This window comes from Falco biarmicus, chromosome 2 (genome assembly GCF_023638135.1).
Source record: "Falco biarmicus isolate bFalBia1 chromosome 2, bFalBia1.pri, whole genome shotgun sequence".
In the NCBI taxonomy this organism is placed as follows: domain Eukaryota; kingdom Metazoa; phylum Chordata; class Aves; order Falconiformes; family Falconidae; genus Falco; species Falco biarmicus.
This window is the reverse complement of record NC_079289.1, coordinates 78,357,619-78,483,567: the sequence shown is the minus strand read 5'-3', so window position 1 is coordinate 78,483,567 and position 125,949 is coordinate 78,357,619. Positions and strand designations below refer to the sequence as shown.

The 125,949-nt window shown below is 42.7% G+C and overlaps 3 protein-coding genes across 9 annotated transcripts; all 3 read right to left on the bottom strand.

Annotated features, from left to right (window-relative positions):
- Nucleotides 1–16,903: 16,903 nt before the first annotated feature.
- IGSF5 (immunoglobulin superfamily member 5) lies at nucleotides 16,904–50,238 on the bottom strand. Of its 2 annotated transcripts, XM_056328898.1 has the most exons (9): nucleotides 49,897–50,235; nucleotides 46,969–47,168; nucleotides 38,766–39,086; nucleotides 37,407–37,715; nucleotides 32,194–32,325; nucleotides 31,654–31,678; nucleotides 28,423–28,535; nucleotides 26,461–26,537; nucleotides 16,904–17,596 (listed from the first exon to the last, which is right to left on the bottom strand). In XM_056328898.1, the coding sequence occupies exons 2-9, from the start codon at nucleotides 47,024–47,026 to the stop codon at nucleotides 17,528–17,530; spliced, it is 1,104 nt and encodes a 367-aa protein (XP_056184873.1). In that variant the 5' UTR covers nucleotides 47,027–47,168; nucleotides 49,897–50,235; the 3' UTR covers nucleotides 16,904–17,527. The 2 variants fall into 2 exon arrangements, with proteins under 2 accessions (XP_056184873.1, XP_056184875.1); XM_056328900.1 differs by lacking the exon at nucleotides 32,194–32,325 and having other exon boundaries at nucleotides 49,897–50,238.
- A 9,076-nt stretch (nucleotides 50,239–59,314) lies between these two features.
- B3GALT5 (beta-1,3-galactosyltransferase 5) lies at nucleotides 59,315–74,746 on the bottom strand. Of its 5 annotated transcripts, none has more exons than XM_056329729.1 (5): nucleotides 74,509–74,746; nucleotides 73,902–74,049; nucleotides 68,575–68,725; nucleotides 64,994–65,183; nucleotides 59,315–64,519 (listed from the first exon to the last, which is right to left on the bottom strand). In XM_056329729.1, the coding sequence occupies exons 4-5, from the start codon at nucleotides 65,162–65,164 to the stop codon at nucleotides 63,566–63,568; spliced, it is 1,125 nt and encodes a 374-aa protein (XP_056185704.1). In that variant the 5' UTR covers nucleotides 65,165–65,183; nucleotides 68,575–68,725; nucleotides 73,902–74,049; nucleotides 74,509–74,746; the 3' UTR covers nucleotides 59,315–63,565. The 5 variants fall into 5 exon arrangements, with proteins under 5 accessions (XP_056185704.1, XP_056185705.1, XP_056185709.1 ...); XM_056329730.1 differs by having other exon boundaries at nucleotides 73,902–74,034; XM_056329734.1 differs by lacking the exons at nucleotides 68,575–68,725; nucleotides 73,902–74,049.
- Nucleotides 74,747–96,116: 21,370 nt separating this feature from the next.
- SH3BGR (SH3 domain binding glutamate rich protein) lies at nucleotides 96,117–125,195 on the bottom strand. Of its 2 annotated transcripts, none has more exons than XM_056328794.1 (7): nucleotides 125,066–125,195; nucleotides 119,263–119,448; nucleotides 112,249–112,329; nucleotides 104,993–105,106; nucleotides 100,475–100,504; nucleotides 98,425–98,532; nucleotides 96,117–96,552 (listed from the first exon to the last, which is right to left on the bottom strand). In XM_056328794.1, the coding sequence occupies exons 1-6, from the start codon at nucleotides 125,108–125,110 to the stop codon at nucleotides 98,467–98,469; spliced, it is 522 nt and encodes a 173-aa protein (XP_056184769.1). In that variant the 5' UTR covers nucleotides 125,111–125,195; the 3' UTR covers nucleotides 96,117–96,552; nucleotides 98,425–98,466. The 2 variants fall into 2 exon arrangements, with proteins under 2 accessions (XP_056184769.1, XP_056184768.1); XM_056328793.1 differs by lacking the exon at nucleotides 96,117–96,552 and adding an exon at nucleotides 96,562–97,159.
- Nucleotides 125,196–125,949: the final 754 nt, after the last annotated feature.

The following is a 125,949-nucleotide window of genomic DNA, read 5'->3' as shown; positions in this document are numbered from 1 at the left end:
AGAATCACCAAATGCATTGATTGTATGGCTGTATGAATTATAGATATAGCTTAAGTATGAAACCTGCCATTCACCATTGGGGACCTCAACACTGCAGGGACTCTTTATGAATTTGAATCCTAAACAAGGGTTCCCCTCTTTTTTTTTCTTTTTTTTTTTTTTAGGCTTCTTCAGGTAACTAGTGATAATATATGAGGGGGAAGACATCATCTTTGGTCCTTTTTCATTGTACTATTATTCCCAGGACCTCCATGGGCATTTGGCATTTTTCAAAAATTGGTAATTGTTCCAGCTTTTGTTGTGAGTGGACCAAGCAGGCAATAAGCATGGTGAGAGTTGATGACATGAGTAGCTTCAGGACTGTAAATATGGTATAAGGACCTAAAGTAAATACGATGAAGTTTACCCCTGAACAAGCTATGTACTATGTGACAACATTTTCCAGTGAAAAGTAATTGTGCGTACATTGTGTTATTTGTATTCTGACAGGAGTGGCACTGGTCTTTCAGTTAATGGGTACAAGGCACAATGCTAACACAAACTATTAAAGCAGTATTTCTGAACAAAGGGCTCACAGTCAATGGTAAGTGATACAGACCGCTGAGAGAAAATCTTTTCAGTTCCCATTGACACTGATAGGAGTCATACTGGTCTCTCTTCTTCATCAGCAAATTAAACGTGTGAAATTCAAGTAGAAAATCTCATGGTGATAATTCAGGCTGTGCACTCTGCTGTGCACAGAGAAACATGTTAGCAGAGAAGGCTCTTTGCACTAGATTCAGCAGGGGAATATGCGACGTTTTTGTTTTCTGACCTGCTTTGTGGAGTTCACAGCTTCCAAGAGAGGCACACTGGAGAGCGCACCAAGCTGTGTCTGGGGAAGCCCAGAGGTCCCATGGTACTCGGCTCCACCCACTGCAGGACATCCCTGTGGTCCCAGTTCAGTACCTGTGGGCAGGATTGATGTGAGCCGGCATTTTGAGGAATGAGCTGCCTGGATTAGCTAGTGGAAGAAGTAGAAGTGGGTGGAAAACCCTCCCTTCTTGGGGCCCTGTATTAGATTTGCGTTCACAGCCAGGTGCCGCTCTTTTCAAATACAGCATTGGGCATGGTCTCTTCTTCTAGAGCAATGAAGCTGATGGCAATAGCACTGCCCTTCACGCAATGACTCTCTGCTCTGAGGACAACCTGCATATTTTGTAGCACGCAGTCACAGCATAAGATGCAGAAGCTGCTCTCAGACAGGTTCCTGAATGAGCACAAGACTCCCCTCTCCCCAGTGAAAGCCCATGACCACAGAGATGCACCTGTTCTCTCTCCCTCTGAACAAATCTTGTTCCCTGCCTCCCAGGTTTGCATAGTGTGCAGTGGAGAAAACTTCCATTGCCAGCCAAAGAAATCTAAACATAAACTGTGGGATGAAATGCTATGTGCCTTTCCTACTTCTCAGTGTGGACCTGCTGCATTTAGAAACTCTTGAACGTACAGGCGCACAGATACCCCCTAATCTTGGATGCAGCTTGAGCTCTGATATTTTCATCTGTGAGCCAGCTTAGTTTGACATATCTTGAGTTCTGGAAATGCAGCAGCAACTTGAACTTTTCAGAAGGATCTTAGAATAAAAATAACTGTAATATTTGTTTTATTTATAGTCTGTCATTTACGCTGTCTGATGGCACCAGGTTTTAGTTTTGAGGTATCCTTTCGCTGGCAGCTTTTCTAACCTATGGCAACCCTGTAATTTAAAGGTGCCCCAAAGATCAGCTTTTACTTAAGTGCACAGATAAGTAGTGACACTTCTAAATAGAGAAAATGTTCTAAGGTAATCTGTTTTCAAGTGCCATTATATTCTGAAAATTGACTATTAAAATACCACCTTCTTGTTCATTATGTCTGCACCGCGCTATGTGTTCAATCTTGTCTGCTAGCATATGACTGCAATTTTACTCCCACTTACCTGAAAGACTCAGCAGAGAGCATCTGAGCTGGATCTCAAAACAGAAAGGCTCACAGGCTTGCGAGGAGTTTCACCTGTGTAAGGGGACTAACGATGGCTCTTCTCTGAAGACTGACCGATCCATAACTGAAGAACCATGTGTTGCATATATGGAACAAATTTGCTAATTGTAATTGGTAATGGCACACACCTGCACAGTCTTGCTTTAGTTGAAGGTGCCTACTAAGCGAAATGGTTTTATTAGAAGTATGGTTATCTGCAGAATCGATCCAGAAAAGACAGTAACACAGAGTGCAGAAGATACTTAGGTTGCTATATTTTTCAGTTAAAATTTGATTCAGATCATATCAAACCCAAAAAGAACAAAATCAAAATATGGCTGTGCCTTCGAAGGGGTTCCATATTACATCAGAGCAGAGCCACTCTGGTTGAATATATTTGGATTTTGACTGTGACTTCGAAAACTGAAGTTTCCCAGCACTTGAGATTGGTACGCTGAAGTGAAACCTATGCCTCTTGCTAGTTTTATGCTCTATGAATTTTTAAAGAGAAGGAACAATTTCACAGAAACTTTCAGGGAAAAAAAAAAGTCCGTGTTGTGGCTGAAATCAAGGACATTGATTTCAAACAGAAAGCTTTCATTTCAGAAAGGCTGTGTGCCTTTGAGTACTGGAAAACAGAAGGGGATCTGCAACATGACCTTAATTACAGAGAATATGCTGTAATTATAGGCTTTGGTTTGCTTCTTGATTTAACCAGCATAGCCCTAGACACTCTATGATGTATGACTGGTCATATCATGCATATCAGCTAATTTGCCCAAGTAAAAAATTTAAAATGTAAAAAAAAGACAGTTTCCACAGGTTTACCTCACATTAGTATGCCCTTTTACCTTTTAATTAAGAAGCTAATGGCTTTGGGTAGTTAAACAATAAAATACATTTGAAGATCTGGGCCTTAGGGCCTTTTTTACAATAACCTTTGCTCCCATGCAAGAGGAATAAGTCAATGGTTCCAACAAAATCTTATTGTGGTTGGTGTCACAAAAATACCAAATATAATTTGGAAAAATTGAGTCTTTTCTCAAGAGAGTTGCATGACATGACTTACTGTACAGTGTGAGTCATCTTCTATCTTAAAAAAAAATAATCACCCAAATATAAGTGTCGATTCTTCAGTCTGGCCAAAGAATTTTGAAGGATGTAATCCAGAGATGTGTCCTTAACTTTGGTGTAGAGAGCCATTTTCAGTTTAAGCTTAATTCCCTAAACCTTTCAAACCCTGAAGAATGTTGTGGGTTTTGACTCTTTGTCTGGCTCTGTTTTGCAGAAGCCAGAGGATGTGAAAATGTATTCAGATGTTACTTGACACTTACCCATGGCAGTTAACTTTTTACTAAAAAGGTAAAGAGACATAATAATTATCAGTTAACAATTTTCAATCTCTGTATAGACAAAGGAATTTATGTGATTAAAAGGATCCACAACAATTATAACTTGCAGAATGGAGAGATAAGGAAGTTTAAGGTATACTCTTTCCCTTACTGCAGTGACTTTGGGGAAAATAAGGTTAAGGCTAAATTCTCTGTACCTAGCCTCTCTTTCTGTGTACTTTGGATGAGAGAAAGGAAAAGTCAAACTCTTTGCCCCAAAATTCTCAGTGGCATCTTACAGAAATTATTTCTTTCCAGTACAAGCTGAGAGCATTAGGTGTTGCATATATATATGTATGTATGTATGAATGTATGTGTGTAGCATATGTCAGGGTGAAATAAGACTTCTAGGAGTCTCATTAGCTCTTGACCATTGCACAGGGGTCAGGGAGCATTTTCCCCTTTGTGTACACCCTAAATCCCTTATTCAGCTCAGAGACTAGATCTAGAAGGCTGCCGGCTTCAAAAGGCTTGAAGTGTACTGCAAAGATAACATCACTGCCAGTATTAACCTCTGCACGCAACTCAGGGATCACAGTTTTCTCTCCTACTCCACCTGCAGAAAGCTGGTTTGACCAAAAACGAAGGGTAGTGCTATAAGAGCCCTTCCACTGTGCACCACCTGGCAGTGCTGCTGGGACTGCTGGAGCTGCTGGATTTTTTTTTTTCTTGGTCTCTGTAACAGCACAAGGCTGAAGTTCAGAAGAGTTTCTGTCCTGTTTGCTTTTCATCTTTAGTCAGAGCAGAGGCTTCAAAACAACCTCTGATCTTTGTGTCACAGCGCTGCAAATTTTGCCAGACATTTTACAGGAAAAAAAAAAAAGTTAAGACATTCAGACCCTTTTTTTCCATTTACCCCAGCAACCTTTTTAGTGCTGTCTTGATAGCAATTACACATAACATATTCCAGTAAAAGGAAGTTAAAGTCACCAGGTCAAGTGATCTGTAATTAGCAGCTGCCAAAATGAGGACACCAGTGTGAACAAACTTCATTTCTGCTCTTCCCTCATGAAAATGCATGTTGGGGCTCTCCAGTTTCCCAGAGGGCAGAAGCCTGCCTCTGCTGTGCAGGGTGGACTAAGTTAGGGCACGGATCAAGACCAAGCAGTTAGCTGGAGAGGGAAAAGCTTATCAATGTTAGGACTAACACATAGAAAGGTCAATAAATGTTAGGACTAACACACAGAAAGGTCAATAAAAAGGAGGATTTGTCTCTATTGCTAAATTTCTCGTTTAACATATATTTATGGATTGATCCGTGAAGCTTTGGAGTTCTCAGCCTCAGGTTCTGGGGACTTTTGACTCTTACCTACCTGGTTTTTAAATGAAGCTGGTTAGAATTAGCATTACATACAATGTTGGCTGGATGTAGGAAGCACAATATATACTAATACTTCCAGAGGGCCCTTCTAGGCCTATTTCCTACATTTAGTTTATTCACAAACTGGGATCTCTTCTACTTATCAAGGTAAAGGTATTTACTTAACATTCAGAAACTGAACTTGTCAATTCAATTAAGCTGGTCTCTTTTGTTAAGGAAAACATGAGATCAGCACTTTTTAATTTCTGAGCCATGAAGCGCAACAACAGACTGAGACAGATTGTGCTGGCTTCTAGAAATACCCACTTAGTAATGGGCGTGCTGAGACCCCAAACCAGCCACTTTAGCACAGCCCATTCTGTGACACTGAGTTAAATCTCTCCTTTTAGCAATGGTTAGTTTGCCAAGAGGAGTATGCGGCATGGAAAAGAAAGGACACATAAAGTATGCAAGGAAAAAAAACAGCTAATTGTGTTCAGCATATAAGAGCCTAAGCTGATGAATAGGTATGGCTAATTTGGCAGAATCTTTTAAAATGAAATTATTTGCATATTTTTTGTTAAGAAATGATAAAATGGAGATGGAAATAAAAGCAGCTCTCAGCTGACTGATGGGAATGGATGACCCCTCATTAAAAGCACCTCAGTTTTAACAGAAAAAAATGCTTAGTTCTGTTTCCTTCATCTTTCGTCTACAATGTCTGTGTTACAAATAATAACACCTCATTTAGCTATTTCCTATGGTTTAACAGTGACATTTCAGCTTAATAGTTGATGACTTTTCTGAGGTCCCTGCCCACCCTATATCCTTGCTAGAAAGTGCTCCCTCTTTGACCCATTATCTTTAATTGAGGTGTTATTAAGTAAAGGTTCTTGTAAAGGTCAACAAAACTCTAAAATAGATTCACGAACACAAAAGAGACTTGGTTCTCTGTCCTGACTCACTGCAGTGCTGTTTTATTCAGCACAGAGTTTTCCGTGGCCATATTTCCAAACCACCATCAGAAGGTGAGCTTGGAAGGGCTGGGCTCTTAGGGTTCTCTCTGTGGACCATGAAAGGACAAGTTTCCCCTGAGGGAATTTCAGGACATAACTGACCACCCTGATTTGTGTCCTAGCAGAGCATCTTTCTCTCTCCCCTCCTCCCTCTTCTTTAGCTTTCTTGTTAGATTAGGGAAAGCACCCGATGCTATTTTTTAGCCATTGCAGATATATCCTTAAAGGCTGGCACAGAAACCCTTCCCCTAAAAGATTATAGTCTTCTATGGATGGCAAGGTGGGGTGGTGGTGGTGGTTGTGGTGGTGTAACAAGGTCAAGTTTTGTGATCCCCCAATTCCAAATTCACAGGCTGAGTGTCTGGCACTATGTGCTTCTACAACTTTTTTTTATCTTCCCTCTTTAAAATGCAAGTTACTCCCTCAAATGATCAGAAAGAAAATGGTTTTGAGCCAATTAGAAGCAGTTCAGGCACTACAGTGGCCTTGGCAGCATGATGGAGCACTGGCTATGGCTCTAATGGACTAACGAGCTCTGATCTCAGCTGCAAAATTCAGTAGTAGTCATAGATTAACTTTTTTTCAGGCATTTTGGTTTTATGAATAATAAGTATGTTCATTCACATAAAATACTCTAAGGACTTTTTGAAGGTCAGTGTAATCTAAACCCAGGTTCTCTTAAATATTTAGTTTATCATCTCTTTGTACTTAAAGTTTCAGAAGCTGAAACTTTAATGATGTTATGCAACTGTAAACAGATGAGTTCACCTGATATTGAGGAAGGGAAGGGTATTAAATAACATAGCTCTTACCCAGGAAAGGCCAAAAACTTTCTAGCTCCTTTTACAGAAGATGTTGCCATTTTGTTGAGCATTCATCTACCTTGCTTCATATTTCAAACAGTTTCATAGAGTCAAAGAATAATTTAGGTCAGGAGGGACCTCTGGAGGTTGTCAGGTTCCCCAGCTCAGTGCAGGGCCAGCATCAGTGAGATCCTTATGTTGCCCCAGCAACAGCAATGAAATACAGCCCACATAAGGAAATGTAGTGTAACCATTTGATACAAACTTCTGGACACCATGTGTAAGGGATTCTGAAGAGTCTGGAATTTTTTTGTTTGTTTTGTGTGTATTAGCTTTGTCAATAATATATTATTATGTTGCCAGGTAGCAAGGAATTAGATATGTGAAACTATTTTCATACAAATTTCAGATGAGTAAAGAGGGCTTCAATGTGTACAACAAACTCCCTGTAGTTCCGATCTCTACCACTTTTTCTGTATTTGCAGTAATATTTCAGCAGTCCTAATACACACTGTGAGGGTTCCTGCTGCTGTTCCTTGGGTACAGAGCCAGCCTATGTAGTTACTTGGCTGTAGAGTTATATCAGAACATGGCTGTGCCAATCTGCCCCTGCACATGTCTCTTGGTGGTGCTTCTCCAGGGGCCACAGCACTGCTTGGGCTTTGAGGTATGCCCAGCCCTCCTGGGAGGCAGAAAACCTCCAAATACAAGGCCTGAGGGCAAGGGCTGCCTCATGTTGGACCTCCTTACCCTGATGCAGGAGGAAAACCCTGCCAGTCCTGCACTAGTCTGTATGGATGTCTGGGGAATCTTTAATGAATTCTGATGCTTTCCTTCCTAATGGGACTTTCTGTTGGTTTGTTCTTGAGAGCTCTGTTTGATGAGGCACTGATCAGGGCAAGGAGTGAGAAGTAGGTGAAAGCCTATTGTATGCATATCCTCAAGCTCTTGAGTAATACTCACTAATACCTCATTAAGCAGGATGGTTAATTACCCTCTTGGTACTGCATCTGTAAACAGTTTGCTACTTATCTGCTTAGACTACATTTACATTCAGTATTAAAAAGCAGTGGCAAAATACTGTCCCTAACCTATGCACCATATATCAGCAATACCCGGGGTTCAGTGGGAAAAGGCAATTACGATTAGCACAAAACTGGAAAACAAGTAGTGTATGATTTGAGCCTTGGGAGAGCTGTTAGCACAACAGGCCAGTATCTTGTCTCAGTCATTCCATAGAATCTTTAATGTAGCGTCTTTAAACAAAATAATTTCAAATGAATGAGGTTTGGTTTACAACAGCAGAAAAGACATAAGAATCAGCTTCTTTCTGCTTTCTGCTGCTGAAGTGTGTCTTTCCCTCCCTGTCCCTGTTCTCCCTCCTCCCTCACTGCTGCAAAAGAGGGACAACTATTTTGGACTGTGACCAAAAGCATTGACAGAATGTATTTCCTGCTAGTTTCAGTTAATATGCAAAAAGATGTGCAAGCACATAAACATCCCAACTCAAGCCTATTTCCATATTAGATGTTTATTCCCCTTGTTCCATTGTACACATTTCTAAAAGGAGGTCATGACTGATGCCTTCAGAACAAAGTAACCATTATGTCCTTTGGAGTTTTTGTGTTATAAATGATCTTGGCCATAAAGTGCATTAAAAAATGTACCTGGCTATTGAGAATCACCATGCCCTGCACACTGAAATGCCAACTCTAACCCAGGGGAAGGAATCATTAATTTGGTAATGAAATGAAAGCATGATAGTAGATTTATTACTAGAATTGTTGATTATACCAATTGACCTTTTAGTTAGATCTTTAAACCTTCATAAAGTCCTCTTGCTCCTTGACAGTGAAAAACCAACAACCCTGTGCAAGCAGTTACATTCCTTCGACAACTGTGTTTGCGAAGCAGAAAACACAGCAAATGGAGCAAACTGAGTTCAGTGAACTCTTACCTATGAGGTCTCCAGCATAACATCAACTCAGGCAGCGTGAGCTGAATACTCTGCACTGTGCACCTGCGGTAGGAAAACCAGTATAGCTACAGCCTAGCACTTACATGTAAATCGTTGCAATTACAGGCGGTTCAGTTGACGTTTTGAATTAACTTGGTCAATGACCCACGAGTGTGTCTGAAGGCAGTGCTTCCCTGGAAGATAAACACGCAGAAAATGAGAGATTACACACACTGTCATTCACTTGCCCACTGTGAACTTTTATCATGAAGCAGCTGCAAAGAGCACAAAGGACATAGGTGTCTGGGCAAATCTTACCCAGTGGCAAAATTAACAAATACAAGCAAAGGAGTGACTTAAGTAATGTAACACTGGTAACCATAGCTCATGGCTCTTCTTACAGTTTCCATTTCAGAGCACCATTAATGACTTCATAATCATCTGACATTAATTGTATCTACCTCTGCCCTATCAAAAGGGATTAGCAGTTGAAATTAAGGAAACCAAGGCTTTGTAACTTATTAGCTATGAAGCTGCTGAGGGTAGCAATATAGCAAGAGAGAAAAGAAAACCTCGCTGGTTTGGTGGATAATCTTAACAATATGCATTAGAAAGTCTGCATTAATTATTTCTGATTGGGTTCATTGCAATAACTGAATCACATCTGCAATGCAGGGCAAAATTTGTCAGCAGTCTGGCCACTGAGGTCCAAGGGATATAGAATTCCTTATTATTTCTGCAGTGCCATGCAGCTGCTCACGGAGCTTCACAGCCAGCTGAGGAGTCAAGGTAATTGCTCTGAGGCATTTGGGTTCCTCATTAAACAAGTAAAGCTATGAGGTGACAACAGACTGAGGGCAGAGGGGGAGAAAAGAAGCATCTGCAAAAAAAAGGGGGAAATGAAAACTTTTCTGGAGGGAAATAAAGCATGCTGCAGTGGCGCAGCTTGGGTATGCGTAGTTCAGAGGTGACTTTGCCGCAGCTACTCAGCAGGAAAGCAGTTGCACTGGAAAGGTTTCTGGACACAGAAGCAATTTTCTTTAGGCATCTAAAGATTAGGGGCAGTACCACAGTGCGACAGGACTGAGTGGCTCTGGCCTTCCTGTACCAATACACACAGGTTGCTCAGTGGGCCCAGGTTAATGAGGACAAATGGCTTGTCTCCTTCTTCCCTGTATGACCACCCGATGGACTCTTTGTGTGCCCGTGTTATGTGGCAAAGTGAGCAGCTGCCTGGCTCCTCCGTTTGAGTAAAGGACCTGTGCCCTGGGAATGGCGCAGGGCATCGGCAGTGCTGTGGTCATTGCAGAAAGAGCCTCAGCAGCAGGACCAACCAAGGGCCACGCTGTGCCTCACTGCCTCATGGCAGGACTGCACTTCTATCTGGAAGTAACTCTGTTCCTGAATGTGTGAACAGGGGCTCCTCGGCATAACGTGCAACCAGTGGGAAACTGCAGAAGGTGTACTAGCTGCTTAGTTTGTGATGTCTGTAAAAACAACTTCCTAAATCTGCTCTCAAAATAATCTTTTTTACAACCTGAGGAATCCCTACAGCTGTTTACCAGGAGACTGAGAACTTCTATGCAGCTCAGAAAGGGCCCAGCAGCAGTGCACCGCACTGGCAGCAGCAGTGTGGGGCTGCTCCAGCAGACAGTGACCCTTGCCTTGAGAACCCATCTCCATGGGACACAGGGAAAAGAGCAGAGCAGCTCCAGGGACCATCACTAGGTCAGCCAAAAGTCCTGGTGACCACACAGGGCCGTAGCAGCAGGCAGATTCAAGCTCCAGCCACCAAGTGAAGCCAGGGCAGGGCCAGTGAGGTGCAAGGTCTGGGCAGTGTGCCTGCTTGCAGGGTGGGTAACTGAGTTCCCAAGCCAGAGGGCACAGGGTACACGAGCAGAGGCCCCCGATGAGGCTTCTTACTGCTCTTTCCCACAGTTTAGCTGTTTTCACAGAAGCGTGATGGAAGGTTACCCAGCATCACCATATTTGAGCAGACCTCAAACACAGGCAGCTCAACCCTTAGATGTGTGGGGTGGAAGAGGCTGCAGAGGAGGATTACAGAGATGGCTATGGAGGCTGTTGGCATACTCAGGGCGCTGACAAGCTTCTTAAGAATGCTATCAAAATTGCATATGGAAGCTAAGCCATTTCATTAGATCTCCCAAGACCTCAGCTATTAGGTATCAGCTCAGAGCAGTGGAAATATGTGTGTGCTGCCACAGCATCTTCCTCCTCCTTTACCTTGTACTTTCCAGCCCTTGCACCTCCCAATGTTCCATCCTCTTTAGTATATGCATCTTATAAACACATTTAATACACACAGCTAATCTGGAAAAAAAAATGTAAAATATGGCAGCCTTGGAAGGAATATGTTTATTTGTAACTCTGGACAGTAATACCAAATAAGAAATTCCTTTTAATTTTAAAATAGACTTACCCCACTGAAATCAGCAAAGATGTTGCATGAACAAAGGGAACAGAATCTTGACTTGTGATTTAATGCAAATTTATAAAATTTCCTCAAATTTGGTTGCACAATACAATATAGAATGTCACAGTTCTTTTCAGGATCTTAAGGTGAAAGGGAATCAATAATTAGGTCTTTTGTTCATATTGCTGATATTTCAGTAGGTTATACTCAGGTGATGCTTTTTCACCAAAACACTATGACGCTGCACCACAGGAGCACAGTGCCATAGCAAAAACCTTGCCTCATGTTTTAAAGCATTACATAATTCAGATATAGCCCCAGTATGACAGAATCCATGGTATAACAACCACATTATCATTTTAGGAAAAAAGGGTTAATTTTATTTTAACCTGTGTTGCAGTTACAGCTATTCTTCAAAGTATATTGCTCGGTTCCATGCAGGGAGAAGCACATTGTCCTGCTAGTGGGTGTGAGGACTCCTGCTGATCAGCAGTCCCATCCTTGTCACTCCCCTCTGTTTGTCCCCTCCTCTGGCAATGGGTAAGAGAGGTACGGGAAAGTAACAGTTCCTCTGCCAGCTTGGATGCTTCCCCAGTGAATTTTGACGGCTTGGCATAGACGCTGCCTCTCTCTTTCTCTGCTTTCATTTGTTCATTTCACAAATGGAAACTATGAAGCAGTGATCAGATTTCAGGTCTTTTCTGAGCTCAGGCCGAGGTACCACCTCCTCACAAACAGCACCAAAGGGCCTGGTGGATAATGTAGATCTTAACAAGGATCAGAGAGCAGCCTTTCAAATTTCCAATATGCAGATCTCCACAAAAATGGCTGCTAAATTTGCTTGTATTTTAACAGAACAGTCTCTGTTTTGCATGGTTTGAGTATATCTTAACTGCCCTATACCGAAAAATAACACAATCCACAGTACATAAGGCTAATTTTCAAGCAGGGATTGCTGCCCCACCACTCCTTCAGTGTGGACCAGCAATCATCATGAAGAATATTGTCTTCTGCATAGGTGCTGCAACATGCAAGGAAAGTGCTAAGACAAACTCAAAGGGCATAATGTTAATTTTAACAAATTATATGGCTTCATAGTAAAACCAAATAAATGTATTGCCTCATTGGGGGGGTTGCTGCCTGTCGTTGGGAAGGGCAGTAGGGTGACATCTAGATGAAACTGTGTCTCTGGAGAGTGGTATGGAACAGTCCCAGGATCTGGTAGCTTGTAGCACTTCACTGGGAAAGAAAAATGCAGTCTGCTACCTTCTCTGAAGACTGTCAGCCATAGGGCAGGTGGTTTGACCATGAGTGTCCCTTTGTCCTTTCACAGTAGGTCTAAAATGGGTGGTAGCAACACTGATGTTTGCAGCAGAGAGACCCAGGGTGCATGAACACGTGGTCCAAGTGAGCAGAGCTGAGACCACAGCATCAGTATCTGACTGGAAAGTCATTGGGACTAAGGGGATCAATAGCACAGATGAGCTGATCCAAGGTCAGAGCAGCCTCTGGGCTTTTTGTGATGGGAAGGTAATGAGATAGAGGCAGAACTGAGATGGATCTGGTTGGCTTCTCTAATAAAAACATCTTAGCATTGTCTTCCCTGGATTCTGGCATTCTTTCCCCAAATAAAAACAAACTGTTTTGCTGGAACATGATTTTTTTTTAAAGGCACTTAGAGTAAGCCTCATTTGAGGGAGTGATCATACCACAGTAGAAAATAAACAATATAAATAACATCTGTGTGACGTGAGTTCTGCTATGAGAGCTAATGCCAAATGATACTGGAAGCTCCCAGACATTAATTCTCTGAGCTGAAGAGGAATAGCCTACTGCAATATTCCTCTGAGCCAGCCAATATCCGTATTCATTTCAATAACTATCTGTGCTAATCTATCATAAATAATCCATGATTTTTAGGATAACGTAAAGGAGTTGTTACCAACCTGCGCCTCCCAAAGAACAGATCTGGAGCCGGATGAGGAACGGATAAGAGAAAACTGAATTTCCCAGGGCAGGAGTGCAGGAATCTCTTGCACAGCTACAGACTGCAGCAATTCAGAGCACTCCTGTCAAATCCCACCGTCACAGCAACACGGCAATCTTTTCCACTAGCTGTGGAGCTGTGGTGCAGACATGTTCGTGTGGGCTCAGCTTGGCTTCTCTTTCTTTCTCCAGTTTTTCCCAACAGCAGTTCAGGAAGGTCAGCTAGGATTTGCATACTGTCCTCCTGAAGTCCCAGTAGGTGGGATGACAGAAATACACAGCTATCAGTGTGTGTGCGTAGGCTGGAGAAAGTTTGTAGTAGAGGTAGTATGTTTTATTGGATCAGCTGGTATTGCTGGAAATATCAGACAAACTTTCAGGTATGCAAACCATTGTTCAGGTCTGAAATAGAAGCAGCAATTTTCAGAGCTAAATACAAGCTGAGAACAAATGTTCAGTTGTTAATCAGTTATGTATCAATTAGGCCTTTGTTTAAAGAAAAGGTATTTGGTATCTGTGGAGAAGACAGGATGGTAGAGAAAGGTAGGATGGCAGAGAAAGTTACACTTAAATGAAGCAGCTTGTCACCTGGGGGAAGAGAGACAGGTAGTTTATAGCCTGGGGAACAAGAGTGGATCGTGGTGAGTAGGAGGAAAGTCTAATCATGAAAGTCACATCTACTGAGAGTGTGCTCCTCCATATCAAGTGGCTTTATGAATTTCAATTCTTAACCTCATCTTTAGAAGGGGTTTTGGAGTCTGTTCAGGAAAAAGAATACGAAGATGCCAAAGGTGTTTTGAAAGCAGTGTTCTCCTGTTGGCAGGGTTGGGTTTTTTTATTACCACTTGACCATATGAGACCATTTTGGTCTATACTGATTGCTTAATTTCACTTACACAGTTACCATGAGCCAACTGGATTAATTTTGTTGTATTTCTGGGGATGTGAATATGGGATTTAGAGAAATTCAGGAGGGAGAGTTGGGAGTGGGGCCCATTTTAGATGGATAAGATCTATTTGGGTGGAGAGGGAAGGGTAATAAATTATCTGCAACACTTTGAGGGCACCATCCTCTGGTTTTCCAGGAGCTTCTGCTGGGGAAGCTTGTAGGAAGCTGTGTCCTTCCTACCTCACGCAGATCCTTTTGAGGAAAGAAACAGTAAGGCCAGTAACAGAAGAGTTCCCCTTTCTGTCACTGGGAGGCCCAAATACTTGAGAATTGTGTGGGTTAGGTTAGCAGCACCACATATTATATATTCTACCAAATAAATATTAAAAATAGAAGTTCTATTCAATCAGATCAGTAAGAAACCAAATGTTTAGTCAACATTGTGAGTACCCTTCAGTAAGAGTTCATCGGTTGATTCTGCCCAGCCCACACAAACCTGATGTCCTTTTTTATTGTTAAAAGAAACCTCCACATGAAGCCAGTGTTGTTTTTAAGTGGCTTTGTATTAAAGATAGCCTGAATTTTCTGTCAAATATAAAACTGATGAGACAGTGTTTGGGAAACCTTAGTGTAGAATGTAATACTGTTTATCTCCAATGCATTTTTTCCCACATATACATATATGGAATTCAAACCAGAGCATTTTGTGAGGAAACATGGAATGGTTTTATACCATCAAACTGTGCACAGTCTGTCAGCAGTAAAAAACTAGATACTTCTAAATTACTAAAATGCCCCTCAAGTCATAATTATAAATCAATATGCATGTGTACAAAAGATTGGTGCCTCCATAAAGTGCCTTAAATTCAATATTTTTAGTCTACTGTGTCTTCTGAAAATGCCTGCATATTTTATGTTCCCTGTGTGCTAAAAATTGTCTCTATATTTTATGTATTGTTATTTGTGGAGCTCTATTTGCAAACAGAAGTAACAGCTAGTACTGGAAATAATATACAGACTGTATAACATGCCTGAAGAAAACAAATCTGGAAGCATACAGGTGCCCCCAACTATAAATTTCAAGGACACCATCAGAATTTTTAACCTCATGCTAGTGCTGTTAATATTATACTGTAGCTGTGTGGGATGCATTCTTGTAGCTGCAAGGAAGGAAAATAGCTCCAGATGCTGGTTAATGTGCACGTTTCCATGGCTGTGGTACCTATTTGTGCAAAAAATGTTCTTTTCATCGAGTCAGTGGGATTTGCAGTCAGTGGGATTTGCAGTCAGTGGGGTGTAATTCCTGTTGCTGCAGTGTGTTGTTCACTGGCAATCACTTACTGACAAGTGGTCCCTGAGGCAAGCGTGGCATGCTGAAGCACTTCCCAGCTCCCAGGCAAGATGCACAGCTGGAGGGTGACCTGTCTGCACACCCCTGATATCCGACTGTGACAGCTTGGAGCTATCAGCAGGGAAGGGGGCTCCCACACCATTCCCGGATTAGAGGTATCACATCAGCCTATTGATTCAACAGCAGTGCCAGGAGGTGTTTTTGCCCAGCCACAGCCTGAAAACCAATTTGGGAAATGCTGCTGGTGTCCTCTGAAGAGCCTCAAGCATCAGGTAGCACAGCGCTGACATCGCAGCGGGGACTCCCCAGCATGGAAGGCACCATATTGCTGGCACAGGAGTCCATCTTTTGGCTCAGAGCATGTGTCCTCTTGCCCGTGGCCTCAACACAACAGCGTTTGTGATTAATATGGAAGGCTATATATTAATTGGAGAAAATGTTTTCTTCAGTTCTAGGTCGGCTGCTTTGATATGATACCAAATAATATCGAAAATAAGCTTGAAATCAAGGCTTTGAGATAAAACACCACAGTGTAGTTTGATTCCTTTTCAAAACACATTCAAATGAATCAACATTTTCTGCTAGGAAACTACTGCCTCCGTGCAGTTTAATTTTTGTACTGCAGTGATACATTTCTGACAACCAGCAGACTTGCTTAACATGCACATGCATAGAAAGCCCAAGGTCCATGGGTTTTATCCCTGAAGTCACAGGCCGGTGTTACCCTGGGCCTATGTCTCTCACACAATGGACATCCCTCTAATAAAGTGAATTTTTATTTGTGTTTCAGTTGCATTAAGCTATAGTAGTAACTAGGAGATGTCAGCAATAGCAATACTTGTATCAGAATAAGGTAGATGTTTCTCTCAGTGCACAGTTATTTCAACGAAAAACCACAGATATTCCACAATGTAAATTGCTTATATTGACCCGGCATAAAACTACAGCTATTTACATATCATACTGTTGGTACAGTTGCATTCAATGAGAATGCATTTCAAAGCTCTTCCTTAATCAAACAAGACAGAAAAAGTATAGATGGTCAGAATCTGAAACAGCTTTGTATACAACTGCACATGGCAGACCATGGTCTCAGCACTTGTTCTGGCAGACTGAAAATGCAACTAGCAGTGCAAAATCCGTCACAAGTGAGTGAGATGCCAAATGCTAAACATGCAAAACAACTTCTTTTTCCTGAGATCAGGTTTCAAATTACTTATTTTTGCTGCACAGATTATCGTTGCAAGTAATTCTCTTTAGTGACTTCTTTCAGCACTCAAACAGCACCTGCAGTGGTTCATCCAAAAGATTAATGTGCAAAACACTGAATAATTCAGAATGCTTTGAGTGGGTAGAAAGACAAGTACCCTGAAAATAACTTTTCTGGGAAAAGTTTGCCTTTTGGTTAAAAACTAACAGGCTTGAACTTTTTATTATCAAATACAAAATTTCAGACAAAATATTTCAGCTAGAAATCATAATTTTTATATTGGGAAGGCACCTATAGGGTCCATGTGCCAGATCTGCCCTACTGACAAGGCTGCCTAGCTAAAGTACCTTTTCCATGATCATTATCAACTCTGTCCCTGATGAAACAACATTGTCCAGCACGAATACCAGCAGCCACCATTTGCTGTGACCCAAGTCATCCGGCTGCCAAACTTGGCCCACAAGTAGAACAGAGACATAAAGCATTCGAGCAACAACTCTTAAAAGCCAGGAGTTTCAAATCTACATTTTGCAGCTTAAGATTTTTGCATTTCAATCAAAATGAGATATTTTTGCTGTGTGGGTGACATTTTTTTATTTAAAACCAGAACATCAGATTTAAGAAAAATACCTTTAAGAAAAGGATGCATTGAAATGAAAAAAATTCATCTTTGATCCAAAGATAGGGTTTTTTAGACATTTTGAAATAGCTCTCATGAAAACTTCCCTTGATTTTATTACAGAACAGAAATCGAAAATTGTTGATCTGTAAGCTGAAGATGATCAGCTGTACATAAAGTACATAAAAATAGCAGTAGATGTTGTATTAACCAGTAGTATTATTAACCAGTTCTTCTGAATTAATAAATGTTTCGCAGTTCTCATCCTTGATCTTGCTGTGAATAACCGAACATTTCTGTCTGATAGGAATTTTGTTGATTTCCTTTGGACCCAAAGCATGGATTCTTGTTCTTGTAGAGTTCCATCAGATTCCCTGTCTCTGAAATTAAGGCTGTCATTTATGTCCATTATTTTGCTGAAATATCATATGTTACATTATAAAGGTTGCAATATTATTTCATCACATGAGGAAAAAAAGAAAAATAGCTTAAACTGACAGAACCGTTGCAGGAAGCCATCCAAATGTGCAAAATGCAACTGATCGATACAGAAATTTCCTGGAGAAGTGCATCCTAAACAAGTGTCACATTTCTAATTTTCTTTGGGTTGATCAGATAATCAGTACGTCTTTGAGGTCGCACCTATGGGAGAGTAAAAGCAGTTATAGAACTAAAAGAAAACCTAGAAAAGCAGTCCCACAAGGGTCCTCAGAAAGTTACTTGCCAAATCCTCACCCCGAAGCATTATGCCAAAGTGAAATCTATCATCAGCAACCCACTCAAAATCTAGATACAAAGGAAATGATGAACAGCATAACAAAATACAAGCTTCACAGGCAACACACTGATGGCAGTTCTGGGAATTCATTAACTGATCTTATGCTACCTGTGAACTTCTTGTGGTCCCTGCAGTCTGTATTCTTTTAAGAAAAACATGATGTTGGGCGTTACTCCTCTGGTTCTCTTAAAGAAACTACATGTTAAGCTGTAAGAAAAACTTAACATCTGACATTCCTTTCCAAATATATTTGAAATTGCAAAAATAAGCATGCCAGTATTTCATGTATCTGAAAGACCAATCTCAACATCTCAGTGTTTATTCAAGGCAGGCTTTTTTTAAAGTTCCCTTTCCATTGCAGCAGCCTGTTTTCAAACTGACCCCAGTGGGATCAGTGCAGGGCAAATGTTCAGAAGTTTTGAAACCCCTATCTTCATTTGAAATCAGTACAGCGGATTTCCAGTCCTAATTATTTATGCACTTTTACAAGATATCATTGCAGAGGAAAAGACAAAGTATTCTCAAATGCATCCAAGAAACATACACTTCGGATATTTAAATGTAGTAGCGAGACCTCAGATAGGTAATTACAAAGTATCTCAAAGGAATGAAAATTTCTTCCAAAGTTATAAACATGTATTTTCACATAGCTTCCTAAATGAAACACCAGGGTTGAATGGTTTGCTGTGGCCATCCCCAGAGTTGGTTTTATCTGCCTCCAAGTAGATGCTATCTGCTGGCTACTGTTCCTTGCCACTTCCCCAGCTGGTCTCAAGCTCTTGGAAATTAATGGAAATTTCACTGTTCTTCCCAGTGGAATTTTTTATCAAGCCTGAGCTTGTTGCTATTGACCAATCTTGTGGTTTGTTTCTGGAGCTTTAATCATGTACAGTCTGTAATGCCTTGGTATTCTTCCAGTATTAAACATCTTAAATAATGCATTTTGTACATATGCATTATTGAATAAGCCATAGAGGAAAATGTTAAACAACAAATGTGGACAACATGTCTCTGGTATTTAATGAGTCCCAGCACCTAAAGGAAAACCATGGGATAAATGTAACTATCCTAGAAACATTTCATAAGACAGCTGCCTTCTGTTTTAAACACAACTCTTTCTCCCCCCCTCCCTGCCCCATCCCTTTTTGTTGCTTGAACATACTGCTGTTTTCTAAATTTACCCTTCTTTACTGTTTATTTCTGCAGAGAGGAGAGGTGCTCTGGGAAGTAACAGGACTGCCTGTCTCTGCTCAAGAGACCTTTGCCAAGATCTCTCTGCTGCATTTAATTTCTTGCAGTTCAGCCCAAAGACCTTACTGGTGCTCAGCAGAGACATCACTCGCTGATTTCCAGAGCACATCAGAAGTTTCCTCTGGTCTGTGTTACCCTGGAGATTAATATATGATGACATTTGCTCCATTTATGGCAGAACAGTTATTTGGCATTTCCTGATTATTCAGTTACAGGTCTGTTATGGCAGGCTTTCTCACTAGGACAGAGGTTTTGAGAAGCTCTCTACTGCTACTCCCCCACAAAAATAACAAATTTACAAGTAGAATGGAAAAAAAAAATCTGAAAAAAAGTTGAAGGCAAGTGTTATGTTTGTGGAAAGCAAGTATTCCCAGATACTGTGGAATGTCCTTTGAGTATAAAGTATACTGAACTAGTCAGCATACTGAGTAACCAGAAAGTTTCAGAGGGTGTCCAAGACCACCTCACTGAACACTGTCTCTGAAAATTCCTGAAATAGGTCATTATTTGAATCCCATGTTTAGGAAAATACTGGGGTGGGAATATTGCCCAGAGCTTGTGGCACAAAAATGCTATATTGCACCCCAATTCACAAAAGGAAGAAAGATATTACACAGAAAGTTCATCAAGTAATGTTGAAAGAGGCAGTGTTTATGGCCATCAGTAGGCAATACTACAGAAGAGTTTGGTTTGCATGTGATTATGAATAGGAGGGAGCCAGGGGACTTGCACCAACTGGATTGACTGCCCGATCCTTCCCTGACAGCACTGGGGAAAATGTAACCTAAGCATGCCTCTTTTGCTTTAAAAATGTCACCTGCAAGAATAAGCCATCTAGCCCCTGCTTTGTCACAACATTTCTCCTCACCACCAGAGGAGGAACAGGGCAGCAAGTTCGCTCCTGGTGCCCACAATGGTTTGCCCTGCTGCATCTTTCATAGTTATTTGCTTTAGAATAAATGCCCTGGGTTACTTATATTTTATTCTTACTGTGCTCTGATAGCAATTAATGAATAATTCCATGAATTTCATTCAACTCATGCTGTGTACTGGCCCATTTTCTGTGCAGCTTTCTCTGAAGTAGCACAGCCTTACTGAGGTTGTAGCTCACTGAAATGGAGGCTGCTGGCTGCTGATCAGTCACCTAAACCCCATTTTCTGATGCTGTAGAAGACCTCATACAACACATAACAAATACAAAATGCAGAGGAGTAGGACCACAACAATTTTGTATTTAGACCCTGATATGCTACAGCTGCTAGTGCCTCTGCTTGGTTTTGATTTCAAAGTTGTTTCTTCTTCAGATTAATTCAGCACTCTACTAGTCCTGTCAGTCCTAGTCTGAGAAAAAATAGATTCATTATTCATTACATCCTACACACTGAAGGAAAAAAAAAGACAGCTCTAGTGGTTCACTGCACAGCCCAGCATTACAGGACTGAGTTTCTAAGGTGGTCCCCTGTATCAGTAAGGCTGCAATATCGTCAGCGTTTCTTTAACAAAATTTTAAATCTTTTCGTACTGTCAGCTTGGCATCTAGTTAACCATGGATATTTGACAGTCACACGTTTCAAAGCCTGCCTGTTGACTTATCATCTGCCCTGGATGCTTTTTTATAGGGATAACTATAAAGGATCTATTATACTGGGAAAAGCTTTGCATAGTTTGTTGGTTTGGCTGGGGAGACAGATGTCCAAATCTTTCCAGGTGTTCAAGCTCTTCAGCCAGACAAAAAAAAAAAAAAAAAAAAAAAAAAAAAAAAAAGAGAGGTAGAAATGCTTGGATGAATAAGAAGGTAAAATAGTGTGAATTCAGCTGATTTCAGGGCTGAATCCTTCAGTGATGTTTTGAATACTGATCTTCAATCAATGAAAGAAGGACTTCTGCTATTACAAACATGTTGTAGTCATTTCTGTAACCCGTATGACATCAGTGATATGAATGGTGAACACACATCTGGCATTATGAAACAGGGCTCTGATCTTTAAATTGATTTGACACATGGCAGCTCCTCAGACAATGCTGTGGAAATGTGTGATAAACTGAAGGCTTTGCCTGCTATTAGCCAACCAAAAAAAAATCCAAATCTAACTGCATTAGAACAAATTGCTGAAATTAATGTGGTAGGAGTACTTCCAAATGTGTCTGCACGCATCACACATTTGGCTGTTAACAAAAAATCAGGGAGGCACAGCTTTCTGTTTCTGAAGGTTATTTTCCCCCTTGCCCTTTGTTTTTAATTTTCATTCCAAATTCACTTCATTTATAGGAAAACACCCATCCAAAAGTACCGGAGACCCTCAAAATAATTCAGAACACTATTGCTTCAACTAGCAAACCAGTTCCATCCTGTCAACTTTTCATACACTCATGCACATTTCCCTGTCCATCAATAGGCAGACAGCCTGGAAATTCCTTCTCATTTCTTTGTGGGTTAATCCCACCCACATAACTTCATTCCTCCCCTTCTTCCACAAACACTGGGGACATCATACTATAAACTGTACCTGCCTTTTCTGTATCTGTGTCATCAATATTTATTACTCTCTTAATCAAGATATGCTGACCAATGAACATCATAACATGACCTACTCTATAGTACCCCAGTAGGGGTAAAATTATTTGCTGTCATTTGTTTGTATTTCTATTTATTGACCTTTTAATTTGATTTTGATAGCTTAATTTTTCTTTTCAAACAATCCTCAGAGTCAAAGCAGTTATATAGAGTGCATTAAATGGAGCTACAATTCATCATTCATTTCCTTCCCAGTATAAAACCACAACCACAACTAAATGATATTTCCAGTTTATAGAGTGTCATTTGGAGTAGTTAAGAAGAAAAATAGATTCTTCCCCATTAATGGAGCCATGACTCACTCTGGATTGGAGAGGAGGAGTGTGGTTGTGGTGGCAAATGCAAACCTCCTGTAGCTGTGCTGAAGTCAGCTGAATTACACCAGGGATGAATCTGGCCCACTAAAAATGAGCACTCATCCCTCTTATCAAATGGTCTTCTGATCTATCATAGAGACATTTATGGTATATTAAATGGACTAATTATGAAGCTTGTGTAGGAAACTGTTCAGTCCTGCAAGGCCCTGAGTCCTTAGAGCTCCTTTTGTACCAGTGGGACTTGAAAAAATGCCGTTCCTTGGGAATGGCACTCAGGATGTGGCAGAACAGGCCCTATGGCCCTTGTTCAGGCTAAACTGCCTGTGGGACTGCCCCAAATCTGCTAAAGCCAAGGTAAAGGATCCCCCTCATGGCACCTGGGTTTTAGAAGGAGCTCTGTGCAATGGGTTAGGGCACAAGAAATGGCCCCTCAGATGGGACCTTGGTCCCTGACACCCATTTGGCCTGCAGCTCAGCCCTGGGACTAGGAGTAAGGATCTCTCTCCTCCCATCCCATCGCTGACAGTAACAAAATATGCAATTAAATGGAAGCCTGTAACTCTACTCTCCATTTGACCTTTTCTTGGCTAATGTAATCAGAATGAAGACCTTCCAACACCCCTGACTGATGCTGCTGGCCTCCTCTTCCAGGGGTTGGTAATTTTTTTCCTCAGCTCAATAATTCAGTTCGATATTCATCATTTTTTAAATGTCTCACACACCGTTTTTTTCCCCCTTCTTCTTCGCTGAGGTATTACTTTTCCCTAAGATGATTTGCCAGTTCTTTTGTTCATGTTGTGAATTGATCAGTGCAATAGCTGGGCAACATTTATCTTCTGTGAACATTTTGCATTAGTTTCTGATTCAAGGAGTTTGAATGGCCAATAGCTGACTTAAGTGATTTTCTGTTGTCACCTTCTACAATGAGATCCACCAGGTATTTCACAGGTACCTGGTTGGGTCCACGGGTAAGGACTTCTGCGGAAATAAACCTGTGATACAAAGTCTCCCTTAATCTCTCAAATAATTTAAAGTTTGAACTTTTTACATAGGGAACAAAAGGGATCAAATTTGAAGCTGACACCCTCAGAGACGCAGGAAGACTGCCTAATGCCTCTGAGCTGTGCTGAAATTTTCCATCCAGTTTTCTCCTAGGAGTGGGAGGAATGGGCTGTGCAGCAGGTATGATTGCCTCTGTCCAGTCAAAATGCTAACTTGAAAAATCTTCTTGCACTTCAATTGCCCTGCTTTTCACCTCACCCTCACATCCATGACCTTCTTTTAATTTTAAAACTCTCCATTCAAACTTTGCCCATATGGGCCTCTTTTCTGGCCTTGTTGCTGTGGTTACTCCTGATCCCATAAGGTGACAACAAAGCCAGCCACGAAATCTTAACTGCTTTCACCTTGCAGACATGGAGAGACAAGGCTTTAGGTCTTCAGACTCTGTGACTCTTTCCATCAGTAGATAGGCTCTTCATTCCTTCCCCACCCTGCTCCTGAGGGAGGACTTAGGTTCTTCACTCCATCTTCTTGACCTCCATAGAAGCACTGCAAGGACATTTGCTCATTTTTCTTATCCAGGGAGAGAGTCAGTTTGCTGGAGTCCACCCCTTTATGAGCTCCTTCACTTTGGAAAAAAATCTCTGGATGACTTCTTTTTCTCCTTTTCTTTCACTCCATATTTCTCATAAAAAGGTCCAGAATAAAAAAGATGAAAAACCTTTTGTAATGTTTCCTGTATCCAGGCAGGGAAAGCCAAATGAGAAACACAACTTTCTGTACTTAGAAAACTCAGTGGCAGGACAGCAGGTGGTTTCTGAAGAAATTTTTTGATTCAGGAGTAATCAGCAAATGGTTAAACAGCTTGCTATCTGATTTCTCCTACTTCACAAGTAATGTAATGGAAAAGCATCACAACGTTTATTATGCAATGTGTTGGCAACAGTGGCGATTGAACTTTATTAGAATGCATTCAGTAACACTTTTGTCAGAAAACCTCTATTATGCAGCTAATAGGGAAGGTTATGAATGTAAAAAACCTCACTTTTTTTTTGTCTGGGAAATGTTTTACTATGTTTGTATATGATGCCATAAATTTCAACAATGGACTTCAAATCCACAATTTAAGTCTTCATCAACCTTTATCAACTCTGGCATATACAAGATGGGGCCATCACAATATACTGAGAAATCCTGTTCAAACGGAGAAATTGTCTTCACAAGCCATTTTTAGATTACTAAACATGCTAAATAGATTTCACCTCTAGATTAACTCTTGGTATCTTTCAAAAATGTGTGTGCAGTTACTGATGCAGCTAGAAGCCACCGTAACAGACTTGTACCAAATATTGTCCAAGGACAACTGGTTTAACAGAAATGGTTCAACTTTATGCTGTGTGCCTGTGATGGATTTCAATGTTTCCCTAGCCGCTGGGCAGCACGGGACCCCCTAGGCCAACTAATCTAGGATTTGACATGGAGGCTGCAGTTTCCGTTTGAACCAGGGGCATGAACCTAACGCTTGTGAACCTAGTCTCCTGATGGTCCCCACTCACAACACTATCATTCTCACCGCAGAGCTGTCCGAGAGCCACCAAACTGGTTACCTTTCAGTAACACCAAATGGCTTAATGCCATCCCCCGCAGTGGACAGCTACTGCACATCAGCCATCAATGAGCACTGGGGAACGGCTACAGCCAACTGAAGTTATCACCTCCCCCTGAAATGTGCACAGGGTGGATACAGGGTCCTCAGCACAAGCTCTTTCACTTCTGAGGGCAGACCGTAACGTGCCACATGCCTTGTGCATGTAAACACAGCCAGTACCTTACAGCCCTGTTCATAAGCATATCAAACACTGTCTGAATCTGTTGCTCAGGGTTACAGATCCAGACAGAACCCTCCGCGGTATTGTACATGCTTTTCAGCTTTGTTTTAATAGTATTTGGTTTGACAAGTAATTAATGTCAAACATCATAACTACCAGACACAGATACATCAGCACTATTGCTATTATTTTTACTGTTATTATTTTGATCATTGTTTTAATCATTGATTACTTCCTAAATTTCACTGTGTGCCAAAAGAACTAGACACACTCTGCTATGATTTTTATGCAATGTCCTCCCAAGACAGATCTCTGCAGTGTACATGCTGGAACAGCTCTTCAGAAATAAATGAGCTATCACTATGTTGAGGAGTGAACCTCGGTACCATATCCCAAGAGAATATTGGCAAAAAACATCATGAAGGTGCTAAATGTATTTCACAAATATATGGCATAAATTAAGATCCACGTTGCTGTTGTGCTAGAAGCTAAGAGAGCCCAGCACCACTCTTCAGAACAGAGGTAGCTGAGAACAGAACAAGCAGAGGAATAAACACAGATCTACTTCTTTACATGCTAGCCACATGGAAAGGGGTCAAAGCTCTAGGGTGGATTGGGTGTTAGCTGTGTGTTTTCCCTTCCATCATTTACTGCTGAAATACCAAAGGTCTCTAAGATCAGTGTAAAGTTCCTGACCGAAGCAACTCTGCAATGTGGAAGTGAAATTGGAAAATACAATCAAGAAACAATCCAGAGAAAATGCAGATTTATTTACTGTATCTGTACTGGATTTTGTTTGCAAAGGAACCTCAATCTGCACCTTCAACAGTGTCTCCATCTTGTATCCACATCTCCTCCAGTCTGGAAACTGGGAAGAACAGCAAAAGCATTGCAGACCTCCTCTTTGGCAAAGGCACATACAGAACAGCTGTCCAGAATAATTACATGTCCAGAGCAAAGCAAACCTCCACATTATAATGGTTTTACGTGTAACATACACAGAGGTGAATTCTCAAAAACCAAGCCAGAGTTACTCCAGCTGTCAAGGCTGAAAAGATTAATAGCAATAAGTAGGTTTGTGGAGGGAGAGGGGACTTTTTAATTCCAGGAATGATGGAAGGACAATTGGCTTTACTTATGGGAAGTCTGTCCCAGCGAGGGCTACCCATCATGCTGGCCAGCAGAAAGGCCTAGCTGACATTTGGAGGAGGAAAGATATGAAAAGCAATGGCAAGGAAAGGGTAGACACTGAACACCTGTCAGAGTTCAAGGAGCATCCAGACAACGCTCTTAGTCACATGGTTTAGTTTTAGGTAGTCCCATGAGGAGCAAGGAATTGGACTTGGTGATCTTTATGGGTCCCTTACAACCTGAGATATTCTAAGATTCTATGAGGGGAAGTCTCTGACTTCGTAACTTTAGCCTGGGAGGTGGGGAGGAAGATGTAGCAGGGTGCTGAGGGGAACAGGTGTGACAATAGCTTTATTAGACTTTTCTTCCAAATATCCAGAGGTGGTTGTTTCCTTCTCATCTCCCTCCCCAAAATTAATCTAAATCCAAGGCTAACACCCGGGGCACTTACCCTTGTAAATCAAACTTTCAGGAATGCTGACGGGACATTCCACTTACCCAATTACAGCTGTAATTGACTTATAAATGTCTACCTCCACCCAAAATCTGTTTGAATATAGCACGATACAGACTGTGTGAACTAAAAAAAAAAAAAAAGGTCAAGATATCAGCATTGCAATTACCTTTGGTACAGAACTGGTATGTAAATCTGCAGTAGGGACAGTGAACTTTGAAGACATTGGGGGAAGAGAAGTAATTCCTGTAACAAGAATAGACAAGATTACTGTTATTCAGTGTCCATCACAGCATGAACCATAAGCCATTCAGCAACAGAGATAAATAGCCTTTAATATTGTGAGCCAAACTCTAGCTAACTTGTTGGGTTAAATAGTTTGGGGTTTTGTAGTTGGGGGAACTTGCAGGGGTGATTTCTGTGAGTGAGAAGACACCAGGAGCTTCCCCCATGTCAGACAGAGCCAGTTCCAGGTGGCTCCAAGACAGTCCTGCTGCTGGCAGAGCTGAGCCCATCAGCAACACTGATAGCACGCCTGTGATAACGTATTTAACAAAGGGTAAACAACACTGTGCAACAAGAGCTGAGAAAAAGGACTGATCCTGCAGCCACCAAGGTCAGTGAAGAAGGAAGATGAGGACATGGTCAAGGTGCCAGAGAAGAGATTACCCTGTAGCCTGCGGAGAAGAATATGGTGAAACAGGTCACCCTGCAGCCCATGGAGGATCACGGTGGAGCAGATATACACCTGCAGTCCATGGAGGACCCCATGTCACAGCAGGTGGATGTGCCCTGAGGGAACCTGTAGCCTGTGGCTCCTGGAAGGACCTCTGCCCCCATGGAGAGGAGCTCATGCAGAAGCAGGTTTTCTGGCACGAACTGTGACCCCGTGGGGGCCTACACTGAAGCACTCCTTTCCTGAAGGCCTGTACCATGGAAAGGACCCACACTGGAGCAGGAAGGCCCCATGCTGGAGGAGTTCATGAAGGACTGCTTCCTGTAGGAAGAACTCACACTGGAGCAGGGGAAGAGTGAGGAGGAACAAGTGCCATAGAGAAGGTATTATGGACTGACCACCACAACCATTCCCCATCCCCCTGCGCTACTTGTAGGGAGGAGGTAGATGAGCTAAGAAGAGCCTTGGATGAAGTGGAGGTGGGAGAAGTGCTTTTATCACTGTCCTACTCTGTTATTAATTGGCAATAGATTAAATTAATCTTCCACAAGTGGAGTCTGCTTTGCCAGTGACAGTAATTGGTGAGTGATCTCCCCTCCCTGTCTTGACCCATGAGCTTTTCCATCTTGTCTTCTTCCTCCGTCCTGTTGAGAAGGGGGAGTGGTAGAATGACTTAGTGAGCACTCTGTGGCCAACCAAGGTCAACGCAGCACACTAACAAATATGAAAGGACTTTGTCCAGGTTTACTTAGTTTTCCCTTTTTTTTTTTTAATAACTTCATTTTACAACACCATATACTCTTGAAATCTTTCCACTGCACTTATTTCTTCACAATTTATTTGTTAGAGAGAAAAGGATGTATGCCTGGATTATAGACTGCACAATAATTTTATGTCATTAAGTGTTTGATTAAACGTTTTGATAATAATGTGGTTGGTAACGATTTGGTGGAAATTTACATTTGCTTTTGAAGAGTCTTTGTGCTTAAAGACTAGAATTTATAATGTCTTAGTCATTTACCAGTAAAATCATAGTTCACTAACTGCCTTTTTCTTTTTTTTCTACTTTCTTTTTTCCTTTTCTGTGCTCTTTTTTGGTGGTGGTGGATTTTTTTTGTTTTTACAGACCAACTGCAAAATATTGCCTAAGGTGACTATCATAAGGGAATCCAGTACTCCCACCTCCGGCCTCAGAAGATATTTGGAAGAACAAAGGCATTTAAAAAAACAAACCAAGGGCTAAAACTAAATTCAACTGCAAAGAACTCTGATGTTTTCTCAATACTTCTGAAGGACCAGACTCCAGAAAATCCAGTGTTCTGAAGAGGTTCAGACCAAGCACAAGTCCTTCACAAAGTGTTATGAAATCTTGTAATGTAATTGCTTGACATGTTGCCCAAAGGGCCTATGTTGAGAAGCAGTTTGACAATATGTGATTCACCAGCTTACACTTACTTGGGCTTTGTTCTGTGTTCCACCGTTCCTCTGGAATGTATCCCTGATTTTCGCTACCATGCCTTTGCCTGTTTTCCGAATCACCATTTTTTTTCTTCTCAGCTGAAACTTTTCTAGAAACAAAAAGTCCTATCATTATAACTTCATTATGGTAAAAGAACTCTTGCGTAGTAGGCTACAGAGTAAAAAGAATATGTCTCACTTCTGAAAAAATCGGTGCAAAGCATATCTGGCCCTTCCAAGCAATTAGCTAGTACAAATCTTGTCCCATAGAAGTATTACCTGTGAAATTCTGTTTAGAAAGTTTCCATTAGCTGCATTATCAGGAAGCAGAAAAATAGCATGCGCAATCTTCAAAGAGTGAAGAATGTGTTCCAGATCATAGGTTTTGTAGGAAATTAATTTTGATCTCCAATTCTTAATTACAGGGCATTTAGTGGCCCAATAATGGAATGCCAGCGAGCTCACTTATATGACAGCCCATCATTTTTGTGATTTGAGCCCTCCCAGTCGCAAAATCAAAGCATGTTATCTCACATCACCACAGTTAGCTCCCAAGTGATTCATGTGTACACTCCAAAGTTAATCTTTCACTTTGAAATTTACTTCACAAGTGAGTGTAGCCACATTGAAGTTGACATGACTTCCTTCGTTAAAGTTACACATCTGAATTTGCAAAACAGTGAGCTGCATAGCTACACAGTAAGAAAAGGGTGCCTTTTTACTCAAAGTTCTTATGCCAGAAGACATGCTACTATTCATCTGTTCCTACCATGGACTCCTCTCGGGATAGTCTCAGGTCCATCTTTGCCTAGATTCCTGGTGTGGCAAGCACAAATTGCTGGCAGGACTATGACAGCCCAGAGATATATTGGAGAAGGAGGAAATATTATCCGATAGCAATATTTGTGGAAACTGCTGCATTTGCTTTTTTATATTTACTAGGAATTACTTTGCAGGCCCATAGAGCTTCAGATGAGCACTACTGATGCACATGTAAATATGACAAGTCAGCTATGCGGCTGGTTTAGGAGATAAACATTAGAAACCACTAAGAAATCTGTCGTGGTTGCCAGAAGACAAGAGAAATTGTTTAGGAATACCACCTCCACATGTTATATGATACTGTACTGTCTATTTTATCTGATCCTTAGATCTGAACAAACTCGGTGTAATAGCCAAATTGAAAGCAGTTACAGAAAAGTGTGGGAGGTACAGAAAGATAGCCAACCAAGTTAAAAACAAATGTGGGAAGTAAACCAATATATCTTTGGTCTCACCACTTCTTCACTACTACTACAATGCAGCTCCCAAAATCTGGACAATCATATTTTATTTTTTTTTTACTGCAGGTAGATTCCCCCCTAGGAAAAAAAAAAAACCAACACTGAACCTACACAATCTGTACGTGATTGTAAATAATTCCTGCAATTGCAGTGTCATTGCTTACACATGCTAAAACTTTGCAGAACTGTCAACACTGCATTTCTAAGTCCAAGCTGAGCCATAGAGCCTGGACTCAGCCCAGTGCTTAAGTATTTGCTTAAGTGTTTGCTCAGCTTTCAAAGTGTAAGCAACATTTATGAACTCAGTACAACAACTCATGTTTGAAGTTAATGGGAAAATAGGAACTTTACTGCACTGAGATCTAAACCCACACATTCTGTCATGAAGATTGAACTGTATTTGCCAAGACGATATCCTAAGACATAGAGGGAAAGTAACGTTATGCCCTGTTCTGGAGCTGTTCATGTTGTCTGAAAGAAAGCACTGTGCAGACCCACATCAGCAAGGCAAGGCCCTGAGAAGGACACAGACCTGGCTGTACCAGTCCCCGCTGCTGGACAGATGCTTCCCTGCAGGTACAATTGATCTTGCCTTAGCAGGGTTGACCCTTGAAGGAAGCTTTTGGCAGAACCAAGTCAGAATGCAAGCAAAAAGGCTTTGTAGGACTTTTTTCATAGCAAACCCAATACGCAAGTTGTAGCTGCTTTTGACAACCCATTCCCTGCTGATTTAGTCCTGCCCTATTTATATACCTGCACTTGGTAAAATAATCAATTTAGCATCACAAACTAAGAAATCATGTGGAAGTTAACTGGTATGGCATGGCATAATTAGCATCATTTCCTCAGGAGAAAATAGTGTTTACCTAATTTCCATATTTTGTTTCATATCAATAAAGTGCTCTATAAATGGTAGCCTGTCAGCAGACCTTCACAAAATTTCCCCACAAGAGGCCGTTAATGGTATTACTGAAGCGCGAGGCAGCCTGGTGTAACGTTTTGTAAGCTCATTAAGAGAGCGGGAGTTAAAAGCCCCACAAGCGTAGGCAGAGTATGAATTTACAATGCTCCCTAGAAGCTTAGCAAAAATAACTCCAAATAACCCCACTGACGTTGCTGTCACCGTCGCACCGGCACCGATGAATATCCTATTCTCAGTGCTGATAACTGCCAGCTGATTTCTAAGGTTTTCCAACTCAACGCGATAATGTACCAACAGCTGTGTACTCAGCCACGTCTGATAATCACGTAAGTGCCGACGCCCATCGCTGGGACAGTTTTATTAAGTTTTTATCAGTCGAACGCTACCGAACCTTGAAAGAGCCGGGCAGCCGGTGTCCCTTGCCTGCCGATCTATCCCAGGCAGCCAGCGGCGAGGCTCCCGGCCCCGCTGCCGGGCTCGCAGCGCCCTCCTGTGGCAGCGGCGAGGATGGCAGCAGGCAGCCAGCCAGGTGCGGGCAGCGCAGGCAGCCAGCCCGGTGCGGGCAGTGTGGGCAGCCAGCCCGGTGCGGACAGTGAGGGCAGCGCGGGCAGCCAGCCCGGTGCGGGAAGCCAGCCTGCTGCGGGCAGGGCTCCTCCCCGGCCTTCCCCGGGGCACAGCCAGCTTTTAAGGCTCTGCTTTGCCCATCAGCTTCAGTAGGAGTGCATTTTCAGTTTGTAATTTCTGTGCTTGCTAAATCAGAGAGGGGGCGTTTGCAGATTTTGCTTCTTTTCACCTAGTTTATTGTGGGAACAGAGTTAACCTGCTGCAAGTGGCGGCCCTCGCTTTTTCGCCTTTAAGGTCAGTCCCTTCCCCTGCTGCACACACAGAAACTGGCCTGGTCACAGAGTGTCCTGGGAGTGCTGGGTAGTGGGGCATGGAAGCTGGCACACCCCTCTCACCATCCCACAGCAACCTGAAAGAGTTTGGTTAAAAGGAAAAATTCTCCCACCTCATCCGGCTTACCTTATTTCATTTTGATATGTTGATCCTAAGAAAGAAGGAGGGAAAAAAAAGAAAAAAAAAAGTGTTTAAAACTCAGGAAACTAAAATGTGACCTACTGTAGAGCTCCTCTCTGAGCATGCACCGTGTTCCAGCTACCACAGGGGCATCCCTCCTCCCTGTTCACAAAATTGTGCAACGTCCCTGTAGAACGCCTTACACAGAAACTGGAAATTAGGCATACAGCACTGAACGTATGTTTCAACAAAGAACCTCGGCATACAAATTAAACGTCATTGAAAGTGAACATACTCCTAAAAAACACCACTTCCGTGTAGTTAAGGAGAATGTCTGACACTGATTCCTCTGGAACCAATTTATAAGAGAACAGCAAGGTCAAAGTAAGGAGCATCTTAACCAGGTCATGGTTAAGAGCAGGATCTGTCTGCTCACACTTCTGCTTACAGGTCTTTGCACAGCACCAGAGCTGACACAACTAGGAGATTTATATCTAATTGAAGGTACTTTTTTAACGTATAGACAAATTGTGAAGGTTCACTTACCTTTCTTCTTTAGGCAGCAGCAACGTACAACAACAGCAATAATAATGATCAGAAGAATAATACCAACAAGTGAAAGCACAACTGCAAGTACAATAACCCACGTGCTTCTGCTGTCTTCACTGTAATAATTTTCTGTTAAATTAAATCAAGAAATATTGTACTATCAGAGCCTTTTCAGAATATTTACCTTTTCTGTGAGAAGCTATTACATGCTTGTTGATTATTTAACAAGGAGTCTGTGTTTTCCAAATGATGGACTAATTTTTTATGATTTTATCCACTTTATCAATGGTGCTCAAGTATTTAAAGTGTTTCCGTATGCAAATTCTTTATTGCAATTTTAACTTTTCCCACTGCTACTTCTCTTCTGAAAAGCATAGGGTTGCAGTCTTCCAACCTATATTTTGTAGATATGCTGGACCTCCTAGCACCCTTTGGAGACATTTGGGGTTGAGGAGAGAGGTTAAGATCCAATTTAGATGTCTGTACTGCAGATATTAAGCATCTTACCTAGCTTGCTTTTGTCAGTGGAGAGAAAATAGATACTTTGGGTTACAATTCATCTGGCCAAATGTGTGTGTGTGTGTCCCTTTCAATATGATGAACAGCTCTCAATAAGCACCCATTTCTCCCCACAGACCACAGCCATAGTCTTAGGTGACTAGTACAGATAGAGCTCTCTAGCCTGCAGATGTGATTTTCTAACGAATTCCAACTTGGGATTTCTCTCACTAATTTCAGCGGGTGTTTGATTTTGGGACTTACTTGATAGGGCATCTGTTATCCACTTAAAGAGCAGTGAAGAACAAAACCTGTAGAGAGCAGCACCATTTGGGAATATGCAGCTACTAACCCATTTTCTCTACTGGCATTCTCACATGAACTTATTCCTTTGTCTTTGTTGTAATCCACGGAGTTAAGTGAGGTGATTTAAAGATAACTCAGTGTCTCACTGAAATTAGTTTCCATGACCAAACAGTTTTCCTACAGAGCCCCTATGTGCACAGAATTTTAAAAATACCTCATATTTCTTGCATAGCTAGATGCACAATGTGTTGGTTCTGACTGTCACATCATCCTGCCCTATGGTTTGGTTTTAACCAAACATTTCAGGAGCACCTCTAATTCAGATATCCTTTGAAAAGGAGCCCCAAAATAACATTGACAGTTGTTTAGAAACAAGCTTCCAATACAGGTGTGAGACACATTCAAACCTGACAAAACCCATTCTGTTGCACTGGGTTTATGATTGTCCTTTCCTCATTAGAGGTCCCAGTTAACGACTGCATGGCCACATTTAGCTGACAGCCTCTGGAAAAGGTACCACAGCAATGTAGGTGATTGGTAGTTGCATGGTGTCAGGACTAGTGTCCTGAGGTGTGAACCAGAGTATCTGCTGGTTTACCTATGGCAGGGAATAAAATCCTTTCTAGCTACAAATTTCCCTGGCCAGATGTTTGGGGTTTGGAGGTTTCAGACTACAAAGATACAAGAACAGAGCCTCCTACAAAGCTTGAACTTCTGTTAGGAGTCTGCATTCTCCAAAGCTCAGGTCATTATGATTAAGCAATTTGTTCCAGTCTTCTCTAATCCTAATGCTCAGTCAGCATGTCTTGAATTTCTTCTGACTGTTAGAGAAAACAAGCACTCAGTAACCTGCAAACTAGTAGTTAATTCTATAGGCTGTAATCAGTTGTGATTACAATTGATGATGAACTTGTTCATAATATTTTTACCTAGAAGTACTGCAACAAATATCTATATTTTATCATATTTTGTTCCATAAAGTACGCTACAGAGATTTCAAGATGCCTGAAATATAAAAGACAGCTATTTAGCTATAGGGGAAATCTTAACCTTAGTGTGCAGGGAGGAGCTAAACACACCTGCACTGGCCCAGGTTGGCTGCCACACCAAGGAATCTCACTCCCTGTCAGGTTCAGGTAACATGCCAAAGGAGGATCTATGGGCGCTGAAGCGAGAAGGGCAGGATAGATGACAAACACTCCCAGCCCTCCAGCATTGTGGTTTCTCCTCCACTTTGGAGGATCCAGAAAGAAATGTGAGCTGTGACCAGCAGATATAAATGCAGGAGCTGCCAGCTCAACGTGGAGGTAGGGTGCAAGAGAGGGGAACTAAGGCATGAGGGCATTAAACCCTGTTTAGATCCCTTAGTAAATCCCCACCAAGTTACATATGAGGTGCTTAGTATGGACAAAGCCCCTTCCCCGTTCCACAGGGCCCATCCTTTGCTGCTCTCCAGACCTATGGCTCCTCCCAAAGCTGCCCAAAAATTTACTTGGGCTGAGTATCTGCAGAAAAGGGGATTTTCCATGGCACATGCTGGTGACCAAGGAGAAATGAGAGACTGGAGAAAGCTGCACATCACTTCTTGGATACTTTGGAGCTTTCTGACTAATGTAAAAAGCAAAGGAAGATCAGGCTCATGGCACATTCCCTATCTTCATCTTCTGCAGGTCAAAGGCCATGTGAAGTCAGCACTGAATCCAAAGAGAGCTTGGGACCAGCTAAGGCACTCTGCCATGGACCCCATTTCCCAATAAGAGCTCTGCGAATGCATCTGCTAGGAAAACTCCCTAGGAGTTTCCAAATCTGGGGCTCAGCCAAACACCACTGTGACTGAGGTAACTCTGGAGGAGGAGTGTCAGACATAAAAATGCATCACCTTGTATGGAAAGTCTGAGATTAGACTGCTCTAGAGATGCAGGAAGGTAGGACATTCATTGACCAGGAGACGGCTGGCTGAAGAGAGCTCAGAGTTTTGCTTGTACTTCTTGTGAATGGACAGGTCTTGTTTGTGAGGAAGATGGAGGAATTTGATTGCTCAAGCTTTTAAGTGAAGGCTGAAATTGATATTACAGTAGTTTTGGGAAGGACTCGTTAAATGTCTGAAGCTAGTTGTATTATTTCCTGACAACAGCTAGCTAAGGCTGACTCTATATATGAAAAGTCAAACAAGCTCTAAGATTTCAAGTGTGATATATACACATTATGTATCTTCCCCTGTCAAAAATTCCATGTCTTTATTTTATTCTAATATTTTAACGACTTCATATTTTCATATCCTGACAAATTTTGAGTGTCTGCTGCTGTACAATTATTTTTCCAAAGAGAAATGAATAATGGTCCTATACAATCTCTAATTATACACTGATAATTGTACTTCATGACATTTGTTTTTCTCCTTTTCTGATTTACAATGAGTAACTATGGAAACTGAGGGTGGATGCCTCAGTACTTCACAAATGAGCAGGTAGGGGAATTTATTAATTTCCTCAGGATAGTTCTATTTTGCTTAGTCAGTAATTAGGATCAATGTGACTAGAAAAAAGTCACATTAAGAATGGTGAAATTACTTTTTTCAATTACATTACAAAGCAATTACTTCTGAAAAAGACTTGCTAATAGTGACTCATACTTAAAATAAAAGGCATAGTTACTCAGCCTCCTCAGTTGTTTATGTGTCGAAACTTCTATACCAAACCCCTCATCAATCCACTATAAGAATGCCTTTGTATGTGCTGCATTCACCCATTACAGAAGAAAAACCCGTTCATCAAGAGAAGCTGTCACTTTGACTATAGAAGTTCATGATGCTCACCACATCATAGAAAGAAAGGTAGATTTGAGGCCCTGCTCTATACAGAAGACAGATATGGGTGCATAGACCCACTGCAAAAAACTCCATATAATCTATGCATTTCCCATACCACAGGATAAGGCTAATAAAGGGGAAGTCACTGTAGGGTGGACTATGTCACCATGGGAGGCAGCGTACCTATACCCAGTAACCTCAGCTCCCTGACATGCAAATTAGCGCTTCAAGTTTAGTTTGCCTTGAGACTCCTCTACCTGGTAGTTGAGACACTTGGCTAGTCCCAAAAGAGAAATGCTCTTAAGGAAGGTTTGGTATTGTCTCCCTCGTCTGCATTAAACACTGCTAACGCACAGGGAGATACTTTTTCTTACTTGCTCTTATTGTGTTAGGGTTTGGAAAAGAAAAATATTTTTCATAGGATTTTGTTAGATTGTGAGGCAGATCTGTAGTGATAGTCTCACTTGCTTTGTTCCACACTGGCAGCACAGACCTGATAAAAATCACCCTTTTCCTGATGAACCTCCTAGTACTGTGAATGTGTTAAATTATGTAAATGCTGACAACCTTACTGAAAATATTTAGGGTTATCAAAGTCTTGCTAACTGTTCTTGAGAGATTTGCCCAACATCCATGTTTGGAGTGACCCTGACTTTCCTTAAAAGCAAGAAAAAGCAACAAAATGCACGATCCGAAGAATTCCACGTATGTTTGTTGCAGGACATGTTTTACCTTCTTCGAAGATGTGAGAGAACATGCAATGAAGAGAAAAAAGCAGGCCCAATGGCTATTTGATCAAAGTAGACTTTGGGATAAGGTCCATGAATATGCAGCTTCTCTTGTTCTGTAATGGGTGAACACACCACATACAAAGACTTTCTCGTAGCAGATTGGTGATAGGTATACAATACAGAAGTTCCTACATATAAATGCTATCATCTGCAATTAGGTGCTCTGTCCAGCCCTGGGGACGTTACCACCATACTACAACTCTATCACATCTGGTCACTGCTCATATGGAGAACTTCCTAATTGCACCTAAAGTGCTAGTGCCAAATCTATTCTGTATTATGTGTGGAAACTGGGAGTAAAATCCAGGGTTTTTCCCAAGTCAGTGGTAAAGCTGGTATTGCATATTATGCAGAACAATTTCACCTGAGGGTTTGGCTTTGAGGAAATGAGTAAGCGAGGTCTAACAAATTATGTTAATAAGGCAAGCATGGCCTAGTCAAGGATATTTAAGATCTAAATTCATTAGATGTTTACTTGGTCAAGGAGCAAAGGCTGGTTTTCTTAGCAGTGAATCTATAGTAGGAGTCAGTGGCAGATGTACTGCTTTGTTTGTCTTGTTCAGTCCTAAATTGGACTTTGTGGTTCATTAGACTTGTACCAGTCCTCTCAAAAATATGAATTTAACCCTACCTCTGTATCAGGTTGTGGTACCGGGTCTTAATTCTATCACCTTTGCACATGCCATTGCATTTTATTTGCAAACTGACTACTTTTTTCAAAATAAAGCAAAGCAAAATGAAACAAAAAGCACAGTTCTGATAATAGGCACTACAGTATAGGCAAAGTACAACAAACATTCACTTACCTATAGTAGAGTTGACAAAAATAACAGTTACTGTTGCATTCTGAGGGTTAGGGAGTGCTTCTATGTCAGCTAAACAAGTCAAAATCTCAGTGTCCATCGGAGTCAAAGTTAGGATGCTCAGGGCATTGTGGAGGCCATTAGATCCTTGACTTTGCTGGGTAACATACCTCGACTTATCAATGAAAGAGTCATTTGTCATCCAGGTAATGTCTGGAGCTGGAGCCCATCCTAAGGCTTCACAAACAATTTCAACTGTTTCATTCTCTTTTATTGTTAAGGTGCTATTTTTGATGAATAAAGATCCATTAACTGTAGGAGGGAAAAGATGTTTTGTTCCTTCAGAATATTTGGCTGTATTGCTTTCCTGCTGATAGTTTTAAATCTTATCTCGCTACCCAGAAATAGCTGTGCCTCAAGATATGAAGTCAAAACCAATCATTATTAACACAGATATACCTTATGCATGATATAAACGTGCAGATATTGCAACTTCATGGACGTGTTGTCCAAAATATCTAAAGCACAAGTTTCAGCTTCCAGTACCTTTCCAATAAAAAGCAGGAAATTATGTTCTTTAGCCATCCTGATGTATTTCCAGCTGAAGGACAACATAATGAAATAACAGTGTTTCTTTCTAAGTTTTAAGTATGCTTGGGTTTTATCAGGAAAGGCTTATGGGTAGATGATGAGATGTTACTGCATGAAGCACCGCTTTGACAAATGGATAGTGTCTGGTGGCTAGATCTTGCTGTACTGGCTTCACCCTGTCACTCCTGATGTTCAGAGTGGGGGAAGAGAACTCATATACATGGGCTTGATATGCAGGAACTTTTTGTTCCTTGGAAATGGTAGCTTGCAGCAGCAATCATATGAAGAGTATCGCCTTGTGTCTCAAGGGCTTTGCTTCTACATGCCATTAAATCAAACCCAAATAAGCTGGATACAGACTGATTCCTGAGTCAGAAAGCAGAAGTGAGATCTGCCCTAAAGGCAGCAGATGGTTCATGTACAAAGATGTACTTAGGGGTAATCCATACTGTTTCTAGACAAAAGATAATTTTTGACTGGCTGCTGGTGGGCCTGATACAGCCTTCAGGCATTTTGATGAAATCCAATAAAGAATAAGAGATGTAACAGGAGAAAACAAGGGCAGTTACAACCTTTGTTAATGGCCCTCTGCATGTGATTCTAGTGATTCTAAAATCTGCTTTGACAGTAAAATTAAGACAAAGATGACAGGAGGCAGAAGATGGTAAATGACAGCATGTAGTCCTTCACAGGGATAATTTGAGCAATTCATCAGAGGATTCCTTTAAGTGCAGTATAATAAAATAGCTTTCTATTGGTGTCTATACGCACCTTGAACAGAAAGAAATGCAAATCTGCTCTCACTAGGTTGCTGGGTACTGCATTCAATTTTTCCAGAGTCACTCAGCTGGGTGTTGTGGATGATCAGCTCCGAGGTAAATCCATTGCTACTGGTATAATTTTGAGAGGTGAAGCGGTCTGATGTTTCAACAGCTCCTTGAGAACTGAGGACAGTGAGGACAGGATTTCCATTGGCCAGCCAAATGAGAATTACCCATCCTACTGACACAGTGCAATTAAATCGGGCTTCTGAACCAGCAAGGACTGTTGCATTAGTGGGGCCATTTATAATAGAGTAACAAAAGCCAAGACCTGAAAGGAATTATAAAACACAGTCTGTAAACAAATATACACACCACCACCAAAGGCCTTTGACTTAATTTTTACTGCCAGCAATTTAAGGCTAAAAAGCCACGAACCCAGGTTCAAATAGTATTACTTACTAGGAGCCCTGGGACATTAAGCACTTAGCTACGTATCAGGAAAGGCTGCTGATTCAGCTGAACTTCACCTCTGACAGTCATCAGTACCTGATACTTTCAGGAAAAGATTCTTGTCTCATTTTCTATAATGCCTGTCAGTAAGTAGTTAAAGATACGTATGGTGAATTGAAATTACAACCAAGTAATGTTAAACCCACAACAGTAAGCAGTGGTCAAATGCTATATTGTTATAATGGATCCCCAAGCCAATCATTAAAAGAAGTATGTTTTTATATAGTTCAAAAGATCTTAACTAATTCAGAGATTAAGATGTACAATCTAATCTTTCAGCTCTAGCTTCAACTAAATGGTTTTCTTTAAAGATGCATTTGATTTTTTGTACCTACTTCTCCCACTCCAAAATCGCCTGTCTCTTCAGTGATTCACTAAAAAGCTGACTTGTCATTTTGCTGAAAGAAAGATCCACTTTTAAATAGGAAAAGACATGAGTTCTCTAGACTTCAAATAAATAAAGGCATATGAAACTGGTCCCCTCTGCATACCTTGGATGGCCACTGATTTTTTGCAATCCCAGCATATATCCTTCTATATTCTATCCCCTATTCATCTGCCTTTTCCCTTATTTCTCATACATATATCACATACATACTGACCCACATTTTCAGGCTTTCTGTTAACCAAAGCTGCTGTAATTCATGAGGTTTTCTTCCTTAAAAGGTGGTATGAATTATGGCTACTATTTTTCAAAACTGAAAGCTCCTTTCTAATGAAGGCATTTTGTTTTCCTTTCTTCCTCAATAAACCCAGGGCCTCCCATTGCCCTCAGTGGAATGAAGGTGCAGCAGTTGCCCAGGCAGATGGTGGATCCCCTGCATGTGGGAAGTTGGAAGCACTCGCTTCTATCAAGCACAAAGTGAAGGAACGACGAGGGCAGAGACCCTCTTTTTCAAAGCAGCAGCTGTGACTTCAGTCCCTGAAACAGCCAGGGGAAATGGTGCCATTTTGCAGGTGGGCAAATCTTAAAGCATTGCTCAAAGAAGGAACACAGTATACTCTAGTCTTCATGAGGGACAAACCTTCACACTGTAAGAACATCCCAAATTATTTCGTTGGTGTCTTAGGGACTTGAAAGAGCAGCTTACCAATGTCTCTCCTGTATCGGGGAGCTCAAAATGGTACGCCCACATAAGCCAGTCACTTCAGTAAGTCACTGCTACCCAGAGCCTTCGTGGCTGCAGGTGGAGCGGGGGAGAAGGGAAAGGACTGCCATTGCAAGCCGTGCTGTCACCAAGCTTCACCCCGGGCCTGCCATGCTCTGCATGCACCAGGCACAGCTCCTCCTTATCCCCCACAGCTGCTATCGTCTGTTCACCTGCCTCTAAGCTCAGGTCTGCTCCCTTTTGCCCTAGTTCTCACCTGCACCTCACTGTGATGGAGTTGTTCTTTGATGGAGGCATTGGAAGGTTTTGGTGGCAAGGGGCCTCAGGAACTCTCTAGTCCAAGCCTCTGCTCCCAGCAGAGCTAACTCCACAGTTAGGCCATTTGCACAGGGCCTCATCAAATCAAATTCTGGGTATCTCCAAGGATAGAGATTTCACAAGCTCCCTGCAGACCTGCCAGTGAGATGTACCTCACCAGTGAGTTTTTCGTCACTTAATGGGAAACATTCATGCTGAGGAAGCACCAGGACCGCCAGTGTTACTCCTAACGATTCAGCCTCTAGTCTGCATAATTACAGCAATTAGATACTACAGTCTATAGCAGTCTAATTAAAAACTCGTGTCTGCAAATTTGGCCTGAGAATAACTGTTCAATTATTTTCCTGGAGAAACTCTGAAATGGCCATTGGTCCCTTGCTAAGAGTATTTAGGACAAATCAACGAAGTGATTTTTAAAGGTTTCAGTCAACCCAGGTTTTGTACATCTTAGGCAGTGTATTCATTAATGGTGTCCTAGTTTCAGTTGGGATAGAGTTGATTTTCTTCCTAGTAGCTGGTACAGTGCTGTGCTTTGGATTTAGTGTAAAAATAATGTTGATAGCACACTGATGGTTTAGTTGTTGCTAAGTAGTGCTTACTCTAAGGCAAGGGCTTTTCAGTCTCCCATGCTCTGCCAGTGAGGAGGTGCACAAGAAGGCAGGAGGAAGCAGAGCCAGGACAGCTGACCTGAACTAGCCAAAGGGATATTCCATACCCCAGAACGTCATGCTCAGTGTATAAACTGGAGGGTGTTGGCTGGGAGGGGCAGATTGCTGCTCAGGGACTGGCAGGGCATCGGTCAGCAGGTGGTGAGCAATTGTATCGTGCATCACTTTTTTTCTCCTGGGTTTCATTCCTTTCTCTCTTTTTGTTACCTCCCTTTTCGTCATCATCATCATCATTATTATCATTAACTTCAGTTTTTAAATTGTTCTTATCTCAACCCATGGGGTATACGTTTTTCCAATTCTCCCCCCCATCAGCTGTGTGGTACTTAGCTGCTGGCTGCAGTTAAACCACAACAAATGGATTCATGATAAATTATTGAAAAATTCATTTTTCTTTCAGTCAATAGCTGAGAATATGCTCTATTGTTTCACACAAAAGAGATATTTGATAGTTGTATAAATGGAACCAGAGCCCAATCTCAGTTACGACAATGCAACCAGAGCCTCAGTGAACGCACTCAGGGCATAGGGTCTGTAATCTCATTGCTCCAATGTCAACATCATTTTCTAATTCCGAGATCACATTTAATCCTAGGCAGTGTATATCTAACCAGGTTTGTGCCAAGAATTGTTCTTTAATATAAACAGCTCCTCTCTTTCCTCCCACCACATGAACTTACAGACAAGAGCCTTTTCATTCTTTGTTTTGCAGGATTATACAAACCTAGCTTTCCTGGTACTTTGTATGATTGACACTGAGTTCTCTCATGTTTAGAAAAAAATTTTACAAAAAATTTCCACCTTCCTGGGTTATGTTACCTCAACCATGCACCTCGTTCTCCAAAGTATATCTGTGTGTGAGCCATAAACATTAAATGAAAAGCAAACTCAACTTCCACTGATAGTTAAAAGAGCCAGATAAGATACAGTAAAACATTTCTGTTCAAATTAAATGGCTCATTTTTTCCAGCAGTATTTATTCAAAGTTCTCTTCAGACTTGTAAAGGAAAACTGAAATGCTTTAAAACATGAAGCAACTTGAAGACAAACTCAGTAACTGAATCTATGTGCATAGTTTAATATATTGCTTTACAAACAGTTAACCCAACAAAATGCTTAAAAGCCATTTCCTCTCTTTCCTATTTGTCACTTTCTGAACGTTAGGGATTGGCCACCTCTGTGGATGGTATCATTTACAGAGCTCTGGGTTTTCTAATCAATGTGCACTGATGAAGTGCATTCCAGCTACCATGTGATAGATACAGCCATGAACAAAATTCCTTAGAGTTAACACAAAAATGTATTTAGTTGCTCATGAAACAGGAACTGCAGTACTTACCTACACAGCTCCTCTGAAAGCAAGCTGATGTCTGTGCATCTGTCATTTATTTCCATGCCTGTACAAACACTTTATTTTTCTAAGGAGCCATGGATCTGAATAAATGTTGTGACTTTCATTACACTTCTAGCTGTTAATTAATCATTTGCTACGAGATCATGGCTGTGAGTTCCATTATAATCTTGAAATTTATCCCTAAACATGAATTATCAGTGATCACCAGCTCTAAAAATACATGGTTAATATTGCTTTTGTTTTCTTCAGACAGTCAGGACAGTATAGGCAGGTAGGTATGAGTTATTCCTTTATTTATATAATATAATATAATTATTTTTTAACAGTCCATAGGTATGATGGAATCTACATCTTCTTCCATCAACCATATCTGCTGGAGCAATAGATGGCTCTTCACTGACTTTTGTGAGCTAGGGAATATGTCCATAAGCCTTGGATGGGGATCCTGTGGGTGGCAGGAGGACTGAGGAGCAGGACATAGCTCAATCTTGCCTCCATTTAGATCTCAGTAAAGCCCCAGCACAACCAAAACAGGAGCTTCACAAGCCTTCTCCACCTGCTGCCAAAACGTTTTCAATGGTTTTAACTTTGCCTCTATATTTTTGCTTTTATTCTTTATCCTGCAATAGCACATGAGGTCCTGAACCAACTGTGCGTTCCATTGTCCAACCCATGTACAAACACTGATAAAGTAACTTGTGTAAGGTCAAAGAGGACATTCATGACAGAAATGGGATCTAAAGCCAGTTTTACCAGTATCTTAAGCCAGTGCTGTAAGTCCTTTTGCTGGACCTCGCTTCTTGCACTAAGATGAAAATTTTAGTGCCAGTTTCATTTACGTACTGCTTAAAAAATATCTTGCAGATGGTTGCTTTCAGACAGATTAAGGCCTCAGGCTAGATTGTCGTTGCACTTTACAGGAATTACATGTTCAGCTCTTAACAGCTGGTTTAACATCTGCTTCCCCACACACAATCAACAGAAATCTCACCCAGGCAAATATAATCTTTTCAACAGGGAAATGTTAGGCTGTCTTCATGATGCTGCATTACCCCTTGACTTTTGAAGAACAAAGCTGAGTTAAGACACATTCTCTGAGGTACAACACTAAATATTTATAAAGCAGCCACTAGTGGTGAAAGTTTGCTTAAACTGGTAAGTATTTATGGTATTTCAGTTGCTCAGTCCTTCCCAACAGTGTGCAAAGTATACAGCAACTCCTTTATGAGCTGTGTACTCCCTCCTCTGTCACACAAATTCACTGTCGCATCACTGTGGGTTTTGAAGAGATGAAAACGCATCTTGTTCCCTGGATGATGCCTGCACTGAGGGAACATCATTTGCCAAAGAACCACTCTTGCCCTCTGTCACCAATGTTTTTTCTTCCATGCTTGAACTAACTCTAAAAGACCACTTTTTCATGCTGAAGATTCCAGCAACAAGGGCATTGAGACATGGCTACCTTCTTTTCCTTCCTTCCTCTGCAGACTCCGACTTTCCTCTTTTGTAAGTGACCTATTTGGATGCAGCATAGTGAAGGACAGGATGGGCTTATCCTTTTGCCATAATGAAGACTTTTTTTTTTCAGCCTCATTATCGTATTTCAAAATAATCTTCCCCTCTATACCCATAACACCCTTCCATAAGCACTGCCTTTTATCCTCCAGGTTCTGTGTCTAGTCTATGTCTTCCTCCCTTGCTTCTCTGTTGTTTCTGTTTGAACATCTATGTTTTTTTCCTTCCAGTCTGTTTTAAATCTCTCTATTATTTCACTCTTTCTTTAGTTTCTTGCTCACCCCACCTTGTCTTCTGCCTTCCCTGTCTCATCGCTGGCCCCCTGTTCCAGCAACAGCTCTGTAATAGATTGTTTTGGATTTGTTAAGATTTTTCTTCAACACATCTCAAGTTTGTTTCAAAAAACAACAGCTTTGCGGCTGAGCTTTTTGAAAAACAAAATGGGTTAGAGCTTGTCAAAGCCTGCAGAGGACTAGCTTGTTTGCTTATGTTAACAAGACTTTTAAAATGCTTATAGGATGTTTCTGTCAAGTAATACTGATCTACTGGTACTCAGCAACACATATTTCCACCCACTTGCACACAAACCTCTCCACAGCCCTCAGCTGTGACTTCCCATCTCTTCTCTTCTTCACTGTTTGACAGCTGTCCCTGGCAGACTCTTTTGGCTCTGCTGCTGGACTATTCTCCTCCTGCACTCTTGTCTCCAGTAGCAAGAATCCCCAGGCTGGAAGCACCACAGCACCACCACCAATATCCTGACAGCAGACTAGGACCTTGCACTGCACGTCGACCCTCCGTTCTGCAATGTTCTCTCTGCTAAAGGGCATGTTGTGCCCACCCAGGAGGATGCTCAACTCAGCTGTGCCATGCAGCCATCTCGGCAGCCTAGCTCCACCACCCACCCTTGCAACTTATGACATCCTGAAAGCAGCAATAATTCTTTCAAGAGCAACACTTGCCTCTCACAATACACATTTTCTCTTTGCTTTGGGGCGTCCTCCCATGGCTGCACCACACAGTGTGGGCAATATCTGCTACCCCAGTACAGCTTACATGTGGAGCAATAAAACACCCACTGCAGACATGTTTTACATCAGTGAATAGTAATAGAAATCCTCTAAAGCAATGCAGTCCTCTGCTCTGGATGCTTAGGAAGGCAGTGCAAGAAACAGGACAAATAAGAATTGATGCTTCCTTGTTACAACTTCTCAGTGTCCAAAAATAAGAGATCTAGGGACTTCCTGAGCCAATGCTTGCATCTTCACATATGGAACTACCCTCCACATTTATTTCTAGCTTTTTTCAGCCTATTCATAATTTGGTATCCCCCATATCCAGCAACCATGAGCTTTACTATTTAATTACATACTGTGAGGAAAAGTACATTCTTTGGTTTACCTTAAATCTTCTTTCGGCTAGTTTTACTGGTTGCCACTAGTTCTTTTTGTTATGAGAAACTATGAATAACCATTTCACCATTCACTCCCATATAATTAATTATTTTAATAAATATTTACTCTTTCTTCTTTTTCACAAAAAGAAAAATATTCCAGTCTTATGAATGCCTCCTCATATCTTTGATCACCTCTGTCACACTTTATACCTTTCCCAGACCTAATATATCCTTTTTGAAATGAAGGGGCTAACAAAACATCCAGTGTTCAAGATGCAAGCTTTCTGTAAATTTATGCAATTCCAGGTTTCATTGTGTTTCCCTTGCTGAAGACACTAAACAGTGAAATTCTCTTTTTCAGCAATTTACTCTTTTTTTCAAGGTACCAACTCTATTCCCCCACGAGACATCTTCAGTTAAGTGATGTTTTGCATTGAATGTTTTCTGCTCCTTTATTACTTACTCACTTGGCATCATGACATTTTCTGGCAAATCTTCCTAGTCTCTTTTTGGAATTGGCTGCCCTAAGTAATTCTGCACCACCTGCAAAGTCTGCCACCTCCCATTTCACTCCTCTTCACTAAGTTGTTTAAGAGCTTGTTGAATACCGTACATCCCTGTGCAACTCTGCTGGGAATACCACTCAGCTCAGAAAACTCCACATTTATTCCTGCATTATGTTTCCTTTCACCAATTATTAAGCCATGACAATACTTTTCCTTTCATCCACTGCAGCTCCGTCATTTCAGAGCCTGTTAAAACCCCAGCTAAACAACAACAATAAAAAAAAAAAAAAAACCCAAACCTCTGCCTTGTCTCCCTTACCAAACTAGTCACTTTATATTCACATTTTCTTTAAAGCTTTGCCACCAAGATACCTTGTATCTGAATTCACTTTGAAATTCTGGCATGTGAAACGTAAACTGGAGGCAAACCAGCAAAACTGCAATTTGCACATATTTCTGGAATCAGCTGCTGATACTGAGTTCTCTACAGATGCCCCATCAACAGCAGTCCCAAACAGACAGGAGGAAGATGGACAGAAGGAGAAGGAGAAATAAGTTGGACACCCCTGTTCACTACAAGTGAGAGAGGGCAGCCTCCCCATCTCTTCCCCATCCCACCCACTGCTCGCTCCTGCATACAGAAGCCCACTCTAAGCCATTAAATCATTCAGGCTTGAAATGCAAACTTAACCATTTCAAACAGTTTGAGTAATCCCCCTCTGGGACTGACTGTTCAGTCTGATATCACCAGTAACTGCCATTTACACGACTTTAAAATTAATTCACGTACTTTGTCCACAGTGGCTCATTTCACAGGTTATGAATGTGTCCTACCTGGTAGCAAGGTAGTTAAGATGAGAGGAAGTAAAATTAATTTCTGGAACCTCTCCATTGGAGCATTCTCTCCTGGTCCCTAAGGCAGAAAGCCACCAGCGATCACTGCATACTTGAGAAGTAGCTGAAGGGCAGAACTTATCAAAAAACTCGCTGAGCTGCTGCTTTGCGTCCTGTGATAAAATGTGACGTTATGTGACCTGTATTACCAACAAGAGGAGAAGGTGAAATAAGGGAGGGTTTGAAAGGAAAGCAGTATCTTTTCTCAAAACAACTGTTTCAAAGAAGTAGAGGAGCTTTCTTCAGCAGAGAAAACTCCCCCTGTGGACCTTGCATCTCTCACGCCTTTAGTCCCTCCTGGCTATTACAACAAAACTGCTTCAGGATTGACCATGTCAGGGCAGCTCCATCTGCATCATTAAAGTTAATCATGAGCAGCTGGGAAAAATAATTCTGTAAGCTGGCTGCAACTGGATGTGTATTGTGAGTGCGCCATCCGTGTCACCAGTGACAACCTGGCAGGCTGATGAACACTGTGCTCCATCACTTATTGTCATGCAGGGCAACTGCACAGGGCGCCAGCCACTGCGCTGAGGTTGGAGGGGCACAGACCTCCATTCAGAGGGGTTGTTATCCCCACCTTAATGCCTCCTGCACCAGGCAGCCTTCTGGAGAGGAAGTGGGAATGTATCCCGATGCACCACTACTCCCAAAAAGTTTGGTCTGATGTTTTTCTCTGTGCTTTACTCCAAAACTAGGATTCTTGCTCATACATTTCCAGGGAGAGCCTGGTACCATCATTGCTGTGGCAGTCCCATCAGGCCTTTGCCACACAGGAGCCACCCCAGCCAGGAGAAATGGCTCCTGCCACCCTGGCATCTCCTTCCCACCTGCCTTGTGGCAAGGATGAGAAACACCAAATCTCCTCCCAGCTCCCCAGACTGAACACCCAGAAAGGCTGCTAGTGCAAAGAGGGTCTCCAGAATTATTTCTCTGAACCTGAAAGCACCTCTTACACCTCAAAATAAAACACCACCAGCTCTTCACCATGGTCTGAGATAAGATACAGAGCTTGGATGAGAGCCACCACCTTATTTCTGCATTTTCTGCTTTTTCACTGTTTGTGATTCATTTGTGCGATATTATTCTCTTCCCCCTCAAAATATGTGGGAGAGAGTTTGACTGTGCTGCTTGGTTTACAAACTTCTCAGCTGGGAAACTGAAGCTTGCCTTCATGAAAGGGACACAAGCAAGAGGATGTGGTTTTTGTGGCCAGCCCAGATTTCTTGTCCGGAAAGTGGTTTTGATTTCAGGGGTGTTCTTTGTGGCTCTCTGTGCAATGCATAAATATTAGTATCACCACAGAGAAACCCTGAGTCTCCTGTACAAGCATACTTTTTAAACTGCGCTTTTGCTAAAACCAAAACCACACCAAGACACAAAACACAAAAGCCCTGGCCCAGGTGTTTTGCTGCGCTTAAGCAAGCAGTTAATTTTGCAGTTTTGCGCAAAATCCCTATATTAATTTGGAGCAGCACCTTTGCGAAGACAGCAGTGGAGGGCTGGAACAGGGGTGGGTGGCAGTGCCTTTCACAGGATGTCCACGTGGGAGGAATGCCCCGTACCCAGAACTTCCCTGCCTGCTGTATCACTGCAACCAATTAAAAACACCTTTGCTGTCTTTCCAAACATGTTCAGCTGCAGCATGAAGCAATATTGGAGCTCTGTTCACTGCTTGGTGCTTTCAGCAGGGGGTCTTGCTGAGTTTACTGCAGCAATTGCGACCTGTCTGGCTTAGCTGGTAGCTTGCTCCACATTTTCTCATTTTGCAAGCTTTCAGTTTGCCTTGCAAACTTAAGGGACAGCTTTGTCAACTAATCAACATTTTAAGCTGAACCTGTGGGCTGATTTCTTCACCTGTGTGTTGGGAGGGGGGCTAGTTTGTAGGCTGGCTTGGGTTCACTCAGGGCATTTTGAAGGGTTTTAGTTTTTTTCTCCCTTCCATGTTTCGTGTGCGGAGGGGTGCCCAGCCGGCAGCTGAGGTGGGATGGTCACCATGAACAGTTTGGAGGGATTTCTCCTTGCTCTGTCACTGTGATAGCTCTTAGCACATACACAAATCAGTCACTAGTTTTTAAGAGTTCGTATTATCTGTCCTGTTAAGTGAAACCACCCAAGTAAAGCAGCAGGAAACAAATCCAAAAGTCAGGGCCATGCCCTTTTCCAGGAAGCTGAGTTCCCAGGCAGGATCTACAGGCCTGGAGAGGACCCCGGCGGCCAGGGCAGCAGCCTTCAAGCCTCCACTTACAAATCTGGCTGCTCCGATGCTAGCTGAGGTGAGCAAACTTTTATGGAGAAGAATAAACTTGTTCGAATCTTACATCCAAATTCAGGCCAAAATCAGTAAATAGTTTGGGGTGACGTAAAGCGAGATGAGAGAGGCAGGGATCTATAACATTTTGTTTTATTTAGTTTCAAAATGGACTTTGAAAGGGCCAGGAAATATAACCCGATCCCCAGATGAAACAGGATATTTTGGCTGATGATGAATTAAATACCTGGGGCTTGGCCTGAGCTGCTTTTCACCTTCCCCGCAGGTGTGCGGGGTAACGTGCATTGCCAGCCCTGCCATGCGAGGCTCTGAGCTTACTCCCTCCTGCATCCAGGCCGGAGGTAAGGGGCTAATATAGATAACACCGCCCTAAAGGAGCAGCGGCGGGACCTGGCCGGGCACAGCGCAGGCCTCGGGTGCTTTGGGCTGCCCCTGAGGAGGCGCACACCTGCCCCAAGGCCGGGAAGCACGGCAGGGGACAGCGGTAACCCGGCCTGGGGTGGGCTTCCCCGCTGAGGCGGCAGCAGGGGAGAGGGTTAAATTATCTTTCAGCTGCCAGCTCCTTCTGCTGCGGATAATGGCTCCGGAGGGGTTACCTGGATCTCTTCCCCAGGCGCCGAGAGGGTGTCTCCCACTGCTTTCCTTTTGGCGACGGGCCCTGCTCGCACCCTCGGCCCGGCAGGCGCAGGAGGAGGCCGGCGGCGTTCAAGCGAGGAGCCCCGGCCAGCCCGCGCCTTCTCGCCCCAAGGAAACCTCCCCCCGGCGGCGGGGCGGCTGCCCGAGGCGCTGCGGGGAGGGAGCACCCGGCTGCCGGGCCGCGGGGCACAGGCCAGCCCTGACACTGTCCCCGTGGCGCGGTGAGGTAAGGGCTGCCTTACCCCCGCCCCAAGGCGCCTATCGCCGTGTTAATATTTAACCGGCCGCGCAGGAGGAAGCGAGGCACGGCCGGTGACACGCCGGCGGGAGCAAACTTCCCGCAGTCCCGACCCAAGAAGCTGGCTGGGCGCTGCCGCCCGGTCCCTCGGCAGAGGGCGGCCCCTGCCCGGCCGGGATGGCCCCGCGGCACGGCGGGAGGAGCCGCGATCGCTTCCCCAGTTTGTAACGGCGCAGGTGGCCGCGGCTGGCACCAACGGGGGAGCTGGCCCCGCTGTTAGAGCAGTGCAGGCAGCACAGCACAGCACCCACGGGTGGGCCCGGCGCCAGCAGGGTGCTGCCACCCACAGCCGGGGGCGTTGGGGTCCGGCCGCAGCCCCTGTCAGGGTGAGGGGCTGAGCCAGGGCCAGGGACCGCCCCGGGGGGACCAGTCAGGAGCTGAAGGAGATAGGGACAGGGACAGGGCGGTGCCAGGGGCCCATCCAGGGGACAAGGTCAGAGGCAGGGACAAGGTCAGAGGCAGGGACAGGGCAGGCTGTGGCATTCGTGGGGCAGGGGCTGGTGGCCCTGTGGGGCTGTGGGGCTGACACGGGGCCCCGGGCAGGTGGGGGAGCCCCGGGCAGGTGGGGGAGCCCCGGGGGGCTGCCAAGGGAGGGACAGCCCCACTGGTGCCCTCAGGGCCTCAGCAAAATGGGCCCTTTATAAACAGCTGGTCAGAAAACTGAATTGGTTTTACATCTTTTAATGGAATACACAGGCACCAAGAGATTCCAAACCCCCCCCTCTATTTTTGTAGTCCCTTACCTCCCTTCATTTTTTATTTTGAGGAATTTTTTATGCTATATCAAGAAAATGTTTGTTAAAGCATTTCATTCAATTCTGTAACATTTTGTATCCATTTGCTCTGTTACATCACACCATTTCCTGCCACTTTGGCAATTGTGTGTGTTCACCGAAGCTGCCGCGTTGCCTCATGAGAGATGCTCTTTCAATGGCTGCAGCCTTCGTCTTCCTCTGAGAGCTGAACTACACCCTTTGCATTAGGCCAGCGTTGGTCAGGGAGTTGAACTGATGTGACACATCAGGAGGTTTTTATGATGAGTCCATCTGCCAGGAAGCTTAAATCATAAAGAAGGGACATAAGTTTCCTGGACTCTATCTCCTACAAAGCACAGTAACAGTTCTAGCAAGCAGAACTTAATGCCACACTGGCTCAAAATGAAAAGGTTCAGTTTTGCAAAGGGAAATGAAACATTCTGTTTGGGGCATTTTGATCAGTTTCCAAAATTAAATTTCAAAAACTTTGCTTTATTAGAAAAAATATTGCCCTAACTTGTTAAAAAAAGAAAGCAATGAAATCTGCAGGAAGTTTTTTTGACCAGTTAAAAGTTTTTCTTTCTGCTTGCTTGCTTTTACAAACATATCTTTTTTTTTTTTTTTAAGTCTAAAATCTCACTCTCGTCCCACCAACAACCCTGCTTTCGTAACAGTATTCTTGAAATACCTTCTATATAGTTATGTCCAAATGTAGCTAGAGGAAGAAAAGTGATGACATCTAATAAGGAAATCCCATCTCTGGTTGCCCAAGTAGGAAAAGTGCAGAAAGTTTACATGGATTGACTGGGATTTCAGCTTGAATTAATAATTATTTCAGCTTGAATTAATAAAGATAACTTCATAAAAATGCTTTGGAAAGGATAATAGCTGCTTTTAAAACTTATACAAAACTACTATCTGGCACTACTGACAAAAGATCGGCTCTATTATCTTTGTAGCTGCTCTTCAGGTAGATTTAAGTTGCTATTAGATCACCCCTTAATCTCTTCTCTGCCAGAATAAAGCCTTGCTCCCTCAGCACCTCCTCGCCAGTGGTGTGCTCTAGACCCTTGTCCACTTGATGTCCTGCCACCGGACCCTCTCTGGCTTCTCTACATCCTTTTTTAAATGAGGTGCACGAAACCACACACAGATTTCCAGATGTTTCTGCTAGAGGAGAATTTCAGTTTCTCTGAATTTGCTGGCAACACTTCTCCGAATGTTCCCTAGTACCATATTTGCAACGAGAGGGCGTTGTTGGCTTGTATTCACCCTGGTGTACATTTCACCCAGCTCTCTTCATCAAGATTTCTATTCACTGTCACTCAGGTGGTACCACTGCAGCCTATACCTCGAGGTTGTTGTGCCTCATGTGCAGGACTTCATGCTTCTTCATGCTGGATTTCATGATGTTTCTGTTGGCCCAGTCCTCAGACTTAATAAAGGTTTCTTTGGATGTCATATTGCTGCACCTATGGTGCACCCTGCTGCACAGGGTAATCAGCTGTCACTTTACCACACTGCAGTCTGTCATGGTCTCTAGATTAGCCACATCCTTAAACGTGTACGCACATAAAGATGCGTACACCACTCTGCTGGCCCCCATCACAGACATTTCATTCCCATCCCTTCAGCACAGAGAGGACAAGTTGAAGGCCACAACGAGGTGTGTTGTGGACTTGAGCATCCACCATGTTTACAACCTGCTCGGGATCTGACCCCGGATCAGATCAGGAGAGCACTTGGCACCTCCACTCATACGTTCGCTGGCTTGGCTTCATCAGCTGAAATCCTCCCAGGTGAATCTGGTGCACAGCAACTGGATTCAAATGTCCTTTTCTTTCCCTGTGGCTGCTTCAGCAGCCAACACATGTATTAATATTTTATTAATTACTTATTACTGCCTTTGTTAGTTCCTTCCTTAATTTGACTTTCCTAATGAACTGCGATATCGTGATGAATACTACCTTTGGCATAGCTTAGGATGTGCATGGGATAAGACATTACATAGCATGACAAAGTGTCCGAATCCCCAACTGCTGAGAACAACGTGCATGTGCAAGGTTATCCATGTTCATGACTACTCAAAAGAACAGGTCCTAAGATCTGATGCAAATGGAAAATCATTTTGTGAATCATCAGCCTGCATACCAGGCAGATTCCTACCTCCCACTCCCATTTTCTCTAGGCGCTTCTTTCCAGTTCTTCCTTTTTCTTCTGCCCATGAGTAGGAGGATTTTTGCCCCTTTTTGTTTCCCCAAAAACACTACCAAACTCATTTTTGCACACCATATAATTTCTTCTGTCTGGTGTGTAGACTGTGTAAACTGCTAGAGCAGGTCTCAGTAATTTTTGTTCTGAGGTGTGTTAGTCTGGAACATATGTCTATACAGCTTGCTGTGCAAACCCACGCAAGAAGTTCCAAGTGAAATGGACTTTCTGAGAGTGGTGTAGTGAAACATTCTGTAATTGTCATTGTGGCTGTCAGTGTCATTTATTTATTTTTTTCTTATGGGAGAATTGGACAAATTGTCATGATGGAAAATGAAGAACATTTAGACACCTTCATTTGTAGATTACTTCTAATAAGTAAAAACACAGCAGAGGAAATCACCAGTCCCTAAACTTCCACGCTGTACATTATCTTATTTAGCTGAGTCAAAGAAAAAACATGATCAGGTGATGCAAGCATTGCAATAGAAGAGAAAAGGCACTGACAAAAACAACGTTAAAGCTGATTTGAGGTCAGTGCTAGAAACAGGAATAAAATTTTTTATTTCCGCTTGAAAAGTGATCTGAACATTACAAAGATTTTGAGAAATGGCTGCCTATTAAAAAATAAATGTTCTTTTCTCTAGTAAAGAACAGAAAATTGAAATGTCTAGAAAAAACTAAGGCAGGAGACAGTCTGACCTAGTGACTGAATTTGATGTCTCTTGATGCCTGCAGGATGTTTCTCTCTAGTAGCCAGTCAGGCCAAAGAGACGCTAAGCCAACTCCACCTCCTTTTTTCCGTCTCTTTCTATGCCCTTACTCCTTTCCTCAACTGTTTGCCAAAATACTTGGTGCTCTGAAAGGCATGTTTCTCATTCAAAACAGATTTTATTAGCGTTAGCTACAGAAGTCTAAGTGAGACACAGGCCTCTCTCCTTCACTCACAAGCTTTAGTTTTTAAAATCTTTTAATTGATCTGTTAATATAATGAAGACTCATCACAGTTTTAAGCTTTGATTTGCATTTTTCTTTAATCAGAACCCTAGGGCAAAAGCTCCAGAAATAACAGGGTTGTGCCATTTCCTTTTTGTATTATTTATGTGAATGTTCAGATGCATTTTTCCCCACATTGTTGCCACTTTGTGCGGTATGAGAGCTCTGGACACCCCTTTCTTCTTTCATTATCAAGCATGGCAAAGACTCAGTGCAGTCTGGGATCCTTGCTGTCTTCTACATAGATATTATTTATGTGAAAAATTAGGATACTTCAAATGTGCCTAACCCATGTCGCACAAAAAATGTTGTAATATTTCTGTCCATTTTAAATGAAACCTCAGTTTGTAAAAGATGGTTTGCTGAGTGACCAAACAAGAATTAATGGACAGACAGATATTAACTATCTGAAAGATACTGCTTCCTGTGACATCCCCATGGAATAGTTGATGCGATATGAAGTGGCGTTGTGCGAGCACTTCCAGAGAAGCTACAATCCTTATGAATACCGGTAACTATACACAGATGCAGGGCCCCATCCTCAGCTGTTGCTAGCCAGCTAAGCCACAGGCACCTGTCCTAAACTATTTATCAAGAGTTTTTTCTGTTGTCATTGAAGTTATAAAGGCACTGCCAAATGATGCTTCACCTATCTTGATACAGGAGTCTAAGGCAGGCAAGATATGTCACCCTTTGGTAAGGCCTGCCTCATTATTTTAACTACAGAGTAGTCTGAAAGACTGGGTTAGACTGGACATGCTGGTTTAGGCTGCAAAAGCTAGTTGAGGCCAATCCCACCACCAGAGGATGCTTCTCGTTGATCTGAGGAATCCTGTTTTATCTCTTACCTAGGAAGGCAGGTCATCTTTTTCTTGACTTAAAGTTTCATGAAGTGGTGCTGGGTAAATCCTCAAAAACCTTGTAACACCAATATAGCTCATCTGATTATTTCATTTAGTGGGGTTTTTTTCTTGCTGATTTTATAAAGACATAGCTCTATGAAGAATTGCTGTGGGCCCTTAATGAAGGAATGTTTGGATATAATCTTCCAGACTTTCACACACAGGAGGCCACAGGATTAAACACTTTATTAGCATTAATATCCTTGCAGTTTTTATTTGGACTTAATAAATTTGACTAACTGTAATGTAGTTGTCCAGTACTTTCCTGCCAGCGCTCCTTCTGAACTGCATTCCATGTTTCCCCTTTGGCAGGTGCATTCCTCCTCCCCAGCACTGAAATCAGTGATGAGTTGTAGCTGGTAGTAAAATAAAAATGTCATAATTCAGGGAACATAGATGAACACATTCATCATGAAGTCCAGGCAAAAATAGGTAAGTAAGAAAGTTTATGACAGAATGAAAGAAGATGGCAGCTTTGGTGCTGTTAGGAAGAGTGTAAATCTAAGAAGGAAATTTTTAGTGCTCTCTAATACATCAGTTCCCCTGGCAACATTTTCTTTAGCTTTAGAAATGTTTTGTTCCTGGTCCAAACAGCTTAATTGATGTGGTTATCATTCACTTTATTCTAAGGAACTTTGCAATGTATGATAGCGTGCCAAGAAAGTGTAAACATCACTCCCTACACTCATTATAATCACTATTACATTTTTCATTATTGCTTAGGGTGATGATTTTAGACTCCCTCCTGAGCTTTATGTGCACAGCCAGATTCTTCAAGGAGTTCAGGCAAAGTGCAAATCTATCAGAGCTCCTTTACCTTTGTGCTCAACAGTTACCAGCCAGTGTATGGTAAGTCCAGCTCTGGACATGTCAGATGAACAATGCACAAGCCTGGTCAGTGATATGCGCACACAAGCACTATGCCCAGGGCTCCAAATCCCACAGGACTTCCCTGGTAAAGCCAGGAAAACTACCATGGGACTATGAAATCATATTCCTTTTCTTTCTTTCCTGATGAATTTGCAAGATTGCCAGTTATAAGGAAGGTTAATACTTACACCTCTGAAAATAGAATATTAATGAATATTCCCTAAATGACCTGCAGGCATGATCCAAACTGACACTGCAATGATGAGAGAGCAGATTATCACCGTAGAAGTAGGCATTATATTGGAAGATCTGGGTCTTTTTTGCATTTTCATGAAATACATCCTTTTGACTGACATCGTACTGCTCCCTTTGGGCATTCAGTTAAGATCACCAAGTAGAAATGGCAGAGCTTTTTTCTTAGAAAGAAATGTCTCCTATGCACTGTATCTGTGACACCGAGTCTGTGACTGAAAGCTGCCCTTTTGCAGTAAGAGAACATAAGTCCCTGGCAGAGATGGGTTCAGATACTCAGTTTCTCTTTATGTGGCAGAGTAATGGAAGTGTTCATGATCACTGCTGTACTTTGGCTTTCCCTTAGAGAGGAGCAGTAAACTTTACTTTGATATTTGGCCATTTCCTTTGCAACGCTTCTGTATAAAATAAGATTTCCTAAAAGCTTAGGGAACTGGTGAGCACTGAAAGATCTCAAGAGTATAGTAAAGACTGCTATGTTTGCAGGGTAAGGTTTCCAGTCCCCTATTCTCCCCTATCCCATACATATCCATTCCTTCAGCAAAGTTGGAGAAGGCAGTAATGCCCAGTTACAGCGGCCTCCAGCAGCAAATCTCCTGCCACTTGAGTTACACGTGCAAGACATGCAGGGTTTGGCCTCAGCATAAGGGGGTGGCATCCCCAAAATGGGCTGGGGGGAGGGGGGGTGAGAACAGAGGTGCATTGCATATCTTTGCCCTCAGCACTGAGCTCTCCCTGCCACCAACAAGTGCTGCTATTCTGCTGCCTCCTCACCCGCAGCAGGAGCAAGCTGCGTTACTCACGCACACTGCGGCTCACTCCCACTCCTGCCTCACAGCTCAGCTCACTCTTCTTAATTTCCTCATTGAACCTTTACTAGCAGAAGCACATGTAAAGGCTGCACGTCCCTTTATGTACTGGAGTCAAACATTTACTTACAACTGCTGTTCCAGCAATAACAATTAAATTAAACATGAAGGGAATTGAGCTGCCTGAAAGATCGACAAGCTGGAGGTGTAAATCACACCACATAACTAATTTATGACATTCTGCGCCTACAGCTGTACGCTGACAGTTTGTAAGTGTAAAGGCGGCTGTGATTTCTGAGTGCTTTTGGTGACGAAAGAATAGGAAGCTGATTACATGGGCCTTTATCCCTGCATGAAAAGTCTTAAATTAAACGAGGTCAAGCTAGGTCAGTAGCTGAGTGCAAGGGATGTTATGTACATGGCTCAGTTGGCGAGATTCTAAAAAGGGACTTGGATTTCTTTTTTCCCCCCCAAAATAATGCATTTTCAAATTTGTGAAACATAAGGCAACAATAAGGTTACTTTTCAATCATTGAAATTGTCCAATTACGTTTTCCAGTGAAAATGTACTTGGTGAACTTTCCAGGAGAGCCTTAAAACCACTCTATTACTAGGCTTTGAAAAAAACTATTTGCTCAGCGAGAACATGTGCAAATTCAAGTCTGTTTTTTCAGTCTGTATCTCCTATGTACTGCATATACTTAAGTCCTGTGGCTCAGATGCTTTCCTCTACCCAGTGCGATAATATTTGTAGATACTTCTGGAAATACGTTGGTGGAATGAACTAATGAATTTAAGTCCCACTGCAAACAAACAAGCAAAATGTAGCATAAGGGTAAGCAAGGAAAAAACATACACTAAAAGATAAAGGGATCAAGGGAGACTTTTCTAGTTCTGGGTTTTAGTTCAGAACTGCTTGTGTTTGGCAAACAATCTGATGGCCTTCAGTTATTTGACATTTCCCTTTTAAGTAATAGGGGAACAGTGCTGTGCTTCCAGGAGCATGTCCCAAGGAGCATGCCAGTCAGCCACCGTCAAACAGGAAAAACGATTTCACGCTGGATCTTGGTGTTCCAAAAGGTACCAGCTGTGGTTAAAATTGTCTTTTATCAATTCCCTTGCTACGTTTTTAACAATCGTGCACTTTACACTCTTATCATTTGGAAAAAATGTTCTGAATTCAGATCATAGCCTGTATATAAGGTTTTGGTTTAAGGTGCCTTTGACTTTAAGGTTTATCATCTGTAGACCTTTAATGGCAAGAATGGCTGATGTGACATGCTTAATACTTGGGAAAGCACTCCATTTCTTAATCTTTTTCTCTTTTATGGGAATTATGTATTTGCCTTAGGAAGAGGAACCAAACCATTATTTTAGTATGTACATATTAAGGCATTTTAGAGAAGGGGAGAAAATTCAACAGATTCAGGTTCAGATTCAACAAGACCAAGTGCCGAGTCCTGCACTTGGGTCACAACAACCCCACGCAGCACTACAGACCTGGGGCAGAGTGGCTGGGAAGCTGCCTGGTGGGAAAGGACCTGGGGGTGCTGGCTGACAGCCGGCTGAACATGAGCCAGCAGTGTGCCCAGGTGGCCAAGAAGGCCAACAGCATCCTGGCTTGTATCAGAAACAGTGTGGCCAGCAGGACTAGGGAAGGCATCGTCCCCCTGTACTTGGCATGGGCGAGGCCGCACCTCGAATGCTGTGTTCAGAGTTGGGCCCCTCACTATGAGAAAGACTGAAGTGCTGGAGCGTGTCAAGAGAAGGGCAATGAAGCTGGTGAAGGGTCTAGAGCACGAGTCTTAAGAGGAGCGGTTGAGGGAACTGGGGTTGTTTAGCCTGGAGAGAAGGAGGCTCAGGGGAGACCTTACTGCTCCCTACAACTGCCTGAAAGGAGGCTGTGGTGAGGTGGGGATCAGTCTCTTTGCCAAGTAACAAGCAATAGGGCAAGAGGAAACGGCCTCAAGCTGCACCAGGGAAGGTTTAGGTTGGATATTAGGAAAAATTCCTTTACTGAAAGGGTGGTCAAACATTGAAACGGGCTGCCCAGGGAAGTGGTGGAGTCACAGTCCCAGGAGTTATTTAAAAGACGTAGACATGGCGCTCAGGGACATGGTTTAGTGGTGGATTTGGCAGTGCTAAGTTAATGGTTGGACTTGATGATCTTAAAGGTCTTTTCTAACCTAAACGATTCTACAATTCCATTTGTTTTAACTGGAAAAAGAGCAAGCCTCCTAACCTCACTACACCCCAAAATGTTAATACATACACAACTGAAAAGATAAGTGAACACACAAAACTGTGGTAACAAAATATTTTACTAAAATATCATACATTGAATAGTTAGCTCAATGTTCTCATGTTCTATACAAATAATGCAAACATTGTCACACATTGTATATTAACATTATATAGTAACCCCCACACATCCAAGAAGAGCAGCATTCCTGTCAGATCCATTACAGACAGTTATCTCTTCTGTTCCATTCAGCTTTTACGTAAGGCAAATGTTTCATTACAAAAATTTACTTTGTATTCTCAGAAGTGCCTAGAAGGGTTATACCTCTTCAGAAATACTGAAGGAGATGAGATGTGTGACCAAATCCTTCATGGACACTTTTGAAAATCCTAACTTAAACTAAGAACTATGACTTGTGACATAAGAGTTGTGAATAACTTACTCATTTTTCTGTATTCAAAAACTGACCTTGTGTTTGAAGAAATAGAGTATGCTGAAATGCACAGATCTAAACAACTTTTAGACACTATGAGCTCAGCTGATTTTTACACTCCTTCCTACTAAATGAGAAGCAATGGAGTAACTTTTCAGAGTAACTTTTCAAAACTATTCATAAAAAACTGATAAAATAATCATCTGACCCAGAAAGCATAAAAATGTTAGGATAGCACACTACTTTTACAGATAAACTGCCCCAAAATTGTCTAAATTCTTTTATTAGCCTATACAAAATCTAAAAAATAAGCGTATGTACACTGCAGAATTGTATTTACAGTTCTAGTTATATTTCTGATCTTTTTGTGATGCTGTTTCATAGGGAAATAAACATAAATTGGCAAAAGGCCACTAACACTGTTTTGATTGTGTTAAAAATCATGATCTGAGGCCTATGCTGCAAAAGCTAACTTCATTTAGCTGATACTTATAAACTGACTAGCCCAGCGACTTTGTTTAAAAAGTTTGCCTTACATGCAATCATCTACTTTTCTTAAATCACCTTTTTCAGCAGGATAGCCTTATATTTTAAGTAATTAATAATTCATTTACTCTATTCTTATCCAAAGCAGCATACTGAATAGAGAGAATTATGAAATCAGTTTCTAATTTATGCAAGCACAAAGAAAATTGTATGTTGAGGAAAATAAAGTACAGCAACCTAAAGCATTTGCTTGGGAAGCTACTTTGCAAAAGGGAGAGTAACAGGCTATCTGAAACCATAATATTTCAACCTGTACTCATTTGTTCCTCATCAGTGATAAGCTAAATGTGTCAGATAGGCAGGCCATTAGATGCTTAACAATATATATTCAGCGGGGACAAAATATTTCAAATGCAGTAATAAGGAGGGGCATCTTGCACGGGTCACTCAAAATTACAAATAGACTCCCTGGAAACAGTATGCAGAATGGGTTGGTTTCTTAAAACATGCCTAAGGACCTTATTCCAAACAGCATGGTAGCTATGAATTTAGCCCCCAGAATATAATGTTAGCATCTGAAAGTGCAATTAATGGAGAATAGCACCATCTTCCCAGTTAGCAGCTATATTCAAGTAATTTGGAAAACTCCTGAACTGAAATAAAAGCCACCATCAAGAAGCCTAGCAGAACTTGGCCCTCAAGTGTAACTTTTTTTTATGATGACACAAAGCCACAAACTGCTCAGGTAAGACATATTTTAATGCCACTCACAAGCATCACAAATTCAGGGAAGCAACCCAAAATACTGTCTCCTAACAGGAGATTTTACCCTTTGGCCATGAACTCAGCCTTACAGAAGACCACCAGCAGCAGCACCACCATCCCAGGAGCCGGGTGCCACCGTACTTCTCGGATCTCAACACCTAGTGGAGGTGAAGTCAACACATCCTTCTGTAAACTAATAGTTATTCTGCTGAGATACAGGGTCCTTGGGACCGCCCAGTTGGACTGGTCGTGCCAGCTGGGATAAGGTTGGCACCAGGCACAAAAGTGCAAGTGACACCCTCAAGGGACTGCAGGATTATTTGTCTGAGAACAAGAAGAGGCCAGGGTGAACACTTGGCTGCATTGTTCTGTCCCAGCTCACAGACCCTTTACCACACAAGAAAGGGAGCTAGGAGAGGCCAGGTAGTGCTCCTTTATGCTCAACATTTTTCCATAAATTAAAGCAATAGCAGCTTACACCTTGGGTACAATAGCAATGAATGGCAAAAAGACATTTCTGCAGGTTACATGGAAAGAATAGTGATTGAAATGCTGTTGCTAGGCTTTATCAGTCTGACTCGTCACACCTACTGAAGGCAGCAGCAAAATTAGATGTGCTACAACAGGGCTTTGAGTTTAAGGGCAGATACACCTGCAAAGTTGGGATGGGAGGCAGAGAGGTGCGGTTCAACCCAGAGCTGGGCTGCCCATCCCCTGGCACAGGGTATGCACTAGGGAAAGGCAAACACCTCCCTGGTCACCCACCTGACCACGTGGGCAGACATATCCCTGCAAACACTGTATATGCAGATATTTTCTGAATAGGAAACTTAAAACAAAGAAAATCATTCTTCTACCAAATAAATAAACATTATTTATTTCATCATCAATTGTCAATAATAAGTACATGAGCTCAAGTTAGTCTAGATCAGAGGGAAATAAATAATATATTATTATCATTATTAAACACTTTTCAGGATGGGGCATACTCCTGCTGAAAATATTTATCCTGCTCTTCAGGCACAAGCAAGTAAAAAAGAGACAGTCCTCACAAACTTCAGTAAAAAAAAAAAAAAAGAAACAATAAAAATATATAATCCCTAAGTAGTAAAATACCTTTCCCTGTATTTCCTCCATGCTTCTCACCACACTCAGTATACGTCCCCATCCCCAGGGCCCTGCCCTGCCATCCTGGGGCAGTGTTCCTGACCCGCGCCTGTCATCACCAGGGCCCAGCCGTTACTGGCTTGACCTCAGACCTACCTCATCACCGTGATCCTGCCTTACGATCGGCACTCTCGGTTGGACCTGGCCACTGTCTGTGGGTCTGTCCTGCTCCCTGGCATGGGTGTGTAGGGCTGAGCCCTGCCAGCTGTTGGACCCCCTTAGCTGCTGGCTCATCTTCTCCTAGGGAGCAGCCCCACTTTTACTGCTCTCTGAAAAAAAAAAAATTTCACACAGAATATAGGCATATGATACTTCCTTGCTGGTAAAACTTTTTTTTGCATGAAAGTAAATAAAAATAGGAATACTGCATAAGGAGTGATTTTATTAACTCCTTTCTCCTCCCCATAGCCCAAATGTATTTTTCACAGCATCTACCGTAAAGATCCAATTCTTTATCTCTGAAACCTACAAACATCTTAGTGATTTAATGAATCTTTGCTTGGTAACAAAATAAGAAATGAGGCTCCTAGCCTGCATGATTACTTGGGCACATCTTCGCACTAGGTCTTGTTTAAATGAGAAAAATCCTCCTGTCTTCTCCCTTACACACCCAGTTTCTCATCGGGAAAAATGTCTAAATCAGACATACTGTTTAGCTCACTGTAAGTGACTCTAGTTCAGCCTTGGCAAACCATTCACAGTAGGTTTCAAGCAATCAAAATAAGACAGAAATGTGGAAGATGTCTCCAGGGTCTATTTTAGTAGAAAGATCAGGCCACTCCCCACTGACCACGGATCTGGCTCTATGACATATTATTTTCGGCAGGAGACATGTATAGGAAAGAGATGCACTAGCCTTACACATTCACCAGGTGACCTGCAGTACCTAAGGTTGCCCCAAGTGCCCTGCATAGGCAAATTCTTCCATCTCTGCAAAAAGTCTGTAGAACTGAAGGAGTGATCTGTGCCACTACACAGTTCTTCCCACACAGAGCTGGCTGGAAGGGCAGGGCTGCAGCGCCCTATACCAGGAAGGGAATGCAAACACCTTTTCTTAAATGCCTACACAGATGGGTGCAAATGAAGTAATCTATCAAGGCAGACCAGCAAGAGGGTGCAGATTTCTTCTCTGAACAAAAGTACTTTGACTTTTAGTTTGGCACTGCAGAAATGTTGCCAGTCTTGTAGCAGCAAGATTTGGAGGGCAAGTTTGCAGTCCTGCATCTTTCAGGAAAAAATAATAATTGTAACTTGTGTAGAGAAGGGATGCAAAGAGGTAAGAGTGAGTGGGAGAGAAAGAGGTTTGCATGTTCTTGGGCAGAAATAACCATTTAAAAAGTCCTTAACATGATGCATTTAGAGTTAATTGGGAGTTCTGCTGGAGTCAAGAGTAGCCCTGTAAATGCAGAGGGTTTCATCTTGTTAATTCGAGCAGGGAAGGTGCTAGAGCACTCCGTGATTTTCTGTCGCTAAGTGATTCCAGTAGCTCAGCTGCTCAGATGGTTCTACTTCATGACACATCACGATTTTCTTAAAGCGAGAAACAGAGAACCTAATCCTTTCTGGAAAAAACGTCTGCTCTGAATGAAGCTCCTCCAGACGAATTTTTAATTTGGCAAGGCACAATCCTATGAATACATCTTCCAGTTTAATGAACGAAACACTCTCTGAAACATTATAGATCTGACTAGCAATGTCAGTGGATAAAACATAACCAGTCCCAGAACAAAATGGTGGGTAGGTCTTTGCTGGATACTCTTCTCTACTTACATACCACTTACTCCCTCTTCTCCGTATGGGATACTCATGCAGTTTTAAAAAACCTGTGAAGAATCCAGTGGTCCTTTTTTTCCTTAGAAGAAGCTCAGTGAGGTAAAAGACATTGACAAACACATCTGTGTCCGTTTTCATCACAAAGCTGGACTGGTAACAAAATCTGTGAATCCATTCAATTCCCATCATGGTCTTCAAAGTCAAATTGTAATACGTGTCTGTAAAATTCTTTTGAATAATGTCTCTGTACTTTTGGCTTTCAGCAGCGATATCAGCCTGCTGGCTGAGATTCACAGTGCTTCCCAGCAGGAAATATGTCACCAGGCGCTTGCCGGCAACTGTTCTCTCCTTCCCCCAGGTTTGCCGGATGGCCATTCTGGCATCGACCTGGTGGTACGAGGATGTCACAAGCAGGACGAGGAAAGGAGGGTTCTTATGGCAGTCTATATCTGGGAGCTGCAAGAAATTTCCTCCGATCCTCCTAAAAGTCTCTATGGGGAATATGTAATCTGGGCTGTTTTCACAGAACATACAGAATTCAGTCAAGTTGTTGTAAAAAACCCAGAAGCTAGCACAGCTGAGCCCTACAAGGCAAACAAACAGCCTGAATTTTCCAAAATCCATCTGAAAGAAACAAGAAGGATCAGCACATTAAAGAAAGAAAAAAAAAAGAATCTAGTTCCTTCTAGTGCTGTATACCAGTCCCTGCATAGGGATTTAAAGCCAGGTCATCTCTAATTGAAAGCTACCTATTTCAGAGCACTCGCCCACATGCATTTCTTTCAGTATCGTTCCCCCAAGATGCCTGCTGGCAATCAAATTCACACTTGTGCTTACTTGAATATTCCCTCCCTCCAAGCCAGCATCTCCTCAGAAATCCACACAAGCATGTCCACTGACAGCAGGTTACCCTGCCTAATTGTTCAGACCTCCTCCCCATCTTTGACATCTTACAAACCATGACCTAGACCCACCGGGGCCCTCACAAGCCAAAGAGTGGAGAAGTAGCAGGTATGGGCCCATGCCAGGTGAGAAAGAATAACAACAGTAAAGGGGGGGAAGGAGGGGGGGGGGGGGGGGGGGTAGCGGTTTACATACCATGTTTCTCCATTTGTTTGTAAAGTGCCTGTATCCCAGAGCCAGCAAGTGCTGTCCAGTGGGTAGACCCAGCCAGGTTCCTCCTATCTTCAGCTTCCTTGCATCCTGTGGGGCTCTTGCACCCACCCAGAAACTGCTCCTGATCTTTTTGCTGGAGGGACCATGAGTCATGTATTTGAAGTCGGGTCACCTGCTCAGAAAAAAAACCAACAGTGGGTCAGGTTATTTGGATGTTTCAGCTTTTGCAGAGTTTAGGTAACTCACTAGGGCACGCTGAGGTGAGAAGAGGTTATCTGTACTTCCTTCTCCTTTCAAGGTGAAAGAGATCCAAAACAATAACATCAATGTTCATTCATTCATTCTTATTACAGATTAATGTGCTGCATATCTGATTACAATTCTAGTATAAATTCCGAGAGAAAGAAAAGTTATCTAAGCAAACCCAAAAAGGTCACAGTGTCAAAAAAATTATGCATCACCATAAATTAACCTGGTGAGAAGAGTATAATGCTTCAATTGCTCATTCTATTAAGCCGCAGGCCCACCAGTTACTATTTTAGAGCACTAGGGTGGGGGAAATTTTACTGGGGGAAGGGCATTCCCTTCTGCTTCCCTGCTTCTTAACAAGGAATTGGATATGGCATCTCACCTAAAAGTACAGCAAACTAATGTACAATCCCCAGAGCTATAGATTTCATAGAAGTTTGATCTCTGCCTTCCAATCAGGAATGTTCTGCCCAGACTCCCCAAAACCACGTCAGTGCCCTCTTTTGTTCAAATTCCCCTTTCCAAGCAGCAAAAGAGGTTTTGCGTTGCAGTTATAAGTTCATCTTAAAGTCCAGCCAGGTGTTCCTGGGACCAAATCCAGCTCATTTTACTCATAAGAACAGTCCCATTCACTTCAGTCAGTATTCTCAGAAGCACGAAACAAGCAGAACTGGAGTCCTGGTTTACTGAAATTCCTCCCACAGTGAAATGCATTTTTGCAATGATTCACTAATGAATTTTGAAAATATTTCAAAAGTTCACATTTCTTCTGCCACTTACATTTAAATTAACTTTATCTTTAAATAGAGTGTTCCTTGGATCTGTTTTTTCTTGCATGTATAGCTCACAGCAGTCTTGTGATTAACTTAAAAATTGCTTTAATTAAATACTTATGTAAAATTGTATGAGTATATATATGCACAAACACACACACAAGATTATAAGAAAATCTGCTCTGCATTTGTTCTCATGTTCTTCAGTGGCCTGGGAGGAAGCACATTAATATTCTGAAAATAGTGTTTTTAGGAAAGGATGATGTTCTGAGGTCGACAACAGGGCTGCAGAAGAGGTTTGCTCCTGTCACCTGCTCTCACGAGACTGTCTGAGAGTTTTTGACATTTCTCTGTCACAGGAATTCCAGAACATGTACAAACAAAAGTCCTTCAAATACTGAATAAAGAAAGTAATTGAGAGCCATTTTCTATTAAAACCCATTAAAATACTTTCAGAAGTATTTTAGAAATACTCAAGAGCAAGAAACCATAATATAACATACTAATTTTACCAGACTGCAATAGAATCAGACAAATGTGATTTGACCATATTTACTTCTTGTTTCCATGTTTGGGCACTGGTAACAGATCTCAAGAAAAAAATTAAAAAGGTCCCTGTTCTGGACAGCTGGGAGAGCAGCCTCCCAACGTATGTTCTGGCATGTATTTACCATACTGCCTATCCAGAGCCAGGCTGTCTTCCCTTTTCAGTGCATGTATGAAGCAACATACCTTATACAGCTATATAAACACACACACACACACACAGAGGCAATGCAAACATTTGTAAATGTATGTACATTGTAAAACATATTTTATAAATTTTGCAGATCACACATATGTACACATATCGTTTCACAGCAGGTGACTGACCACCACCAATGGGTAGGCAGTGGCCTTGATAATAAACGCTTCCTGGAGCAAAGTCTCATTTGGTTCTAACTATGTGAAATCTGGAAAATACTAGTTTTTGCCATTGGTTTAATCACCAAAAGGAAATTTGGGCTTACCTGGAACTAGTAGGAATGCTGTTCTTTTTTCCTCAAATGAAACGTTTGCCGTTACCCACAGAGATATTTGTGGAGTGGACTGGGGAGAGGGCTTGCAAGGGCCCAGATCACACCAGTAGCACCTTGGGTGCTCCCAGGCTGGTGTCCCAGTTCTCTCTGCCTCCCCAGCCATGTGTAGGAGGGAGCCATCCAGATAACACGTTGGACCCCACTCTGGGGATTCACCCGAGCTGCGGCTCCTCACTGGGACACCCAGCCCTGCAGAGCCACGAAAGCCCCTGGACCAGATGCAGTAGAGGAGTCTCAGCCTCCCTGTCCATACAGGATTTTTGTTGCAATCCCATTTCCTCTGTTTCACTCTTGCAATATTCTTTCCCCATTATAACACCAGTTGCCCAAACTTCCCTCGCCAGGTGAACTCAGCAAACAGATGAGAGTGCACACAGGTGTCTCACCTGACAGCCCTACCTTTAATTTGTCCCCCTTGATGCTCAAGAAGGGATGAGTTGCCCCAGATGCCCGCAAGGCCAGTGGGAGCCTGTGATGCAACGGTGGGGCTGTTGGAAAAGATAGATTTGCAGAGGTACAGCTTTGGTGTCCCAAGGACCCAAGCTTGGCAATTGGTTACAAGGTTGGCATTACTGAAAGAGTACCAAGGGAAAGGGTGACAGAGATGACCAGCTTCCTGTCTCTGAGGCTGTTTTTCTTTTAAAACCTTCGATTTCACTCTTGGTTTTGGGGTGAACAGGGAAAATTTTGAAAGTTAAAATAATTTTGTATTAATACAGGCAGGTCAGTTCCTTGGACCACTTAAGTTGCCTATCAGGGAATTAAATCACCTTAGTATTGGCTCCTTAGCCCTGGGATGCTGGGTCCCCATCCCGTCCTGATCCCACTTGCAAACAGCAGGTTTATGTTCCTGGGTGAAGCAAATGCTCCATCTCCCCCACTGCCTGAGAGAACAGCTACGTGTGAAGAACACATGGGGAAAAAATGGCTTCTGTGATGTTTCAACAGGACAGCATGGCTGTGACCACATTTAACAAAACAATCACCACCCAACCTAAAGTACCTTGCTCTACAGCAGAGATATGAGTGTGGGTTAGGTGTGACAACACCTTGTGGTTTCTAAGCTGTCTCTGTCACTGTATCTTTCCTCCTTTGCCTGCGTCCGACAAATAGTACAGTCTGTGATTCAAGATTTCCAGCCTGCATGCACATACCTCTGTGGAACAGTCCTGGAGATGTTAGTATGAAAGGAACAATAAGTCTACAGGAGGTGGTCCAGAAAGCAATGGAGACCTATTAGCAGCCAACCTCTTTTCTAGAGGTCATTTTGAACAGCATCCAGTACTTTTGCATCAAAACCAATCTTTCCAGTTTTCTAGAAAATCTTTTTGCATGACATTATACTTGGGTTTTCTCTCTGATCTGAGTCAGAAATTGCACTTTGTAATTATGTCAAAGCTTTTTCTATCTCCTGTTGTTTCAACTACACAATATTTTATGTAGGGCACTGCCAAAAAATTACCTGCTTCGCGTCCTAAACAGCGGTTTGTTAAAACTGACTGGCACAGCGTTTCACGGCTCTGCACAGATCCAAATGAGGTTTGCACAACAGCCTGGCACCCAAGCAACGCGCACTACAGGAGCCTGCAGCCCAGTGCTCCTCTCGCACACACCTGAAACAAGCTCGTGGAGAAAAGAAGGTAGTCAAGGTCTGTGATCCAAATCAGTCAAACTGCAGCCCTCTACTTTGCAAGTACCTATTTCCACCAGCGGCAAGAGCTTCCTCCTGCGTTCTGCTGCAGCAGGCAGTTTGGCTTTAGGGTCTCTGTCCACACTGCTGACCCCTGTGTAACTCCTTCATGTTGCACAGTGATAAGGCCGTGGTAACTCTTGTGACAAAGTCTAGTTATTCCATCAAAATTAATCTGACACCTCCTTTAGTTCTGTTAATGAGTATAATTATGTAAACGTCACCAAGAGATCAAGACTATCTGCCACATAGATCAGGAAAAGAAATCTGGCCGAGGCAGAGAGAGGTAAGTAGGTCTAGTGTCCCCCTGAGAAACAGATTCAAAATACCAATTTAAAGAAATAAAGTTTTCTCAGTTTTTTCTGGGGCAAAGCTACGGTCAGGCCACTGAGTTCAGTGGACGATGGGTGTTAGCTTTGTGTTGAGGTCACACACACCAGCCAGCGAACGACCCGCACCGCAAAAGGCTGAAGTGCTTTGACTATCTGCAAGAGTCCTCGCTTTGTAAACAGAAACACAAGCAGCTGTGACAACGCAGACCTAAAAGCATTGGCGTGATTTAAGTGCATAAGCAGGAGTTAATGACCTCACATACTGCACAGTTCAAGTCAGCAGCAATATTCCCATTTTTCTTCCCTAATAATCAGAACATGTGCCCTGGTATAAGTACTAATAATACCCGCTAACTTTTGATTTTCCTCAGAATAAAACCTTTAAATTGCTTTCTCAGAAGCTCAGCAGGACACAGGGAGGGATTGAACATTCACAGATAATAAGAAAATGTCACATACAGCAGGAAACATTTATTTTTTTTTTCTAAGCGCAAGCATTTCAGAGGAGCAGGGGACAGCCTGGAACTCTCAAAGACGATGTCTCTGGCAAGGCAGTGGGTTCAGCAGTGGCTGGGCCACCGTTACAGGTAGGCACGTAGCTGGGTTTCTCCTGTAGCCCAAGCTCTGAAGTTGGGGAGGGATTGCCTCTGGCCCAGTAGTTTTCAGCTGTCCCCCCACTGCCAGAGCGGGAAGTGGCCCGACACCGACCAGACCTTCTCAGGAACAGCAGTGCCTACTCATGTCCCACACAAGACTACCAAAACTAGTGGTGGTGAACCTCTACCCTAAATAAAGGGTTGCATGGGGACAGACTACCCTGCCTCATCCCCTGGGAGCGCTGGCTGGCTTCTCCTGCCCCATGCGTTTGATAGCAGCATCCCACTGAACCTCCCAAGCCGGTGATGCTGCTTCCAACCAAAAGAACTGCGCCACCAAGGTGATGAGGCTAAATGTCTCCTTCCTGGCACTTTAAAATGCCACTTTTCAGAGGGAGGTTTTTACAGCAACATGTATTAACAATGCCCTCACCCAAAGCAAATGTCAAGACTGGCAGGCAAGAAGGATGACAACCTGGAAAGGGTGCAGGACAAGGGAAAAACTCCTTCTGCCGCCCTTACTGTCAGACCATGGAAAACCTTTTTCCCTCTGCTACCTCTCACCAGCTTCTGCTGTCAGGATTTCTTTCCTTGTCAGCCCATCAGTGACTCAAAGCAAGATATTGTTCCTCTGCTTCATACATACCAGCTTCTATCATTTAAGCCCTGAGTTGCTAGGCACTTTATTTACAGTCAAATCCTCTCCCTTTTTTCTTTCTTTTTTTCCTTTTTTTTTTTTTTTTTTTTTTTCTTCTCTGGTTTTCTTGTCACTTTTTTTGCAGTGCTACTGAGTAGGGTTAGCTTTCCCAGCTCCTCTCCAGGCACCTCTGCACTACGGTTGGCCTGCTGTGATGGGGTGTGCATGGGGAGAGGGGCTCTGAGGGGTGGGTGCTTTTGATGCCTAAAATAAGCCCCTGGCTCTCCAGAAAGGCCATGAAGTTTTACAGCCAGGGAGCTAATGCTGGGCAATGGGTGAGCCATTCACCCATGGTCACAGACCCATGGCAGGAGTCCTGATCTCCAAACCCTAAGCAATCAATTAGACAACAGATAGAAAAGGAGCACTGTTGGTACTAATTTTCAAATCCTACCATGTCGCCTGGCTTATACTCTGTTGTTATGTCACTAATACCCTTTTAGCTGATTGAGCCTGTAACTTTAACAGGAAATTGAATGTTCTTTGTAGAAGGTTGGACTGGTTTTATTTGCCACTTTGGGTTTTAATAAGAAAAGAAAAAGAATAAGGAAAAAAAAAAAAGATGTAGAGTAGAAACAAGTCATGTTTTTAATTTAATGGTTCTAGGGGAAAAAACCCCACATATTAGAGTGATGTCTTAAATTTTAGATTAATATTAATCACAATGAAATTCCATGCATATATACATAATACAGATGTATACAGATATATGCATACAAGTGTATTGTTTTTAGCAGAATGACCAACACAGCCTAAACAATGGTACAGTTATAACAGGCAAAGAAACTTTTTTCCCAGCAATCAAAGAAAAAATCTGACCAAAAAATGTAGACTTTAAAACATAAATTGGTTAGAATTCAGTAACTGAGTAAGAGTCCCTGAAAGTTTCACCTCCGCCCCCCAGGTCTCTTCCCGCTGTGCTACGACAGAGACAGTTTCAGAAGAGCCATCTGACCCACTGTAATTCCTTAACCTTATCTCTTCAAAGAAAGATTTCCACCATTTCCTCCTCCAGATCATGGATTTTGTACTACAGAGGGTAATGAACTGGTGGTTAACCACAATGCCAGCGTACGCATATAAACTGACACAGCAGCTCTCTCAGAGGCAACGAATAGGCATAGGAGCTTTGCATGCAACACTCACCTATTAAAAAGGTACAACTTTATTATTACAAGGGTGTCATCCACTCAAAAACACAGCCTTTCCAGTTCAGATATGGAAGTGTCACCTCAGGTGTGAAAATTTCCATTACTCAATGGTTGCACTGGTCCAGACCAGAAGTCTATGTGGTCTCTGGGTTCTGCCTCTGAAACTACCCAGGCAACTGATGCCTAAAGTAGAACAAAGATCATGGTGAGTGTATTCTCACAGAAGGAAGGCATTTATGGCACAGGGATCTTCTGACCCAGAGGCTACATCTTCCTCTTTATTTAAAAAAAAAAACAACCAAACATTAAGAGCTATTAGCTCTTGATGCATCTTGAACTCATCCACATTACCATGGCTAGTCACTCATGACATTCATTTGGAAAAGCCAAAGAGCCTCAGAACAAAATGGCAGGTTTTCTCTCAAAACCAGCAGAAAGTTTGGCAGGAGGTGGAGCTGCTCCCATAAATGTCACAGGAAAGAAGTGCTGCATCTGAAGAGTCAAAACAAAATTTATTTCCAGGGACTTTAGCCAAGTCAGGAAAGCTTACTTCTGTTTTAAAATATCATTTTGCTTTTCCAAGCTGCCTGCAAAATTCTCCTCGTGAATCCTGGCCCTAAAAAGCCCACCAAAATGTCAGCCGGGATATTTAGTAAGGCCAGATCCCTTTTCCAGGAAGGAGAGAGATGTTACAGTGGAGGCTGCAATATGAGCTGTTAAGCAACCTGTTGCAAATTTCAGACTATCAATGCAGAGAAACTGTGCAGGACAGCCATTACAGTGCAGCCCCTGGTGTAGGTATTCTTTGTACTTTTCAGGAGTATATTTGGACAGTTTTAATTTAATCCACTTCCACAGTCAATCCAAACACAGCTGGCAGGCAATGAGCAACGAGGCATCCTTTCTTGCAGGCAGAGAAAACAGCAGCGCCTCTGGGGTACTCCGGACCTTTTCTCATCTTAGTAATCATTTTTTCCAAACATTCAGACTAAAACTCTTCCAATTCTCTCTCTCTTTCCTTTGCCCTCTTGTACCAAATGTCCCTTTCCAGGTTTCTCTTCAATGCTAATAGACTTGCTTCTTCAAATGCTCCCTCTGTTCCTACAATACTCCCATCTTCCATTTATCACTGATGCTAATGAGCATATTTCACTTTTTTTAAAAATTGCCTCATGAATCAGCAAATTTATTACAATAACTATTTTAATTGCTATGTTCTAAACTGCAGATCTCACCAAAGACAAGTAATTGTCCACAATGGGATGAATCAGAGCAACCTTACCCTGTATAAACCCATGTGGTTCATTGTGCTGAACAGGAACAAAATCCAGCTCACAGCCACTTTCTTATCTTCATAAACAAAAAAAGCAATGGCAAAATTTCTTTTTTAAGCTCTTGCTGTCAATGCTAGTACTCCAAGAGCCTGGTTCTCTGAGCTATAGAAGCACGATTCTTCAAAAAGTGTATGTACATGTCTGTTGTTCCCCCAAACAAATCAAGTATCACCCTCATTTACAGTTAGTGCTGTATGTTGGATTTTTTATCTTAATGAAAAAAATAAACATGAAAATGGTATTTCAGACAGAATGAGGGTCCTCTGTGTCTCCCTCGGAAGCAATGTCAAGATACACAAAGTAAGAAGTAAAAGAGCACTGCAGAGAAGAGCTAGCCATGCAGATTGTACAATAAATGTTCAAAATGGGGAAAATTACCAATAATGATATTCCAACATCACTCCTAAATCTTTCATAAACAGAGTGCTGCTCAGCCCTGACAATATCACTGTAGGATGAGGACTTATCAGGATGGTACCTTTCAGATGGTTTTTGCTCCTATTTTAAGCCGGGGCAGCACTTTGCACAGAGTAGGTGAGCCCAGTGCTCCTGCCATTCTGTGCCCTTTTGTTTCATGCTGCCTCTTGGCACAGTCATTTTTCAGTGTTTGGAGCTTTATTCTTCCCCTATCAACCCAGCACTTGAACTAAATCTTTGCCTTTACATGTCTGCGAAAGAAGCAATCTGGTACTTTTGGAGGATAACATTGACTGGGCATCACACAGTTTCCACCCAGGGCAGGGAAGCCCAGGACAGCCACTCAGGCTCCCCGCACCGCCGCAGCCCTGTGCCAAATGCTAACCGGGAGGGACGGTGTCCGGCTCCTCTTTGCATTAGCAAGGCTAAGGCAGAAAGCAGAGGAACAGTAATCGTACCACGGCCCTCATGCTGGCAAATCCTTTGTAAATAACTACTTGGCTTTAAAAGCGCTGATTATACACAGCGATGTCTGTAGGATCAGGCCCAAGGGCTGCTTTTTAATTACTTACCTGTACCGCACGGATCTTCTTCTTTTTAAGCATCTTATCCAAGGTCTCAGCAAACACACTGGACAGCCAGGAGAACATTGCCCTGTAGTTGTCCTAAGTGATCCTGGTTTTTATCTGGGGACAGGTTCGCTGGCTGCCAAACGATTTCCTTGTGTTAAAAGACACACTAAATAGCACACACTAAATCCTCCGGCAAACAAGAAGATTGCTTGCTACTTTCTTACCACCAAATCAGTGTTCCCCGCTCACGCCAAATAGCCTGATGCACCTCACCGCCCGTGATGCACATCACCGCCCGTGATGCACATCACTGCCCGCTTTACCGGAGGACGGGCGCTGCGGTCCGGAGCCCTCGGCTGAGCCCCACATGCCACGGGGCCACCGGATGCTCGGCCCGGGCGAGCGGCTTCCCTGGACTTTGATCCCATCTCCCAACTGTGGTGGCATCCGCCACGCTTTATTGTCCTACTCTCCCTACCCCGCCGCGGCGGCTGGCGACTCTCAGAAAGCCGGGGGCGCAGGTCCAGGGGTGCAGCCGTAGGTGCGGGGACCCCCGTGCCCCCGGCCATACCTGCCGCTGGAGCTGGGGGCAGGGGCAGCTCCTCACCTCAGGCGGCCGCGGCGCATCCCCCGGCGGCTCCGGCCGTGCTGGGCGGGGGCTGCAGCGGGCGGGCGGGCGGCCCTTCCCCCGGGAGCGGGGCGCCGGCTGCAGTTTGCGAAGTCTCCCCGGGTCCCCCCGCAGCCCAGCCACCCCGAGCGAGGCGCAGCGCGATCGCCTGTGCCTCCGGGGCCAGAAGCGAGGGACGGCAGCGCTGCGGCAGCGGTAACCGGAGCTCCTGCCGCCTTCCCTCTCTCCCTCCTCCTCCTCCTCCTCCTCCCTCCCTCCCTCCCTCTCCCTCCTCCCTCCCTCTCTCCCATAGGTAACGGACCGACTGTACCGCTGCAAGCTCCGTCGGCAGGGAAGGCAAGGTTAGGAACTGCCCGCAGATGGTTTATTTTGGATATTTTGGCTGGCAGGGGGGAGGCAATGGCCTCCCAGGCGCCGGAGCGGTGCTCGTGGGGCTGGAAAGCGTCAGCGCAGAGCCAGCCCTTCCAGCGCTGGGACGGTCCGGCTCCGCGCTCCCAGTTACCAACGATGCTGCCTTCATCTGCACAGGGGGAGAGAAACCTCCCTCTGCTAAAAAGGCTGCGTTAGGGCACCCTCACGGTCCCGAGATTTCCCCTGACGGGGAATGACATTCTGGTGACAAGGGCAAAGGGGAGCAAACACCGCCCCGCGCAACCCCGCGGGCAGCAGCAGCGGTGGGGGGCAGCACCCCGCTGCCAGCCCCGTCTCCACTCTGCCCAGTCACTTCATCGCCCCTCTCCTCCCATCTCCTCACACCCCTGTGTTTGCTTGACCCCTGACGCTTTGCTGTTTGGGCACCAGCTCAGGTTCAGGACAGCGCTCAGCCCCGGGCACAGTCAAGCCTTTGCTTTAGGGCTGGCCCGAGTCCAGCCAAGACGTCCCATCCCTTCCCGGGGCCACTTGCAATACTTCTTGGTGCAAGTGGAGAGGCGCAGCATTTTTACCTTCGTATACATGCAAACTGTCCCCCGGTGACAGCAATCAATGACAGTTTCACATGACAACAATTATTGAAGCAAATGGCTTTGGGGAAATGCATTTCTCTCCGAAGGGCTGCAAGCTCAAGCAGAAAAGAATACTTCCAAATAAATCTTACAGATAGAGCAGCCCTTCTAATAGCAAAATACCCACTAACAAATCAGGGAGTTTGAATTTCTATCAAGAAATATTCACTTTGATTTGTCATTGTCACTTTTGAAACAGGTTGTTCTAGCGCAGCATAAAAACCAAGAAACAGATCAATCGCTACAGGCTGCTGGCAGCTCCCTTTCTCCCCCTCCACTCCAAGGCTAGAGGTGGACAGATGTCATTAAGGAGACATACAAACTGCTGTTTGCTTGTTCTGCTTTGCAGGAGAAATAAAAGTAAGAAGAGAGGTTCAGAGCCACTTCCACATTTGCTTCAGAGAGGACTGCTCTAAAAAGCAGAGGGGGGGGGTGGGGTGGGTGCCTTTTCAGGTTTTTTAAAGGCAAAAAAACCCCAAAGCTGGGTAGCTTTAGTTTCTTCTAAAGAGGAAGCATTAGCTAAGGCACCTAGAATGCCTGTGCCTCCCTCTGTATGCATGACTATCTCTTTTGTGCTCTGAGTTCCTAAAAAAACCTTTCCTTTAGTTTTGGGAAACTGCTAACGCTTTCTTTGTCATGGTCTGACCTACAAAGGCCACGAGACTCTGGACACACAAAAGCTTCTGCAAGCAAATTTCCTGCCCTCTACCTGAACACAGGACATTTTCCCATGGAAAATGGGAAACCAAGGGTGACCTGGGGCTCACACCTCTGTCCACACAGCTGCTGCACATCACATCCCTCACCGGCTGTCTTCAGGGCAGTCCAGCCAAGGAGCTTACTGAAACAGGAGTATGTTACCATTTCATGCAAAACCTGTTTCCACTCTCTTCAGCCATGCCAGGGAAGGGTTACTGCTCCTAGTTTGCTCTGTTGAGTTTTAGCAGTTTGCATCTTCACAGCTCTTAGCCTGCCCAGCTGTCTTTAAAGCCAGGGAGACTTGAGGGTGTTGGGTCTCTAGCAGGACTGCACACTGGAAGGCACACATTGCACTTGGAGATTACACAGGCTAATGTCTGGAGGGGCACAAGACAAAGTAAAATAAACTCTGAAATATCTAGCCTTTGTGCTGAGGAAAAAAAAAAAAAACACCCAAGCAAAATCTAATTCTCTGTACCCCTGATTTAGGATTGCGCTTGCTGTGTAAATCCACCCCTACACCAGCAAAGCATTTAAGCAGAGTAACGTAAACATATGCCTATATTTCATTTAGCAGTAAATTTAAGTCATCATGTGTCTACATGAAGTTAGGCCTCAAAGAGTGAGTCAGGTCCTAAATCAGTGTTGTAATTGAACTAAAATAGCCTAAGCCTTCTCTAAATGCACATAGCTTTAACCTGTCACATCAAATGAAAATTACATACTTAAACTATAATCTTCCTGTTCCCTTAGTCATCAAAAGAGGCTAGATCAAATTAAAAAAAAAAAAGACAGTGTCGATGCTGCTCAGCCGGCTGAGGAGGAGGTGGGGCTCATGGACCGGGACATTCAGCTTGAACCAAGGGGTATTTCTGCCTTCCAAACCAGAGTCGCCCCCAAACTCACCTCCCCCAGCACCCCCATCCATGTCACTCCTTTCTCCTTCAAGCAGGAAACTGGCAGCTTGAAACACCGACTGCGCTGGTGTCTCTATATTGTCATCTCCCCTGACAAGTAACGTTGGTTGGAGATGACCTCGCTAAGTGACAGTTAGTATTTTCACACAGGAGCTCGTTCAAGCATAAGGCAGGCAGAGATAAGATCAGACAGCAAACACCCATCAAAAGATGCCATTGTTTGGTTTGGGTTTAGGTTTGCTGGGTTTAGTTTTGTAGCACTATGAAAAATGTGAATAAGAGCTCTGTCCTTGGGTTTTTCTGAATGCATGTGCTGCTAAGACAGCTGTGGGGGAAGGCAGAGCAGCACTTGCAGCTGAAGAGGGTAAGTAAGGGATTTACAGGCTGCATACTTGGTGTAGGTATGGGATGTTTCAACAGCTTTATTACCTGACTGTATTGGAAGTTTCAAGGCTATTCGCTTTAATACAAAATTAAATCTAATTTTCGTACAGAAGGTTTCAAGGTTTTTCTACAGTGAACCTACACAGATTTATTTCAGTCAGGAGGAGGACTTTTGTTGAAATGAAAGCATCATCCCTTCAATGGGCACAGTTTACGCTATAAAGACATTAATAGCAGTGCAGATTAATCTGAGGAAAATTGTTACCAATAAAACCTACTCGTATAGTAGCAAAATGGTTTCTACCCTCAGATTTACAGTATTATAATTTTACTGATGCAAAACTGTATCTTTGGCAGACAGTGCAAGCTCTGTTGGTAAGCTAGGCACATCAGACACCCCACCACACATGAAGCTTTATCTATATAACAGCACCCCTGCTAGGGGGAAGGTGGGAATAGTGATTGCTTCATTATATCAAAATATGCAAAGTTCTACAATAACTTGTGCAAACAAGGCTCAAATACCTCTCAGCAACAGCAGCTAACAAAATAAGGGGGTACCATTCCCCACAGATGACTCCTGTACTGGCCAATGCTCCTGGGGCTGTTTCTTGCCCTACATAAATCCCTTGGAGCACAGAAGGTTCCTCCTGCTGACCCGCACCCACCCCGTGTCCTGTGTTTCCTTCTTACCTTACCCTATCCACACCTCTGTCGTGCTTAAATGAATCAGCAGGTGGGGTTTTAAGCTGTCTGTAGGTAAACATGAATACTTTTTTGATCTAGATATGCTTGTCTAACCACTGCCTAAAGAGCAAAGAAAGCTGAATTTGCCTGTCTTAATGTCTCATTTCCAATTACTTCCACAGCGCATTGATGGGTACAGCTCCTCCTGGGTGCAGTCATGTGTGGTGGCACATGCAGAGGGTTGGGACAGGGACAGGCATGGGGTCAGGGAGGGAGGAGACTGCTTCCTCTCTTGTCAGGACTGGGTTCAGCGCTACAGCAGCAATGGCACTAGCAGTCCATTGCACACCATGCAAAACAAAAAATATGGAGTGAATTTTAAAGGAAGTTTACAGAAAGCAATGCTCCCATTCAAAAAACGCAAGCACATTGTTAATACGACTCTTAAGTGTGATACTCGTTCAGTTGCTTCGTATTCTTCTTCACAGCAGACTGCACCTGGCTGGTGAACCTCACTTGCAGGACACTACATCCCAACAGGAAGCCATTTATTAAAATGCTGGAAACCAAACAGTCATGAAAAAAACTCTTTGACAAATAGTTTCCCATAAGAACTTCACGTGGAGGGAAAAATCTTAAGCTGCCCATAGCCATTCACATCGTAACGTTGCATACAAGAATAAAGCTAATCAGTAGAAGGACAGGAAAAAGTCAGTTAATGGAACTGCTTAAATGCACCAATCAGGCATAAAAGCTCATTTAATTGATCTTCACAAAGGATATGCTGTTCTTAATATTAGTTTTGCTTATGCATGCCTAATACCTCCTTCTACCCTGTATTTGTAAGAAGGCATGCTAGTCATGCATGAATAAAATTTTATTGAGAGGCAAGTGTTCTGATTTTCTTTAATGTACATTGCTCACATTTATTTTGCAAGCTAAGCCAAACTCTCACAGTCTGATTATTTCTATATGGGACTAGGAATAGGACTTGCAAACTGTGAAGAAGAACTTCAGTGAGTCCGGGAGTGTCTCCACTTCCTGCTGAAGCTGTGAATTTATTCCTTAACCAATTACAGCAACACTCTGTGCAAGACCTGAGATGATTCAATTGTGACTTTTCATTTCATCCTGTATAAAACCTTCAGTCTAGCCTCAGCCTTTTGCCATTCCACTCATTATTATTTCCAGTGCTAATCGCTAGTGGAGCCTGGAGCAATCGATCTGCTGAGACATGCCGATGTTGCACGTTACAGCATGGTCTCCTAAGGATGGGAGCAGAAACATGCTCATAGCCACAAGCTCCTGCTTTGTGTCTTCCTTGAGCCGTTGACACTGCGGGTTGGGTGGGCGCTGGCTGTGCCAGGTGGAGGACAGAGCTGGTAAGACTCGGCAGCCGCAGTCATAGCTGGCACCCGTGGGAAGCCAGACAGCCATGCCTGGGTTAGGGACACCCCTCCGCCACATGTGTTTTGTCGGGGGGGACACCGACCCACAGGCGTCAGGGCCAGCAGGCTGCCAGCTCCAGCTGGTACCCGTCCCCTGGCTGGCACATGCCCGCAGGCACCACCAGGCAGCTCTCGCCTGCGTTCTTGGGGGTGGCTGGACAGCAGTCTTTCAGAAAGAAACCCCAGCTTGATGTAGGGCCTGTGACCAACACAAAAGTCTTTTGCTTTTACTGATAAGCTGCCTGAATAGCTAACCATCCAAACTGTAGGGGTGTGTACCTTATCTCTTGCCATGCTTTTGTTGGCTGAGGTTTGCCTCCTGCCCAGGGGAGTTGCCTCATCCCTCTGTCAGCAGACACAGACTGCCATCGAGCTGCCAAAAATTTCTCTCCAGCTATTTTAACCTGTGAGCAGGTGAAGACAAGGACCTCGTGCCTTCTGTGTCGGTGCAGCACTCAGGGCTGCCTGACACCGACCACGGTGCGGGGCCTTTGCGCACTGGAGGTTTCCTTGCTGCCACCGCCAGGACTCATGAGCTGTAACCTCCATTAATGCAGTGCTGCATTTACCTCCCAGGCTCTTTCCAGCTTGCCCAGGTTTCTTCCTGAAGACACTGAAGCCATCTCACTGCTGAAAGCACGAGGGAAAGCCTGGCTCCGCAGGATGCCCAGCCCTCCGCAGATGGGCCCGGGGCTGCCGGCCACGGCCCTGTGGGGTTTCACCACTGGTTGTCCTCATCCCCGCCGGCCTCACTGCTGGCCAGGGCTCAAAGGTTTGGCCTACAAAGTGACCTACATAGAGCAGCCAGCTCGCTCCTCAGTCCCCCCCTTGCTAGGCTGAGCGATCTGAGCTGATTAATATCCCCAGTTTGCCAGGCTGCTTTCCAACATCTGGGTCCTGTTAACTCTTCCCATCACTTCCATGTCCGTCCTTGAGCATAAGGCCAGTCAGCGTCCGACAGAGTACCCTGAACAAAAGGGTATCACCAGTGCCCTCAAGTCCTACTAGACATTCCCACACCCCTCCTGGTACAGAATCTGGAGGTAGGGCTTTGAGCCGTTTAGGCTTTGAGACATGTGACTTGTTTAAATAAATAGTGCAGGTTATAAAACACTGGAGCCATCAGAAAGGTGCAGCACAGCCTCCCTGTCACCACCTGTGGAGTTCTGGATCTCTCCTAGAAGGGGCCTTCAGCACATCTCCATAGGGAGAAGTCTGGAGAGGCAGGGACTGGACATGACCACCGTGCCTGCCCCCGAAACCAGAAACCCCCTGAGCCCCCCAGAAATGCCCTGTCACGCAGCAGGCGCTGAGCACTGCCTTACGACAGTGATGGTAATCAAATCACATGCTCCAGGGCTTTGGCCCGCAGGAATAAGGAAAGCAGGGGGGTTTGGCCATTGCCCACTGCGTAATTAACTGGAAGGACGTAGAAGCTTTTCATTTATTTGTGTCTCTTTGCCTTGTCCCCCATTTTGAAGAAAAAGGAAAAAAAAAAAAAAGAAAAAGAAAAAACACAGTTGGGTGCAGGACCCTGAGCCACAACGGCTGCAAAGCCATGAAGCGTGTGTCCTGCTCGTATGCCCTCATTTCCCTTCAGGAATGGGTTTCTGCCCCCAAACCCAACGGCTTGACCTGGAGACAGGGAATGGATAGGGTGGACACAAAGGGTTTGTTTTCATCCTGCACCAGGGATTATGGCTCAGCCACCTGTCTCCTGGCCCCATCCTCAGCAGTCCCATCCTGACCCTCTTGTTATTCTCCTCTTGCATGAGAAACCAAACGACAGGTTGCAGGGCACGTCCACTCTGCAGGAAAATGCAGAGCCTCACAGAAAGGCACAGACACGGGCTGGATGCCTAACATCAATCTTTCTTCTTCTCTCTTCCTGGCACTGTGTTTTTTTCTACCTATCAGTGCTGATGCAGTTGTGAAAAGCCCAGGAGATGGGCAGGAGCCACCATGGAGCTGTGCAGGTCAGGGGGATGGAGCCTGGCTGCTGAGATGGTGGTTGTAGGGTCAGCGTGGGGCAGCCAGTGCCTAGGAGCCCTCGCTGGATGAAGAACATCTGGAGCCTCCCCACAGGGACATGCTACGGAGGAGGCGAGCCAGGGCAGAGTTCACATCTCCTTGCCTCCTGAAGGAAGGGCACCACCCAGACAAGGATGTGATCCTTGGGAAATAATGATTGAAAACCAGGTTTAATATAACTCCCACTCCTTCCCTTCCAGCCTTATCTGCCTGCAAATGTTTTCTCAGCGCTGACTGAATGCCGTTATCTTGTACACAGCTTGAGATGAAGGTTTTGATGGAGCTTGATTGGAGTGCCAGAAAACTGTTCACTCAGTTATGGCTCTGACAAATGGATCCCTCTGAGCTTCTGAGTTTAATGTGGTTTTTTTTCTGATTTATTATTATTCATTTATTATCAGCATCTGGGATGGTGAGAGAGCAAAAGCTAAGGAGAAGGTATCCAAATAGCATATTTTTTTATCTGGTTCAAAACAAGGCCTGTCAATAGGAAAGTTTCAGGTCATTTGGGTTAAAACCAAGGAAATCAAATCTTCCAAATTTAAAAACCAAAGCAGTGTATTCTCCTTTTCTTGTCTTTTCTCTGCATTTTAAAGAAACACCAGTATTTCTCAGAAGGAAAATAGTTTCCCAAACACTTCCAGCACATTTCTACAAAAGCTTGCAGGATGCTTTTCCCCAAAGTATCACCAAAGGAGAGATCCAGAGCCACCTACCCAAATCTGCCAGCAAGTGCTCAGCCCAGGGGCCACCTCCACATGGCCAATGAAGAGCAGGGCAAGGGATGACAATGTGACGCCCTGCGTGGCAGCACGTGCCTGCAGCAGGGCTGCACCAGCCTCATCAGGACTCGGGCTGGCAGACACACGGTTGCGAGCAATGGGAGGTCCATCTGGCAAACACAGCCCTCAGAGGCAGCCTGGAAAGTGAGATCAGCATATCTGTGGTGGTTTGACCCTGGCTGGATGCCAGGTGCCCACCAAAGCTGCTCTGTCACTCCCCTTCTCTACTGGACAGGGAAGAGAAAATACAATGAAAGGCTTGTGGGTCATGATAAGAACAGGGAGATCACTCAGCAATTATTGTCACAGGCAAAACAGACTTGACTTGGGGAAATTTAAATTAATTTATTACCAAACAAATTAGAAAAACACCTTCCCCCCAGCCTTCCCTTTTTCCCAGCCTTAAGTTCTCTCTGTCCTCTTTCCAAGCAGTGCAGGGGAGTGGGGAACGGGGGGCTACAGTTCTTCACATGTCATTTCTGATGCTCCTTCCTTCTCACCCTCTTCACCTGTTCCAGCATGGGGCCCCTTCCACAGGTGACAGTTCTTCATGAACTTCTCCAGTGTGAGTCCTTCCCACCGGCTGCAGTTCTTCACAAACTGCTGCTGCGTGGGTCCTCTGTGGGGTCACAGGTCCTGCCAGCAATCCTGCTCCAACATGGGCTTCCCAGGAGTCACAGCCCAGCCTCCTTCAGGCATCTACCTGCTCCAGCGTGGGGTCCTCCACGGGCTGCAGGTGGCTATCTGCTCCACCATTAACCTCCATGGGCTGAGTGGCACAGCCTGCCTCACCATGGGCTTCACCACAGGCTGCTGGGGAATCTCTGGTTAATGCCTGGACCACCTTCTCCCCATCCTTCTTCACTGACCTTGGTGTTGCAGAGTTGTTTCTCTCACGTATTCTCACTCCTCTCTCTTCCCAGCACAATTATTTCCTCCCCCACCCCCCACCCCACCCCCCCCAGTATGCTATCAGAGGTGCTACTCTGATAGCATTAAGTTAATCGTTGCTGATTAACTCAATTTTGGCCAGTGGCAGGTCCATCTAGGAGCCAGCTGGCATTAGCTCCATCGGACATGAGGGAAGCTTCTGGCATCTTCTCACAAAAGCCACCTCAGTAGCCCCCCCATTACAACCGTGCCGTGCAAACCCATTATGTTATCTCATGGGCAGTGGCCCGCTCTACTCTGCACATGCCCTGCGGAGCCCTGTACAGAGCCAGCAAAGGCATAAATCTTGTTAGACAACCTTAAAGTTCACGGATACATCAGGTGCACTGTTAAACACTTGTCCTGGTGGATAAAGCACACCTTAGCATACGGCTTTGACTCAAGCCAGGGGGTTGCTCATTGCCCTTATGATGGACGGCCTGATTTCACCAGCCTACACGAGACTGCACCTGCCAACAGAACTGCACCAACGCAACAGAAATGAAAACCAAACCCAGTTTAAGTCTTCAGACTTTTCACCTGTTTTTGAGTTGGTGCTGAAGACAACAAAGCTGCATCGTTGCAAGTGTATCATGGTTGATACAGGCTGTGGCACTAGCCCATACCCATGATTTTTGAAGCAGCATTTGGGGCACTATGACGCCAGCAGGAATTTTTCCTGGAGCAGAAGGCTCTGAACGCAGCTGCTAAGCTGATGTTGGGCATGGCATTGGTATAAAACAGGTCATAAGAGAAATCTGATGCAATATTACCTTCAAAGAGATTGAAAATTCAAAAAGTTCCCCTAAAAGCTCAACAGAAATGAAATAATTTCTTACATCATTCCTCTTTGAAATATTTTCACTTAGTTTCACAATTAATTCCAAGAAGTGAAACATATTTTTCACAAAAGAATAAAAGGCCATTCAATGAACATTTATTTCTTTAAAAACCTGGAACTGATATACAATGCATTGCCATGTCAGCATCTGAAATAAGGTGTTAACTGGTTTACTTTTTTTGTTTTCCAGAGGAACCTTGTTCCTCAACGCAGTCATCCATCCGCCTGACTCCAACCCTGCTCTACTACACTACTTTCTGTTACCTAAGAGTATTATTTGCAGTGATTTATTAAATTGAGCAAAGCCACTGGTTCCGTAAATATTTATCAATGTATTTTAAATATGTACACTTTAAAAATTGTAAAGGTTTTTTTCCATGTTGGGTTTCTGGGTGATTTTTTTTCAGCTGAATGACAGTGAATATTGGTAGCTGGAAGTCCATCTTCCCCATGATTTCCCCAGTATCTAATTCACACTTGACATCTCCCATATGGACAGCTTCCAACTTTTTTTCTTTGTTGCTTGAGGGCTTGTCCAGCACATGAGGTGGGGACCTCATGGATGAGGACCCAGCCTGCCAGAGCAGGGGGTGTGATTCTCTACTCCCAGCCTGTGGGAGGCAGCTGCCCCAGGACCACTGGGAGCTGCAATGCTGAAGTCCCCCATGCCAACGGGTGCCCTCGGTCTGTCCTTTACCTGCCACTAAAACAGTCCTTTCTCTGAAGTCATGTCTGGCTGAAGTGGGGATCTTATTTTTGTATGCCAGGCTGGTGCTCGCAGCACTCACCTTTGATATGGGGCACTCTGAGTGTGTTTAAGAGTCACTAATTTATGTAAATAGCTGGTGGGACAGGGTGCAGACCCTGCTGAAATGCCAAAGTAAAAAGCCCCGATTTTTGACCTGTGTCCCCTCAGCAGCTGCGGCTGGGCTCTGCCTGATGGCAGCCACGGAGCCTGGCTCTCTCCACAGCCAGGATTGTCACGAGTTGTGTGTTCAGCTTTAGCCCTCTTCCACTCTGCCCCATGAAAGATGAGCTTGAAGATGTGGACATCATGGCAGTGTACACAGTGTCCAGTTGAGTATTTACATACTTACTTCTGATTGCTCATTTGCCAAGTGACTTTCTATGAATGGCATTTTTTCATCATAAAAAAGATATTTTTTTAAAAAAATGCAGATATTTTCAATTTGCTCTGCTTATTAGCATTTTATCTTATCTCTAGTTGATATTCCCCCACTCAACCCTCTTTATTCCGAGAGAAGGAAACCATGATCTGCCCTGGATCAGGGTGTGTCGTGCGTACCCAGACATGCGGGTGTCAGCATCCCCACAAGCTCCTCTTTTGCATGAGCCAGGCCAGGAAAACTGGCTGCCCACAAGTTCAAAATTTATTAACCTTTCACACAGTGCAGTAAAACACAGATAAGCAATAAATGTACTTGTCCTTGTTTTCTCTTGTCCATTAAATCGACTTGCTGCTTTTGGGGATTCAAGAAATGGAAATGTAATTAAGAAAGGAAAAATAATTTCTCTCTGGAAGCAGCCATCATGCTAACCACTGCAAAACATATCTCATAGCATTTTACTAAGCAAATAAATATTGTCTGGTTGGCTCAGCCTGCAGCTCCATAAAGCACTGCTCTGCCCAAGGAGGGCGCTTGCCTTCGCATAGCCGCTATGCACAAAGACCCCTTCTGCTGGCATTATTTATTATATTATTATTATTATTATTATTATTATTATTATTATTATTATTATTTAGAAGTTTCAGCATAATCAGGAATGTCAAACTCACGTTTTCCCCTTCTGGTCCCTGGAATCACAAACGTGCCAACCCTAACATTGCCACCAGCCTCCTTCCTGGCACCCAGTTGAGCATGGAAAAGCCGTGGTTGGGCAGGTGACCCCAGACTTCAGCCGTGGGGTACCCACAGCAGCCTCACTGCCTCTGCACCCCAGGGTCTGTGCAGTCATCAACAGAAATTAAAAACAAATAAAATGCTACAAAAACGTATGGCAGAATAGCAGTGCATGATGAATGCCTGATACAAATGTGTACATCTGAATCATCAGTATTGGGCTTCAAATATTAAACCATCAAATGTTTAAGCAACTGGAGACTGCAGTATCTCTAGCTCAGTTAACGTAAGGTTTCCACTTAAAGCATCAAACTGTGAGGCCTGAAATTTCATCCTCCCCCAAATTTCTTAGTACATAGAGTTGTACTTCTTGTGCTCCTGGAGGTAATCGTGAAGCCATGCTACTCATTAATATAGAAAGAGACACCTACGGTGGGGAAAAAAAAAAAAAAAAAAAAAAAAGCTGATGCACTTTCTTAGATGTCTAAGAAGATTTTTAATGACTGAACATTTCAAAAATAGATAGCTCAGCAGCTTTAAATAGGTACATACTGCACTTTTCTGCTATATTTCAAACATTAACACATACCCTCTGCAATGTACTTGGTACACAGCACATTAATATGAAGTGACTTTTTAGGACCATCCACCACCTTCCATCCCACGCTGCAAGTCAGCTGTTTCACCATCTGTGCCTACCCTATATGAAACAATAACCACCCATCTACTTTCTTATTTCCCTTGTCCTCCTGAAAATTCCGCTTGTTAAGCAGCAAGCTTTCATAGCATCGTGGTCAGCCACAAAATCAAGGCAGACCAGAGCAAGGGCTCAGGGCAGCCCCAGCGAGTTATGGGACCGGGGTACAGCAACAGGCACCAGGCCAACAACCTCAGAGATAATTTATCTCTAAATAATAGTACCATGACAAATACTGATCAGTAGCACTGAAACGACAGCAAACCCAGTAATTCACCAATGCTGGGCTAAACTTTGACTCCAGAAGTGCAAAGGCTTATGTGGAGGTGGCAGGCAGGCAGTGGTCAGGCAGCAGGGCAGGGCAGTGCGTCTGGACAGGTGGCTCGGAGCAGCCAGCGGGCTCAGGGAATCCCAAATTCCCCATGGAATGGTCCTCTTCCACTGCTGAGCTGCAGAAGTGCCATGAGGCTGCGTTTGGCAGCTCTCACATCCCAGCTCTGCTCCCCCCACTGTCCTGATTGCTCAGGGCCCCCGAAATACCCGACAAGGCAAAACCCACCCCACACCGTGGTTGGGGTTAGAAGCTCCCTTTTTGGCAGCATCCTGCCACAGAGCGTGTCTCTGGGCCCCTGCACACAAAGGAAAGAGAGGAAACAGCTCCTTTTAACAAAACTTCAGGCAAAATTTGAGGAGGTCGTTGAGCTTAGTTTTTGTGAAACATTTTTTTAATCATACTTCTTTAGAGGAAATGACTCGTGCAGAAAATATCCTTCTGCCTCACGGAAAAGAATTGCTGGAGCCATTATTTTTGCCCAAAAGGCAGCTGGTGGATTTGTTTCTGTAAGCGAGCCACATCACCGAAAGACAAAAGCCTCCCCTTGCTCCCTTGGGTGCATCACTTGCAGACAATTTCTTCTGCCAGGCTCTTGCCCTCCAGTGCCCTGCCATCTTGGATCACAACCTAACTGGCGCACCACTGGGGTGGAGTTTTTAGTATGTCAACACGTACAGCATCTTATTGAACTTTTATCTTTACTAGTCTCCCTGAGGTTAGAGAGAGTTTACTGGGTGGCACACAGTTCACAAGTGATTTTCCATCAGCCCAGCATGAGGCATTAGCAATTGACCACTGTCAATGGCAGCATCTGATGAGAACTTGGTGGGAGCAACCCTCCCCTGCCACCTTCAAGGTCAGGCAGTGTCACATGAAAGCAAGTGGTCACGAGCCCCCTGGCCCCATCCTGCAGAAGCTATGTGCTTGGCAAAGGCTCAGCCAAACCTAAGGGACAAGTCAGTGTTCACGAGTGAAGCCATCTGTCTGGTGAGCCATCCCTTAATGCTGTGTGGCACCGATATTGCCAAGGCTGCTTCCCTCCATGTGCACCTCTGCAACAATGCCAGCATGTGCACCAGCAACAGCTGGCTTCCTTCCCATTACAGCCCACGACCCCTCAGTGGGTAAAATACAGAAAAAGAAGCATAAAATCTTGGTTTAAAGAAGGTATGGTTGACTTCTTGCTAGTGAGCAGAAGACGGCTTTACACTCACAGAGATACTCACTGTTTTGGTGCAGGAGCCTGACAAAGGGACATGGCAGCTATTACCCCTGGAGTTGCCACTGCTCCTTCTGGGGCATGACCTGCTGCCCAGGTGCCACCCCCCTGCATGATGGCACCAAGAGAGGATGAAGCACTTGCTGAGTTCCTGCAGGTGGCTTCACATCTAATTTGGAAATGAAAAATACAACCTGACAAGCCACCCTTTAGAAATCTCTGACCTTCATCTACGGCATGTCGATAAGCCGTGTTGCCAGCTTTTGGGACTCAGATGCACCCCACGAGTGACTGTTGGGTGGGCCTGTCTGTAACCCAAAGAGACTTCATCACCTCCCAGGGGATTACCTCAACGAACATTTCTGAGTCCCACCTGCTGACGCCAAGGAGGATCAAGTGTCTGCCAGGCTCTCGTGATGTTTGGATAGTAGCAGACGAGTTCAACATGCACCCTTAAGACACCGTGCACCAAAATACCTGTGTTTTTAGCATGAGTCACTTGGGAGAAGATGTTGATGCTGACATTATGAATAGTAACAGTCAGGCAAAGATCACTACAGGTTAAAAATGTACTGCTAAGAACAGGAGTGCAGAATACTTTGCTAAGGACATACGACACTGGTTGAATTCACTCTCTTCAGCTATCTCTAATATACTACAGGCAGCAGATTTCCACCAGTGAATCCCTGGTTGCTAACAGCAGCCAGTTTCTCAAGGGAAGTTCCCAGCTTCCTTGCAAAGTCTTAGCTGTGTCACCTCAGGGAAAATCCACGCAGCAGTGTGAAGGGGACCCGCCATTCCCTGGATCACCAGCTGCCCCCTCTCTTCAGGTGAGAGACATTTCCAGATCCTGGAAAAATCCCTGGTGAGATCCTGTTCCTCAGAGTGCTGGGCAGCCTGTCCTGTACATTCAGTATATGCTGTCATACTGTCTCCTTGCTTTATTTTTCTTACAGTTCCTTGTGACATGTGATGTATGATGTGCACTGTGCATCTGCTGAAGAGACAGTATTTCCCCTTACTGTGGAGCAAGTTTCTTCTCCAGCTTTATGTTTTCTCTATTGCTGAATACAAAAAAAAAAAGAAAAAATGACAAAAAATGGAAATTTCAATATCCACCATTTTGGGGAATTCCAAATTTGGAAATTTTGCTGGACTACAGCAACCAAGGTCTTGCCGGGTCTTCTCATAAATTGAACAGTGCAAAATCTCAATATCTAGAATAGCTTTTCCCTGATCTCTTGATGTGTGTTTGTCCTTTTTGACCAGGGGTTCAAACATTGCACAGTATCTTCCCCAAAGAAGGTGCCACTGCAGTGCTTTGTGACATTACTTAGTATTCCCTTCACTTCTGAAAATAGCTCCTTAGTGTATCTGCTCATCACATTTCTCTTTCCCACCGCTGCATCACGTTACAGCTCCCTGTGGCTTGGAGATGAACCTGTGCACAGAAGCTTTTCTCCTCCTGTGCCAATCGTAGGAGGACAGGCTCCCAGCTTGTAGCAGAAATTCTTATTTGTCCCCAAAGCACACGATGCTGGTACTCCATACCACCAAACTTTATCTCACTTGTGTACTTCAGGGTCTTTGGCTTCTCTCTGGGCCACCGTCCCAGTCTCCTCTGCACTGGCAATGTTCCCCAGCTCCTTGCCAGTGCCAGACTTCATCATAAACATGGTCCCCAGGACCCATTCTTGGAGGTCTTCACTACCTTGGGCACTACCTGCCAGCCCACGGGCAACTGCCCTGACCTTCCTTCTCCACTGCCTTCTCCTCTTCCAGTGCTGGGCATCAGGCAGAGGTGTCCTCACCACCTCCAGCAACAGCTGGGTGACACGTCACCCACCCCACCACAGCTGGCACAGCTGGGTGACACCCTGGTCCATATTTCAGCCACCTGGGCCCCCGAGGTCCTGCCAGAACTGATTCCTCTGGCTCCTGCATGGGGCCACACTGGCGGCTGCCCTGAAACCAGCCTGAGCCTGGTCAGAAGTTGAATATAATTTTCTTGTATTGTTTCTAGCTTTCATCAAAACCTGATTAGGAGCACATGGACGCCAGCACCAGACCCATTTAAGTTGGACGTAGCCAATATTAATGCACATACCACATAATTAAAATCCAGTAATGCTATAATCCTTACGGAAAAGTACTGGAGCACACGGAAAGACAAAACTCCTCTAACACACTGTGCTCCATCACTGACTGCTGGGAATTGCTCACGTGCAATGACCAGAAGATGCTTCCTAGCCCAAAGGGGATTTTTGCCCCCATTTTATTTCTCACTTTTCTGGCTTTTCCTTCTCCTCATCCCAGGCCAAGTAAGAAACATCACTGAGTTAGTGCCAAGCTTTCACACCTGAGATGTTGCTGCCAAGTTAGCTGTAAGGGCTGGAACAGCACCCCCTTTTTGGGAGCCCAGAAGGACCCACCAGCAGCCCAGCCCTTTCCAGCTGCCACCCCACAGCCCCACATGCAGTCCTGCCACCTGCTACTCGCTGTGCCCAGCACATCACGTGGGGTTGCCTCTGTGGGGATTATCATCTCCCCAGCCAGAGGGATGTTAGGAGAGGGTGCATCTGCTTTATTATTTCTTTGAAGGCTATTGTGGAGGCAATTAGCTTTTTTTAAAATTAAAGTAGTAAAATAAAAGTAAAGAAAAATCCCCATGGTGCGGGGGAAGGGAAATACAGGCTGGGCAGCAAGAAAGAAGACAGCTCGTGTGCTTTGTGCTTCCTGGCAAGCCCTGGGACTGCTAACTTTATCAGGGTAATATGATTTTAAAGGCTAAAGCCAGCAACAGCAGGCTTCAACATTGCTTATCATGCTGCTCTGGCTCTGTGCTCACCAGCAGCCTCCACTCTGAGCCACCAGGAGCTGATGGGTGCTGGGGGGCAGATTTTGTCACACACTTGCACACAAATGCTCCTCTGGTACAGTAAGCCACTATTACTATATAAACTCTCTTCTAGTCTTACTGCACAAATGTAAAGCTTGAAGGTCAAAAAAAAAAAAGAAGTCCCCAGAAAGCTGGAAATTGGAACGGACAGAAAGCAAGCATCCAGCCAGGATCCCATCCTTCAAGTCAGCAGAGCAGGAACTGCCGTGCTTTGCTGCCAGCTCCACAGCCATCGCCCCGTGCGAGCAGTCAGCTGGGAGTCGCGTGCTCTGGCTTTGACAGTGACCCTCACCCCTGCCTTTGTGCGCTCCTGGCTCTGCCGCCCCAGCATCTATCTTGAAATCATCTGCGCTCACCAGGGCTCCTCTGTCACAACGACCCCTCCAAGGCAGCTTTTGCAGGACAGGCAGCATGTGATTGCAGCAGGAGACATTAAGTCCTCCCAGCCCAAAAAGCAGAATGGGCTTCGAGCACCCAGCTTGGGTCATCATCAAATCAGCTTAAGCTACCATGAGTTGATGTCCAGAGCTGTTTGCAGCAGTGACAGGATAGTTTTTATTCTAACTCTGAAAGCAGCATGCTTACCAGCTGCCAGTACGCAGTGTCCGCGTGGGAGTAAGGCTTCCTCTGACAGGACCAAGGAGGCTGACACTCCCCAGGGGTTCCCTTCTTCTCTGCCAAGATGGGGACAGCACAACTGGGGGGTGTGTGGGAGTCACTCTGGCTCATCAGCTGGACACTGTGCTCGTGACTTAGGAGAGGGGAAGGGATGCACAGCAGCATGCATCTGCAGGGCTTCTGCACAGCTCTGCGTCAGCATGAGGTGGGTTGACAATGGGCCTGCCTTCCCAGGCAAGGTTTCCTCTTGGTCCTTGATCTGCCAAGCCCCACTTGCGTGCTATGCAGTCAAAATAAAAAATAAAAGTTCTAGATGCTTGCATTGCTTTCTGCCTCCAGGTTTCCTTTTCAAGGAAGGAATTCCTAAAGGATTACACTGCTGAAAAAGTAGAGATGACTAAAGGCTTTTTTCTGTACTGATCAGCAAAATCACAGCTAGCTGTTAGGAGGGCACCCTGTGTGACATCCTTTTCTACATACATAAAGTAGCTTCTGCAATTTTAGTAATATGTTCTAAACTTTCTCAGTGCAGTAGGAAACCCAAATAAGTTCTGTCCTGCCTGAAAATATATTGCTTAGTTAATGTGTCAGTCATACAAACCTGACTTTGATCAATTATAAACATTTACATATTTTGGAGGACAGCTTGTGACATAGGGGTGTGTCGATACATGCTTGTTAAGTTATGAGAGAATGGAGACACCAACACAGCTGGTATTTTCTAAGAGGAATCCCCAAAGAGCCTTTTTGCAGGTGCAGTTCTGATCTAGGCCAGTGAGCAACAAAGAGGGAAAAGCGACCATTTTTTTCAGCCATTTCTTCTGTAGGCTGCTGAATAGTAGTTACTTAAGAAAGTAGCGAATATATAATGTAATGTAGAAGGTCATTCTGATAGCTGTCAGATATCAAGATGATGGAAAAAAAGTAGACATTAACATTTTTAAGGTGAAATGGACAACTCAGAGGCAAATAACCTTAGCAAAGGAAGAAGATGCTGCTATACTTTCATCTTTCAATCAGTGCCTTGATACTTTGATTTTATTCCCATAAATTATCTACAAGTATTTTCTCACTTTCATAGGGAAAGTAAGGGGCAAGGAAGTTAGCTGAATAGTCTGTGGTTAAAACACATTTTGGACAAACTGGTATCAAAGTTCCTCTACTGCTTTTATGTCTGGAGGTATTTAAGATATCTAGACATGGCACTTAGGGACATGGTTTGGTGGTGGACTTGGCAGTGTTAGGTTTACAGTTGAACTTGATGATCTTAAGGGTCTTTTCCAACCTAAATGATTCAAAAAATGTGACAGAAAGTCATCACCACATGCAAAACCATGGTTGGCATGTTCTGAAGCAGGGGAATACACAGCAGGTAGTCCACATCTAATCTGGACTCTAGTGCCCTTGATTTGTGATATTAAGCATGACATCCCACTTCTGCGCCTTACTTTCCCATAAGCAAAATGGAGACAGGAACTCACTGAGCCTCAGCTGAAAATTGTTTCCTCTGCTTTATGCATGGCAATGACTTTGCAGCTGAAGGGACAGCAAACATTCTTCAAGATATTTGACATCAAATCACAAACTTGCAATCTGCTTTCTGAAAAAATTATCTTGAATTTTCAGCTTCCCAGATCGTCAAGCATATTTTCCAGCCTTCTGAAGTTGTCAAAGTACGCAGATAGTCTTATCTGCTTTAACACTGACATTCTCACAGTAAACGGAAGACTATTAGCAAGTCTTATTATCTGGAAGGCATGTGAACAGATGTGGTGGCTGGAAAGGTGACCAAAACACTGACTGGGGGTTAGTGCTGTACCGGCAAAACTACTGAAGAGTTTAATTTCTCTCCAATGAATTACCCTTGGAATTTTCTTGGGAGAAAAACTTTCACACAATTTATTGACTCAGAAGTGCTCTCATGCAAGAGACAGCATGGCCCAGGTTGCCTTCTGGACCTGTTATTCAAAACCCTTTATGACTAGCAACAGACTGAAGATCCTAGTATTTATTTTCCTGGAAAACAAACCATTGACTAGCCCTGTCTACTTAGTTGCTTTGCAATGATACTTGTAGTCACTTGTTTTACACTTCAGCAGCCTGTTAAACTTGACAATCAATCATTTTAAGGTGCAGACAGCCACCATCCTATGACATATATGGATCTGTAGGAAGCATAGCTTGAAGTCTTTCTAATTTTAGCTAGTTTCAGTATACTAGAAGTTTCTAGCATCAATCACCCAAGGAAAATACTTTACACACCAAAGTGTCACAAAAAGCAGCATGCTGTTTTGTGTTTAACTGGAATGCGCTGGAATGATTTTGCATCCACAGTTCTCTGAAGCAAGTGAAACACTGTGTACCAGGCACGCCCTGTTAACCAACTGCAGTTGCTTTCTCCCAGTAAAATATAAATTATATAGAAATGAAGGCAGTATGTTTTCAAATGCATTTAATTCAATAGCTCACATCTTTGTAATACTGATTTTCATTCAGCTGTAGTTAGAAAAGATTTGATTCTTTGCCTAGTTGCACTAAATTACTGCAGAAAGTATTAAGCTTATGTAAGTAGAATTAACATTACGGCTAAAATCACCGAGCAGCAGTCAGCTTTCAGTTTATTCTTTGCATACTCACAACCTCCTTTTTGTCTGGCAGAAAAGATGATCAGAACACGCCAAAGAACATTACCCCAAGGAAGGCACCAAAGAGCTGTGCTGTGAGTACGACCATCCGCTACCCTGTTTGCTCTTTCACTACACACTGAGCATAACCTCAGCCACCAGCTGAAGACCAGGGCAGTGCGTCACTCCTGTATGGGAGGCTTAGCATTCCTCACATTCCCTGACAGGCTTTCCAGATTATACCCTCTTGAGAAGATGGTTGCCATATTTCTGCCTTAACAAGTAATACCTGAATATGCAAAGAGTCGCGGTTTTGTTCCAAGCTCAAAGCCTGTGGCCCTGCCTGACGTACTGGGTATGCTCAGGCTCTTACTTCTGCACATCAGTGGGGGGAAGAATGAAGCCCATGGTGCATCAGCTGTGTGAAGCTCAGGCAGCCCAGGATATGTCAAGGCTGCCGCGAACACACTGGCTGTTGCACAACATGTGCTCACTGCATTGGATTTACCGCATTTCCAGAGTGATTAACAGTTCTGTTTTCTTTTCGTCTACCATACTTCCCAAAGTCCAGCCTTTTGCTCAAAACTGCTGCAGCAATGACTGCCACCCCAGTTCAGCTGCCAGCAAGATGGGGAACGTCTTCCCCAAGAAGAGTAATCACACACAGGTACGTAGGAAATGGTCATATCAGTGGCTGACCTAACCTAGTACTCAGTCTTTGACAGTGGCAGTGGGCAATGATATTTAGGGACAGCAAGTCCTCTGTATTTAATTTCTTCTGCCCCCAGCATCCACAATTCATTGGATCAGGGATATTGGTGGACACATCCCGGGCTGTAGCATCCTTACAAGCCTTCTGTTCCTGACACTGCCCAATACCTTCTTGGGCCTGTTGACATGGTCAGTCTCCATAACATCCTTGTGACAACAAACCCCAGGAAGTTCCTGGGCCACCTTATAAAAAAGTACTCTCTTTCATCTCTTTTAAGCCGTTCTACGAATTTCATTGTGTATGGTAACTGTGTATACCAATTTTCATTACAGTATCGCAAGATTTCTTGACTTAACAGTTTTGCATTTATCTTATTCACTGCCTTTATGAGTTTTGTAAATGCCTTGGCTTCCTCTCCGAATTGAAGAGTCTTTTCAGTCTCCTCATGGAGCAGCTGTTTCATCCTCTCTAATTGTTGGTTTCTTTGCATCTCTTCTTACACCACTACATCTTCCCTAAGATGCAGAGACCAGACTGCTCAAAGTGCCCAAGATGTCAGCTCAGCAAGGCTTTATATGGCAGCAGAGTCATGCTGTCCTCTTGACAGTGCCCAGCATTTTCCAGGATCTTGGCTACTGCTGCATGTTGAGCTGATGATTTTGGCGAGCTTTAAGTGAGGACTCCAAGGTCCTTCCCTCAGCTGGAACTGACAGCTCCGAGCCCAGCATCACCTACAAGTGTAAAAGCAGTGCAGACAGGGAGCACTGCTTCCCCATCCATGCCCTCCCAACAGCTGCAATTTCAGGTTATCCTGAACAAAAAAATGTACCCACTCAGGACATTCAGGAAACCCTCACAAATTTTTCATCCACTTTATTTGTTCAGTCATTGTTCAAGCAGTCACAGTATAGGAGATCGCAGCTTGAAAAGCCAGCCTCTTCTTGATCAACTAAACATAAACGTGTGCTTCCTTTGGAGATTGTTTTGTCTATGAAGCTATGGACTACTTTGGCAATAAGCATTTCTCATCCCCTCCCTTCCTCTATAAGCAGATTTTAGAAATCCCATAAAAAGTAATCATACAAGGGACTGAAATCCAAGCTCCTTCCTCACCAGTGAACTTCTAACCAAGAGTTACAGCCTGAACATGGATTAATTTTCTCTGCCTCTCTGGCCCAGCAAACATGAATGTATCCATGAAGATTGACGAGGCTTCAGCAGGAGGGACTGGAACATGCCTTTCCTTCAGTGAAGACTGTATCCTTGTGGTTGGGGTCTTACACACACCAGAAACTTCAGGAGAAACATAAGGCAAGGTGAAGGATTTTGCATAACCTACAACCATAATGATGGAGAAAAGATTTACAGATCTTAGCACAGCTTGCTAGGATTAAATTAATGGTTTTGCAGACAAAGAACAGGTAGGACAGAAAATGCATTTATTTAAACTGCTGTACAATGGAAATCCCAATCCTTTTCAAAAGCCAGCTGAGGGAGAAGTGATCCACACAGTTTGTATACAGGAAGCTTCTTTGAAGTTTTCAGTGCCGAAATTCTTTTTCTCTGAATAAGGAATAAGTCACTTGTGTGAGTGCAGTTATCTGCTGAGTGGCAGCAATGTGTTTGGCAGTGTATAAACATGGAGAAATACATGGTTCCTGCCCCAAGGAGCTTACAAGCTGAAACATGACATGGACAATTTTATCGCAACATATCAACTGAAATATCATCAGTCAAAATAAGAAGACTCATTTTAACAAGCAATCAGAATACCAAATATATATATATATATATATGTATAAAGGCCACAGGTAGGACAGGGTGGCATCTTTGTTCTGTTATGTATTTATATGTTCATAAGTCTACAGGCATGAAAAGCAGTGATGTTTGCTCGAGAGAGTGATTTTATTTTATTTGGCAGTGCTGCTCCAGCTTGTGCTTCCTGAACAAAAATAAGGAAAATTAGATTAGTGTTTAGCACTCCCTCTGTGATCTGAACACTGGACAACGCTGGGATGAATTAATTCCCATGCAACAGGAACATGCAAGAGGAACCCAGATTTGGGAGAGGTAGTATGAACAAAATGATGCATTGTCTGTCCTGTTGAGGTGGGTCTCCACATCAGCATATGGCTGGTTAAACCTGTAGCAACTACCTCAGAGACAGAGTTAGCTTGGAATCTTGCTAGTTCTAGAAAGAGTATCACATTCTGTGTCTGCAACAGGGAGGCAGTCCCACCATGCAAGGGAAAATCTGCTGGAAATCCCAACTTTCCTGTAGGTTAACATTTTTCCCTAGTAAGTGATTGTCTGATCTTTATTTCTGTGAAGAGGAGAAGTGACAGTAATAGGAAGAAGAAAACCTGAAAATTAAATTTGAAACCATATGCTGGCAAAACCTGAGCAATGATGAATGCTTGTACATTTATACAGGTAAAAATTCTGCCTGCCAGATGCTTCTTGTTTTGGGGTTTTAAAGTCACATTTGGCCCAGTTTCTAAGGCAATCAGAACAGTTTTATAGTGTGTCATATTTCTGGTCAGGCTCCTCTCCCTTCCCCAGTAATTTTTTTTTTTTTTTTTAACATTTCAACTAAATTTGAGAGAGGGCTTCATTTGAGACATGAAGCTCCTAAAAGTTTCAGTGGAATCAGTAGCTGAGTAAGAGGCGAGTGGGATGAATTACTATCCCAAATGAAAGAGAAGCTGCAATGAGTTTAACAGTTAAATGTACTTTTGGCCCATCAGTTGGGCACTTTGTGCATATATACTGACCACCCAAGCAGTGCACACCTAGCATGCTGCTCTTGGTATGGCTTATACTTAGGGGACACAGCAGAGAGCTAGGGGATACCACAGGAAGATGCTAAAGAATATGCCCAAAGTGGACGTCAGAAGCCTGGCAGGGAGGTGAAGGTTGTAAAACCAGTGGGGAATGGATTGAAGGGCCTGCAGAATGTGATGGATATTAGGGATCACAGAGACAGCTGTGTGGGAAAGTCAGATTCACTTGTGCCACAGAAATGGGGAAAACTAACAGACTCATTAAGAGCAATTGTTTTGACTAACCGTTATGTGTGAAATGCATAATGTTTTGGTACATTTTTTCCATTCTTGTAATTGAATATAACAAAAATATGTACAAAATTTTCAGGTTTATGTTACTCTAAGAACATTTAGAAACTGTGCTGGATATCTTAATATTTACCTGAACGCCTGTTCAAGAAAGAATGTGTCATAGTGAAGCGTACTAAGACTCTTCTTGCTCCTCTACCTCTTCCTTTTCTTCTCCCTCTTCCTGCTTTTCTTCTTCTTCCTTTTTTATAGAAAATAGTTGTAGTTATCATGCAGGAATTGAAGGAAAAATAACTAGTCTTGAAATGCAGAGCTGTGCTTTTGCAACTGTTCTATTTCTAGTAAATGCAATATTATTTGAGCTTAAAAAATAGAACAAAGAAGTAACGTATAGAGTTTTTCACTTTAACATGCCAGGGCTCTAGCTTTGTGGAGTTAATAGGCAAGTGCTGGAACATAAGAACCCTCTTCTTAGAGACGCTAGAGCACAGTATAGGGTTAAGCTGTAAACAGATGTTCAAGATCAAAATGAGAATATGAAATATATGTAAATATGACAAAATGTTTAGTATTTTTATTTATATGCTTTCTTGGAGAAGTAAACAAGCCAAGATTTATGGCACAGGAACTAGACTTGTTTCTGTTTCAAAAGTTCTTTTATATAGGAGAAATGGCACAATTTAAAGGCAATAGCCCTTTGCTTCAGTTAGCCAAATTAATGGCTATCTGAAAGCTAGCATTTATGTGACACAGACAAAAGACAATAAATACAGATCATTAAGAGACAGTAAACGAGGTTTTAAAATGTAGTCTTGCTCTGAAAAACAACTGAAAATTGCACTACAGGCTTCTCTGCTCCTTCTTTTCCAGCAAACTCTTGTTCAAAGGCACTCCTGTGTGTACAAACAAGCTTTATCTCAAATTTTATACATCACATACTACCTAGACTACAAAAATTATAGAAAATCCTTCCTTTCAACCAATCAAAGAATATATAATTATTTTTCAGTCAGGACTGCAGGTAGTAGGTCTGCAGGCAGGCCTTAGGTTTTCCTCTCAGACACATAATGTCTGTGTGAGTGACATCTTAGTCACTGAAGTAAAATCCCATTTAAACATGCTTAGGAATGGATCTGTTGTAAGCAGATTCCTGGTTTAAATGGTTGTTTTGCAGGGAAAACCATTGCACTAAGGGATCATCCCTGCAAAACCAGAAATGTAATACCACCATCTGCACAGGTCAGCTGGATTAGAAGTTTTCAAGCCAAAGCAATATTGCCTCTTTCAGCATCTTACCCAGGAAAGGTGCCTTTCATTAGCACTCTTTGAAACAGGGCCAGGCAAGCCCACAGACAAGCAACATCTCTTGGATATTAACAACCTCAGTTCAAAATTCAAGTCAATTACCTTTTACAGAAAAAAAAAAAGGGTATTTTTATTGCTTGAAGCATGAGCTAGTGGTGCTAGGGTGCATTAACCAACCTTAAAGACCCTTGCCAGCCTCACCAGGAGCCCCCATGCTTTGCCCATGGTCCCAGGACCTCCGTTTCAGCTTCCAGGTCCACAATGCATAACTCTTTACAGCGGGCATGTGTTTACATACACATGTATATATGCATGTATTGCAGTTTGGAAGTCGGAAGATGTGAATGTGTCCTCTTATTAATTGCAGGTTTGTAGTGGAAAATAGCCTAAAGTAATCATTAGTTTTACTGGGAACACTGAAGAAATGCCTGCAATGCTGGGCAAAGCCGAAAAGTGCATAAGGATTTGCACCTGGGTCTTACAAAATCTGGCAAGGAAAATACTTCCTTTATAGGCAGAATGGCCTAAATTTTCAGAATGCCTCTTTCACACTCACAACACTGAAAATGTAACCAGCATGGTGTCAGTTAGAGATTGTCAAAAGGTATAGTTGTCTTGTGAGTCCTTGGCAAACTTTACTAAAGAATCTGTGAAAGAGAATTTCTCTTCCATTGAGTTTTTAATGATTAAAGGCCTATCTTTGTTCCTAAAAAATAAGACTATGGTACAACCAACAAGTATACGTAGCAGAATATAATACTAGTATATTTAGTTTCATGGATAATAATTTACTAACTTCTGAGTGAAGCAATGAGACTGAAGAGAAATTAAAAGCACACAAACAAAAGATGGAAACAAAACATTCAAATATACTATACCCCTGTGGCTGCATGTTCTTCCTTGCTTTCCTACATAAAAGGTACAAAAGAAAATGTTTAAAAGATAGATCAAGGAAAGAATACTAGAGGTCATACAGGCAAAATACAGCAGAAATTAAACATTGAATTTATGAAAATAGTGTGGAATTCAGTGGATTTATTTTGAGATAACGTCATCCACATTAACTCACAAAGCACATTTAAGCTTTACTTTGAAAAAGAGCTATAAAAGCATTAAATACAGCTCCCTTTCTGTTATTTCAAATCAAATCTGCCTCATTGACAAGTAAAGCATTAGAGCTGGGGTTTTGTTTGCTTTTTCAGATAGATTTGGGGTTTTTTGGTAATTAGCTGGTCTGCAAAATGAAAGATAAATCAGAATTATACAGAGTTATATCTATGTTATATATCATCACTCAGAATCTGGCTTGCAATTCTGTTAACTGTTGTAGGCTGGAACAGATGCCTTGGCTCAACAGTACTGGGGAATAAGAAATAATACAAGCTGGTTTTAAACTGTAGATTGAGCAAAAGTGATGAAGAAAGAGAGATAAAAGCAAAAAAATATACATGTACAGTGAATAGAATTTAATGCTAGATACCAAGCTGGTTATTGGAGAGAAGAGCTAATCTTACACAAAATCCCAAGGAAAAAGGGCAATTGGGATAGTACTATGCAAAAGGCATGAGTAGTTGATAAAGTTTGCATAGAATGAGTTGAGATAAGGAAGGGAGCTGCAGTGCCAGGATTTATATATGGTCTGGGGAATTGCTGAAAGAGGATACAGACTTGCATTATGATATGATTTTTGAACATGTTTCTAAAATAATTCTGCCCTGAAGCGAGCCTAATCTGTACTGCAAACTGATTTAACTGGGACACCACTTAAAACATATTCTAATGTGCAAGCTAAAATCTAAAGGAAACATTATTACCATCACATCTACTGACCAGCAGAGCCCTTGCCATGCCATGTGCATAGGAGGTCACAGTCTTTTCCTCAAAAAAACTCAAAAAGAAATGGACAGGCAAAGCAAGAAAAAGGGACAATATATCCAAACAAAATGGTTCCTCAATCTTCTCCATCAGAGGATGTGGATTAGAAAGTAAAAAAAAAAAGATTAAGAAGAAGTAAAGGATAAGCTTGATGAAGTGATTAGGAAAGGAAAGCATGCAACAGGTTTAAGGTGAAAAAAATAAATCCTAAAGAAATCCTAGGGCAGTTGTTCCTTGGTGACCCAGGCTGAAAGCCGTTCCTGTTACTTACTACTTGATCTGTGTGAATGAGGGGCTGGAGCTGCTGAAGCCTAGGCGATCTAACGTGAGGTGTGTGAAGAAGAACCTGTCACACTGTGCATTTATCCCTGCCACTTACAGAAGACTGTTTCTGACTTAAGAGTTTTGGTTTTTTAGAGGGTTGGCATCTCTCACTGGTTTCTCAGGGTCATACCAGCCTGAGACAAAAAGCCATTTTCTGGACTCCTGATATCTCCCAGCAAGTGCAGCAGAAGCAGTAGGGGAAGGCTGCAGCCCCCACACAGACCCACACTGATCATCAGATGCCATTCCTGCATTGGAGGAGCCTTCTGAAACATGGGACCCTCCATGCAGCTCCACAGCTGAGACAGTCGCAATTTATTTTGTTATCTATCTTATGCTCATCAGCAAAGACTGAGATACCTTTACCTCACTAACACTCTTCCAGAATTTTTCCATAGCACTGGCATTTCTCCTGCAAAGTCACTGGAGAAAAGCCAGCTGAGTTATACCCTGCATGAGAGAGTCAGTTTTAAGCTGGTTTGAAACTGAGTGCTACATAAGGCCAAAATGCCACTACTAGTTTCCTACTGGTATATTAATTCAGAAGCAGAACATACAACTGCAGTGTTTAAATTACGGCATTTTTATTTGAGGGTTTGTCAAAAGAGTAAGTTGAGTCTCCAAAAGGGACCTGCCTAGTGTTCTAAAGATGCAGCTGTCCAGCTGCAAAACAGAGCAGGCCACTGAGGGAAAGATCACCCTTTCAGAACTCAGTATACAGAGACCAGCTTTTAATAAGCTAGAAGAAAAAAAAGACATGGGTGGGGAAAGCACACAGAAAACATCTATTCAGTGTGGTCAAGCAGTCAAACAAGATGAGCTGGGCGCAGAATGACAGGAAGAGTGGGAAATACTGAAAATGCTGTGTTGATACTACACATATCCTTCAGGACCTAACATCCAATGGAGATACTCCAATGACAATCTGACAGTCTAAATCTACTTAACTTCATAAAAATCTAGCCAGGTAAGGAAATGTTATTCTAGCCTTCTTTTATAAAGGTAAAATGAGATACAGAGACAAAAGGTAGAATTCATCTCACTGTAGCAGCCTCAAAGGACACTTGTCCTCTCTGTGCTGTTTGTAGTGAATGAGAATACCAGAATTTCTACAGAATGATTCATGCTATCCCAACAGAAGTGATAATTGGGATGAACTGTGGCAAGGCAGACAGATGCCACATCACTGACACGATTTGTCCTAGGTGACATGGAAAGTAGGTGGTAGAATAGGGTGGAAAGTGGTTTTTGTGTACCCCTGGCACAAGCCCCTGGTACCTTGCTGCCTGTAGTGGTGAGTATCCTTTCTACAAATTAGTGAGATGGGAACAGAAGCAGTGCTTTCCGCCCCTCCCCCCCCCCCCCCCCAGGAGCTAATATATACCTGGCATGATGAAAGTGGATATCAGTTAGACAATTTCAGGAAGACTTTTCGTCCTCCTTATGTAAGACCATATAAGAACATTTCAGCACTGCCAAGACCATGCAGGTGAAAGCAGAGGATTTGTAAGACTAACCATATTTTATGCCCTCATAGCCACAGAAAGATCTGTTCAAACACACTGTCTTGCCTGGTGCTCTCTCCTCTGCCACTCCCCTCCCTGTAAAACTGAAGAAGAATATATTTTCCACCTACAGCTCCAATCCATTCTGTGAGAAACAGAGCAAGGTTCTTGTTGTATAGGAGTGGTACTGCATTATGTCATTATGAAACCTCTCATACACAGCTGCTTGACAGATTGGCAGACATGTTCCAGCATTCTGTTCTCATTTGAAAAAACATTAGAGTAGACTGTCAGCCAGAATGGCAAGTAATCTAATCCTGCCAGGGGATGCACTGCAGTTTTATGCTGGGCTTCTCTTAAGAGCTGAGGAAAAAGGTATTTGACGGCACTTGCAAGGTGGCTGAAATTCAGAGAAACATGAAAACTGCTTGGATATAATTTAAGGAGAAATTTCAGTGCCCACTGAGGACTGTTGCTCTTCATCACCATTTTGAAATTTTAAATGAGACTTCCCAGTGCCTGAGACTTTCATGAGGCTGTGTAAAGGGTGCTTTTCCAGCCTAATGATGACTGGCTCAGTCATTGTTATAAAGGGTAATCAGGAAAGGCTTACAGTGAGGAGTAGCTAGATGGAAGAAAAAAAAAACCAACTACATTTGTTTTGGTCTTTAGTAAAAGAGAAGATGCATTTGTGACAGATATCCCACTAGGACCATCTGATCTCCAAACCAAAAAAAAAACCCTGACAATTTTAAGTGCTTGATCCAGGTCTGCCTCCCTGGGAAGAGAGTCACCTGACACTGCAACATCAAAATAAACCCATCCGTAAATGCCAAACTCCCAGAGCAGCAAGAGAAATAAAGCATCTGGATCCCTGATTTGCAGACACCAGATGCATTTCTGCTTAGTCTCTACTAGGTCTAGAACCTGGCCGGTAACATAAGCACCCCAATGAGGAAGGCACCTGCACACAACAGAATAGTCCCTCTTTGCAGGATCCATCTACCTTTCCACCATAAGTACTTTCTGATGTTAGCTAACTGCAGGATATTATATTAGGGAGTTGAAGGAACTCAGAATGCTTCTTCCAAGAATATTTACTACTGCAGTTTGAGATCTGCTCATGTGACTAATATCAGACCTTCATGCAGGCAGAAAGGATAACAACGGTCTCCATTTCTGCACTATCCAGAGGCTGCTGCCTAGAGAAACTGTCTTCTTCGGCCTGGAGAAGACACTGTCAGATTTGGCTTGCTGCTACAGCAGTCAATGCTGGTACATGACACAGACTTTAACAACTAGATTTACGAGCACTGCAGATGCTGGCCATTGATAGCAGCAAATTTTTCCACACAGATAGGACTCAGATGCCTACTCCTAAATTATTCTACATAACTAGAGTCTGGTTGCAAATAAGCATTCAAAAAAAAAAGCTTATGGCAACAAGTGACAGAAGGAAACTGTTAAATAAAGACAAATGCTGTTATTCCAGATTCAGAGCAAAGTTCCCTGACTTTTATCCAGGTTTCAGATCACCATGATGGCAAAGAAAATGCATCCAAAAGACAAACAGGACCCCTCTGCAATCAGTCTTTCCACCCTGAGGCACAATAGGAGGGCCTGTGGGTTTATGTTTCATGAGCTTAGCACAGACAAAACCCTCATACCATGAAGGGAAAAAGGAAGAATTACCTGTTCATCTTCTGATGGTGACTGAGCAGACTGAGCCTCTTCATGAGTCCCTTCATCTGCCTTGTCTTCTGTGTGTGCCTCAGTTTCATCCGTGGCATCAGACTTTTCAGATTCCTGGCAGCAAAAAAATCATTGTTAGCTTCAGGGCACATAACCAACAAATAATTTCTATAAAACTCTTTATAGTCTGGGGAGGTATTTTTTTCTAATTCAGTACTCAAATGAAAATATACCCTTTTGGACATATTTCTTTGAAAGGAACACTTGTTGGCATGCTGCTCTGTCAGTAAAACCACAGGTAAAACATGAATTCAAGCACTTCCTCTTCAGAGCATAATAGATTTTCTAACTTTTCTGTGAAAACTTTAATAGACACCAATGCTCACCCTGATGGCACATTCTAGCTTCAGAAAAAAAAGCACCAGCTTTGCATTCCAATTAAACTTCATCAAGAAGCTACAGGAAAACGGAAGTAATAAAGGATTCAATGTATTGCCTCTTAATTTGCTCGTTTAAAACCATCAGGAAACTGTTCCTCAGTTCACACACCAATTTATCACATCTATTTATTCCAGCACCATGAACAAGCACCTACTAGAAGACTTTTTAAGTTCTGTTGTACTTTCAGCTAAGTAGCTGTGAAAGGTCACACTGGATCACAGACAGTGTCAGATAAAAGGACACCTGTATGGCCTCAAGTGGAACAACAGAAATAGGATGAAATGCAATAGCATGAAGTGCAAAGTCACATTATTTGGGACAGGTAGTACTGGGACAGAGATTAGAAACAGATGTTTCTGCTGCACTTCAGGAGCTTGTTAGTTGACAATCATCAAAGAAGAAAAAGATGGATGTATTTAAATAAACACAGAAAAAATGAGCCACGAATGTGATGCAATAGTGAAAGAGGCAATAAATATGATTCTCAGATGTATGAGGTAAGATACAGCTGGTGGAGCTGAAAGTGAATATTAATGTCATCGTATAAGGCCAAGGCAAAACCTCTTCTGGATCACTCTACCATTCCAGTCACTCAGACTCAAGAAAAATAAATTCAGACTGGAACAGGTGCAGAGCAGGGCTACAGGAATATTTGAGGGAGTGGAGAGCCTGTCTTATGAAAGGGTGACAAAAAAAGCTTCATTACTTTAATCTATTGAAAGTAATGCTGTGAGGGGATATGATGGCTCTTTAAAAATAGATCAGAGTAAACATCAGGGAGGGATAGGATAAGGAAAAGCACAGAGGTAGATGCAAAATGAGTACAAACCAGGTGTAAATAAAAATTCTAATCATCAGCAGTGTGAAATTTTGGACGAGGTTTCAAGTAGAGGAGGAAAAGGATCTAATTCATAAAAAGGGAATTTGACCACTTCTGAGAGGTGTTATCTGATGTGGTCGCCTCCAGCAACAGAGAATTGGTCTCAGGAGAGGTCCTGTCCTATGTCATCCTAAGTAAGTCATACATGCTTTGGGCAAAACAACATGACCCTGATAGGAAACAGGCTCCCTTCTCATCCCTGTGACCAAGCCCTTAGGACTCATCCACCTGGTCAGTTTGGGGTTTTCTGCTTTTCCATAATTTCATTTGTCTCTACAGTTCAACAAAAGCCCCCAGTCATGATCCCCTGTCCTTTAAGCTTCACAAGTCCTCCTCCAGTGTCCTATTCATATATAATTTCTTCAGCCAGTCTACTTAGCTATGCTAGTGTCACACTTCTGCAGGCAATCTGGCTTTTAGCTCCAGAGCAGACTTGGGTGAGTGCTAACTTAGGGATCTTTGTCCTATGACGTGGTGTGCAATATAAGACATGCCCTCCTGCTGAGATACTCTGCTGGATAGGGACAAAAATGATAAAAACGAGGTAAGGGAAGTTTGGAAGCAGGTATCATGACAGAGTGAAGATGAACAAAATACTTCTGCAGTTTTATCTTTTTCCTGAAACTTCACTGTCCATAAGATCTGGTGCTCTTTTGGCAATTTTCTCCTGAATTATGGAAAATACATTTTATATGTAAGGAGCCTGCAATGAAAAGAGAGTAGGCACATAGTCTCGTACATTCGCTTTCCTCTCCACAGAGGAAAACAGCAACAGCAAAAAAAATCCTATCAGCAGCAAGCATCACCCTCCCTGCAGTCCTTCCCAGCACTGCATTGCCCCTGCCCTCCTGGCAGCAAAAGCCTTTCCAGGGCTGCATGGCAAACTGGAGCAGGAGGCTGATCAAGATTAAAGCTTTAAAAAGAAAAACATTTCTGTCCCACACAATTTGCACACTCCATTACACAGCTGCATGAATGTTTTTGCCAGCATGTGGGGGATGCTTGGGGAGAGGAATGAGCAGCTGGGAGTAAGCAGAAGGAACCAGAGAAAGGAGAAAAGACTAATATTTTTATTTTTTTTTTTAATATTGTCTCATTTCGAGTGCATGTAAAACTGTAGGGTCACTGCACTCTCATACTGGTGGCATTGTTATTAAAAACATTTCTACAGAGACATTTGTTTGGCTTAATTTATTTTTTGCTTTTTCCCAAAAGCTAACAAAATATTTGAATACTGAAGTATGTAGCAACACAGACATACTGAAATTCTCTTGTGTTAATACATTGTTTTCTTAAGCAAATAAATTCCTTATAGATGCTTTCCTTGTAGCAGTAACTAAAATGAAAGGTATAGCATTAATGAAAACCAAATTAGATATTTATTTAGTTATATAGGTTAGAGATTTATTTTTAGCATGTATATTAACATTTCTTTTTTAAATCTATGTACTCAATATTTTTGGCTGATACATAAAACACATAAAGACTGAAGATGGCATTCTAATTAAAATGAATCTATTTTGTAAAACTATCAGAGATGAATCATATACTTACTCAGAGCATAATGCAGAAGAAAAAAGTTGTAACTTAAAGAACTAAACTCTAGAAGCAGTGTGTTATCAGCCAGAACATGCATGCATGCACACACACACAGAGTGCTTGTTAATTATATGCAGAACTGTAATGTTAGGAATATCATCATTATGCTAGCTCTCCATAGAAACACAAAATTTAATTTTTAACTGATTTAAAATGAAGTACCATTTATAAAGATTGGCTGGCAGGTCATTTTCTATTTAAATAAAATGCACATACTGCAAATTTGTAATTCAAAACAGCCTCAGTAGAAGTTTTCAATTAAAAGACTAAAGCTCAACTATCTAAAGATTTTGAGCTATCAAGATTATGGATATTAAAACCAAGAATACTTAGATTAAGGTTTTAATATATACAACATTTGAAAACAGACACTCAGCTCAAGAAACTCAGTTTCACTGAGTTCACAGAGCAATTGCAAACCTAAACGATCTTGCTAGAAGCTACTGGCTCTCTGGAGTTATGGGAAACAGAAGCAACATTCCAAGGCAGTTAATAAATTCCTCAAAAAAACCTGACTGTCCCTAAAAATAAAAAGCAATTAATTACCTGCATTCAAACCTTGCTAAGATACTCAGAAGGTATAGTAATACAGCACACTGTTTGTCATCTTAGTTTAAGTAATAGGCATCTCGTTGACAAAACAATTCACCTGTGCCATTTTAGAAAACAAGCAGTGCAGCTGGAGCTTTTAATGGGCTGTTCACAATTACCAATATTTCAGAGCACTTTCAGGAATATTAAGAACAGTCTCAGACTAAGCATAAAAGTGATGGCGGGGTTAGAAAGAAATATACCCAACTTTGGGGGCAGCTGAGAATGACACACCTGACCCTAAACATACAAACTACATTAATTGTAGCACAATGTACACATGTATGCTATTGGCATATCACTGTTTGTACCACTAATTCCAGATTAAATGGGATCATTCAGAAATCTATCACTAACTTGATTGATCTTTGCCAGGCATAAAGCACAGCTGTCTCCTAAATCCCAGCCTGCTACGAAATATGTTTAGAAGTATTCTAGACCAGGTATTCTAGACCAGGTATTCCTTCAAGTGAGAAGGTATTTCATATTAATAGTCTAAGAACTTATTAACACAAACACGATGCCTGCTTCTTCTCTTAGGCACATAAAACTGTGCTACTCATCCCTGTTAAATGATGCTTTAGAAAAAATTATAACCAGTAATGGGGAGGCAACAGGACAGAGAGGACAATGAAAGCTAATTGACATTTTCTGAAGTGCCAAAAACAAGTATTGATTTCCTGTAACATTACAGAGTTTTATGGCCACATAGCACCCTTTAACGATAAAAATGTATTTGGTATATAGGAAAAAAAAGTGAAGATCTTTGACTCCCACAGTGATCTAAGCAAATAACATTTAGAGCTTTGGCCTTTCCATCAAGATCTGCAGAAGTTCCCATATGCCATCCAGGCATCTAAATACTTTATTGAATACTGTATTGGAACTGAAAGCATGGTGATGGACACAGCAACTAGCCATTTGTTCAGTGGTACCCAACCAGAACCCTTAGCAGAGGTCCAAACACAAGTGGATGCTGGAAGAGGTAGGCACCTGCTTAGAGAGCTGCCCCCCAGCCTGTTTTCTGTCCAGCTTTGATGTTGATTTGCTGTTTCCTACTGAAACAATTACAGCTTTTTCAAAAGTAAGACAAAAATCAGTGTGTAAACACAACTTTGCATGTGATTGCTGCAGATCTGAGAAGGATCTCCTTTATATCTGTGTATTCAGACCTTCTTTACATGTGTCTTAAAAGTCAGTCTGCACCTTGGTGACAACTTTGATGTGTCCTGGACATATCAGACTCACCCTGTAAGAGCAGATCAGCTTACACACTAGGCGCTGGCACCATCAGAGCTCCAATACCTAGCAGTAACAGTTTAATGTAAATGCTGGACAAGTAGGTCTGGCGACAAGTTGTAGTCACCTAATCCACAGGAGTCAGGGCTACAAAAATGAGAATCTGCAGAACTGAAACATGTATTTTGTACTCAGAAGACTGACGTGGCAATGAATTCAACTACAAGTATTTTGTTGGGAAGTTATAATTTGTTGTGGGAGTAGCAAAAGGCTCATCTGCTTGCTCTAGAAAATTGGCCCAAAACAGTCTTGGGTCAGGATCCTAGTGGACTGTGCTGTGAAACCGCATCATGGTCATTAAAGAGCTTCTCTACTGGTGGTGCAATATGAGACAAAAGATGGATGGAAAAGGAAAGAGAATCTTCTGAGGTAAGAGTATAAAACCTGTATGAGCTTCATATTAATCTTTGTAATGTCTCAGTGGGGTAAAAACCCCTAGAAAACAAATGCTGACTGTTTTGTGGTGTTTCTGTGCTTTATACATTGCTTTTTTTATAAATTATCATCATGTTCCAGAAAAAAATACACTTAAATTTAAGAGTGGATTAATAGAAAACCCTGTCATATGTGTCATCATCACCACCTCTTCCACACCTGACATTATTCCAGATTCATGCTGCTGAAAATCAATGTCACAAGCCATCCATTGTACTTCATGCTAAGGTTGAATTGACAGCCTAATGAAAGGAAAGCACAAGCAGTGCAGCAAGGCTATTTGCACGACAAAGCACAGCCAGACTGCGATGCAATTAAGATGCTGAGAAACACCTCTGCAATAAATGCTAAAATACTTGTATATGTCTCCCTCAAATACAGGAACAGATTATAAAAGGACACAATGTAAATATATCTTCCACTCTTTACATGGATTTTTCAGAAACACTTTCTGAACTGAAACAGTCACCACCAATGCAGCAGTTAATCAGCATAAAACATACTTGCTTGCTACCAATAGCGCTAACACTAATCTGCCCAGCTGAATGTACCAAATACATTATTTTCAACATTTACAAAGTTGTCACAAAGTAGAAACTGTAATAGCCTCTGCTGACAGCTGGGAATGAATGAATTCTAAAAAAAATTGTTATTTTGCTTCACAGACACACTATCTAACAGAACTTTGCATGAAGGAGCAGATAATATATGAAGTGGAAAGATGGAAAAATGCAATTTTCTCTATCTGATTCTCCATGTATCTTTTATAATGATTATAATATGTAATACCTGCAGTCCTTTAAGCCTTTCATGGCTTTGTGGATGTTAATTAAATGGATTCTCACAAGACCCTTGTGAGGTAGGCAAGTAATTTCTATTTCCCTTGGTGGGAAATGGAACAGCTAAAGCAGAAAGTTTAAACCACTTGCTTCTTATCACACAGGGATTCAGTGTCGAAGCCATTTATAGCAACTGTGGCTCTCCCTGGGTATCTCTTAATCTGTAGCTCTCAAAGCACTTAGCAAAGGCTCCTTTTTATCTCTGCTTTTACCAAGGATGAAAACCAGAGACATTTATAACTGTGTTTCACTCGAAGTTGCTACACAGTTGGCAGCAGAGTTGGACCAGAAATCAGATCTCATGCTCCAGGGCAGTTCTTCATCCAGGTCACCACAATGCAGCAGAGTTCTATCACTCTGGCTCATGACTCTCTTGATTAATTTCTTTTGTTGAATCATCCACATTAAAGATGGCCACATTTTATTATCATCTAACAGGATCTCAGGATAAGAGATGTGATGCTTTCAGTTATAAAACTCATTAGAAGTCTCTGATAAACATATAACACATTGCTTTCTATAAAAAGAAAAAAAAGAGGACAAAAAAAAGAAATATCTTTTTTCTTTTGCAAGAGATATATTGGAACATATATACAAAATACAAAAATACAAAATACAGTGGATGGAGAACAATGGGTAGACTTCCCGAAGGGACTTCATGAAGTCCTGGGTGAGACTTTAAGTTACCTCCTCAAGGCAGAGGGATCAAACCCCACAGTGCCAGTCTGCATGCAACACAGAGAACAGAACGGGTCCACAGCACAGCCCCTCTGTTGGTAGCCAGTATAAACCCTGTTTGCTCGAGGTTTGATGCAGTCCAGGGGGAAGCGAAGGTTTCTTGTAATTAACACAACCTATAAATTGCATTAGGAAATTCTGCATAATTTAAAAGCTGAACATGCTAAAATACTTCTTTGTGTCAACAATAACAAAAAAAAAATCATCAGCTGGAGGCACGGTAACAAGCCTGCAGTGAAAGAAGGGAAGAGAGAAGTATTTTCTAGTATTTACTGAACCAGCCACTTTTTTTTCCCCTTAAGAACACTTTGCTGCACCAGCATCTGATGTAATGCTTGTCACTGCCCCTTATTTAACATGCTGAGTCACTGCCCATCTTTATCTTTTATTAAAATGAAATAAATGGCCCCCATTGGAAGAACAGAAGTGCATACCTTTGTACCTGGAGGAGGAGCAAGACCCAGGAATGAATAAATAATATTTTCTTCTTTAGCAGAGAAAAAGGATTCAAAATCCTAAAAAAGAAACAAACAACAGAGACTTGGTAACAAAATTCAAACAAAAAACACAGGAGGAAGAGACTAGCCCAGGCAAATCTTTCTTATATTGATGAGAATGACCATGCATTTGTACAAGCACCTGCATTATTAAAGCCCAAGGAAGAAAACTCAGATAAAGGGAGTTTCACACTGACTAGCAAAATGAACAAATGGTCAAATGTCTCCAGAGACTTACACTTTAATTATACCATGTCTATGTCAGAATCAGATAAAATTAAGCATCTCATTTTAATGGGCCTCATCTGTACACATCAAAGCAAAGCTATTCCCATTTAAATGTTAAAATAAAACTTGCTGTGAGTAAGAACACAAAATAGATCTTCAGAACCCTTGGACAGCTTTATGGCAAATAAAAGGCAACAGTCAATGTAATAGCACAAGTGAAATGATAATGAAGAAACAGTTAATTTGAAAGAAGAGCACTCTGGTTAGAAAATGCAATTACTTTTTACACTTAGTAAAGGATTGTGTTGTTCCCTCTGACATATATGTACCAGCCAAAATATCTTGTCCACATGTGAACTGAAGTTATACATCGTTACATTAAATGCCCGTTTTCTCTTCAGTGCTAATATGACTGAACAGATGTGAGGAATGGCTCCTAACCTACCATCTAGAACTAGCATGGCCCTCACTGTATTCACCTGTACAACTTCCCTATCAATTAAGGAAGCTCTGCTATCACTAATTTGTTGCTGGGAAGTTCATGATTTACATCTTACACAGGTAAAAATCAACAGGTATTTAAGATCTCAGCAGAAACTCTGGTCATAAGTGACTGGCCCACAATCACACAGCGGCTCTGTGTAGAACAGGTGGCTGAATGCATGTCTGCTGAGTCCTAGACTATCGTCTTGACTGTGTTATCATCCTCCCTCTCATCCTAAACAACTCCAAAAATAGAAGCCTGTAAATAATAAAGTGCTGAGTCATCCTTGAGACTGGGTTGTAAAGCTGGGTTAGGACCTGAGTTGTTTTATTGGACCGTTTTCCTATTTTCAGAGAATAAATCATTGACCAAGAGTAATCCTAGGGAAAGGATGGAGTGGATGGCTTAGAAGTCACCTTAATATCAGACTTAATTAAGTCTGATAATCAGACTAATTAAGACTGGAATCAATGACATTTCAGTCCATTTTGGAAGAGGTAACATAGCTTAACAGGCAGGATAAATGACAGCCCATTTCACTGATTTATCCAAGGGACACATGGGCTTTCACACAGACCCGGCTACAGGCTGCAGGAACTGCCCAGTCTGGGAGAAGCCCCAGAGCACATTTTGCCCTGACCAGGCAGAATACCTGCTGCAGCTCCAGACCACCCATTTCTCAAACCATGCCTTTGCTGTTTTCATGTTGCTGTGGGGTTCTCCTTCCTACCTAACCCAGGTCTGCCCTAAGTATTTAAGAAAGCCATTGTCTGAAGTCTAACCCATAAACTTAGGATCAATACAACAAACAAGAACACAAGGGTTTTCTGCAATTTGAAGGACTGGGTTTGATGTGAACCTTTGACAGGCCATATAAACACAGGAAACTTGTACCCTCCTGTATATCACACACTTACAAAACAGCCTAAGCAAACTATGGCACATGTCAATAGCTGGGAAATAAAGAGAAGACTGTAACAAGGAAAGGCCATAAAGTGGACTTCATATTTTATACGTCTCCTTAGTTCCTTTCCAGAGGAAAAGCAGAAGATGGCAAGTGTACTAAAAATCTCCAGAGACACATAGACTTGTAGATAACCAGACCTGAGGGCACAAGCAAGACATGTGAGTGACCAGATGAACTCCTTATCAGAAGACGATACAACCTTCTATCATATCAGGTACCCCATGGCAACTGGTAGTATACAATGACATCCACAGTAAATGTGGTATCTCACAGTAAATGGAAGGTAACTTGCTTACACTGAGGAGCAAGTTATTATGTATTTAGCATGGGGTAAAAGCATGACTACAGTGATTACTAAATACTTTTTGTATTGTATATTTCCACTCTTAGTTTTCTAATGGTGACTTGTTCACATCTTCATTCATTGAATAACCAAAGATAACTGTTCCCAAGGCAGGCAGCAAGAAAAATGAGCAGTAATTATTTAGTTCAGGTAGGCAATAATATTATATCTGTAAGATAAGACATAAATGGTATAGGTGGAGGGTAGTGGTGTCATTTGTCTTTGGAACTAGTCTTTGAAAATACAGTGAAATGTATTTTAAAAAAATACTCCATGAGTTTTTCTTCATGATATGAGTACATATTCACATATACACTCTACACTACCGTCCTTTGAATGAGCACTGTGGAAACACCAGGCAGAAAACAGAAAACTCCAACTGGACATCAGCAGAAAGTTCCATGAGTGGTACAGTACCAGGTCAAAGCACGCAGAGAGGGCATGGAAATGCCATCCTTGGAGCCTTTTGAAACTCAGAGGCCAAAGCCCCACACAACTTAAGTTAACTTTAAAGCTATCCCTGCTCTGAGCAGCAGGCTGGACTACATATCTCCAGAGGTCCCCATTATTTTTGTGTATTTGACTTAAGCAGTTATATGAAGCATCAAATAAAAGTTGTACCTAGTAATTCAGAGATTTTTGAAGAAAGTATGTACATGGGCATTTTAGTCTATGGAATTTAGTTTACAGAGGAAAGCATAGATTTCAGCTTACAGAGAAAACTAGTTTATATTCCATTTCTTTCTCAGTTTTCTTGGGTTTTTTTGTTAAGCAAAAGCAAAGACAAGAGCAACAGAGAACTCAATATATTTAGAAAGTGACAAAGATGCAGATGTATGTCTAGACATGAGCAAAGAAGCAGCTTAAGAAAAAGATTGAGTAAGAACATAATTGCCAACACTGATGGATTAGAATGGATACTTGAAATTGGTGCTATAGCCAGGCATACAAAATGAATCCATTTCTAATCTGTTTCTTCAAGTGGCAATACAAAAGATCTTAAAGAAAACTGAGATTCAAGCTATTTATAAGACAGTCTTAAACTTCTCTGACCTCACAGAAAAGCTGCTTACAGTTGCTGTATTTTCATAAATGCATCTGTAAGAAACCTCCATTTTACAGTGCAAATTAGGAAGTGAAGAACCTTTTCAGGGTCAGCCAGAAGATGCAGATACTTTTATGTACCAGCTGAAAGGCAGATCAGCAACAGGACTGCATTTACTTGCTCATTATGTCAGTCTATTCCAGCACTAAAAGGAAGCCTCATCACCTGTCCCCAGCATCTCCTCTTTCCTTACCCCCACCCCAAAAATTTCACTGAACTGCAGAAGAGGAGATTGGAGACATCAGAGGACCATTTATCCAAGGCCAGAACCACTACACTATTCCTGATAGGTGTTTCTCCGGATAATGAGACAATCTCCTGAAAACTACATAATTTTTTTCTGATGTCTGACTTAAACTTCCATTGCTGCATTTTTTGTTCTTTACATCTTGTCCCACCTCCAGTGGGTGTGATGCAAAACATATTTTACAAAATACTAGAACCACAGGATAATTCAGGTGGGAAGAGACCTCAGGAGACCATCTAGTCCAACCTCCTGCTCAAAGGGTCAATACTGAATTCAGACCAATAATCATAGAACCATAGAATGGTCTGGGTTGGAAGAGACCTTAAAGATCACCTAGTTTCAACCCCCCTGCCATGGGCAGGGAAACCTTTCACTAGGCCGGGTTGCTCAGAGGCCCATCCAGTCTGGCCTTGAACACCTCCAGGGATGGGGCATCCACAGCTTCTCTGGGCAACCTGTGCCAGTGCCTCACCACCCTCACAGTAAAGAATTTCCTCCTAATATCTAATCTAAATCCACCCTTTTTTTAAAGCCACTCCCCCTTGTCCTATTGCAACAGGGCCTTGTAGAAAGTCCCTCTCCAGCTTTCTTGTAGGCCCTCTTTAGGCACTGGAAGGCTGATACAAGCCTTCTCTCTCCAGGCTAAACAACCCCAATTCTCTCGGCCCATCTTCACAGGAAAGGTGCTCCAGTCCCTTAATCACATTTGTGGCCCTCCTCTGGACTTGCCCCAACAGGTCCATGCCCTCCTTTTGTTGGGGGCACCAGAGCTGAACTTTGCTGCAGCCCTTAAAATATTTGAAGGTTATCATGTCTCTCTCCAAATCCCTCTTTCTCTGAGGAAGGAAAACTTTTATCTTGAATTTTCATCTCTAAGACCAGTGCCCCAAGGCCAGCATGCCATTAATGAGTATACACATGCACATGTGTGAAAGGCAACCAAACATACAGGACAATCAACACAAAGAGAGGTGAGGGAAGAAAGTGATCTCAGAAAGGAGAATGAGCAGAAATGAAATGTAACAAGTTTGACCTAAACCCAAAGGACTACTTGGGAATGAGGAAAGAAGAATAGTGTTAGGAAGGAGAAAGAGAAAAATAAAATGTTTTGCAAAAAAAAAGATGTGTAAAGAGGTGAATTTGTTTGGCATAGCAAAATGAAGATTAACAGAGGATATGATTCCCATTTATAAATACACTGAACTAGAGCTATTTAAGCTAAAGGGTGATTTTGGCATACCTGCAAATGGGGATAAACTGGCTGCATATACCTGGGCTACTAATTCAAAGGTTTCTAGATGCCACAAGACTGAGGCCCTTGAAAACTGTATTAACAAGAACAACATATTTTAAAAGGACTTCCATGAATTCAGGATAATGGAGTCCAGACTCAGACAGACCTTTGCAATTCTCAGCCCCATTTTTAATAAAGTGGCTGAGGACAAAGGAGGTGGGATGCAGGAGAAGAGTTAAGATATATCATGTAAACCTTAAACAGCATAAACAGTTCAGGATTTCAGAATGATGGGCCTGTTAGATCTGCACAGGTTATGCAGGGAAGTAGAATGCAAATCCCCAGCTTTATATTGTAGACATGTCGCAGAAGACATCATATCACTTGGAGGAATTTTGCACCAGTCTGCCAGCCCCTGGCCATGTTCTCAACCAGCTGACATTATCCCACTTCTCACTCACTGTGCAGCTCCCTTAAGACACCTTACCCTGAGGAGAAAGGTAAGGCTCATGTACTGATAGGGATCTCCTTACCATATTTATTTGGAAATAATGATGGTATAAATTAATCTTGGTATGCACCCACTGGGATCATCAGCTATGAGCTTTGAGAGCTGGGTACATTAGAATTCTGGAGACTTTTAGACCAATTTTAAATTTGATTTAGTTTTTAAATCAGTATCTGCAACTGCTTTCTGGACCCCTTCCCACATGGAGATGTCTTTGCAAAGGACTCTTTCTTAAGTTAAATTTATCTCAAGATTTATATTATCTGGCTTCCTGAAATGGCTTCAGACATGGAGTAAAACCTGTATATTTATCGTTTACTGGCAAGGCTGACCAGCTGCAATGCTTTGTAAGGCAATTATTTTTTAATTCACTATATAATCTTCCCAGGCAATATCAGAAATATTTATTGTGACACTGGTTGCCTCAAAATCCAGCATAAGATATATCAAATTATACTTTTTATTGGTGCAGATTGGCCGTAAAAATGCACATGAACTCTAACCTACCAAGTTCTCTTTCAAGATTCCTATGAGAAAATGAGGAAACAATTGCACTCTGTTACTCATACTAGCAACTTTTGTTCTGAGAGCATTGAAGTTAATTCTGAAAACTTAGTGGCATGTAAATCCCTTCTCTCTGAAAACAACCTTTGCAGTAGTTCACACTGGATTTGTGGAGTAACTTAAAACTGGGCTGACTATGTGCTCTGCGTTTCAGAGTACTTTGCAAGTTCATTTCAGTGATCATATCGGAGTACTTTCCAGACTATGTATTTCCAACCAGACTATGAGAAAAAAACTGCCTCAGATATCTCTTTTGAGTCACGATCCTAATATTCATGCTGGTACAGTATTACCTGTCACTGATCTGAACAAACTCTCAAGAGAAATAACCTGTTACAAGCATATACGAAAATACAAAAGTATCTGATAAGCATTACAAATTATGTTATGAAGAGTTGGATATTTATTGAATAAGCAATATAATTTTGATAATTCAAGCCACATACTAGAACTATTGCAGTCAACTATAATTCCTATATATTGGTATAATAATATGGAAAAGAAAGATTTCTGTTCACAGCCCCTGGTGCCTCAGACATCTACTTGACTTCCTAGCAGCCCAGGTAAGCCTGTGTCAAACAAACAAAATATCAACACTCACCATGCAAAATTAACTGGAAGTTCAAGAAGCAAAGTGCAATACAGCTAGAGATAGCAGATCAGCCTTGCTATGAACCCCACTAGTCTTGAGTAGCTTGGTATTGTCAAACCAAATAATTGAGCGTTTACTACTTCATGTGTAGCTGAGCTGTCCTCATAGTCTACATTTGGTTATCCTGAGATATTGTGTGAAGAAGCCATAGTATCATCTAGACAGTACTGCCTTTGCTCTTCAGGAGCTTAAGTAAGAGTGCAGGCAGGCAGCCAACAGTAGGACAACTGGTGAGTGATCTACACAGCAGGATGTAGGAGAATGTGAGAGGAAAACACAGAGCTTCTCACAGATGGCAAACTCCACGCCTTGCAGTGGACTCTGTGTCCTGCTCTGGGCCTCCAGGCTCTGGGGCTGCAAGGGATAATTCATACAGTCTGTTAAGCAGAGTTTCTGCAGTCAATTTTCCCTCTGTGTATATTTTTCTCTTAAAAAAGGAGTAAAATCTTGTTTCATTACTTTTCTGTGCCTAAAAAATGCTTTCTAAGAATTGTTCTTTCAAAGTGGATCTCAAATTATCTGAAGGAGTTTGTTTGACACTTCCTACTAATGGAAAAGAGTCACTTTCTGTGAAAGAAGACTATCTGAATGGTTTTTAAATTTCCAAGCAGCTTCTTACCCCACAGTACCGCTCCTCATTGAAGATCTGTGGAGGAAGAGGAATTCCATTTTGAGGCTTTTTTTCACCTGGGACATTCTCTCTCATCCATTTCCTGTTGTCTTCATCACCTGCTATGTCCATTTGCTGAAAGTCAATCTTGTTGGCCTCTAAAAAGCCCACTACTTCTTGCTGTTTCTTTTTGATCTGGTTAGGAAAGAGGAAAACCAAAATGCCTTCTTTAAAAAGAAAATTGTTTTCTCAAAGCAGTTGTTATTGCAAGCAGAACTAATGAAAGTATGTCAGGTCAGATTCACTACTCCAGTAGCCCCCAAACTTTTTGAAGCTGAGATTCAACACTGCTTCTCAGCATCCAGAGCACTGCCATTACTCCCCACTCTGCACCGCCCAGCTTCCTTCTTTCCTTCCTGGAAGCAGTGATACCTCCATCTCAGAAATGAGGCTCAGCAGGAAGCCTCCTACTCTGCTCCCAGATTTGTGAGTGTGGTGTACAGCTACCTAAACTAATCCTGCCTAAAGTCAGCACAGATCTGAGAATGTACATATTGTCCTCAACATGTAACCGTCTCTTTTTTCCTAAGGATTACATACAACATTTAGCTTTCCATAAGCCACATGTGTCTCTCTGTCCCTGTTCTTTAATGGTAGGCATAATTAAATATGAGTGAAAGCTCAAGGAAAATCCAGTCCAGTTTAACTCCTGTGCTTAAATATTTCCCACATTACAGAATGATGTTCCAGTTGGACCTTGAAGAACATATTAAATAGAAATAGAGCATGTTATACAGAGCTTCTGTGCTGCCTAAAATTCAGTCATGGCCCTTATTCCCTTCGATGCTAGTTCTGTATAGACCTAGGATGCAGGTATACAATATTTAAGGAACTTCTCCATTTTGTATATGTCTAACTTGTCTAAGAGCTGCAAGGCCAAAGTTTATCCCTACAAGTACTGCAGCATTTGAACCAAGCACTGTTTGGACTGATCTGTACAAATTCTCTAAAGCTGCTCTTCAGACACTGACAACTAAATTACTATCTAGCACAACTGCATTCCAGACGTGACTCTCTTCTCCTCCCAGTTATGCTACTCCATGCAGCAAAGCTAGTGTCCTATATAGTCGGTAGCTAGAATGATGTATCTAGGTGATTTTTACATACAAGCCATCATATGATTTGAAACCATGTCTTCCACAAGTCAGACATCTGAACAACCGAATTTAAAGTGACACCAAGCTAGTGTAAATCAGCCTGAGACAGACAAAGAGATGAGAAATAATTCATGGATTATGTACTTCTGTGATCTAATAAATCTGAAAAGCTGAAGTAGAGCGATAGCCTATTATATTGGAAGAATGAATTTTCATGATGAAGGGTAAAATTTCTTTTTATTGTTTGAATAAGGAAGTATCTAGCTATACAGCTATGCTTGCTTATAAAAATAACAAACATAAAATGCTGCACATTGTTATGACAACAACAGAGGTTTCTGGTGAGCTAAAAAAAGTATATCACTTTGAACGGAAACACTAATCCAAAGTCTTCAAAAGCCATGCAGTTGACAGATCTCAAAGGTGTTTATTTATACTCTTCTTTTCACTTTTTAAACAGAGGTCATTTTCTTAATGGATATTTAGCTGCACAGATATTTGCAGAACACGTTCAGGCAGCAGAAAGGATTGTTTGAGGGACACTCCATTGGAGGAAGTGGCAGGATAATGTTTGTATAAATGGTTAATAAAATCTTCATGAGCCAGTACTAAGAGTTTCATCACATGCTCTGAAAGCCAGTGTACTCAAGTGCTGTCAGCTGCAATTTCAGCGTCAGCTTGTCTCTTTGGACACATGCACTGAAGTAGATATGGCTCCTGGAACAGCCAGTGCCCCAGATGGAAAGTGCCCCTCAGGAGGTAATGGAAATTGAGCTATAGATTCTGTGCTCCCTTGCTTATGGCTGTAGCTATAACTTCTAGAACTAAACCTGGATAAAAAATTTTTCTTCAGCTTAAGGTTCATAATGCACAGGAGGCTCAGACAGCACCAGGACTGAAAAAAAATTAGGAGAGGGGTGTGTGAAAAATGAATGCTGAGGAAAAATACAAAGTCACATGCAATTATGCCTGCATAAGGAAAAGGCAAGCTTCCCATGATGATAACAACAATAAACTATGCGGAAGATGTACTGTGTCTTAAGGCTTACAATCACTAGGGTTTAGGCAGAGCAAAAGACTTGGGACACACTCTTAAGCACGAAGCCATAAAGCAAGCCTCTGCCGTGGCTGGCACTAGGTAACTGGGCACCCAAAAGAATCTCTCCAGCAAATGGCACTCAGAGAGGGAAATCTTCCAGGATGTAACAACACAGATGACATGCAAAGGTTTTCCCAGAACGGATGAGATTGCAGGAGCTTGTTTGTGCCCTCACTTGTCTCTGATGGCATGGGAAGAATTCAGATTATTCCCTGGAAAGTGGAGGTGAGCAGGATATTATTTCATCAGTGCCACTTTCCCTTTCAACAAAGTGTAAGTTCCACCATCCCTAGCTGCTAGTCCCTTAAAATAAGAAAAAAAACTTTTAAATAAATATTATCTAGCTGGAGTGTAAGAACTACAGATAATATTAGTTTCACCTGATGCATAATTAAATATTACCATCTATATCCTCACAGTCCAGAGCATTCCTGTTGACCAGCTGCCTATGGCAGAAGCAAATGGTATATAGTCAACATCTTACAGCTAGAGGAACATAAATGTTGTAACACCACATAGACAATCTATTCCTGATAATTATTCTTATTTATCACACTCTAATCTCTGATTTGACTTGAAATTAATTTGAAATTTGAGCTCAGGTTTACATATGGTTAGATTCACAGTCACAGATGACAACTCCCTACTCTGCATTTTAGAGGACATAATTCAAATTGTCTACATTTTCTTCAGCCTTTCTGAGATCTACCAATTTGAAGGTGGGCCAGTTCATAAAATGTCACCAGAAATGCTGGGAACAAAAGGATTTTAGAGGTGCCCTAACCATGAGCAGCAGTAAGCAAGACTTTGGAAGTCTTCCTCTGTGTAAGACATGAACCTCCTTTCTCCCATGGTTCATGGTACCTTAGAACCTTGCAGGACATCGCTCATTTCTAAACACCTCTGTGGCTAGTAACAAAATTATTTTTTTACTGCTTGCTTCAAGCCAAGCACTTAGTACTTCTTAGAGCTATAAATGTCTCTGCTTCTGCTTGCTTAATGAATAGTTCAATATCAGCTAAGTTTAGAGCAGAAAGATAATAAAGCTGAAACTATTTAAAATACATTTCTGAACCACTGAGAGGAAAAATACAAACTGCAGATTTGCTCTAAGAGCCACAGTGAATTATATCATTCAAGTATTTGATCCAGAGCACGAGAATGTTACTGGGTTCACTGCATTCACTTTTCAAAAGTATTTATTAACATGATAACCGGTTGCACTTAGTAGTGTGACTGTGTTGTACATATTTTTATTCTTTACCAATGATCATCTGTTGATTTACGCTAAAGGAGGCTGGGCCATCTTAATTTGAAATTCAAAGTTAACAACATGCATTTGACGGATATCAGCCACATTGAAGAGAGCATCAGTGTGACTACAACAATTTAGACTTCCAATTTAAGCTCTAGGGATTAAATTCATTCTTCTCAGGAAAAGCTGTACATGGCTGATACAAAATTTGTTTGTAACAGGATTTTAGTGATACACTGGGCTTTGTGCTGGCTTTTTGCATGAGTGAGTTTTATTTTATATATACCAAAACTCATTAAAGGTTCATTGAAAGGATACCCTCTATCCATTTTAATCAGTAAATGTGGAAAAGTACTCCAGCTGAACATTGTGTTTACTTGGCATTGCAATTACGTATCAGTAATCTGAACACATGCTGCCTTCTGAGATAGCTGCAGCTATACATACATCCAACACACCAGAACGCAGAAAATACAAAGGCATATTGCTGTGTAAAGATGCCATGCCTGCCCTTCCAATATATGTCTGGCATCTCACTAACAGCTCTTGTAGGCTGCTAACATACAGTGGAGATTGGCATTAATAAACTTAAAACCTATAACAGTTCACTCGCATTAGCTATCTTTCTGAGCAGTAATAAACCACAGTAGCAATGCTTAACAGCTCAAAATGGCTGGATAAAGCTTGCGTGGTGTCAGTCGTATACACGTGCCTTCACTGCATTCCAAGAGGAAAGGAGTTGGTTATAGCTGCTAGCTGGGAGGAGATACAAGGAATGCATATAGCAGAGGAAAGATCTTGGTTCAGCTAGTGCTAAACAAATATGTGACACGCTTAGTTTTAATTGTGTAAGTGATCTCTGAATGTCAACGTTTAATCCAAGCACTTGTACAAGTGCCTTGATGAACTACAGCCCCGGTCCTGTAGATGGGGTGGCAACAGTTTGTGCCTGAGGCACACAGGATGATGATGGCACCAGCACACACTGTCTGCTCTGGGATTTAGTCACAGTCACAACTTTCCTCAGAAAATGGATGAGTAGCAAAGGAGGTAGGGATGACTCTTCTTTGATCAACTGAAGGAGACCAAAACAGGACAAACAGGAGCAAAAAGACCACTGACACACAGCGTGTGGCAATTTATAAAGCTACTTGACCAGTAACTGCTAGATTACAAATTACCAAACCTGTGGTTTTCAACCCCCTCTTCCTTTTTTCACTTGCATCTGAGGTTTCTTATAAAAAAAACAGAGTGCTAAAATGCCAATAGTAAATATAAAGTGCCAGGCTTAGTGAGAGGCTGGTGAGATAAGCTGATGAGAGAACTACAAACATCCTCAGCTGTATTCCAATTTGAATTTTAGTGAGTGACGCCCGGTTCATTTTTTTAGATGGTGGCCCCATGAACAGGGGGTGTTTTTTGGAGCTTTCCAACTCTGGAATCTTCTTAAAGATATGGCATTAATGTCAGAGAGACAGAGATGTAGTTATAGCTATGTGCAAGTACCAGCCAGTTTGTTTAGCCATGTCACTGTGAGTGAGTGACTGCCAAAGGAAACCTGCAATCTGAGCTCATCTGGGAACTGGATATAAAAGGAAACAGTTCTTTCCCGGTTCCCACCTCCCATGGACTTCCAACCTCCCTACTATTCACATGCCCTTCCCTTCAGCTGATACACTGTGCTGACAGCTACAGCAGTAGATCTCAATACTAAAAATCATCAGTATAGCATTTCAAGAGAAACACACATGCACAAAATAAACCAAACACCAACCTAAGGAAAAAAACAAAAAAAAGTTTGCAAAAAGCTATGGAAGGGGATGGGGTGGGGAAGAATTTTTTTCTGTATAACTTGATTCAGCTTACTTTGGCTTCAGGCTCTATCTTAGACAGAGTTCCCCTTTTGCAGAAGCAGTGTTCTGAAGTCTCTTTTAAAAACAAATGCATTCATTTCTACTGTAAACAATCTACCTTAGCTTTCGTGCAAATACAATACCACTTTTTCCTTCTTCAGTGAATATATATTGCATATACTTTTTCAAACAGACATATCTATTAAATGACAGATAACTTGTACGTAAATGTTACAACTGTAGTAAAACCTCGCATGCAAAAAAGCCTGCATTAACAGGAATTCTCTACATCTTGAGGAGCTTTCAATAACAAGGTGGCCAGTGAGGACTAGAAGAAATCCAGTAGGTTTTATTCTCACATGCAAACTCAGACTGTCCTGGGATCTTCTAAGCTAATTTACCAACCTGATCCCAGCAGAAAGAGGAGTATGTTAAATGAGAAACCTACCGCTGTAGACCCCGAAGATGTGGCTACAAATACTTTGATCACCATGTTGACAGTGATGAAAATGAATCAGCAGAGCACCCCTGCTATCCACAAGTCACCACAGTTCCAAGAGGAATCCAAGCGTTCAGCAGCTCCTGGGCTAACCCAGGTCCTAAATGGATGCCCCACTAGCAATCCAGCAGCTTTGGCCTCTCCCCAGGTCCCGGGTTTTCCCACTCCATTGGCTCTTAGGTATTTTGGGACAAGGGGCCAGTAGAGGATTGGTTAGTAAGAAGAGCCATAGCAAGGGGTTTGCACCTGCCCCTGGCCTTATTGCATTAGATTGACAGGGTGGCAGTCCAAAAAAGGCAAAGGAGAGTAGTGCACCAATGAGACTGAGCTGGAGAAATATTTGGGAGAGGGGGAAGGGACAAGTGAGAAGGGAGAAGGGACAGGACGCAGGCAGCTTTGTGCTGGGGGCGATCACAAAGCTGTTGGGTAATGTTTAATGTTGTATGGGCACTGTCACAGCTACCTCCTGCATAACAGGGCTTGCACCCTCTCCCTGACCACAACAAGGAGGCTCTGGAGTTGCAGCTGCAAATTTCACCTTATAAAATGGGATGGAGGAAGGGGAGGGCAAGGGGAGCATAGATGCAGAAGTAATTATAGCAGAGATCATATTGAAATAAGCCTCGGTTACAAACGCTCTCAGCTTTAAAGAATTCAGATCATCATCCACACTGTGGGGCTCAGGGACTTCTCTGATATAAATATGTGTCAGTATACTTCCGAATACTGAGGGAAGGTGATTCAGCTGATTCTATGTATCCAGAAACTGTTGTATTTTCTCCTTTTTGCACCACCAGTGAAAATTGCCAGGGCACAAGCTGTAGGAGGAGGTC

Bases quoted from the DNA above. Each gene is read 5' to 3' on its own strand.
- IGSF5 (XM_056328898.1), bottom strand. From the start codon at position 47,026: ATGGAGAGGTTCCAGAAATTAATTTTACTTCCTCTCATCTTAACTACC. The intron at 37,716-38,765 runs GTGCGTATAGAC...TCCCTCCTACAG, and splicing joins TGCATTTCTTTCTGTTCAAG to TTAATGGATCTTTATTCATC. The intron at 26,538-28,422 runs GTAAGTGTAAGC...TTCTTGTTACAG, and splicing joins GAACACAGAACAAAGCCCAA to GAATTACTTCTCTTCCCCCA.
- SH3BGR (XM_056328794.1), bottom strand. From the start codon at position 125,110: ATGGTGATCAAAGTATTTGTAGCCACATCTTCGGGGTCTACAGCG. The intron at 112,330-119,262 runs GTAAGAAGCTGC...TTTCTTTTTTAG, and splicing joins ATGAGGAGCGGTACTGTGGG to GATTTTGAATCCTTTTTCTC. The intron at 98,533-100,474 runs GTATAGTATATT...TCTATAAAAAAG, and splicing joins AAGAACATGCAGCCACAGGG to GAAGAAGAAGAAAAGCAGGA.
- B3GALT5 (XM_056329729.1), bottom strand. From the start codon at position 65,164: ATGACTCATGGTCCCTCCAGCAAAAAGATCAGGAGCAGTTTCTGGGTG. The intron at 64,520-64,993 runs GTATGTAAACCG...TGTTTCTTTCAG, and splicing joins CAAACAAATGGAGAAACATG to ATGGATTTTGGAAAATTCAG.